Source organism: Chamaea fasciata, unplaced genomic scaffold (genome assembly GCF_029207755.1).
Source record: "Chamaea fasciata isolate MVZ Bird 193981 ecotype frontalis unplaced genomic scaffold, bChaFas1.0.hap1 SCAF_4, whole genome shotgun sequence".
Taxonomy (NCBI): domain Eukaryota; kingdom Metazoa; phylum Chordata; class Aves; order Passeriformes; family Sylviidae; genus Chamaea; species Chamaea fasciata.
This window is the reverse complement of record NW_027094089.1, coordinates 63058846-63203024: the sequence shown is the minus strand read 5'-3', so window position 1 is coordinate 63203024 and position 144179 is coordinate 63058846. Positions and strand designations below refer to the sequence as shown.

The 144179-nt window shown below is 37.8% G+C and overlaps 1 protein-coding gene across 1 annotated transcript; it reads right to left on the bottom strand.

Annotated features, from left to right (window-relative positions):
- Positions 1-22926: 22926 nt before the first annotated feature.
- Positions 22927-142262, bottom strand: LOC136288515 (guanine nucleotide-binding protein G(q) subunit alpha). The gene is made up of 7 exons (XM_066181791.1): positions 141699-142262; positions 94963-95147; positions 55671-55825; positions 42461-42589; positions 41374-41503; positions 28995-29148; positions 22927-25425 (listed from the first exon to the last, which is right to left on the bottom strand). The coding sequence occupies exons 1-7, from the start codon at positions 141832-141834 to the stop codon at positions 25235-25237; spliced, it is 1080 nt and encodes a 359-aa protein (XP_066037888.1). The 5' UTR covers positions 141835-142262; the 3' UTR covers positions 22927-25234.
- Positions 142263-144179: the final 1917 nt, after the last annotated feature.

Below are 144179 nucleotides of genomic sequence, written 5' to 3'. Positions count from 1 at the left end.
TAAAGATAATTGAAATTCAGGATGGAACAGCATATGCAGTTCTTTTTAATTAAAATAGCTGGAAAATAAATGGACACACAAATTGGAAAGTACCTTTTAAGACCTCAGCTGATGCATCTTTAGAAAACTAAGTATAGTTGTTACATTAGGAAAAAACAAAAATGCTAAAAAGGTAACAAAATTTGATAGCACAGGAAGTATTGATAATAGAACAGATAAATAGTAATGCATTATATACATAGAAATACATAATCACATCTCAAAGCTGTCCATTCTAGCAGAATTGGGGTATGGGAGTCTTTGAAATATGTCTATATACCAGTAAGTTCTAGGGATTGTGTTACTACTAGCAAGTTTAAAAATGTTTTTTGTGCTCAAAAAAATTTAAAACATACCACCGCTGCCCCCCCCTCCCCCCCCTCCCAAATAGACAAATTGTATTTTACTCTTCAGTGACATTTCTGATAAGCATTTTCTCAGAATACATTTAGTGGATTTAATTTCAGGAAATTATCTGTTGAATCATTACTGCCACAATAGGGCATATGTATTCTACTGACCAGGTCAGAGAAAAAGGTGACATACAAATACTTCAGTAAATGTCATACGGTTTTCCTGCTCCCAGTCACTTCAAGCATTCGTATTTTTTTCCTCTGCTTCCAAATACTGACTGCCATACGGGTAAGTATAACCTGTTCTCCAGTTAAGCACGGCCACTGGAAAAGAGTCTTGAAGAGGATCATATTTAGAGCTTTAGATGACTTACCAGCTCTGCAAAACTCAGTACCCTCAAGCCTCTGCTCTTAAACCTCCCACAGGCTATATTTCTGACTCTCTACAGAAAAAAAAAGGGCAGAAATATTGAGGAGAATAAAGATAGCAACATTTAGTGATTAAATCAGGAGATTCACTGTTGCACAAAAACCTAAACCACCTTAATGCAGGATCTGCAATAGTTTCTATTGCAGCTGTTAGGTTTGTTCCACTGAAAGAAGGAAACAGCTTTCTCTAACTGTAGGAATAACAGTTTGATATGCAGAACTAAATTGAGCTAGTGTGCAAACGTGGATATAACAAAAATGGCTTTCAAATAAATAAACCTGAATTACTGAAAGTACATAAGGTTATAACAAAACCATAGAGTTTTAATTACAAGAGGCAGAACAATATTCATAATGTTTATTTCAAAGGAGACCTGAAGCAGCAGAAAAGGATTTTTTCAGGAAGGAATATCTTAGTAGTAATTCAGCACTTTTGGAGGGCTACTGAGCCCATTCTCTTAACCACTTTCTTGGAGGTACTATAATAAATGCTGAAATCAGCTTCACCATGTAATGCACATAGTTACACAGGAACAAATCCATGACCATTTCCACTACTAGAAGGCAGTGACAAGAGCTGGGGAAAAGCCAAAGCAGATTTAATCTCTACTACTCATAAGAAGTCATTGTTTTCCAGTAGGGATGTAATCCAAAAATAAAACGTGTTTTCATTTCTCTTGTTCATTTACCAATAAGCATTCCTGATATCTGTGCCGAGCAATGTTTTGAAGTGTTATCTGTCACTTTTTACTAACCAACAACAAAAAAGTTATCTTTCCAGGGATGTATAAAGAAGCAAATTTGGCCAGGGAGGTGAGGTGGGGAACAAAAACTGGAAAAAGCATCCCCCCCTAAACCCATCAGCTATTTCAGATATGCCATTCATATTCTGTGGGATTCAGAACCGTCTTGCACACTGGTTACCAGGGAAACAGCTCTCATGCATTCTAAAATCCCACATGTTAAAAGCACATTCTGGGGCATTTTTCCCTGCTGATGACAGGGAATAGGATTCAGAACAAGAGTTTTTCCATTTTCAAAGTTAAATTAACAGAGGGAGAGGCTCCAAACATATTTAATAATAACCGCCAAAAACTCTGTAGAGAAGAAAAAAATCTTTAAAAAATTATTTGTAAGTCCATATTCACTATTGCCATGCATATATCTGAATGTCTGCTTCTAGCTTGACTTATTTGACACCTACATAACTTGCTACTTCAATGTTATTTTTGCTACTAAGTCTAAAGGTGTAAATGACAATATATCTTCAAAAAAGCCTTCAGATTATAAAAGTCTTAGAAATAATTTTAAAAAATTGAATACATAATTTCTTAGTGAGGAACAATTTAATAAAGTTAAAATTCCATGTCTCATTTCAGTCTTTCATGCTGTAGAAGTGCAGGACCAAGTTAGTCCTAATTCCATCACTCTAAGTAATTCCAAACATCTTGAAGGAAAGCAAGGGAGCAAAATCAGCATTGGAACCAAAAGTTACAACCTCTGGTCAAATCCTCTAAGGTTTTGCTCATGTAGTATGAAGCTTTTAAAACATTTCACATGCTTAACAAGGAAAAGCTACTGTCCTCACCCCCCAAAGAGTCTGCTGCTGTTGAAAATATAAATGCTAAAAGTATTTCTTTAATAATTTTATTAAAAAATAGAAAAGGTAGATCATACACAATGCAGACACATGTATTCGTGCATTTGTGCATATGTGTCCTATAAAACTGATAGTAGCACCTGGATGGGCTTTAAATAGAAGCAAAATCAAAAACTTTTCAGGAGCAATTTCCCTCAGTAATTCTCTCATTAATCCTCACTTGTGCTTGGGAGACCATAACTGGACCGACAACTCCAGGAGTGGCCATGCCAGTATGGAAGAGGGGGAAGGCCACCTCCTTCCACCTACTGGCTGCACTCCTCCTAATACACCAGCATACAACTAGCCTTTCCTGCCTCAATGGCACATTCCTGGCTCATGTTCATTTTGCTGTTCACCAGGACCTCTCCAAAGCTGTTTTCCAGCAAGTCAGCCCTTGGTAACTGGTACACAGGACTGTTCCTCCCCAAGAGTTTGCATTTTCCTTTGTTTTTATGAGGTTTGCATTTCTTACATGAGGTTTCTGTCAACCTGTTGAGGTCCTTACAGCAGCACAACTCCTGGGTTTGTCAGCCACACCTCCCAGTTTGGTGACACCAGCACTCAAGTCCATCATTCCATGATTCCATGCGTAAAGAAAATGTTAAACAAGACTGAAACCAGGATAGCCCTCTTGGACACACCCCTGGTTACCCGGCCTCCAACTATACTTTGTGCTGAGGATCAACACTCTCTGCAGCTGGCCAGTCCGTGCTTAATGCACCTCACTGGCTGCTCTTCCAGTTCGTCACTTATCAGCTTCTGTGTCAGGATCTTATACCAGTTCTCATTATTAACTGACAGTGAGTATTCCCCAAGTAATGTACTTTTCCCACAGAACAGAGGTCACACACTTCTCACTCAAGCTGGCTGCTTGAGGCCATGGCACTGGGTACACAAGCCATGTCCACTAGTCCACATCTAACCCAGCTTTTGAGACCAAACAAGAAAGTGGAAAGAAGAAGAGTACCCAGCCAAAACCACCAAGTCTCACCAGTTCTGTGGTAGGCAGAAAATATGGTGGGGGTGTGGAAAGACTTTATATTGAGATCCAGAACGGAAGTGGAAAAACTCTTTCACTCCTTTCTGGATGGACTACAGCTGGATTTAGTGACAGAAAACCAAACCAAACAAAAAACCCTAAACCACTCTACTTGTCCTCTAATGCTGGCAGTTGCAATACATTAAAAATTCATATACAATGCAAAAAAAACCTAATCAAAAAGGTAAAAAACCCCACCAAATCAGCAATAATCTAATGAGTTCATCAACACTGACCATTACCTCTACATATTTAAATATTCCTGAAAATCTTAAAAAAAATGAAAAGTAGTTAGAGAATCCAAATGCCACATTACTGAATAATTTAATGAAAATGCAGATGATGATAGAGCTGCTATAATACATAATTGAAAGTATTATACAGGAAGACTGGAACTAGACTGCAGAGGGTAGGTAGGCCAGAGCAACCTGCACGTTATAGCACAGAAATGCTCCTCCACTTTGTGACAGTTTTGCTTATTTCAAAATTATACTTCATGTTTAAAATTTAAATTTCATACATTGTTTTTACCTATTTTGACAAGATCACGTCAGTAATTGTTTAATATGACAGAAAGAGGAATTTGTTCTTTACTTAGCTACAGTGGCCATTGTATAGAGGTAAGATTGGAGTTGCAGCACTGGGGACAGTCTGGGAAATGCCTGTCTGCAGTGAAATCCCACAGAAATGAACCTGAGTGTCTTGGTCAGTGGCAAGCTGAACATGAGGCAGCAGTGCTCTGGCAGCCAGGAGGGCCAACCCCGTCCTGGGGGGCATCAGGCACAGCATCACCAGCCAGGCAAGGGAGGGGATTGTCCTGCTCTGCTCTGAGCTGGGACAGCCTCACCTTGAGTGCTGGGGGCAGGTTTGGGTACCACAGTACAGCAATTATATTAAACTGTTAGAAAGCATCTAAAGGAGGTGAAGCATCCATGAGGATGGTGAAGGGAAGCTGTATGAGGAGCAGCTGAGGTCACTTGGTCTGTTCAGCCTGGAGGAGACTGGGGGGACACCTCATTGCAAGTCAGCAACTTCCTCTTTTACTCTTTTACTCTTTCACTCTTTTACTCTTTTACTCTTTATGGTCAGTGACAGAATCTGTGGGAATGGCCTAAAACTGTGTTGGAGGAGGTTTAGGTTGGATATCACGAAAAGGTTCTTCCCCAAGAAGGTGTTTGGGCACTGGAACAGCTCCCCAGAGCAGTGGTCACAGCACCAGCTTGACAAAGCTCAAGAAGAATTTGGACAATGCTCTCAGGCACATGCTGTGGCTCTTGGGGTGTCCTGCACAGGGCCAGGGGTTGGACACAATTATTCTGACGGCTCCTTTCCACCTCAGAATGTTCTGTGGTTCCATGATTCTATATCACAATCATTTTTAAATGTCATCAATTTTTGATGACAATTTTATGTAAAAAAAGTTAAAAGTAAAAAGATTAAATAAAAAACAAATAAAAATAAACAAGCAAACAAACCAACTCAAAGACCCACAACCACCAGCACCACCAAAAAAATTTGAAAACCCCACCTTACCACACCAGAAAGTCTAGCTAGAATTTGAATGAAGCTTTTAAATAGGCAGAAACTAAACACTTTGTATCCATAAGTAGCTTTGGATTTGTCAAAATAGTTCCTCTATGTCACACCCTCCCAGGAGTCCTGGAGCAGAGCTTTCCAAATTTAAGATGAAATGCTATGAAGACACTCATGCATTTTTCACTGCTCACATTCTCTGCATTAGCTAAATCAGCTACGAAGACAGGAGAGAATCTGGAAACCAGATTTGAAATCAAAAGCCATCCTCACTATGAAAGGAAAGTAAAAACTACATGCACAAAAGGCATCTTCTTTCTCTTAGAATTAAAGACCAACTCTGACAATAAGAAGTATATCCTTAAGGGATCTTACCTCTGGTACACACATCACCAGGGTAATACCACCTATTTCTGTGATATGAGAAAACAACCACAGAGTTCAAACATCAGCCTTTTGCATGTGGATTTGGCACAATCCTAAGATGAGGTATCTGGACAAGTCCTGTGATACATGGGACAAAGATAAAAACCCAAGTCACTCTGAAGACAAAATGCAGATCAGCAGCACTCAGTATTAACATACTTTGAGCTCTATCAAAAGATCATTTTAAGGACTACTCTAAACAGTAATCTATCAACACTCACTCAAAATGACAGAAATTTTTTCATGTATCATATTATAGACATAGATACATTAATAGAGCAAGCACCCAATTAAAATGGAAACTTTCCAGGACAACACACTCTCTCTCTCTCTCTCTCTTCCCCCCCCCCCCCCCCAACTTTCTCTTGTGGAGGCTGGAGCCTATCTGTCTGCTTCTGGAGGACCTGAGCACCTAAGCAATTTAGCACCCCAGATTCTCTCAACTTTATGAAACTTAGAGTCTTGACTTAAATTACTTCAAAACAAAAGAAAAAAATCTGCCATGCATTACTCGTGATTTACCTTTGAACCACAAGTAGTCTTCCACTCTTTATGATCGAGTGATATACACTGTTCAAATACATAAATGCAAACTGTTATTCTAAAATATTTGCTGATGATATCCTTCACTAGTTGGATCTTATATTAGCATTTTGTGCTGCTGAACATAGGGAGGATAATTTACTGTTCCCATAGTTCTATTTATTTTTGCTTACAAATGAATAATATCAGTGTGCATAAATATCTGATAGTGAGTGCAAAGAAGACAGGGTTTAACTCCTCCAGTGTTGTCCAACAAAAGGACAGGAGGCAATGGACATAGACTGAAATGTAAGAAATTAAACATAAGAAAAAACCTTTTTATTTAATGTGAAGGTGACTTAATATACAACCATTCTGTCCAGGGAGGTTTTCCTTATCTTTGGAGGATGTTCAAAACCCAGTTGGACTCAGTCCTGAGTACACAGTGCTCCAGGTGACCCTTCTTTGAGCACAGGCATAGCTGATGCAATCTCCAAGGTTCCTTCCTACCTCGATGACTGTTATTCTATGACTGGGTGGACAAAAACACTGCCCAAAATAACACAGCAGTGCAACAGTGAGAATCTGGAAGTTGACTGAGGCCCTGTCCTCAGAGGCAGGGACTCCTCATATAAAAGTTCCGCTGAGCCACAATTTGAGCTTGAAAAGGTTATTCACATCGAAAGAGGACAAGTGAAGAACCCAAACACCACCAGTCCTGCACAGCTGTTGGAGATGAACCAAACAGGATATTACCTAGAGAAAGAGCGGTGACTACATGGAAACAGTCCCCTAAGAGGCTGAGTGGGATCAAAACACAGCTGCTGTGCCTCCAGTTCTGCATATCATCTGATTTTCATGTAGCTGTTTGGACGACAGACCGCAAATCTTGTATTATTCTCCAACATTTTTTTTTTTACTAGCAGTATTATTTAGTTCTGCTCAAAAGAGGCTGAAGTACAGACTTCATATCAGAAAAGATAGGAAATAAACAGTTTGGAGTATGCCAGTAAGATTATGGATTACCAGAAAAAAAAAAGGGGGGGGGGGGGGGCTATTCAGAAAACAAACAAAACATAAAACCCCCTAGCCCCCACATACTAATCTTAACTTCCAATTACTAAGACTGACCTTATCCTCTTTTCTTTTTCTCCCTGAATCAGCAGCTTTTCAGTTTTCTAATTACTAATGAATATTGATAATAAATACTAATATTCTTGCTCAGTCTAAGGTTTTCTCTGATGGGTTTGCACTACAACAAACAAATAAAACTTTTTAAAGAACGAGACACTGAATAGGATGCAAGAAGAACCAGTGCAACAGAGTAGTCAAACTTAATCTGGCCCTTTAAAGTTATAGCATTACAGTTTAAAATTTAAACTTGGTCTCAAACATTGTAATGGAGAGGTTCACTCTCAAAACAACCCAATTGTCATTTTACATCACACCTAATAAGGATACAGGATTTCACCCTATATAAAAAAACTTTAGCTTAGTGGCTTGTTTGTTTGTTTGGTTGGTTTTGTTGGGTTTTTTTTGTTAGTCCTATGTTTTCCAAAACAAACTGAGCTGATCTCATGCTCACGTGTTTTCCTGGTAAAAATAGTAAATGAATATAGAAAACCATCTGCAGTGTTTTCAGTTAAGGCAGAGCAACATTGTACATCATGTGATATCCTAAAAACAAACAGGAGAGAAACAGAAAACAGTAAACACTATAACATTTAAATTGCATAAAGTAGAGCATTGCACTGAAGGAAAGCAAATTGGACTAGAAGTTACTTCATAATATTTCAAGACACCAGGAGCGCAGATTAAAGACTCCTATAGTGCAGTGTTTCAACAGACAATTCTTATTTTTTATAAATATTCGCATCACAATCCAACAGACATCAGTGTAGATGGTTAGAGCAGTCAGACAGATTTCTACATGGTTAACAGGCAAAAGCAGTTGCAAAACAGATATATGACACTGAAGGTGGATCAGTATTTGGGGGTTTCTCTTTTTTTCAAATAAGTTTTGCCTTAAAAAAGTTTAGTAATCCAACATTGAGAGAAGCCTGTTTAAACTTAATTCCTCATCTACAGTTTTGTTCAGTCTTCTGGACAACTTTCTGTTTGAAGCCTGGTTAGTTATTTGGTGAGGAACATCATTCATGCTGCCAAGTTTTGACCCATGGGCATCAGAGCTGAAGGCACAGCCTGTAGCAAAGGACAGACAGTTTCAAAATTTAAAAGTGAAATATTTTCATAGATTTTATTCATAGTATCTTTTTGGAACACTTTCCTGACATAAGGATTTATGGCAGGTTTTAAGGGAGTCAGGATCTCTGAGTTTGCTGGTCATGGAGTTTCATACAAATGTGGCTATTTTCTGAATGATGTTACTTCTCGCTACTGCAAGTAAATATTTGCCTTTAATAGCATCTGATGACTCATACATACAGTTTGAGATAAGTGGCAGAATCAGGTTTTTTGTTGGAACAACAGGAATATGTACACAGCAGTACAATTCCCACTATGCTAATGACTTCGAAAATTTACATCAATATCTCTGTTCCCACATTAGGCTTGGTTCTCCGAGGAAAGAAATCCAGGTCTAAATTTATTTTTTCTGTATATGTCTTACCTTTCTGAGCTTTATTCATAGGACCTTTTAACAGGCTGAAGAACTTCCACAGAATCAGAGAACTGTAATGGAAACTGATGGAAAAGACCTCTAACGGAACCAAATCCAACCATTTAACACAGTACTTCACCACTAAAACAGATCCCCAAATGTCATATCCACACAATTTTTCAACACTTTCAGGCAATATTTCCCAACATAACATGCTCTAGTTCACATATTTCTTCATCTAAGAACAGGTCAGTATAATGTAGGCAATCCTCTGGGCAATTTTTTCTTGGAAAAAACATTTATGTGATATACTTAAGCTTTCTTCCAATCACAAAAGGTGATCACCTCTTTTCCAGCCTACTTACTACTTTCTTCAACAAGCTTGCACTATTTACAGTTTGGTTATTCTGTAGCTGAGTAATAGAATTGTGCAGACTACAAGGCTGTCAATATTTTCTGCTGAGCTCCTGTGGGGTTTGTCAATTCAAAATTCTGCAACATCTCTCTTGATGCACGACATGGTTTAACCCTAGCCAGAAGCCAAGCCCCATACAGCCACTCACTCATTCCCCCACCAGTAGGACTGGGAGAGAATTAGGATGGTAAAATTTAGAAAATTCACAGGTTGAGATAAAGACAGCTTAATAGGGAAAGTGAAAGCTGTGCACACAAGCAAGCAAAACAAGGAATTAATTCACTGCTTCCCATGGTCAGGCAGGCGTTCAACCATCTCCAGGAGAGCAGGGCCCCATCACATGTAATGGTGACTTGGGAAAACAGAGTACATCACTCCAAGAGTCCTTCCCTTCCTCCTTCTTCCCCCCACTTTACACACTGAGCGTGATGCCATGCGGTCTGCAATAGCCCTCCGGTCATTTTGGGCCACCTGCCCCTGATGGATCTCCACCCAGCCTCCCCTGCACTTCCAGCCTCCTCCCCAGTGTGGCAGTACAGAAAGCAGAAAAGGCCCCGGCTGTGTGTAAACTCTGCTCAGCAATAGCAAAAACATCTCTATATTATCAACCCTGTGTTCAGCCCAAATGCAAAACACAGCCCCATACCAGCCATTGTGAAGAGAATTAACTCTACCCAAACCAAAACCAGCACAGTGAAGCTGAAAAGAAATACAGCCACCCAAAATATCTGTCAGACAGTGGTATTTCCTAGACCAGATATGAGCATCAAGGTCATTCCCTTTTAACTCCTCTGGCTGAGCCACCGTTAATGAGTCATGCCCACCTTCAGAGATTCAGGGGTATGGACTCACAACAATCTTGGTAAGGTTGCCAAAAACAAAGAAGTATGTAAATGGTTTGTGTCAGTACAGTACATCTTGGGAGCTGACTACAATACAAAATTTTACTGTACCATCAGGAGTGAAAATTCTGTCCTCAGCTAAAAAGAAAAAAAATTATGTTTTTCTAGGGGTAGGTTTGAAATTTTAAAAAATCTGATATGATGTAAAATTCCTTATAACTCAAACATCTCACTGTCTTACATACCCATATTGCTGAAAACTAGCTCAAAGACTGTGTGTGCTTGCTTGCAGTTGGGAAAAGTTGTAAATCACCCCTTTTTGTTAAGCTGGTTGGTAGTTACGTTTAGCCTCATGGAGGATGGTCAGAAGTAATTTTCAGTGAATATCTTGTAACAAAATCATAAACCAGCTACAGGTAGTTCCCTCCTTCTTCTGCTTGCTATTGTTATATTGTTATTGCTATTCTTCAAGAGCAGAGGCACACACAATAATTTACTAGTCTCTTCTGCTGATCAGGTTTACATTGTTGTTATGATTCCTTGAAGAAGAACACAATCTTTAAATCAGGAGGGCACCAACCAAAAAGATCATAAAGTAGTGCTCTGTAGCAACCAGGAAGAGAAGCGGTATTTTGAGTAGAGGTAGGAAGCAGAAGGAAATGTTTATATGTTTATCAGGCTTGTATTTTATGATGAACTTTACATGGAATTAGCTGGCTGAGTAAAAGAGGTAGTGAGTACAGGAGTGGGGCAGATAGTGTTTTAGAAAAAAAAACATGAGCAAAATGTGTTAATGTAGGTTCAGCGGGGACGGAAACAGTTTTTCTATTTTCAAATGTTTGCTTGGGGCTTTTTTGATGGCTCACAGCAGCTTTCTGGGTACTGTTGATATGGAGAGGGGACTTCAACGCAGAATACTTGATACCAATAATACTTAAGTTTTACTCCTAAATTACATATACACTTTTCTAACTATTTCTAGCTTTGTATACTTTCATACCTACTATGAGCAAGAGTAGTGGTAGCAGACCGTAAGAAATTCTGCTGTCATTCACTCAAGAGGTACTGAAAAATGAGAAATCTCTTATTTCTACTGAGCCTTCACACAGCATGGTCATTTTAACCTGTGAAAATAGATACAGATTTTTACTTGGCAGTGACTTTTATCCACTTTTCTTAGGAACAAAGAGTTATGTAGGACACAGACATTAAAACAGGAACAGACCTCTAATGTTAGGCATATTCCGTAACTGGGAGATTAAAATACTTAATTTTGCTCTAACACCATGTGTGGTTTTTCTCTTTAGGGTGGTAGATCTGGTTTCTATTTGTTTCATTATTCTATTGTTTTGCTATTTTACACTTTGATAAAGTTTTACTTCGGCTGACTTTTTTATTTTCTTTCTCACTTTGTGTACTTTGTGCATGTCATTGCTCAGTAATTCACAGTAGCTGCACTCCTTAAAAGGAATAGACTCAGAGAAACTTTCTGACTGGTCCAAACTAGTTTGACAGGTTCAATGACCCCAAATACTGGTGCAGTGAAAAATATCCCAGATTCAACCACCTTCCAAGTGCACACTATTTAACAAACTCTTCAACAGAAATTCCTGGGTTAAAGGATATGAATTAAGTAGCACTTATAATGTGAATAATGAATTCTTTAAAAATCACAAACCAGTCTAATTCTCAAAAGGCAAAACTTGTCCTTGCAGTAGGAATTCTTTGAAAACAACCAGCAGCAGCCCAGGTTTCTTTCTACCAGATGTCTGAGACTTATCATGGCCAGATTTTGCTAATTTAATTGCCTGGTAGGCTAATCTCATCTGGCAATATGAAGTTACCCGCTATCCTAATACTGCGAACAAACAAGAAATTATGAGAGCAAAATAAAACTGCTGATGTACCTTATCACCTGAGAGAAGTAAAAAAGACATTAAAGGTTACCAAATGAGGAAACATTTTTCATATTATCATTCATGTAAGTGAGAGGATAAGTCCAGGGCATGTCATAAATCCTAAAGGTTTGTTCACATAGGAAGAAATTTTCCCAAGTAAATCCACATGTGCATGCTGATGTTAAGATTTACTAATGTTTTGTTTTGTAAAGATTTATGGTGTGGTGGAATAAAGGAGTTTATTGCACATTAATTATAATCTGCAATCCTGAGGTATGAGGAAAAATTCCCATCTTTTTATTATTAAAACCACTAATTAAGATTAATGTTACATAAATGGTTCTCTATCTGCAGAGAGCTTAAACCCACCATTTCCTACTAGAGTGATGCCCCAGCAGCAGTCTTCTCTGAGGTTTAAGTATTTTATAATACTGGTAAAAACACATTAAGTAACAGTGGGTTCAGAGGGACTTATAAACGTATTGGATTCAATATTGTCTGGGGTGTAATACATGTTTCTAGTGCTGGCAAATACAATGAAGTTTTGCACATTTTTTTCTACTAGCCTGAACTTCACCAAAAATAACTTCATTACCTCCCACAAAAGTCTGTTTGGATGGACTGGTTTTACACCCTCTGGTCAACTGACTGTTCAAAGAAGGTAGGTAAGCAATACCACTGGATTACATCACAAGTATGGCAGAGCTGAAACAGGAAGCTTGAGTATAATCACTGTTGTTCAGTTTATCATAAAGCAGTCAGTAACATTTAGGGAAATATTTTTAAAAATTTATCAGGGTGTTTACTTGCACTCACTGTTGGCAGTGTTTAATTAGTTAAACTACATCTCATAGCAGATGAGCACAACAGCCCCATTGTTCCACTCTTCTGATGTTTCTCCTGGAGTTCTCAATTTATTAAAATTTTACATTAAATGAAATAAGAATTTTCTGGAATTTTTGGCTGCAGGTTATCTGGACCCATTTTAATTTCTACTCAATATTTTCACAATTATCCTTAGTGACTAATGGATTAGAAAGTATTTAATCATACCTACCCAACAGCACCTTGAAATGTTCCCCTCAGACATATACCAGACACAGGTATCTGGTGTGCCTGCTTCCTAATTTCTTCATGCTTATGTTTTACCATTTGGGTAAAACCAAGTAGGACCTATGACATTGCTAATATTATTCTAATGTACTTTAAAGTATCCATCTTTTCAGTGCTACTTCATCCTTTGGTATTTAAACTTTCCTTTAACAGTTTTTGTACTCCCTACCCTTTAATTCTGATGACTTATGACTAGATTTTTTTTCTGTGTGTTGCACTGCCTTTCACTTACCTTTGCTACTGAGTAAAAATGAACATACAGCAGTACCTTATTTCTGAACCTTCATCATTAATCTAGCTAACATCTTAAAACTTGTGGGGTTGGTTTTTTTTTTTTTCAGACCTGTGCTTTTTATTCCCAAACTGGCATTTTCAAAGTATCAGGTACATAAATTATGTCCAGGAACTCTTCTTTCTCACCAGTAATAAGTACTAGGTATTGGGATTGTTCAGTCTGGAGAAGAGGAGGCTCAGGGGTGACCTTATCACTCTCTGCAGCTGCTGGACAAAAGGCTTTTAGTGAGGTGGGGTCAGCCTCTTCTCCTACGTAATAAGCAACAAGACGAGAGCAAATGATCTCAAGTTGTGCCACGGGAGATTAAGACTGAATATTAGGAGAACTTCTTCACTGTGAGGATTGTCAGGCACTGGAACAGGCTGCCCCATGAAGTGGCTGAGTCACCATCCCTGGAGAATTTTAAACACCGAGTAGACGTGGCAGTTAGGGATGTGGGTTAGTGGTGAACATGGCAGTTGGACTCATTGGTTGGACTTGATGACCTTAAGGGTTTTTCCAACCTAAATGACCCTGATTCTAAACTGTATGAACTTTCTGAAGAGATACATACATACATATACACACAAGAGTGCATACATCCCTACACAGGTACATAGATAGGTAGCTGGTATTGTCTACTGTGCAGTCACGGCAAAGTAAGCACGAGTAAGTGACCCCGGGTTATTGCAAGGAGAGTGACAATTCCCATCTGCACTAATAAAGAACACTCCTGGACTGATGAGAGGATGACTCCAGCACCTCCAGCACCCCTGCCAGGGCCTGCCATCACCTTGTGCCACCTGCAGCCAGGCGGACTCCGTAGATGTTTCATTCGAGACAGCCGCGGACGAATGATGACAGCAGCCCGAGGTCGGGAGTCGCTTTGCAGGGCAGCGGGGAGTGTGTGCGTGCTTGGGCGGGGGGACACGAGCAGGCTGTGCGCTGCTGGTCATGCTGCACCACCGCCAGCAGGGAAGCGCGGAGGCTGCGGTGGGCCCGCACGGCTCGGATGGAGATGGGGGGCTGGTGGTGCTGTGCGAGGGGCGAGAGGCTGGTGTGCAGCGAGCGGCGGGCTGCCGTGCGAGTGGCAGTGAGTGGAGCAGCGCGGGTTAAGAGGGTGGTCGGGGCGAAGAGCCCGGCTCCCCAGGGAGCCCCGCTCGCTCGCTCGCCCACTGGTGTCTCCGGCCGGCCGCGCTCCCCGCGGGCAGCTCCGGCTTTCCTCCTCAGCCTGACACGAGCCACACGGCCAGGAAGCTTCTGGCCCACTCGTGCCTCCCATTCCCCCGGGGAGAGGGCAAGGAGGCAGGGGCAGGAGAGCCTCCTGGCTCTCACAAGGTACTCTTGGTCTCTTGACTACAACATTCGTGATTTCCTCATTATCACTGTAGTCTGTGAAACCTAATCCCCTTCAGGCAGCAGCAAAACCATAGCTGTACGTTGACACAAAATACAAAGAAGCCCGGCTCTTGTAGAAAACACCTTTAACATAACTTGTTTAATTTAAGGCAAAGAAAAACAAAAACAAACAAAATAAAACTTGTAGTTTCATTAACAACTATGAAATTACAATGGTTTTACAGAAACTTCATGAAAATTCTTTACATAGGTAAGCATTATCTGTAAGACGATGGCACTCTCAGACATCACAAAATGCCTGGATATGCTTTGTATGCCAATAGAAATGTGCCTGTACAAATAGAAAAACATACTTAAAAGTATTTGTATCTGTCTCTGACGAAAGAAGTAAAATTGTGTGGCCTGCAATTGGCTTAGTGTTGAATTCTTTAAGTCATTATTTACATATGCCATTTTCCAAATGTCACAGCTCCTGAATTTGCTGCAAGGTAGTATATGCACATATATCGTCTCAACTTGTGTTTTCTTTAATGATAGCCTTGAAGTCTTGGCAAAATGCCTCAGACTTTACCTTTTTTTTTTTCCAAAGGAATTTTTATTAAGTGGTATGATGTATGCCACACTGCTGTTTTCCCGGTGTATTTTGGCCTAAGCATAATAGTTTCCTGCAATAAGAAAGTCCCCTCCTGCACCAGTAACTTTGGTCTGTGGATGCTTCACATTCCAGTGTCTTGCCTGTTCTCACCAAAGGTCTCAGTACATGGTTAATGGCCATCTATCATTACCTACTTCTTCTCCTGCCACTTGAGAAAGGCACCTTCTTACAGAACAGTACACATATTCTTCATACCCCATATTGAATCCTGCCGAACATCACAGGCTTGATGCAATTACAGGCTCAACATCAAGAGCCAGCAGTCGTATTTGTAAACCTATTGGGCACTTGGAAGCTCAAATAATATGGCTCAAACAACATTCAACGACTGTTGAACAGAATGTGTGTATAAATGTTGTCATAAGCCTTCCCAGCTCCTTTGGGAGGTTTTAGTTTGTTGGGTGGTTTTGTTTGTTTGTGGGTTTTTTTTGTTTTTGTTCATCTTTGTTTTTGTTTGTGTTTTTGGTTTGTTTTTGTTTTCTGTTTGGTTTGGTTTTTTAATATATAATAATTACAGGGAGAAGGAAGAAAACAGGTATCTCCATTGTAGAGGAATTTGGTTCCATTAAAACAGCAGCACATCTGCTCTTGCTTTGAACACAGAAACATCAGACACTATGACTTGCTGTTAAAACTTCCACTCTATGGTTCTGGGTTCACAGGTGACACAGCAGGCCAAAGTGATCACTGTGCACTGAATAGCAACTTCCATGTACCCATGAGCATTTCAAATAATGCCTTATCAGCCTAAGTGAAGGAAAAAAACCCTTTCTTTTAATGTTTCAACCTCTGTCACTTCCAGACCTTCAACTACCAAGTCAATTGGAAATTTCAGATAATCAGCTGTAAAAGAAGCCTCTTCTGAGAAGCAGATTTCTTTTTCATAGATGTTAGTGGAATCAAAATTTTATTCAAAAGACCTTCAGGCAGGACTGTCTTCTAAACTGTGTTGGTCACAGCATTATTGAAAGCCAGTATGAATAGATTGCAGAAAATGAATCTGCAGCACCTGAACTTATCTGCTCTTTCATTAATTTTTTGTAGCCGGGACCTGTCTTTTTGCCTGCTGTGCAAAAAGGTCACACTCATGACTCTCTAAGACAGCAAATCAGAACATTAAATGATTGAGAGTTCAGGAAAGGCATTAAGCTGTTTTTGTAGCCTAGGGTAAGGCCATTCCTTCCTATTTCCATTAAAACAACTGAAGTGTTGTTAATTAACACCTCTTAAGTAAGAACTAAAACCACTATGTGCTAGGATACTTAAGCCATAATATTTTCTACTGAGAAGATAAATAAAATAATTTTGTGTATCTTTGCAGGTAAACTGACAAAATAATTTTCATCTGCATGAATGGGGATGTAAGGTTTGCCTTCCAAGCCTTGCAGCATCACACTATCCCCCTTTGCTGCAATTTGGAGGCATCCATTTATGTGTCCTGCAATGCATGTACTGTCAGAGTTTGTATTTCTCAACTCTTGAACATCACAGTAAGGGAGAAAGAATTTTAACCTACATTGCTTTATACTGCAAAATGTTTAAATAAGTCTCCTAGAGAGACACTAATAAAATATCTCAAATCCAGTTTTGTTTTTGGTTTTGGTTTTTTTTTTTTCCTACTAACCTTGAACAAGTGAACAGTCACCTAAACGGCCCACAAATGGTTTCTCAGTTTACATAAACTTTTCTCTGCTTAGGAAATTGGTTGTGCTCATTTACATTGTACACCATCATCTAGGTTAAGCCTTCTAGCTCTAAAATGTTTTGCTCTTCTGGTTTTTAATTGAGGATTATGTTTTGTTATCTACAGTGGAGTCACTTTTGTTTTGTATTGGCAGAAATAAAATCAGCATGTATGAGTGCGAATATGTATAAAAAGAGAATTATTTAATCCATAACCACAGAAATCTTCCACTTGTAGCACCATTTCTATAATTTCTTACAAGAAATTCCAACAATTTCTAGACCATATTAAATACTGAAAATCAGTTAAGTTGTTTTTACATGTATTAGCCATAACATTATTTGAGCACTTCTGACATCTTGTGAAGAATCTAAATAATATAATTATGTATATAAGGAAAACTGATTTCTTCTTAGTACCACCACAGCCTGCTGCAATTCAAGAGGAATAGCTCCATCAGATAAATTATAGTAATGCAATTGATTTATATGTTAAAATATTATTATGCAAGAGAAGTATCAAATTTGACTGTATTTGTATCTAGCTTTTTGCCTCTCAATTGCACTCAGGTTGCTTAACTTCAGCAAAGTGAGATGAAACAGTGAAGTTCTAAAGCACTTGAAGAAAAACTCTGATAATGAATAGTAAATCAATTCATTTCTTGAGCTAAAATAAATCAGTAACTTATCAGTAGCTGTGAGGGTTCTCTTAAAAACATGCTGGGAAAAGTAGTCACCAAGACACTAACAAAAACATAATTCCTCCTTTCCAAAATCAGCATTTGAAATAAACCAAGTATTCTGTAGCATGTGACAACAGATTAATTAACCTCTAGTATACAATAATCACACTTGTGTGCACAAGTAACTGACAGTTGTTAAGAGACTCCAGATACTTCATCGTGAGATAAATGGAATTTTATTTTTAGGGAGAGAGTGATTCCTCTTTATAATAAATGTATAAAAGTGCAATATCTTAAATATTTACTGCATGCAAGTATTTTTTTGTTGTTGTTGTTGTTAGCATCATATAAAGTAATGTTATGCAATAGTCTCTGCAAGAATACATTTGAATTTATTGTCGAATTAATGCATCTCTTCAGTTGAGTGCCAGCCTGATCATTGCATTAACCACCTCATACAGAACTGCAGGAAAAAAGGCAAATTTTCAGCAACATCTCACCAAACAACTCTCTACTGACAATGCAAAATGACATACTGAAATTGCAAAATTTGGCCCATGTTTGCCTACTACATCCTTCAAGTGATTGCATTCCAACTATAGTGTTATAGTTTTATTTTCTGAAATGCCTGTACAAAGGGCTAATTGTATCTCCCCCTGATTACAGGAACCTTCTGAAGCTGTTCTTATTCTCCATTTGTCTTCAATGCAGCCAGTATGATCAACTCCATAGTGACTACCAGAATTGAATCCGGTATGTCAAGAAACGTTCTCTTTGTGGCAAACAGGATAAAGGAAAGATACCAAAAAATAATCAGAACAAAATGGCAGGAGGAACAAGATTAAGCAGAAAGTGTGTTCCTCTTCAGCTGTACTACACATCATCAGTTGTTGAATTTTACCAGACCAATTTACATGTAATTCACAAGGATCAGAAAGTATTCCAGAGTGCATATACATAAAGCAATACTGTATTTTCTTTAGATGGCAGGAAGCAATTAATGAGTGTGATAAATGAGTGAATGGACAAAGAGGTGCCTTGGACAAGGACACATTAAACCTTGAATGTCATGCCCAGCAACACAGCATTTTAAGTAAGATAGAAAACATTTTCTTTTTCTTTTTAGATCTTACTGGAAAAGAACTACTTTTGGTTTGTTTGGCTTTTTTTTTTTTTTTTTTTTTTTTTTTTTTTTTTTTTTTTTTTTTGTGAGATGAATAGAAGTCCAATTCTTGTATTTTCCCATCCTTAACACTAAGTTTGACTTCTTGGCACCAATCATCAGTCCAACTACAGTTGCATTTAGTCCATGTACACAGAAACTTGTGACTCTCGAAGGAGAGCAAAAGTTCACCTTATTGTAGAATTTCCTTTTTTTTTTTTTTCTTTCTAAAGGCCTTAAAAAATGAAAAGTGCAACACTTCCAAGTCAGAATAGCTAATAGCCCACAAAGTGCATAAAATGAAGGGTTTAGAAACTACAGCACTAGGACTAGGTTTTCAAGGAGGAAACTGTTACTCCTTTTTTTCCTAATTTCTAAGCCTTTGGGCCACACAATTCTACCTCTTCCCCTTGGTCAGCTTGGCACTTCCTGAAACCATTGTTCAGCCAAACTGGCTGAAACCCCTGAAAATTAGACTAATAAAGCAGCCAAGCAAGAAGAGCAAAAAAAAGGTTTTTTTGTTTTTGTTTTTTCCACCCCAGTTCATTGACAAAGCAGCAGGGCAAACATAAGGGACAGGGAAAGCTCTGAGCAAATGAAAACGAGGATCAGAGGTCTTGGACGGTAGCTCCTTTTGCTAGTAATGAGCTGTGAGAGGGGGTCTGATGCCTTCATATCAGATACTGATATCAGATGTGCTCCTGAGGATCTGGCAATTGTGCATTTTGTGGCAGTTTACAAATATTCTGGAACTCCTAGATGTTTGGGACAGTATCCTACAAAGTGCTTGGTAATTGGGTGAGATGATCACAGTATCTTACATAAAGATTTTAACCACAAGTAGGCACAACTTAGCACACAGACACAGTTTCTACACCTATTTCACGTATCTAAAGGTCACAACTGACACTGTAGTTTGTTGACATTATCTTCACTGAGACACAGACATAAAAGAAATCCTGCCCAAGTGACTGATCCTTCTCCAATACCTTCTGCAACTGGAAAGAAAATTGAGGAACCCTACACTCTTGTCCTTGCTCAGGGAAACTGTTTGCACTCCAGGAATCTTACCTCAACTCTTTGGTTCACTTAATAGAGAACCAACTAATTTTTGCAACTTGCCTGAAATACTGTATCTCCAGTAATGATCTAAGATCCACTGACTGTTGACCAGGTATGAGTCAAACTCCTGATAGCACATAGGCCTCTTTCTGTCACTCCTATCATGACACAGGTGAACAGGAAGATCTAAGAAACACACTACTCCTGCAGTAGTACTGCAATCATCCAAAAATCCTTAAGAAACTTGCCTCACTCTCTGCAAAGTCTGAGTTTTCTTTTCCTGAGGCATAGATTTCATTTCTTGTCTTCCATGATTCTGAGTTTCCATTGTACACAAGCCAAAGAAACTCCAAACCTTTTCTAATACTGTCAAATTACCTTCTTCACTGTAACAAACCCCAAATGTTTTGAAAATCTGGCTGTAAGAAAGATATTCTGGAAATTTTAATATTTAGACAATGATGATGGAGCATGTGTAATAAAGTAATTTTTGAGTAATACATCAATCCAACATCTACCATAATAAGCATTTTGGGAGAACAATAAGCCCAAATATTCCAGAAAAATTAAACTTCAAGGAATGAAGATACTATAGTATGAAGATGTGGCCAAAAATACTGTATTTTAAACCAACAACATTTTTGAGGGGCCACAACTGTACAATATTAGTTTTTAAAAAAACCCTACTTCTGTCCCTCAAGCAACACACAATACATGCATTAAAATGACACTTTAAGAACAGCAAATGTTGTTTTTAAATTTTCTTAAGTTTAAAAATACATCTGACACTCCTTCCTTCAAAAAAAATTTAAAAACTGGTCAAATAAGGATTACCTGGTAAATGAGGGAATCAGCTTGCACTGTATTTTGGGAGAAAAAAACCCCTTCCTCTGATATTCACTAAATTTGATGTATTTTTTGACACGGTTTTCAAAATCTCTATTCCTTTCTTACCTGCAACATGACTACTGTGAAAAAGCTCGTGAAAAAGCTCATGAAAAAGTTAGAGTAAAATTCTTTAATCATCTAAACTGTGACCCCAAGGTATTGACTAGATATAAAAAATTGTTTGACTGATAGAACTCAAAATGCTACAGATAACCAGAAGGCAAAACAAAGAAAATATCAGTAGTTTCACTTCACAAACTAAAGCTATTGTTTTGCAAGATTTCTACTAAACTAACATGCTGGGAAAAGGCTTTAGTTGTTTAATGTCTATTAAATTCTAGAATTTATGGTTCATGTCAAAAGAGGGACCATGTTTGTAAAAGTGTCAATTTCTAAAGTACCATGGTTAATTAAATACCAGGACATTTCAATTTTCTAAATTACTTATGTCAATCTCTCCAAAACATAGCTACTTTACTGCTCTCTTAACTAGAGGTAGGTCACATGTAGGCCTTGTTAATATGCTGTGAACATTTCATTAGTTCACTAATGTAATAGTCTGCAGGGTAACTATGCACAGAGCTCCAAGAATAGCAGCACATGTAATAAATTAAATGTCTAAATTTTATTTTTTTCATGTGGGTTAACATGTCTTTGTTTTCTCCTAATATTTCATTCTTTTGTGAAGAATGCTTAACAAGGAAAGGGTCATGAGGTTGAGTAATGTGAAAGTCTTCTGCACCTTACAACTCAAGGCTGGGAGTCTATCAATATCTATATGCAGCCCTTTTCCCCCATATAGAGTTTTTGCAAATCATGCAGTCAATTCTGACTGTTATCCAGCATTGAAAGTCTCTTCTCCATTTTCAAACTTTAAAAAGCGATTCACAATCATGTGGCAGTATGATTAAAAAGCACAGTCCATACACTCTGACAATCAAAGAGACTGAATTATAAAAAGTAAACTGTCCTTATAGCTGCATCATCCTACATCTGTAAGGACAGCGCCAGTTAATTTGTGAAAAAGGCAAGTTCCAGGTTTCTGTAAAACACGTATTACAGCTTTCTTGTGCTAGTGAACATTTAGAATACACAGGTTCCCAAGACATTTTCCTTCCCTCCTCCCCCATTTATAACTTTCAAAGAAAACACATCATTTTGGCAAAATTTAAAGGGTTTCTGTCTTGATGTTTTTTTGCCTTCAGCTTCATGTTAGAGGCACAAACTTCTGGACTTTTAAGCACTATAAGGCATAGTAGAAACCACCAATTAAAACAACAGCAACACCACCACCACCACAATGAAATATACTACAAGTGGGAACAGCTGTGTTATTTAAAAAGAAAATGTTTTGTAAACTGTCATATTGCAATGCTGTGTTAAGTGATTCATGTAAAGCTTGCCTTGGCATGCTGAGTATTTTTTTCCAGAACATGCTCAAATGATCTAAACATTGCCACAGGTTCAGCTTACCTAAAAAATACCAGAAAATAGCCCAGTGGCACACACTCTTGAAAACTTTTGCAATCACAATATAACTATAAAGCATGAGTAAACTTTTGTTTTGTTTTTATACAAAACTTGGAACAACATTTCCTTCTCCCCCACCCAATATCCCGTAAGAAAAAAAAAAACCAAAAAAACCAAACAAACAAACAAAAAAACAAATTAAAAAACCCCAAACTTTTGTTAGACACCACTGTCTGGTGTGGCTTTTTGTTTGGTTGTGTTTTTCTTCTGTCTTTTTTTTTTTTTTTTCTTCCCCCCCCCCCCCCACCCCTTTCTTTTCTTTTTTTTCTTTTTGTCTTTTTTTTCTTCATTTTTTGGCTACAGTTCCATTTATAGCACTGAATCCAGTGTGGGCAATGTATTCCCAGGTTAAAAAAAGGGATATTATCAACAGTGGAACTGTGAAAATGGAAGGTCTGTTGCATTTATAGCATGCTCAGGACCAATTTTGTTAAGCTGTATGTAAGAAAGAGTCACTGCTCTGATCCCCTACTCAGAATGTCAGTGTCACTTTTTATAATCTTGATCTACCTGCTTTAGCTTCATTAAATAAATCACTTTACTCCTTAAAATTGTTAAGAATGGTGACTTCTTGGTTGTTGTTTTTATACCTAAGGTTTCCGCAGTTTCTGAAAGACTGATCTGACATTTTGCATTTTATCATATTTTAGGGCAACAGTATATACGCATTAGTACTTACGTACAACAGTTTGAAATATCTCTGAATTTACTTTTCCAAAAAAGCTATTAGAAAAGTGAAAGTAACCTAATGCGAATCAGTCAAATAAAAAATTAAATTTATATTTAAAACTTATGTTCCAATATGACATATAACAGCATAAGTTCTTGTAATAGGATTGTTTTCAACAGCTGTATAAAGCCTTGACAAGATTTGAGCATTGTTTTAAATGTGAATCATCTCTGTTTTGGTGTCTCCAATTTACTTCTTCTCAGGAATGTGCAAATGATTTCATACAGCTCGATGCTAGTACCGCTAGTACCGCTCTATACTATAGTATTTTGTTTTGTAAATAAAAACAACAACAAATCCCTAGTCAGAAATAAACTGACAAAATTTACATTCTTCTCTCTTAAAAAAGTAAATAAAATAACATTATTTAAAATGTGAATTAGCTATAAGACATACAATACAATTACATAGATACATATCAATACAGCACATTCAATTTGCCAAAAATTAATGATTACAAAGCCAATATGGATGCTGCCATATATATATATATATGTATGTACAATGATTATAGCATTCATAATTGCACTATACCTACAACCAGTTTTAAATTACAAGGTGTTTTAAGAGGGAGCAAAAAATAGCAACTGCTCTTATTATCGTTCTTTTGGATTTGAGAGGGTGAAGAATGAAAAACATCTCATTAGTATTTATTGTTAACTTTGGTAATCAACTAATAAGCCATTTTTTCCACCTCCCATCCGCTGCTATGTAGCAGCCATTTTTGTGTCAAGTGTACTCTAGTGCCAGCTGGGGTTACAGATAACCAACCCAATTACGTGTCTGAACTTTAGAGTTTTCCTGCTAGCAATCATACACCTGGTCAAAAAACACCTTTCAACCTATGCTGCAGAAAAAAGCTCATCAATGTGTGCTGCACTTTTGTTATTAAAAAACTGCACATTTAAATTTCAAAAATTATTTTCTCGCTGCTTCATTTACAAGTCTCTTCTAAAGAACATTGAGAGACGCTATTTTGCAAGAAAGCCTATCAAATGCCTGTGAATCAATTAACAATCAACCTTATCAAGAAAGGTTCCTGAACATGATCTTTCATCAATAACTTCTTGTAATACAACTGAAGGTTGTGTTGACATTATTACAGAAAACAATCTCATGTCATAACTGACAAAATGTGAGATCTAAACTGTCTTTCAAATATTAGACTACATGTGGGTGCATGGTACACTTCATAAGCATATTCACTTACATGTTGGTTTTGGCATTAGAAAATGGTACACTTTCTAAAAAAGGGAACATATGAGCTGAAACTCTGTGTGTTAATCACTTGGCAGTTGATTCAATTAGGTTGGTTCTCAACCCATCCATTTGGCATTTCAATCAGCATCTTATGTTTCAAGTGCATTGGTTTTATAAAAAGCCAGATTTGGCAACATGAATTTTGTATAATGAAAATAATTTTTCTACTGTGGAAAAAGAACACTTAAAAAAGCTCTAACTTAAGAAAAAACACCCCACACAACTGAGAAAAACACTGTTTCAGGCTGTAGCCACTGGGTAAAATGTAGTGTCTATGACTTTTCTATTTGGCATTTGTGAACAAAAGAAGAGAGAAAAAAATGGCACATGGCAATTAAAAAGAGAATCTAACATATTCCATGTACATCCCAGATTGTGTCTTAATTAATTCATTACTGTCTTCTGTGCACCTTTCTTAACTGTAAAACTATGGTTAAATTTATTATCCTTAGACAACTGTAATTCTGTTTTGCAATCCTAATATTCTAGTCTCAGAAGTGAAGACAGAATGAAGACACCAATGTAAAGAATTTAAAAATCACAGTATCAATACTTTTTGATCCTTCAAAGAAAGTACATACTATAAAATTAAAATGACTGATGACTTGAATTGTGATGATAGTGTTTTCATAACCAAATCACTCAACAGAAAATATTTCACCCAGGAATGCAACTGGGGGAAAAAAAAGGCCATTGTACCTTTTAAAAGATAAGGGGAGTAGGAAAGGAGGGGGCAAGAAAGGGTTAGGGAAAGAGGAAATCAGCTCGATTTTGCTTCAATAGCAAAAAACTGCCATCCTTTGTAAATGTACAACTGAGAATCTGAAACACATTGAGTCGCAAGGTTTTGCCTAAAAAATGAGGAAATGTGCTGTGAACGTACTTCAGCATCTTTTGTTTTTCCTCCGTATACTTTAAATAAAATCATAGTATTAACTACAACCTCTGTGGACATTCACAGAGTCCAGGCCGGCAATAAATTAGTATTATGCAAATTGTTTTCACAGATTATAATACAGTCCCTCTTGTGCATCTTCAATCACGGAAAGTTGATTTTGGAGGATCCCCCAGGTACAGTTAGACCAGGTTGTACTCCTTCAGGTTTAACTGTAGGATCGTGTCCTTGACAGCAGCAAAGACGAAGCGGATGTTCTCTGTGTCTGTAGCACATGTGAAGTGAGAGTAGATAATTTTGTCACTGTCTGGATTCAGGTCTACAAACATCTTCAGGATGAACTCTCGTGCCGCCTGTGCATCCCGCTGTGGTCCTGTAAGAAAAGAAATTCAGCTTTCTTAAAGTCAATTTCATATTTTCACTTCTTTAAAAGAAAATAAGGAAACCTTAGTCTGTGATCCCTACATAAGAGAAGATGGGGAACTTTTAACTGATCAATAGTATCATACACTGGTTGCATTCTCTGTGGTAGAAACGATTGAAAAAAAAAGATGGAAGGAAATTTCATAAGTTCACCAAATCAGAGCTGCTGTTTCACTGCTGACTGTCTTCTTTCTTCACCAAGATAAAACACCTGTTCTAAAACAGGTGATTTATAAATGCACAGAATGAAAATAAAAAAATCAGCTACATAATTAAATCTTTAAAAAGTTAGTAGAAATGGTGAATGTTCAGTCTAACCCTACTATATTTAAATTATACTTCAGTTATTTTAGCACTGCAAGATTCACTAATTTTATATGGATTTTAGTAGGAGGCATAGTGAAATTACATCCTGAACTGGGTCTGACACTGTCATCAATAGAACTTAATTTCTTTTTAAGTGATAATAAAATTCACAGCTGCTCTCCAGCTGAAAATGTTGCCTGCAAAAGGTTCATGATCTAACCAATCAGTTGGTATCCAAATTATGTATGTTAATGATCCTATCAGATCTAAATTACAATTGTAACTCTCAGAAAGAAAGAGTCAATCTAACCAAACTACATTTTCAGCCTAAAAGATCACAGAAGGTAATTACTTCTAGCCTGAAACAGGGAGGATTCCTTCATGTTCACAGGAAAAAAGCAATGCAGAAGCAAGAACATAAGCCACATGCTGGTGAATTCTGTTCCATTATTGTAGTGCTGCCACCAAAACTCATTGTTCTCTTGTTCTCCTGTTTTTGAAATGGGGGTTTCTACAGAACGCACATTTTTCTGTGCTGTTGCCTCCTCCTACTCTCTTCATTAGTCCTGTTGTTACACAGCAATATAAATACCAGCACCCAGCTGTTACAAGTAACTCTGTCCTTCAGCAATTATAAACTCAGTAGTTTAGTGCCCAGCACATGTCCATAGATTTCAACAACTGGATAACAGACCTTATTTTTAATACTTCAAGCTTAAAATTTGTAACACTTCCAATTTGTGTAACTGTAAAATTTAGGAAGGGAATGTATGGAAGAGAAAGCACATGCTTTGTGGTGTGCTGCAAATCTATCTGGAGGGGGAGTAAGCTTTGGCAACATATGGATATATCCATGCCAACAGACGTACATATATGTGCATACATACACAAATGATACATTTCCTGAGATTTAGGGATGTAAACAGATAATAAGCTCTCTGAGGCAACACAGAGGACTGTCCAACACTTTTACAGCTTCTAAAACACAACTGGCTCTAGCCTTTAGCTTGGTCACCAGACTCTATAGATAAAGAGCAGCAATATTAAATCTCACAATAGCACATATTTGTAAATGTAAAATGAATTTCTTCAGAAATACTCGCATTTGTAAAAGTGAGTATTTGTGAAGAAAATTCTTAGACTTCCAAAGACAACAATTTCCTCAAAATAAATCACTTTGTTTTTAAAATGGTTTCCTAGAATTTTGTTAAACAGTTTCACAGTAGCTACACACAGCATTTTCTCAAAATCCATTGGCCTATTCAGAGATATACCCAAATTTGCACACCCCTACTCTCATGTTATTTAAACTTTTATCTGACTGAGGTTCAAGCACAGAAAAATATGTTTATAACCTCAATTAAAAAGATTAAATGAGTTCATGTTAAATTTAGATGGCAAAGTGGTTCTGGTCCAAGTAAGAGACTTAGAAAAGAACAACCATATGAGTAAGTAGCTTTCTTGCCCAGTACTCTCCCTAATCAGCAGTTTTCAACATCTGGCTCTATATGATACTACAAAGATCTAAGTGCTACATCAACATTTTTTTCTTCTTTTCCTCCTAACTATGGCCTCTTTTTGTGTTTGCCCTCTCTCCCTCTCCCAGCCTGTGAGTCAGATGTCTAATACTAGCAAGCAAAGCGTGTCTTCATGTGATACACTGACCTAGGAGCATGGCTTAGCCTCCCTTTGAAGCCTCTTACTAATGCACCGTGCAGCAGAACTCCTTAATTTTATCTGCCCAATTTGCCACCCTGGTCAGCAGTTCTCATCCGTAGGCTACTTTCTCCCTTCTGAAGGTGAGAGAAGCAATCCAGCTGAAAAATACCTGATACCTTTCTCAGATCTCCCACTCCCCACATTCCCAGTGTACTAGGACAGAAGGGACCACATGGTGACCTCTGCAAGCCACAGACCCCACCCTGACACCAGAAGTAATCAAATCGAACCGTAACTTTGTCTCTGGAGTTAGGTCCTGCACGATCTGCAAAACTAAGAAATGTAAGATTGTCAAAGACTTGCAGGTCTTTACTCCCACATCCCTGATAGTCCACAATAATTTTTTCCCCTCACCAAGGTTAAAGGACAAGAGAAACAAAGTTTCTACAAACTAAATGTTTTGGGGTTTTTGGGGGGGGGGGGGGGTTTCTGACAAGCTTTTTACACAGGCCTTGTCAACATTTGAGAGGAGGTAACTGCAGACTGTAGGGTCTACTCACCTTTGGGATGTTGTCTAGGGAACTTGTTACACAAAGTAAACTCAAAAGAACCAGCATATTTCTATTCAACTGCCAGTTCTCTTCTGTACATTACCCTGAAACTAAATTTACACTGACTCATAAATAATATGATCTGATCCTGCAGGCTTTTTACTCTTCTCTTCCTCTTTAACAGAAAACAAAAAGTTCATTTTTCCCATTATTACTTTCCATATTTGAACATGAGAGTTTTAATCTTTTTCTCAGCTTCCCAGTCAGCTATTCCTTCCTGGTGGGATAAAACCAATTTTCTTTTTAAAACATGGGAACATTTAGTTCTTCAGATCTATTAACAGAGTTTCACTTTCCTCTGTCACCAAGGCCTTCTCCACTCAGTTATCTCAAAATACTTAGCTTTTCCCCTCATGAGAACTTCCTGAAAGTACAGCTTTAGTAGAAACACTTACACAGCTCACAGTTTTTTTTTAATGGACAAACACATTATCGTCACATAATTAATGTAAAATTAAAATGGTACAATGAAAGGGTGCAAGGGACGGTTGCTTGTTTGTCTGAGTGTTACAGAGAGCTTATGACACTTCCGTTTAGGTATTCAATCTTATACAAAAGCCAACCTCAAAACACCAAAAATATAGATTACTGTATGTACAATCAAGGAATTTCTATTTATTTTTAACTCTTGTATTTCAATTTAAACCCCCACCCTAACTTACAAAAAATGACAGAACGTGGTTCACTGCTAATATGACAATACTCAAAAGTCAACAACTTTCCAGTAAAGTTTCTGCCATCCTACCCCGAAGTCATTACAGTATGAAACAAAATCTTAGCTGTCTAAAAATTCCACAGAAGTTCAATCACATTTTACAATTTTTTAGTATTTTTTTAAGGAATATACCAAAAGATCTAGCTGTCTAGCATTTGGACAAGGCTAGCACAATTTGCGAGTATTACAGTGTAAACAGAGCATGAGTTCTGATGTCATTATACTTACCATCATACTCTGGAAAATAATCAACTAGATGGGAGTACATAATTTTCTCCTCTAGTAGATCTTTTTTATTTAAGAACAGAATAACTGAAGAGTTCTGGAACCATGGATATGTAATAATTGTCCTAAAGAGTGCTTTGCTTTCTTCCATTCGATTCTGGAATAAAAAAGAGAGCAGAACTTTAGTGGTCATGAGATTTTTTTTTTTTTTTTTAATAAATCCGTGCATTTGCACTTCATTTGGCGAAAGGATCCATTTCTGGTTTTGCACTTTCCTACCAATATATAAGATCGAATTAATTAAATTAAAAATAATAAGCAAGCAGTAAATTAAATATTCAGGCATTTTCCTTTTGCAAATTCAGCCAGTTAAATGTAAATATTCTTTAAAACACAAGTCACAAGAACATGAAAGTTGTACCAGGTGAAGTCTGAATATGCACAGTCACAATCAGCCAACACACTGGTGGTTATTGAAATGCAAGTGATTCATGGTGGAGACACATACAACACCACAAGACAACCAATTCAAGGTTTAAGAACACTATTTATTTTACATGCCTTTCCCAAATTTTGAACACAGCGTCCAGCAATTCTTAGAAATCAGCTTAAAATAATCCCAAGTAAATTTAAAGCCTGAGAATATTTTGTCACACCAAAGGTTTGACATAGAATTTTAAAAATTTTTGAATTGTTTCTAGCATTGTTTCCAGATGAAGAATTGCTTGCACCTGGCGGACTAATACAATGCTTACTGTTCAGAACCACTACCCTATGGAACAACACAACACTTTACCAGTAGGAACTAAAACTGGACAGCAAACAGTCAGCCCAGTTATGTTAACTTTTACCAGTTCACTAGGCAGTCAGGTATGACTTTGGGGTTGCTGATCACCAGGTACCACCAAAGAGACTGCCGGGACAAAAGAGTGCATGTGCAGAGGGGAGGGACCACATGTCAAGGATTTTGGGGAAATGATTATCATTTTTGTACGTTTGTTCTGGCCCAATCAATGAGTATGTATGCAAAATACAGTATATAAACAGAAAATGTCCTACAGTCAGCATGCAAAGTATTTGGAGGAGCTACCCCCTCGTGCATCTGGCTGAATAAAGAATGCCTGTTTCTTAATGCTACACTGGGGCTAAGGAGTTTTATTTTTATTGATTTTTGATAACAACTTCATTGGATTAGCCTTTAACTCCTTAACTGCTCCTAAAACCACTTTGCATTATAGCTGAAATACCAGCAAAACCTACAATTATTACTATTTGTCACACTCTTTAGTCATTGTAGAATAATATTACATTGTAGAATAATATTACAATTTGATTAGTTCTGAACTGTTTGGCTAACTTGACATGGTTAATACAGAGCCATAGAAAACATGGTTTGAAACACAGGAACTAACTTACTCCTTTTAATATTATTACTATTATTTAAAGCTGCAGCTCCATGAAAAAGACTGTTTCACAACCAAATGGGGCTCCAGAGCATGACAAGAACATGAATCCTGCGAATTCTGCTGTTGCTGAGCCATACAACAATCTGTCAGATAACTCAAGACAGTTTTGCCATAAGTGTATATTTACTTCCATTTACTTCTATTTTAGAGAGGCCAACATGAATGGGAACTTGAAAAACTCAAAACAAATATAAAAAAAATCCAAAACAAAACAACAGAAAAGGTAAACTAATTCAATTTTGTAGTAAAAGTTGATGATTTAGTCTGTTAAACTTTATTGCATGTTGCTGTGGTGCATGAAAATAAATAGCTGAATTTATACACTGAGAAACTAATGCAGAGAAATAAAACATTTGCTTTCATGCAGTCAGATCTCATGACTCATTGAATTCAACCGTGCCAGGATTTCACTCTGAAAGGAAAGAAACACTAATGTCAACACAGCTGAGCATAGAACATAATTCCTTAGACTAATTGTTAATAAGATGGTATTTTCTTCTCCACATTCCATATAGACTTCTTCTCTTAACAAGACCTTAAGAAAAGGCAACGGGAACTACATAGTATAGTTATATCTGGTCCACCTCAAAAAGTTCAGCTCCATGGACACCTGCAACTTCAGAAATACTTGTTTGCAAGTATTAGTTTTTTCTTCACTAGACTTAACAAGCTCAAGTCTCTCATGCTGTCTTCACAGACATTGGCTCTGGGCCCTTCATGCTTTTCCCACAGGATTAAGGTGAACATGAAATTTTATTTATAAACCCTCTGCAAATTATTTCAAAGGGAAATCAAAGCAAATTTTGTTAAGGACAGTGAACTGACATTTTGATATGCTGTCATTTAGATGTGTAGTCTGCAGATGTTTTGTAGGAATTGAAAGATGGCCTAGAGATTTTAAAGTAAAGTTTATCTGCCTGTATAAAGAAATACAGGTCCTCAGTTTGCCATTACCAATTAAAAAGCCATAATGGTTTCATTATTTTATTTTAATATGATTGATTGATTAAGAAAAAGATAAGTGATTAATTTTTGACTAATCAATCTCTGCTTAACTTTCTACTTTTATCTCTGTTTAGTGAATTACTAAAGGCAATTCAACCTTTATGGATGTCACAGCAGATAAAAACAATTTTAATTCCTCCAACAATACTGCTTATTATCCTCTAAATGTTGTCTTAAACTGGTTTCTGTTTCTAATGATAGCTCACTCCTTTGCTTTATTAAATACATGTGCCATAATATTTTTCATTAGTTTAATTAATCACAAGATGATATGGTTGAACTACTGTTCTGAAAGAAGCTTTTTCTTTTACAGACTGCACTATTTCTTGTGTAAAAGATAGCTTCATGTTACTGTATTTTACCTCAAGTACAGATAGGATTACAAGGAGTGTAGGAAGACTCTAGCATTGGGGATCTGACCTTGTGTCAGATGCAACATGAAGATCTATCTCACCAAATTGTTCCCAGAAAAATATTATTTCAGCTTCAACAAAAAAATGTTGCAGATAGAAACCTGAATACGTAACGTACAGAAATGTGCAGCTGGATCCGGCTCAAGGCTTTCTCAGTAGCTGACAGCCAAAGTCAGCAGTGAAGCCAAACTTCACTGCAACCCCTGTTCAACAGTAGCAATAGCTCATCACTGTCTCCCTGGCTTGGCACATGTAAAATAAGCAGCAGTACTACTTTTTTCACCATCCCTAAAGATTTGCTGGCCTGGTCAACTTCCCTGGTCAGCTTTCGTCTGCAGTCAATCCCAAACTGCATAAAAACATATTGATATCACCAGCTGTTCCTCTATTTTTCATGTTAGGATATACAGATGCCAGTGTAAAATTTCCCATCTTCCACAAAACCTGACAGAGTTGCCAGTCCAATGTGAAAATATAATTATGAAACAGTAAAAAATACAACAGACATACTCCAATAGTGAATTTGTTAACTATAAACAGGTTACAAAATCTTGGACAAAGTTATCCTAATATTTTCAACAAGAAAAAACACTGTACTTACTAATGAATCACACGACTGTCCAGTTTTAAAACTAGAAACATGTTTTTAGGAAACAAAAATAACATGGAATTTCTTTCTTTCATGTACCTCTTATATAAAAGATTTTATGCAGGAAAATTCTTCTATAACTGTTAAACATTAACACAAATACAACCAGAAGTATAAACTATGTTTTCCCACATTTTTTATCCACATGCAAACTTACTCTTCCTTAAGTTTTAATGGATTAAAAAGGACTACACTTCCTTCCAATTTTATTTTTATATCTACATTTTCAATTTTTAAAAATGTGAGGTTACTAGTTTGGACATCAATACTGAAATTCTCTTTGCTATCTGTTGCTCTGAAAAAATGCAATTACTCCTGCAATTAGAGAAATAACAAAACTGGGGTAATTTATAAGCGCTCAATTGTCAGATCCTGAAGAATATCTGCAAGAGTGCTATAACAGCATTTTAAGAGCTGTATCAGCTGGAACCCAGTGAAGGGAAAGCAGCATTTCCCAGCTAACAAGCACTGCTTTGACAGAAAACACTTAGTAAAATAATAAACTGAAACAACAGAGAAGCAATAGTGGAGTTTCACCCATTACTGTACTAATGATTATCTAGAGTGGCACCTAGTGGGTATACTGTAACTCACGTACTAAATGAAAAAAATGTAGTAATTACCTTTCCCTTTAAAAATTTGTTAACAATTTAAGCAGTGTCTGTTAGAAAAAATTAGGATTTCACAGATTCTGAGGAACTACATTTTGTTGGAATGCAGTGAAAGAGAAGGTGGCAAGGGGGTAAACAAACACACATTTTTTAGTGAACAACTTGTTCTGTGTATGTAACGAGGTGTATGCTGGCAAAAATGCATATTTGAGTCAGAAGGCAGAGATGGTAACTGTAGAAAAATGAGATACTGACGCAAGAGAGCTTCAGAAAAAGCAGAGGTAAATATTTCAGAAGCTTAGTGTCACTGCAATGGACTCTACTATTTTGGTTGACAAAACCTTTCACTATGAATTTTTTTTTTTATGTACAACTATATGTTAACTTGGAGTGTCGCCATTATCAAACCAAGACTTCAAGCCATAATTTTCACAGAAGCAACGTCAAGCTGTACAGAAAGACCTACAGTGTATTTCTTGGCTAAAAATTTAATGAAGCTGCTACGCAAAAGCTGGGAAACAGTAGAGGAAATGAGGAAGTGGGAGGTAAGTGCAGAGTCCTCCACTATGTAAAAAAGTAAATACAGTATCAAAATTAGAACTGCTTCACATTTTTGCCACCAGTATGAAGTGTAATCTTGTAGCTCTACTGCTGAAACTAGTCACCTAAGTAAAAACTGCAGTGGTTGTATAAATATTTTGATGAGTAACACAAATGCAGTCAGAGGCCATTCCAAAGAGAGCTCAGGAATAATTCCTCTATTTTGTTCACTGTCTTCAAACTTTCCATAAACTAGCCTGAAAAAAAGGCTTCTGGTAGAGGATTGGGAAGACATCTCTGCAGGTAAGAACTGTATTTTTAAATCACCTGGAAGAAGAACTCTCATCTCTCCAACAAACTAAATCTGCAACACTGCACTTGAAAATACATGCCAATCTTATGTATCCAGCAGAGACACAGATGAAGAAAGTGACAACTGAAATCCATCAAATCAACATGTTCAACAACCATCAAAGAACAGAAATACTGTCCAAAACAAAAATCGTCTATAGAGTAGTCATGAAACATGGTTCAAGTACTGCTGTCAAGTATATTTCAAATGCAAAAATGGCTTCTAAATTATTTTTCATGATAAAACATGAATGCCAGAACTGGCTGTTTTTTTAATACCTACATTTGAGAAAAATGAGTGAAAATATTTCAAAATCAAATTGTCCCTGACAAAAGCTCTTTCCTGGACAGTTCTGACACTGCTTATTGAGGGGAAAAAAAAAGCAGCAGTCACATCTTTCCCAGAAGCAGCATTTACAAGTAGCATTTCTAGCAGCCTCTCTATTATCATCCAACTCCCCATTTCCATTATGAACCATCCACCTCAACAAAAGATGGAAAGGCTCTGACTCTTCCTAATGCAAATCCTTCCCAGCACTGATAGTTTACATTCAAAAGGTTCTTTATCCACAAGGCAAAAATAAATATGTACTTGTGTGGACAGCTATGAACAGATCCAATATATCCAGCAATGTGTTGGGCACAGGTAGTTAATGTGCTATTTTCTCAAGTTTCCAAATAAACAATCAGTTCTAGAGATTTGATTTCCCATGGGGAAAAAAAAAATTAAATAAGTATGAAGACCATTTGAGGCTTTTAGTTCTAACTGGGAGTTTGTATTATACTTCTGCCATATGCTCAGTTGTTCTGGATTGTTGGTTGTTGATGAAAAAAACAGCCAACTGAAGCATTACATTTATTTATGATGTAGAAAGATAGAAATCCTCTGATCTCAGAATTGTTTTCTTTCAGCCTTCATGGTAAGCCGCGTATGACTAGCCTGTGAATAAGGAACACAGTGCTGGAAGAGAAGTGGAAGCATGCTCAGATGAGAACAGCATGAAAGTTCTGATGAAAAAACGAAATACGTTGTTCAGATAACTGCCTCTTTGAAGAGCAAACATACTCTGAACTGTGCAGCCTCATACCATTTCTTATTTTTGCCCACATCAAAACCGTGTGACTGGAACAATGTACCAATTTGTCACCTGTTAATGTATTACACAAATGAACACTACACAAGTTCCATCTAGTCTCATCCGTTTTGCTGATGTACTTTTCTTTGGATTCAAAATGTAAGCATGTATGCCAGCATCTCCACACCTCTATAAACACAAATGAGCTAGCAGTAAAAATACCTATCCTGGGTTTCATGCAATTATTTTAATGTAATTTTAATAAATTAGATTTTAACTGGAATATTTTTTAACAAACCAAGCAACATTGATCCTTTCTCCATGGGGCAATCTACAAACAACAAAATTTTCCATCAATCAAAAGAACAGTGCCTTTACTCAGCGACTTGAAGCACAAAAACATTGCAGAAAACCACTCAACAAAGTTTGTTCAGTTTCAATTTGTAGTTGTGGCTGAGATACTGAAGCCCTAATTTTCTTAATATCCTGTTCAGCCTTCATCTGATAAAACTGCAAGACAGTTCTTCAGTGTAAATTAAATACTGTGAAGGTAACTACATTAATGCAGATATCCACTGTCAAACGAAGAAGGGTTCTTCAGGGGTATTAAAGAAGCTATGGAAAAACTCTGACATGACTACAAAGATGCTCCCCAAGGAAACAAAGAAAAAAACCCTCCTTTCACACGTCATACAAAGTTTTTCCTAGAATCAAAGAAGAAATTACATGGGAGTGGATTGTTACACGGAAGTCACCCCCAGGTACAACTCCTTGCTCCCAGCAGGAAAAGCTTTGTCATCATGCAATTTTACTCATGGCTTTGTTCAGGCAAGCTTTGAACATCTCTCTTCAGGATGGAGATCCTACCTCTCTAAACAAACAATTCTGCTTTCAGCCCTCGTGATATAGGAACACCAAGTCAAAAACAGTTTTACTGATGGCCACTGTATTTACAGATCATTAAGTCACTTTAATGTTCCTCTGTTGGTAATGTTTTGGACAACACATTTTTAAAAGCAACTTTCTTTCTGGAGTATTTAGCTCCATGCTGCTTCCCTAAGAGACTCAGTCAGATGGGTCCCTTCTTCCTTTCATCTATCGTGTTCCAGAGATACAGATGTTCTAGGCTGCCTGAGACCCCTTGAGTTCCTGAAAGATATGTGCAATGGCAATTGAAAATGTTGCTTGAGCCACCTCCAGACCTACTGGTTCTGTTCACATCTCAAATTAAAAAATCATGCCTTCCTACTGCTAGTGCCATGTAAACACCTGGTACTGGTAAATGAACCTGCTATTCTACATTTCAGAAACCTGGAAGACTTGATGGGGGATCGCAGCTGTACTTTGTAAGTAACAGCCACTGCTTTAGAAGTCTGTAAACACAGGATAAAAAGCTGTAAGACTTTTACAATGGGATGCTGAACACAGAATGAGAGACCATAAGGTACAGCAGCAGAATTCTCAACCCGTGCAAGCAGCAGTCTTCACACATTTGGCTGCTACACCACTGTATGTCACATCATAGCGCAATGGTTTAGGTAAGTTCCTGAGGAACTCCTTCAGTTCAGAATGAAGAGAATTGTACCTCATGCAAAAATCTATGTTAGAATATTTCAAACCAGACTGATCAAGACTGGAACAAAAACCATTCAATCTGGTTATCATACTAGGTTAGATGATGCAGGTCCTTAAAGAAGATAAACCATATTGTAAGAAAGTGAAAGTCAGTGGACAAAAGATAGAGAAATTATCTTTATGGCATTTTTTTTAATGTCCACTGAGCAATACAGCATTTGCCAGGCTCTCAGGAGAGACAGATCCTGGAAAACATCTTATATATGTGTGAAAGGAGAACAGGCTGGAAGTAATGGCAGTATTAGACAGTTAGAAGGCACAGAATCATAGAATGGATTAGGTTGGAAAAGACCTACAGGATAATGTGTCTAGAATTTCTTAAGCCGAAAAAAGCAATTTTCCTATCATTTTAAAATCTCAGAATTCATAAGCCATTCCTGCCTGCTTCATACATTACAATCCTTTTCCACAAGAACTGTAATCTGGGATCAAACCTGTGAATACATGGATTATAAGCAGACGGTACTTTTAATAAAACATTAATGAAAATTCAGTGACAGTTGATGATAAAAGGGAAGGAAAGGTGCTCGTGTTTTAAGAGAAATTCCATGGAATTATAATGATATAATTACCAATTACAGCAGCAGCTAAATCAGATATAATTTCTTAAGACATAGTACAGGCCTTAGAAAGGGCTTTAAAACAAATGGTGTTTTTTAAAAGGTACAGTACTCTGCTTAACAACCATCTCCTCTTACCAAGGAGTCTCACAATTTACCTCCAATCCTGTAAGAATTTCATATTTTACGATTTAACTAAAATGTATTATCTCTGATGAGAATAATCTGAAATGACATTTTCCCCCGAAATAGTCTGTGCAAAGTTAAGAAAACTCATAATGACTTACATATAAAAATCATCTTTTATCAATTTATCAATGCATACTTCATGCTGTCCAATGCCTCTGTTTCTTTGCAGCCTCTGAAAATATCTCAGGAAAGGCAGCATCTACTTTTCAATAGTTTAGAAAATTTCTAATTTTCACTTAGCCTATTACTTAATTAATTTAGTTGAACTGAGGAAATTGTGTTCTGTCTTTTCTGGTTTTGCTCTAAGAACCCTAGAAAAATAAAAACATACACATAACCACCACACAGCTACACAAACTATATGAAATCTTATATACCTTAGGACTTTTAGTGCACTAATAAATAAGTACAAGCTTCAGTAAACACTGTTCTCTATTTTGTTGTTTCTAAGTACTTAATTAGCTGTGCAAAGATAATGAAAACCACTTTTTAAAGGAACTCTATTTTACAGATATACTGTTATGTCTCTAATTCTTCCATAACTGCAAGTGGTTATGGTTCTCTTACAAAGCTGGAACTCATTTTTCTAATTACTGCACTGAAATGCTGAGATTTGATATGTTGAAAGGAGCTACCTCTAATACATATTCAAATACAGCATACCCTGAAATCTAGAAAAAAGTACTTTATTTTAAAAAAGTAAGTTGATTTTAAACATAAGTTCTAAACTGTGCCATTTGATAAAACTGCCAATTTCTCCTAATTTACTGGCATAATTCAGAGCCAGAGCATGACCCTCAAGACATAATATATCATAAATCCATTTAAAAGAGAGATGATTCCTTCATTTTTCATCTCACCTCTAGTCCTACTGAGTTTTCTGAAAAACTGGAAAGGTCAAACATCTAATAATTTAATTTATAACACGTTGTCCTTTGTCACATCACAGCAGACTGATGGAATATTTACTTAATTTACAGTACTATCCATGTAATTAGTGTATTATATTCTCTGGTTCAAATTTTGTCCTCATTTTCCTAGACAGACTTTCTATTTTATTAAGGGCAGAATTTGGAACAGTTAGGTACCTCTCCTTTGTGTTTGTTAGAAGAGAAGTATTTCATGACTGTACATCAACTGAAATTTTTGCAGGATTGGTAAAATATACCATCCTTACTGGCTCTACTGTTCTGTATTTATGCACCAAAATCAAGTTATGTACAATCTACACATACACTTAAAGGAGATGCCATTTGAGTCTGAGTATCACCTGTTGGAGAAATCACAGCTAAAATACAGTTGGACAGCCAGGCAAACTTATCTTCAGAACTGAAGCTCCCAGCTCTTCAGATACTTGTCATGGGAGTGCAATTTCATGGCTGTGTCATTTAGAAATCATCCTGCATATGTCACTAAATAATAGGCAGTCTGAATTCTTATTTTCTATGTATGTCCCCTTATACAAGAGTTATATTCCTCAGAATTTTTAATTCTTAACTCCTTCAAGGACATAAAAATAGAAACAGTTCCCAGCTCCACCTCACATATATCCAGCAAGAGACACTAAGATTCCCAACTAACTGTAACCTCATCCAATTTATAATCCAAATGTATTTCTCTTGAATAACGTAAACAAAGAAAGAAACATGTTTACTACTGACCATCTATCAGGCACTATTTTGAAATAAAAACCAAGAGTCTTTATTTCCTAAGGAGGAAGGTCATGTAAGTATCACCACCCCCCATAAGGAAAACAGTACTTTTTAAAGATTTCTATTTATTCATGAAAATTATATTAATGAAAAACTGTATTAAGTAAAAAGGATTACACAAATGATTAAACACTACACTTTTCTTTGTAAAAATGTACTACAGGAAATGAGACTTCAGGCAATATACAGTGGACTAATTAGAAAAAAGAAAGTAGGCCACCTTACAAAAATCATAGTTTAATCAGGCCATGAAAGCAATGAAAAGGAAATAGCAGAACACTGTAAATTGTCAAGTCAGATATTTTAATTGCAATATGAGACACACAGACCAAAGAATTATTAGATTTTATCCTAGTATCACACTGATGGCATACTTTTTAAGAAAGTACAGCATTCGCACACACTCCCTCCACTTTGGTGCTAGAATTTCAATACTGTTCCACAATCTAAAGCTAAGTGTGAAAAGTATCTCTTGGCTGATTACCAAAGTCTTCAGGTTAAATCACTGTCTTCCCTCCAGAGCTTGTCAGACCTCAGCGAAGAACAAAAATACCTTTGCAAGTTGAATTTCTTAATTCAAGGTGTCAACAAACACATTTAAAGTCGTATTTCTGCCACACCCACATTCAGACAAACTATGCTTTGCTTTATGTGGAGTAAACAAACACGATCTTTCATTAATTACAGGGGAGAGAAAAAGAAGGGAAGAAGGCAGTGTCCTGGCATACTAACAAAATCCAGACACACAGGCTACAAGTTTGCTGAAAGCCAAAACTGAAGCTGCCTATATTGGTGCTCAGCTCTAAGACTGGATTCTTTCCAGAGTTAAGAGTAACATAGGCCTAAGTGTGCTGGAAATCCTACTAGGCTATGTATGCATCACCGGAAAACAAAAACTGGTTTGAATTCAAGTCATGAATATATTTAAAAGTCAAAAAGGTTCAGAAGTTTTCCTCTGTTGTTAAAAAGAAACATTAATAGTTCAGTAGTGAGGTGCAAAAACCACCTGCAAGAAGATTTTGACTTTCATGAAGCTCATTTTGGATAGTTAGAATAGTATTAGAAAATTATCATAACTAATTTTTCTTTATGCAATTTCCAATGAATTTTGTTTTGATTTGTATCATAAAAATTCTTAGTATTTGTGTGTTGACTTTGTGGCTACAAAAGAATAATGCAAACAGAAAAAGAACCAGACATTTCCAGTTTGCCTTGAAACAAAGCAAGTCTGACTGATTTCTCTTTTTTAACTATATGTGTCTAGCTTCCAAAATTACAGGAGATGAAGACGGTGCAGACCACATAATAATTTCTGGAAATTCAGCTTTGAATGACACAGATAATTATACAATTAACATAATAATAGTTTTGTTTCATGAAAACACTACAAACAAGGCTTTAAAAAAAATTAATCCTAGAAGAAAGTTTCAACATACAAATGTGATTGTCCAGGGACACCTGTTTTACTTTACTTTACCTGTTTTACCTCAACTACTATCTTAAGCAATGCAACTTGTATGCAGCCATGAAGAAGATACTGTCAAATGTTCTCCTTATCTAACTTTTTAAAGTATGTGCTGAAAGATCTGCACACGACAGTGCTAATGAGTAATATTCATAGAAGTTTGATAAGTAACTTAAAAGAGCCCACAGGAGAGACAAAATACCCTCAACATAAAAAAAATCATACTTTGTCTTCATTCAAAACTGCATTAAAAATAAACAGATAGTGTGCTTTGAAACCTCAGCCCACCCACTTGCTTACTTCTCTTGTTTTTTTGAAATAAAAATACAATATACAGCTTGGGCTTTAAGTTGAAGGAATGGAGTTTACTACCTTAGGGTCTGTACCTTAGCAATCTATAAATTTTGTCTTCATTTACACCACCTATTATTGTGCCTTTTCTCATAACAGTAACAGAACAACCATATCTCCGTATTCAAGTATATTCCTCTTTGATACAAAATAGAGACTTTGAATCCTTCATGGAGTGGATCAGCTTATCCCTACTTGAAGATTGAACCCTTCCTCCCCTTGGACCCCTAAAGTGCTCCTCATTTCCTTAGGTGCCAGTTGTGCATGATTGCTTGTACAGGCATTTAGAAAACACTTGGGAATGGACCAGTAAAACGATTTTTTTTTTGAACTTGTGGGTTTTGTTGACAAATGCTTACCTCATTATCTGACTCCACAAGCACTTGATCATATTCACTAAGCGCTACTAGGAACATGATAGATGTGACATTTTCAAAGCAATGTATCCATTTTCTTCTTTCTGATCGCTGGCCTCCTACATCCACCATTCTGCAAAAAACCAATCACATCAACTCCATGAACACCTTAAGAGGTAAACACTCAATCACACACAACAAAACTCAAGGATTTAGTTAAAAACGAAATTTGGTTTGGTTTTCTTAATGATTTTTTCCACTGATATTTAATAGAATCTGTTGTAAGCATACAGTTAATCATGTTTGCTTTAAGTCTGATGGGTTTTCTGCATTTGAACTACTGTGAGTCTCAAACCCCTCAGAATTATGAGATATAAAGGTCTCAAGAGCAATGCTTTGGCAATGTATGCCCCTCGTATTCAGTAATAGACACAAAACAGATGGTGGACCACATTTTCCCTGCAGTCACATCAGAATCAAAATCCACAACCTGTTAAAGCTGCCCATGTTAAGCATACAAATAGAAAACAATATGTATTTACTAAAGGTTTTGATAGCCAAAACCAAAACTCATGCTTGCTTGCAGTGTATTCCCACTTCATCCCATGTCTTACTGTAAACACGGATGTCTAATTTGTAATTACATTTCCATAGTTATTTTTTAAACAACTGTACTTGCACTAAAGTAGGGTGATATCTCTCTAAAAAACAACTACACAAATGGTAACCTTTTATTCCCTGATTTACATGAAGGACAAGGACACACAGTTGTATTTTCAGATTATTACACACAGTGAAACTTTGATATATATTATTGAAAAGACGAATTGCAGATTTTCTATCAGTAAAAACTACTCTCAAAAATAACAAACCTCATTGTCTTTGATCCTTCTGACATCTTTAATCATCTTTAACATGAGCTCCTAAATATATGTGGACAATTACATGAAGATAAATTGACCAAGCTCAGATTTTAGAAACAGAATAATTGCTTTTTATGTAGTTTAATCCAATATCCTTACTTGGCATTGCTAATGTAAAAGAAAACAAAAGAAACAAAGCAAGTGGGTGCCAAAACTTTTTTTCCTACCTGAAAATGACACTTTGTAAGTCGAATGGATATTCAATGATCCCTGTTGTTGGGACTCGAACTCTGAGCACATCCTGCTGGGTTGGCAGATAGGTGGAATCTGCTATGCGGTCCAAGTCATTAAGATAGCTATAAACAGGGAGAAACAACAGGAATGCTAGACAGTGACACCATCATCCCACTGAGGAAAAGAGAAAGGAAAACTTGGGAAGGAAATGGGCTGTGGGGTAGGGAGAAGTACAACAGAAAAAAAAAAAAGCATTATCGGCAGAAAAGAGGGGACAAAATATAAAAATGTACTCCATCCCCACTTACATAGGTTCAAGCTAATTCTACAGGAAAGGGAGCATAATTTTTATGGGTTTTTTCCCATACAACTTTGCTTGACTTTCATATGTAAATTCACCAAAGTTGCCAATTACATAATTCTAGGAAAGATACAAAGTGTGGAAGATACAAAATTGCTTTGAATATGTAATGTATTTCTTGATATTCAGTCTGTAGTGCCTACATACACACACCTGGATAAACTTAACCTGAACCTTCCAGAGAACAACGGACTGCTATAGAATAAATAGCAATCTATAGCAGTCTGGTATAACTGACTGGTAATGGATCATTACCAGTTATAAAATGACAGGAGCACTGTTTTGAGACTAAATTAAAAATGGAGAAGCCCAAGCACTGACAATTAAAACACTCTCCAGATGTTACCAGAAGGCAGGACAAACTAATTAGTGGGATCTCTGGCACCTGAAGTTCTGCATTCACACTGAAACTTCTGATTAGGTCGATAAGCCCGCAGTAACTGAAACACTCCAGTTGGCTAGCAAATAACCCAAAATTGCTGTAAAATTGCTTGTAAAGGTTCCGTAACTACAACATAGAACTATTCTGCTTATTGGTTAATGGTGAGTTTCAACCATAAAGCCATAAACCTTCAGTATACTGAAGGTTTTAATTAGCTGTCACAAAAAAATATCCTCCAAAAAAAATAAGGTACCTACATGTGTGTCCAGGAGCTGGACACCTCATGAAGTCAGTGCACCAGGTATCTTGCACTCCCCCATGGTGGACGTGTGGCAGAAAGACTGCCACAAGAAACCAAGTTTTTGACATTTGGCTAGCTCACAGCAGAAAAATAACCTACAGTTAGCCACTGAGAAGATTAACTAATGTAGGCATTCCCTCATTTATTCTAGGGGATGAGAGCAATGGTCTCGAAATTTATTAAATGATGATGAAGTGTCACCAATTTCTGAACATGTTCTTTTCACTGTAGTAATTAGTGAAGGTACTCTTTTTAAATAAACCCATACAAGAAATAATCTGACTTCTAGATGTTGTGAATTACTTTTTAATAAAATAATGAGAAGTTATCCTGAACAATGACAGAAACAAAGAAGTTTATTTTCGACCTTACAGTAAAAATACAAAAGAATTTGTTAGCTTTGGGGAAGATTGGGGAATAATTGAGCCAAATTATTGGCTCAATTATAAAATTATCGGATTTCCTTCACTATGACTTTATAAATGGAGTATCAATTCAATAGTAAATACCAGTGTGAGAAAGATGTATTGAACACTGTATCTCAGGTAAGCCAGAAGGTACTAGTCTGAAAATACTTTCTGAGAATGCTAATTGCTTTCTGGCAGTGAGAAAAAGGCTTGAGAGTCTAGATCTGCCCTCAGGGGTTTTTTTACACAAAAAGCAGCAGGAACAAGCTCATCATCAATTTTCTGGCAGAGAAAGGGGAGAAGGGGAGAATGAAATCCATAACCATCACCATACGAAAGTGACAAACCCCAACTTAGGTTCTTATTCCCTCCCACTCACAAAAGAGTTAGTTTAATTTTGTGATGAAATTTTGGAAGGACATAAAAAAGTATTGCCAGTCATTACATGCTACAGTGGTATTCATAAGAGCAAGAGAATTTTTACTGAATAAACTGGCAGGTGGCTCATTTACACAATTATCTTGTTGCATTTCTTTGGCAAGCTTTAGCTGTGATCTCCAAGGTGAGCCTGGTTACTGCATCTCTGCACGGTGGACATGTTACTAAGGCACCTGGTAACACACATCTGGCTGATTTTAGAAAGATGAAAAAGAAAAAAATACTATTAAGTCGTTACATCTCATTAGTGTTTCTAGAAATCAATGAATGAGCAGATGATGTTTTGTGGGGTTTTTTGTCCGAAGTTTCAGAAACATTACTTTATTCTTAAAAGATACTTAACTTTCCCCTGTCCTTATCCTTTATGCTCAAGTTCTGCCCACTCAGTAACCAAACTCAGGTCACTACCTTTTCACTCATTTTATCTGTAGCTAGCCCCCTACAGAGCCTAGACAGTCCACAGAAGAGTCCTTATGTATCCTTATGGAGTCTTACTTAATTCCCTGTATTTCTTCACTTAACAGATTAAAGAGTGTTGGGCTCTCTAAGAACTGTCCCGAATGATACATTCAAACTCAGAATCAAGGAATTAGTGTCAAAACCAGCAGGAGTATCTCACAGAAAAAAAATAAAATCAGAAGGATGCACCAAAACCCTTGAAAAGAAAATGTTTTTGAGATCCATAATCAGAATCTACAGGCTAACAAAAGCCATTTAGAATACATCTTGCATTTTTTGTTTTTCATTAATATTTAGCCCTGACCACTTTTTCTTCTAACTTAATAAACAAATGTTTTATTGTAACAAATTATTTAAATGAAAATATCCTAGGTCTTTGTTGTACAACTTGAAGTCTTTTATCATTGCTATTTTAATGCTGTGATGATACAGCAAATTGTCAATGAAATTCTTTCCAGATAGAAAAAAAAGGTTTAAGTTTCACTTTGTGGTTTTTCTGTTGTTTTTTTTTGTTTCGTTTTTGGTTTTTTTTTGTTTTTTTTTTTTTTTTTCTTTTTCCCTGCTTTTTTGGAGCCTCTTCACATTTTATTTGAACATTTTATTTTAACCTCTGCTGAAAAATGACTTGTGCTGGAATTCAGATTTAAATCAAGATTTGCACTGTTGCTCTGAAGCAAAGGAACAGCTATTTTCTGCTACTGGCAGTTCTGCAGACAATTACACTTCCTGTTACCCCATGAAGATATGTAACTTCGTGTTCTGCTATCAGCTTAAGGGGGATTAAACATGTTTCTGAAAATCAAATTGAAAGCTCTGCCAGTGACTGCAACACAAAGTTGCCTTCAAGATGTTTTAAAATCACTAAAAATGATGAAAATCTCTTATAAAATTTACATAACCTCTAAAATAAAGTAAAAAATTTAAAAACTCCTCTATTTTCTTTACGTATGAACATCTATCATTGGGGTTAACATCAGGGTCTTTTCATTTTATGTACTGTTTTATATCATTGTCTAAAGACTTTTGATACATTACAGAAATAAAGTGCCTCTTTTCACACAGGTACAATCTTCCTAAAATACCAATGAGAGCAAATCAACACACATAACCTCAGTACATTATCATAACTTGTGTATTAATTGCAAAACACTGCATCTCTACATCCATGGTACATACAAAACCCAAGGCATTTTCCCTTTATGAAGCACAAGAATGGACTTTTGCATTGCATTAGGAGGGTGGGCTAACAGTCTGATTATTCTGAACAATTGGTTGTTGAGTTGAGTCACTATTTCAAAATGCTGAGAGGGAATACATAAGTGAATGTAACTGACTACATAAAAAGAAAAGACGACTAGAATACAATTAATATTAAAAGACATACTAGCAGCACACACCTCTTTTATAAACTACTATTCTAACTGTCCCTGTAACATTGAAAATTTATTGTCTTACCACAGTTTCTTCACTGTCACAATAAAGACTTATACTTTCAAATCTTCCTTGTACCAAAATAACTGGATGCTTAACTTTTTTTTTTTACCCTCATGAAAGCTGGGGTTTAAAGAAATTCCCTGATCAGCAGGGAAGTGCAGCATTGCACACATAAGCTTTAAACACCCTAAAGCTTATTAAACTAGTAATGTATTTATTTTTAAATTACTTTATCAAGCAGCAACTTTAAATTAAAATATCAAAAGTGCCCGCTAATGCCAATTGTCTTCGGCTTTCAACTCTGTTCCCTCCAGACCATCCTAGCTGTTCCTCTGGCCATCTCCAGCTGCCAACTCTTTCACTTGTGCCATAGCTTGATAACCCATTTCCGTCAACATTGTTTGGAATAGTGAAGAAATACTACTGAAATTGTTCTGATTACAGTTTATTTGATGGATGTGTCCCGGGATACGGCAAGTCCATAAATTCCATCAGGAAAGCAGGGTGGAGTTACTTCCTCCACTGGCTTATCTGCAACCAGAAGAGTACTTGTGAAGCCACAGCTATGTGAAGCACGTTGGGTTTTTGAATGCAGATAGATGAGAAGCAAATGAAAATGAAGATTCTGATGGGCTTTTGTATGTATCTGCTTAATAAACTGATTCACTGTGGTTCTAAAGCACTTAGTTAATGCAGCCCTAAAGTACTGACAATGATACTACCCTCCTAGGCAAAAAAAATCCTACATACAAACAAAAAATTCAAACACCTAAGAGATATGCAAAGTGTGTTTTAGGATAGATGCCCAACTTGAAATGAATTAACCAATACTGCAATCAGTCTTACCCACACACTTAACTCTCCAATGTATACAACTGACTACACATGTACTTTTGAAAACAAACCACAAGACTTGACATAGCTACAATCTTACACAAAAGGAGAGTAGCCAATAACTGCCCAGACCAGGTATATTTTTAGTTTATTAGCTTAAAATTTAAAGTCAAAATAACAATATTGGTGTTGAAAATACTTTGGAAGCCATCCTGAGGGCTAGTGCAACAGTGAGTAACTCCCAGCATTACCACAAGAAATTCAGCTGTACAGGTAGTAGCAACTGTGCAAGACATTTAGGTCTTAGCTACACGGTACTCAAGAGTTCATTTTCACCACCTACTAAGAAATCTTGCTTTGATGAGTCACACTGTAGCTATACGGCCTCTCACCCAAACAGTACCTACTCAGCTAGGCATTATAGAAAGGAAAGAAAATGGGAAAATTCATGGTTCTGAGTAAATTTATAATACAGACCAAGTTTCAAAAGTTAATTATATCTGCAATTAGTTTTAATAAAAATGAATTTTAGTGGCTGATGAGGTAATTTTCCAGGGGGTTGCCACAGTCACAAGTAGAAGGTGCGTTACTGAGGTGATGAGTATGTATTGAGCTGCTGGCAGTGGACCTCCCTTGACGTCAGGACAAGCTGCCAGCATCTAGCAACACACATGTGATCTGCATGTTGACCAGAAGTAGAGGAAGACTTTTGTTTCCGGTCAGCACCAAGAGCAAAGTAATTATTTTTAATGCACTTTACATCACCTATGACAAGATCCAAGTCTGCAGCCAGTTTCATGGAAGCTGCCAGGTTATGGAGGTATTAATAGTGCCCTTGAAAGAAAGCATGTGTCAAAGGTACTGTCAGTCCACATTTCCAAATATAGGATTATGGGAGTAGACTGACCCTGTACTTTCCTACATGTACTTCTCATATTGAGATCAAGCAAGGAAGTGAGACTCCTAAGCTTAATAAACAGACTACAGTTGTTTTAACCAGTTCTTTAATAAACTGAGTATGACTCCAGTCATCATGAAGAGGTATCTCAATATTGAGCCTTATTTTCCTAGGGCTACATCACCTAATGAAGACAGACTATCAAAACTCACTTGAATTTTCTTTCAGAAATTAAGATCTTGGAGCACCTTTAATATGGGGCAGACACTTCAAAGAAAACACCCTCCTCCAGCTATGAGCTACTACTTACCACCATCTTTGAGGTCAGATTTTTCCCAGTAATCAGGTGATAAAGAGGCATTTTCTGAGGAATAAATCCACAGGATGAATTTCTGTAACATTAAACTATGTTCAGCAAATACCCTAATTGATCAGGTGCAGGCACAAAGGCATGGGCAGAAAAAGGTAGAAAGGGTACAGCCATCAATCCATCTCTAACATCATTTTGCTTTCTGAGGTTAAAAATGAGACTAGTCTGGTCATCAGTACTGTCTAATAATTCTCTTTAACTCAGCAGGCAAAACTGATGTAGCAAGGTGCTGAATTAATACTCACTAGCACACTATCAAACCCTGTGCTTACGAGTCTGAGAGACACTTTCACCACAGAAGTCCCTGGAGAGCAGAATGCCTGTGAAACACACTGCTGAAGAGAAAGGATCTGAATGGCACCATACCAGAAACACTATTGTATAAATCTCTAAATAAAACCAAACATGTTGAGATAGAAGCAATTACTGACACTGATAGAAAGGTCAGTATAAAACCACTAAAGATAATTTGTTATCACCCAGATGGCCAACACATCTCTATGAGAAGAATTAGAGTACAGGGAGCAGGGAAGGGACAAACCTCAAGAAATTCTACAAATTCTGTTGTTTAATACAAAAATTGGTTGGTGATTTCAGTGTAATCACAGCTATAAAGGCAAGCCTTACCACCAACATTTCACATGCAAATGCTTTCTTCACTGCATTCAATGACAAGACAGATTTTGGTATGACAGTAACCATAAACATTTACATCTTTTCCAATCCCAGAATTCTGAGGCTTAATGCAAGAAAAGGTCTTTTCCTCAAAATTAAGACAGTTCATGGGTATGACCCTCTCCAAATGCTGTTTCACACATAGACAATGGCAGTGCAAGAGGAAATAGAAACTAACCAAAATCTGTAACTAAGGATAATCAGGCAAGATATTTAATAAGACTTGATATATCTCTGTCCTTTGGAGCCTGGCTATTCTGAAGTAGGGTAGGGCTGTACTCCATACTATGGCTGTAGTTTGGTGTGGTTTTGGGGTGGGGTTGAAGTTTTTTAGTTTGGTCTGCAAAAGTTTAAGCCAGCCGATGAGGGACTCTCTGAAAAAACCCTAGCAACAAATCTTGACCATGTGCTGAAAAACAAAAGCCTTTCTTTTTTTGCATCTTTGAGAAAACATACAACTGGCTTGACTTCCAGCAGCACACATGCAAAATGCTAAAGCTGCTGTAGGCAGGATTTTTCCTGCCTCAGAGAGTTGCCAGAATAATTGACACAAGTGTCCTCTATGCTAACACGCAGCAGTCCAGTAAAAGGAATAATTTTTCAGTGTACAAAACTAAATGTAAACAAGTACAGGCTGTGTTCTCAGAACTTCTGTAGAGGTTTGTGTATCTAAGACTCTTCACCACTGATGAAAAGTTGAGGTAAATTACCAGTTTCCAGAACTATCTCATCTTAATCTATAGTAAACACAATAAACCTAAGATTGATGCGAGGTAGAAGGAAGTCTGCACAGCATTGTTTTTATCCATATTCCACCCAAATCCCACCTAGCTGTCTTCCTCTATTTCCTACAACACTAAAAGCCAACCTTAGCAGAGGCTAAAAAAGACAAATTGCCAAATTAACAAATGCTCACACAAATTTTTCTCTTTAGAAAACATGGTGTAAAAATTATACAGTCATTAAGAACATGTCATGCGCTGCATGGAAAAAGCATCCTGAAAGAAATACATACTGTATACTGTTTTACACAGTTCCACTTCCCTTTCTGAATTTCCCAAGTTCGGTTGCATAACCTGCAGTTTTTAACCTCCAGGAAGCAGTACTGTGGTATGCATGTCCCATCTTTCTTCAGACATTGCTTTTATTTTGGGACCATATCTAAGGTGTAAGATAGGATTAGCATGGTTCTGCTGCTAGTACTTGATCTTTGTAATTCAGACTTTCATTTTTATCTGCTGTTTCTCTTATTTACGTTTACCTTACTCTAAACTTTATGTAAGGCTGTGTAAACTGAATACGCAAAAGCAGAATCTACAATTCTACAACACAAACTGCCCTCAAGAATAGCTTTAGGACCTTCAGGTATATTACAAATGAAGGTAAGCAAGAACTAATCAACAGTTTATTAAATAACAATGTATTTTGGCATCTTTTAAATTACGACTATGTGGTTTTGTCACTGCAATCTAATGACTACTACACAGATATCCCAGACAGTTGTTCAGTATTTGCTATCAGTTCACCTGCATAGGAGGTCGCAATTTTGGACAATACTACTCCTTCTGAAAGACTCATAATGTTTAAGTGTGCCCTACACCTTTATGAAATACAAAAAATGATTGCTAAAGGCAATGCCAAGAAATGGAGTAAACTGTGTTAGCAAAAACTTAAGATTCATACGCTGATCTTGCCCCCGGTGTGCCCCCAAGCACATTATATTTAACAGGTGTTAATTCCACTGAAATTTACCTGTTTCAGAAGAGTACAGCAGAAGGAAGATGATATTTTTTCAGCTGACAGGTATAAGTGAATTGTTTAGCTTAAGTTTTGAAAATACTTCAAACTCAAATGGAATACCGTCATAGAAAAATTACCAGATGACCAAAGCTTCACAACTCCTGCAACAGTTTTACAGAAGGTGTACTTTAGTGAGTAGACATCACTAGGTTTCATTTCTTTCTTTCCTGTTAAAAATCAGTGATACACTGTAAATGACCTCAAATTCACACCCTTGTGTCACGGTGCCCTTGAGCTCCTATTAGATAGTAAAGTACAGGAATCTGCATTTCTATACTAACTGTCCAACTACCTCAGCTCACAGTATATGTAAAGCTCTGCAACTGCAGGAACTGAGCTGTTAAAGGTGACAGCAAATGCAGAAACAAAAGCCTGAAAGACTACGCAGGTATGAGAATGCCATAGTATGCATGACCAATGAAACAGTACATTACATAAAAACAAAATCCACTACACATCCACTAGCATAGCTAACAAACTAAGGGCAAAATTATATTTAATTATCTGAAGTGTTAGAAAACATAGCCATAGAAGAAAAACTCAACAGATGCACTCAGCAACTAGAAAGTCCTTGGCTGGAGGTACATGGTGGCCAAATACTTCTATTTCATATGGCCAGAGAAAGAAGAAATTGAAAATATGAGCCAAGCAAGGCTCTGGGACACCTTCTAGGTCTTAACACTACCTACATTTTGTTCATGAATGGTAAGCCCTTAGTGTCACATTGGAGAAAAATGGTGATGTATCTTCAAAAATTTCAATTGCAACCCAAATTCTCTAACACAGAAGACTGCCGCCTCTCCTATCCCTAGGCTTTGAAAAGGTATGACACAATCAAAGTGTTGACTGGTAACCTTTTTACATTTGGGTTAAAGGTCTAGGCATGCAATATAGTATATTCTGAATGATCCCATCTCACACAGCTACTATTAAAGGCAATTCTCCATGTTATTAGTTTACATCTGTCTCATACTGTGAGGTAGAACCTTAAAAGGAAGTATTTGATGGTAATTAAGTGGGTAAGTCATATGGTAATGTGCAGGGAAAGCAAATAACCCCTTTTTACCTCATGTGCTCTTGACTTTGCTACAGAGAAGTCTAATAGTTGATTTTAAAACAACATGAACACCCAAGCTTTGGAGCATCAGTGGTCAGGAAAGAAAATAGAATGTATTTTTTAAGCCTCCAAGAAGTTCAAATCAATTCCATAATGCAGGGAATTTTCTTTCATAGACACTATCCCTACCTCTTCTAGTAAACATACATTGAATGTATTCTTTCTGAGTATGAGCAGTGGGTATAAGAACATCAAAAAAGAAGGTAATCATGACAAAGAATGACAAATCAGGTCAAAAGATGGCAGAAAGTGAAAGTATTATGATATACAGGACATATTAGAAACTTGAAATATAATTTAGAAACAATAAAGTAACAGAAGACGACTATGGGTAGTAAGAGAATAATTTAGGTTGCTAAATACCTCAAACATTATTGAGTCTAACACTTATCAATTACCACCTTGACACTTAGACCACAGCCACAGTAGACATAGACATAGTACACAGACATAGTACAGTAGGCATAGACCATAGCAGACATACACATAGTACAACATCCAATTACTTCTTGAACAACTCTAAGGATGGTGACACCACTACCTCCCTGAATAGTCTGTTTCAATGCTTAATACCTCTTTCCAGGAAGAAATTATTCTTGATACTTAGAAAAATGAACCTCAGCTTGTGTAACTTGAAGCTATGTCCTCTTGTTCTGTCTCTTGTTACCTGGAAAAGTGTCTGACCCCCAGCTGACTATGCCCTCCTTTCAAGGCAGATGTAGAGAGTGGCAAGTTTACACCTGAGCCTGCTTTACTTCAGGAATAAGACCCCCAGCTCCTTCAGATGCCCCTCACAGGACTTGTGCTCCAGACTCTTCACCAGTTCTGTTCCTCTTCTCTGAATATGCTCCAGCCCCTCAGTGTCTGAGTCGCAGTAAGGGGGCCAGAACTGGGCACAGGATTTGAGGTGTGGCCTCAGCATTGCTGACTGCAGGGAGATGCACCTTTCCACACTCTTTCTGATAGAAGATGTATCAGATGTGGTCCTGCTGACCACACTATTTCTGATCCAAGCCAGGATGCCATTGGCCTTCTTGGCTACAAGCTGACTCATGTTCAGCTGCTGTCAGCCAGCACCCTGAGGTCATCTTCTGCTGGGCAGCTTTCCAGCTACTCTGCTCCTGCCTTGGCCTGCTGTGACCCAAGGGCAGGACTCAGCACTTTGCCTTGTTGAAGACTGATGGCAGAAAAAAGCAATATAGGCAGCAGACTGAAAATAATACTACTGCTATTACTACTACTATAAAAACACAGTGGAAAACTACTGAGAAGATGAGAGGCTCATGCAAAGGAAGAACACATCTGACATTAACACATACACTTACCAGACATTGGCACCTATGCTTACAAGAGAGCTTGTGGACAACAAACCATTTTGGTTCATACATCAAGTCAGAAGACAATGAGCACCAAGTGCTTGTTTCTGTCTCCCTGCCTTGTGAATCCTAGTACCAACTTTTAAGCAATTTGTTTCCTTGCTTTGTGACAGGTATATAACGCTAATAAATGTGTTTGGGTATTTTGCTGATAAACACCCATACCGTATTTTTGAAACAATGTTTCTTTTGTGTCTACTGGGTTTTTTTTGTGGACTTACATAACTGGAAAAAACTCTACTTGCAAGCATAAGTATACATAGAGGCTTTTCTAAAGACTCATACAGAGTGATTAACAAGTCTAATTTAAAAGATTTTGCAGAAATCCATAGTATGAACTATAATAAAGTCACCAAATCTACAAAAACTCATGGCAAACTACTAAATATGCTGAGCTTGAGAAATAACCAATCAACTAGCACACATACCTTTCGCAAGACAATGTACTAGGAATTTTTTAAATAGTTACTTAATGATCATTCTCTACTATTTTTAATGCTATTCAAAAGATCCACTATGGTGACAATTTAATTAAAAGTAGGTCAAAACTATGGTATTCAGCACAATCTGATCTGAAGTAGCACCAGATCATTATATCCTACTTAGGAGAGTCATTCTATTTTTAGCCTCTGAGGTAGAACGCATGAAATACATACATTTATTTCAACTTTAAAACCAGTATCACATCTGCTGTGGAAACAAAGTTAGGACCTAAAAATACAAGAAATTCAAAATATGAGATGAACTCTGCTTCACCTTCTACTTAAGTTTGCCACTCATTTCAGTACAGAAACAATGTGAAAATATATTATTAGTAACATTTCTCTAAAATTTTCGTTTCACTGCTTTGTATCCTGCAATTTTTCTCTTTGTGCAATATATTTGTTTCCTTACTACCTAAAACAAAAACACAGTATGGTATGTTTGGGGACAGTGAGAATCTAAACAATACAAGAGAGATGCCACTGTAATTTTGTACCACTCCACATGAAGATATATGTACAGAAATCATGGGTTGGGAGGGTAACCAGGATAGAGAACTGCACAGGACAAGAGAAACCCTATGCATAGGGCAAAGGGAAGTCATGGCATTGTGACAGTATTGGAATGAATCCAAGGAGACTTACATCATGCATCCATAGGTCTTCAGCTGCCTAAATTGTAACAGCAAGATCCTAGTAAGTTTGTCTTGACTATTCCCTTATAAAGTGCTGTACTAGATAAGGATGCTCAGACTACTGTAAAGATAAATGGCATTCCACACCTGTCACATCTAATGTCCTGCTACAACGAGCTTAATGTAAGCTTCATGGTGCATTTTCTTAAGTAAGAGGCTTCCATTCATATATACGTGCCAAATGGAGACTGGTATTATATCACTGGAATATTTTTTTTCAAAGCAAATACAAAAAACAAGGTAGAACCCATGGAGGTTTTTGCCATGGCTTTAATAACAAACTATGCTGGGTTCTGTAGCACTGAACTGGTCAACTGGTCAACATCAAAAGGCCATCATCTCTTTCTTTGGCAGCAGATGAGAAATTTTACCTGAGCTGTATGCTACATCACTAAAAAATAATTAAGATTCAGTAAACCTTCTGGCAGACATCAGATTCCAATGACAAGTTTCACACTGTTTTTTTAAACAGATTTCGGTCCAAAGAAACTAAAGGCGTAACACTTTAGACATTTTTTAGTGGCATATGCATTTTTATTATGGATGATTAACAAAAAACAATTTAACTTGAAGTGCTTTCCTGATGTCTTCCTGGCAGCCATGTTCTCTAAAGTTTAGACTTTGTTTCCATAATAGAAAGGCAGTTCAGCATAAAACAAATCCCTTTGTTTAGTACTGTTTATCTCACCACTAAGACTACAAATGCCATGGAGGGAAAACAGAAAATCTGGAAAATAGGAGTTCTTGAACATTTCAATTTTTATGAATTGTATGGAGGTCTACTTTGATTGCACTTCCCAGTATCCACTACTGTCACACTACATGAAACTATTTTTGCCCATCTTGCATTTGTGATTATATGTTGAATAGGTTGAAAAGGTTTAACAAAAAATCCACCCCCCCCCCCCCCCAAAGTAACCATCCCTATTTAGGATATTAATTTAAGACTGAATGATCACAGACTGTCGTTTTGTGAAATAAGCAGAGATATAATCCTAAAATAGATGTATGCCACTCCTTAATTCAATTTAGTACGTGTATATTCACCCATGTTTGTGCTGCATTTGCATAGAAACATGTACACAGACATATAGTACAATAAGCTAAAAAGTAAAAATCACTTTGTTAGAAACAGAAAGTTACACATAGATGTTTATAGCTACCGAGTACTTACTATTTAGTTGAATCTGATAATTGATATTCCCGTCGTCTATCATAACACTCCTGAATTCCAGGGTCATTCCATAAGCTTCTTATTGCATCTACATACGGGTTCTCAAAACTTGACACCTTCTCTACATCAACTTCTCGAACTAATAGTGCATGAACCTAATTCAAAACAAAACAGTAAAATTTACCACATTTTCTGTTTGCAGACAGCTCATATACAGTGAACAGGATTAGTAATTCTTCACAATGCTTATATCACCAACACGTATGTTCAATTCGAAAAATCAAGTATCATGAAGATGATTGTGGAGATAAAAAAAAGGAGGTAACCCTTTAAGCTAAGATTAAAGGGAGTGAAGTTGCTCTAGGGAAAATTGTATCTTCTTAGACTTCTTCCTTTTGGGACACCAATAATTGCTACCAAAACATTGAAACAAAGAAAAAATAAAAATGACAGAAAAAACTGAAGGATTCTTTAAGAACCGTCAAATTCAAACAGGTTATTAAGATCTAACTACTCCTAGTTTAACTCAATTGTTCCACAACCAAAATCTAGATGGTGCAGGTGACTGTTCAGGCTCAATACAGTTTTGACAACAGCAGCCAACATTTTCCATGGCCTTCTGGGAATATAACAATTTCCCCTTTATTTACCAGAAATCTTGTAAACATTTATTCAATTCTTTTTGGAAAACTATGTCTCATACATTCTGGATCTTCTTCATGGATTTCTATAAGTATTTAAAACAAGATTCCAGAATAAGAAAACTGGAATTTTTGGGAACGGTAATCATGACATCTCCACTTCAGGAGATACTGAAATAGCTACCATGTCTTCTCTTTATTTATTCCCCTCAGAAAACTGTGGGTAGGGTTAAAAACTGATTCTGAGCTTAAACAATGTTACAGCTTTATGCTGGTTTTCCTTGCAATACTCTTTTTGCCACAATCCATTACATACTTACAAAAGTGTGGGGGTTTTGTATCTAGGCTTCATCATCTCAGTCTTCTTATTATCTTATTTTTATTATATTATAATATATATTATTATACAATAGAAGATATATTATTATATCTTCTTATATTATCTCTTATTTTTATAGTAACAGGAAAATTATGGAATTCCCAAGTTACTAGGAGACACCTTATCCTACACAACCTACTTCAAAAGAGCTGAAAAATTTTGTGCAATTCAGCAGTATTAGAAATAGGTTCACACTTTCTCTGTTCCTTGGTTTGTAAGACCATGTTAATGGTGGTTAGATTTGCACAAGACCAGTGAGTTGACATTTCACTACTGTGATGCCCTTGCTTTCTTTGGCTATTTGTGTGTGCATTTAAATAAAAACTGGGTTTTACCAAAATGCTCTATATATTTTCCTGAACTACCACAGTGGTTATGACAACAATAGCAGTTAGCTGAATAAACTGAGTAAATAAAAATGTTTAGTGCCAAAAATGCATTTAACTTTTCCAGGTATAGGAGGAACTACATAAGTTGTCTTTGTTTGCATTTTTTGTGTAAATAAGAAACACTAGCCAAAACTCTGAGGCAAAATTTCATCAACCAAAAAGTTTCTGTCTTCTGTAGCCTTTGCATGAAGCAGAGATCAACCCAAACCCATCAGAAGTCAGAAGACTGACCAGACATCTCTCCTGGGCAATTCAGGATAACATTGAAAATGGAAGCAACCAAAAAGCAGAGCATGTTTTCCAAATGCCTGATTTGCAATAAACGCACCAGGAAAGCCTCTCCATACGCATGCCACAGGAGAAGCCACGGACTTCTCTTCTCTTTGCTTTATTTTATTTGTATGTTCATCTCCTCTGACAAGGAGGTACCACCTAAGGACTGGAGGGAATAACCACCCCAGAAATCCGATGTTGCCACAGGCTACTGTAGTCCTGAGACTGAACTGAATTATGAACCAGAAACTGCTATCAAGTCTGAAATTTCTCTCATAAAAACTCTGCAACAGGATTTCAGACCTAGCTGACAGACAGATAAAGAAAACCACTAATTGAACAGGAGAACCTAAGAAACAGATCATCTACTTGCTGCCAAATGTCTTCCAATGATGATTTTCTTGTGAAACTCTCACGAACCTGAATTAATTTTAATGGACTGATGGACAATAAAAGAAAAGTGCAGTGAAGAACTACTTAAATGTTTCCTTATACACTATATTTTTATTGCTAAAAACCATTCACTGCCTAGCTTTGTCTGAGATCAGGACACTAGACAAAGTATGTAAAAGAGAACATTACTGACACAATGGGAATGGCAAATGTAATAAAGTAAATATAGTAACATCACTTTCCTTAAGCAATGTCTTTGGCTTCTGGATCATATTATATGATGCAAAAAACATGAATGAAAAGCTGAAAGTTCCAATTTCATGCAAAAATCAAGTTCAAATTTTCTACTGCTTTTTAAAAAGTTGGGGCTTACCCAGACAGCATATTTAGTAAGTTCATTTCCAAGAATTATATGCACAAACATTCAAAACTGTAACACCCAAAAATTTATGGGAGATCTCAGAGAAGAGATTTGAAGTAGCTTCTGATCTAAAATGCTTATAATTTGATGGGTAACTAAACACTTCCCTGCCCATTCTACCACAGAATGTTCTTGTATATATATTATTATATTAAAATGTTGATGTGACTTTAGGTGTACATGAACACAAGACTTTTATGTTCCCGTCTAAAAATCATGCCACAATTTTCATTAAACATGTCTAATTTACAGTGTTTCACATTTTGTTAAAACACAGTAAGACAGAGAATCATAGGATCACCTGAATTGGAAGGGACCCACAAGGATGACCAAGTCCAACTTCTGCCCTTTTGCAGAACACCCCGAGAGTCACACCATGTGACTGAGAGCATCGTCCAAACACTTCTGTGACGTGAACAGAAGTGAACTCTGTCAGGCTTGGTGCTGTGACCCTGGGGAGTTGTTCCAGGGCCCAACCATCCTCTGGGTGAAGAAACTTTTCCTAATATCCAGTGTAGAACTCTTCTGTTGGGGAGTTTCACACTCTTCCCTCAGGTCCTGTCACTGGTCACCACAGAAGTGCCCACCCCTCCTCTTCCCCTTATGAGGAAGTTGTAGCTGCAATGAACTCTCCCCTTAGTATCTTCTCCATGCTGAAGAGATCAGCTTTATTCTCTGGAAAACACTTTTGCTTTGTAGAGCTGGGGAAATTCTATGGCTGATTTTCTGAAATATCTTTACGGACCAGCCAACTACCACATCCTTTCCACTGCTTTAGTAGTTCACCTCCAAAGAGCTGGTTTTGTATTGTTAGGAGACTAAGTATTCTACCCTGAAAGTAGTTGAGTCTGCCTAAAAATCCTACTTGTTTACATTCACTTCTAAAATACTTTAAAAAACCCAAACAAACCCCACATATGAGATTTTATTCTAATTGTAAACAATAGTTTCAATTACAGGATTCACTTATATATATATTTAACTGCTTGATTAGGACTGTATGACATTAATTCACAAGTTCAACTTGTTTTCCAGGCTTTGCTGAATTCCTTTTTAAAGAAAAGAGAGCAACAAGTAAAATACAGTCCACATAAGTAAACAGAGATCCAAAATAACTAGCAAAAAGTTATTTTGCTAAGTTACTACTGGGTTTAAAAAGTGAACAGTCCCACTAAGTCAAGTTTTGACTTGTTTTGCAAATGTAACTTTTACTGACAAATTTTCAAAGGTTTTCAGTAGCTGGGATTGACACTTTGGTTTAGATAAATCCTTAAGATTCCCAAGGATACAATGGAATAAACCTACTAATATTTTGACACTATTAAAAATGAATTGCAGCATTTGAGTTCTAACACTGATAATCTAAACATAAAACTAAACCAAATCTTTTTCTTTTAGACATAGTCACTAACAACAAATTACATCCTCATCAAGTCCTCTCAATTAATAACTCACAAGGCCAAATAGGTAAAACCTTTTTTGAGCAATGAAACCTATTCACAAATTTAATTTAAATCTTCAATGACAGAAACTAACAAAAATCATATCAGATTTGAATCAGCATAAGCAAGAACTGGCAACAAGCTCCCTTCTCATACCAGTTTTTGTAGCTAAAAGGAATCATCCAAATAACTGCTCCATCCATAATCATCTATAATTTGGTATTACCACCAAATGTGTACAAAAATACATCCAAGCATGAAACTCTAAGCAACCTGGTCTGGTGGAAGACGCCCTTGCCCACAGCAGAGGAGTTGAAACTAGATGATCTTTAAGGTCCCTTTCAGGCCATTCTGTGTAAATGCAATAATATTTTCTGAAAGATATCAATGTTTTGAGGTTTTTCCCCCTATTTTTTCTCTTTTTTTTGGTGTGTTTTTTGTCTTCTTTTTTTCTCCCGAGGACAACTTTTAAGCTGAAATCATCAAACCACTATTGTGTTATAATCCTACAATTACACACAACATATAACAAAATATTTCTCCTACTTCATAAACATCTCAGGTTTTTAGACCTTTAAAACAGGCTTCACTATTTTTGAAGAACAGTGCTCAAAAAGCCTTGCAAATGGTAAATTTTTCTGCCAAATTTTTGGATAGCGTTCAGTTGAATTTATGGAAGGAAATGTTATGGAAACATGGACATACTGAAACTTTCATTCCATTTGCAAGCAAATTGGCTGTACTTCACAAGCCCCCAAGAATCTGCTACCTCAGTCAATCACTGTGGTACATTACTAAGTGCATTAAAAAAAAAAAAAAAAAAAAAAAAAAAAAAAGGACAATGTTCCAGTACTAGAATTCTCATTTAAGAAGCGTACCATTGAACAGAATGCCCATAAGCCTTACTCCTGTACTCACTCCTATGCCATGGTCTCGCACTACAGACTTCTTTTCAGAGTGCAAGCAGTAACAGCCTTGCATGGTCTGACGGATTCAAACACCTAGAACTGAGAAGACAACATGCCTCTTCAGAGAGGTCATGGCCAGTTGATTCAGACAGTTTAGCGTCTACTTGCTTACAAAGAAACTGCAGGAATTGCACTGCGTTTCACACCTAGAGAAGAACCTATCCTGAACCTAGGGCACAGGGAAACAAACAGCAGGCTCTTTTTAAGGGAATATCCTGGTTTTGGCTGGGATAGAGATAGTTCTCCCCTTAGCAGCTGGTAGCAGTTTTGGATTTAGTATGACAATAATTTGATGACACACTGATGCTTTAGCTGCTGTTAACTAGCATTTCCCATGCTCTGTCAGCCAGCAGGTGCACGAAAAACTTGGAGGCAGCACTGCCAGGACAGGTGATCTGAGCTATCAAGGGGATATTCCATACCACAGAATGTCACGGCCAGTATATGAGGTGGGGAAAGTCAGCTGAGAGTCACCAATCACTGCTGGGGAATGGGCTAGGCATTGTTCAGCAGGCACTGCGCAGTTGTACTGGGCATGCCATGTTTCTCACAGGTTATGTTCCACTCTCATTCTCCTTTTCATTCCTATTATTCTTACTATGATGTTTTATTTTGATTCAATTATTAAACTGTTCTTATCTCAGCCCATGTCATTTAATATATTTTTCTCTGACTCTTCTCCCCACCATGGATGTAGTGATCAAGTGGCTGTGTGGTACTTAGCGCTAAGCTGGGATTAAACCAGGACAAGGAAACATGTAATCATACCTGTGTTTCAGTTCAGGAGAGAAAGTATTACGTGGAAAAATAATCCTCTACACAGATCATATGAATTAGAATTATCAGATGTGATAAGGTTTTTTTTAAAAAAAGGAGGGTATAAAAGAAAAACATTTTGCCTCCATATTTTTAAGCCACTCTTTTTTATCTTTAAAGGAGCAGAGTGCCCTCTGCTGACTAATATGTAATAGCAGAGGCAGTTATTTAAAACTGGTATTTCTAGAAATATCAGAGAACTGGGAGGGTCCCTTTCAAAATAATGAATGATTCCAGCAGGAATTTTCCTGTGTAAAAATTGCAACTAACTGAAATGGTTGCATTTCTGTTCTGTCCAACTAAGAAGACTGTCTTTCTAAACAATTACCTCACTTCAAGGAAGCAAACTCTGAAAGTGAGTTTCACACTTAAATAGACATGCAAAGATACAGGACACACTCACACCTACTTATTTTGTGTTCATTAATCCCTTGATGTTTAGAGCAATGAGTTGGCAAGACTGAAGGAAGGGGGACAAAATGTAATCTCAAATGAAAACCCATTGTTTAGAATAGGGTCACACAGAAATGAATTTAGCCCCAAGATGTTAATGATAGCAAGCCAACATTATTTTCTCTAGAGAAACCAGAGACATATTATACCATAGTGATGAGTAACTATTCGAAAAATGCCTTTAGGGAAAATTAAAATAAAGTTTCCTGCCATGTGTGACCTGAAAAAGTGATTGCTTCCTTACAGATTAGGTACTATCTTCTCCATTCCTAGAAGTAAGACTGCATTGGTGCTGCCTGGTATCAGACATCAAGAAGAGCTTATTTAAAGGAGGGTGACAAAACACTGCTGACTCCTCTTTCAAGGCTTCAAGCAAAACACCAGTGACCTGAAACATGCTGTCAACTTATATGATTAGGAAAGAGTAAGAAAAAACAATAAAAGACGTATTTCCAATAGTGAAAACACAGAAGCAAGTTTTCCATTATTAAGAGCTTGAAAAGCTACTCACTTTGATGCCTGGTGTATGTAAAATTGATTAATATGCATTTTTCAATGGTTAAGTTAGCTTATAACTATTCAGTATTTATGGTGAAGAGGTCACAGTAGCCTTTTAAACAACCATTTGGGAAGGCTTACTTATCCACCAAACACAATTGGACGAGACTCCCAGGAGAAATAAGGCATATTCTTCATAAATGTACCATCAGTCATCACATGAGAGGAAATAGATTTTTGAAGGGTTATGTTTGCTTCCTTGTAGTACATTTTTAATAAACTACATGGTTTATTGAAAGCCTGTGCTTTCAATAAGAGCGACATCTATGTGAAGGTAAACAAAATTGAGGGCTTTTAAGAATTAATTTTGATTAAACTGTATCTGGAAAAAGCTTGTGGGAGGTGAATAACACAGGTAGAGAAGTCATAAACACAGTCTACTGAGAAAAACTGTCTCCTCATTACTAATATAGCGAGGTTTCTGAATTCAGTCACCTAAGTCTGTTCTTCAATATACTCCCGCAGATTCTCCAAGCAATGAGATGAAGATCCATAAATAAACATGCATGACAAAGTAAACAACACATCCAGACAATCACATGCATCTCTTGGAGTCAACAGGTTCTACTTAGCCACAAATATCTAAATTTACCCTCTTAATTCTCTCCATTTTTGTTTGTTACATTCAGAAATGTCCAAGGCAATTTCCCAGAAAATCTTCAAAACAAATTTATCAAGTTAATTTAGGGAAGCTGTTGATGTAGAAGACAGGCTGTTTGAGTTACATCCTGCTATCCAGAAAGAACGTTTATTAACAGGCCTTATCTACCCCGTTCACAAGTATTATCAGAGACAGGCAGCTACTTTGGAAATCAGCATGCAACTAGAACACACACACACAAAAAAATTTTAGTTGGAATTACAGAATTAATGCAAATGTAAGTAATAAGACTGAACTGTATGGTTAACAAAAATAGCCTGTCTTTGGAACAAACTAATTAATTCATTGTAAGAAAAAAAGAACAATATTGTTAAAAAAGCTGGCCACGCACTCCTGCCCTAAGTTATCACCTGATGCTATCATTAAAATTTGTTTTCTTCAGTGGGCTTAAAATTCTTGATCAATATGAAAATAAACTCTAATTACTTTTTTGACAGGGTAAATAAGTATTTTGTTTCAGACTTCTGGAATAAAATGAATCATGAATTGGATTAAACATTAGTAACATTTAGCTTCACTGGGTAACTATAGTACGTTGATTTCATGCAATCCCCTCACCTGCAGAACACATCTCCAACTAGGAACACTTCTGCATTTCTGCAGGTAGGTCAGGACATTATTAATCAAATAAAAGAGAGCACTGCGGGAGGGGAGGAATGAGAAGAAGCTTTATGCTGGTTTTGCAGCAACCCAACACCTCCTTCAGAAGTGCTGATCACTCACTCTGCAAAGCACCACAGCCCCACAATCACCCAAATTTGCAATGATGGTGACTGACCTGACAGCTCATGCTACGGTCAGCACCTGGCACATTGTGCATTTACATGTGTGACCACTGATGTCCTTCAACAATCTCTGCAATGTTACATACAAAGCAGCAGGAGACTTGCACAGGACAAAACAAAACACTCTTCAGTTATTGTCATCACACATCCTAACATGGAATGCTATCACAGGAGGGTAGAAGTTTAATAGACTAGAAAGTTGGAGAACACATGATAAGGACATGGCTCTGCCACCTCGTTTGTATGCTGGTGAGCTTTCCTTCATGCTACTATTTTCATGCTATTAATAATACGTATTCAAATGACAGATTTAGTTAAAAGGGTCAACACAGAACACTTAATGTTGCATGTTAACCTGGTAACTACAGAATGTAGCACGGAATTTTATGATCTAAATGCCAGTTATCAGAATTGACTGGCTGCGGATTATAGTGGATTAACAGTAGCTGTATAATTCACTACACTGGCGTCACACTTCATGGCATTATTTTTAACTGTATAAAAATCAATTGATGGAAAGCTAGAAAATTCACAGTACAGTTCTAAGAAAACACTAAACTTTCTCTTATTTGTGTCATGGGACAAAAGAACCACAGAACTTATGTCTTTCAGAAGATTTCAGTGCTGTTTCCCCTGCATCTTCTTCATAACAGTGACTTCCTTTTATAGCACATTAGTTGCTGTAGCTGTAAAACTGCTCCTTACTGAATGGTTTTAAATTTTAGAATATGGCTTTGAAAACCCAAAAAACCCACAACAAAAACTCCTTAGAAAACAGGGGCTGTAAATTCTGCTGTAATAAGGGTTGAAATTCTGCTGTAAGTTTTTTTCCATGCAGTAATCAGTCCTCTTCTTCGATGAAAAACAGTCTTTTTATTATTGTTCAAAATTCAGCAGAATTTTGAAAGCACAGAAGAGACTTCCTTATTTAGGGGTCCTATGACAGAGAAAGTTCCCAGTATATCCAGAGGTTCCAGTAATTCACCACCAAGAGAAGTATTTATCCAAATGCAAATTTGGATCAGCAATCACATTTACCTTTCCTAAAAACACTAATCACAGAACAGTATAATCATTCCCTTCTATAAAGATTTTAGCATTTTGAGGTCAGCAATTCTTTAGCGCTTCGTAGGCCACACTCTTTTCAGTTTAAGCAGCCAAAAGCTGGAAGTGCATGAAGTGCTTCCTCCTGACAGTCAACACATGACTCAAGTTTAATGGAGGGAAAAAATCACATAAAGAACAAAACAGTTTGGACAAGAACAAGAGGCTCTGACTGTGCACACTTCTGTGGCAGCTGGACTGCAGAAGCCACCTCTGCCTCTAGCACCACAATATTACAAGTATTGCATAGTGCTGAGAGGTCCCAAACGCCTCAGCTCTGACAAGCCACTTGGAAAAGACCTTAGCTAAGAAAAAAGTTAACTAGGTTTGTTAAAATGCAGGCTGTTGAGAAGGAAACACAAGTCTAAATAGAATTCAACTCTGACCCAATGAAGACCAAGGATTTGACAAGCAGCGTCATCAAATTGTGTTTATATACATTCGTGGTTGGTGTCTTGGCGCTTTCAGAGATGTATCACTGCTTGTTTTTCTCCCACATAATTTACTGTCTAACACAAATACACAAATTCTGTCATGCCTCCTTGCAACTCCATGGCTGTAAGCACAGCATTTAATCAAGAAAAACAAATATATTATTATCAGCCTTCAAGTATACACAAGGGTATTTTTCACCTTTACAACTTACAGGATCAATTGCAATGTATTTGGTCTAGCACTAATACTTCCATGTCAAGAAAAAAACGAGAACAGGGAGGAAGGAGAAAGAGAATAAACGTCAAAATACAATTCTTTAACTTTTCAGCAGTTGTGTGGCCTCATCTTCTGTCCACTGAAATCTGAAGGTAAATAATTCCTGTAATTCTTACTGAATGAGCACTGCAGAAATCACTATCCCTACAAGAACCCAATAAATTAGGCAAATTCCATCAGGGTTTTACAGAGATGTAAGTTGTGTTGTTCTCCTTGCCTTGTCTTAGATCAGACCATACTGGAAATCCATCACCCATATATATTTGATGAATGATAGTAAGTGGTTTGAAAGGCTGTGTTGCCTAATGACGGGTTTTGTATGTTTAAAATGCCTTGCAATCCATCTTGTGAGCATTACTGTGAATTCAGTGGTCTTAATTTACAGCAAGTTTTACTTCTGTTCATACAAAGTACAGCTCCTGAGTGCATTTTCCTGTTGCATGTGCTATAAAAAAAGCCCAAAAGACCAAAATCAACTAGCTGATCAAACAAAAAAAGTCAACCCAAAATAATGGCAACAAGTAAGTAGAGATGGGAAAGGAAATTACATCTTTAAAGATGGTATCCTGTGGGCAGTGTCAACTCCTGCTCGCCTAAAATCATAGGACTATAATTATAAATGGAAGACTGCGTACCCTGAAGTCAGGGAAATATTAAAAACACTCCTAGAATATTTAAACTGATGCTGCTATACTGGTCTCCCCACTTTCATACAGAGATTCGGTGGGTGAGGGAAAGAATTTCTTATTTAATAAGAATACCAGAGAAAAACAGCTCTAACCATATGGCTATATATTTTTTACTAGTATTTTCATGGTAAAGGCACTACTTCATTGCCTTGTTTCATGTTCAATCATCTAAAGCATCTTATTACAGGTAAGGAGAACTCAGTATTAAACGTTTAAGTGATGTACCAGCAGTACCCAGACCAACAGAAAAACAACTTTTGAACCTTACAGACACACCTCCCAGAAAACCTTAAGACACATAATGTAAGTAGCCCTTTTCAACAGAGTCCTTGCCCATATTAATGCTGGCCTTTCCTCCAAACATGAATAAATAAAGATGTTGGAACAAGCAACAAGTAGAACAAGAACTCAAGAGAAACCAAATTACTCATCCAAGCATCATCGTGACAGCCTGCCCTGAGTTTGGGATCCATAGGCAAATGGCATCAAACAAAGCAGGACACAGCTGCTCCCCCTAAACTGCGTAACAATGGAGATGCCTAATGGCTTCTAGAGAATAGAAGAAGCTGGGCATGCCCAGTGATTCCACACTTTCATAATCAAATCGTGAATTGTATTTGCAGAATACCAAGGGCTGAATTTGACTGTGGACTATATTTAGTAATCCCTGAAGTATGGTGTCTGAGTCAGGCTGCAAAAGAAAAGCTGAAACTGAAGAATTTGGAGAGGTAAATAACCGTGGAAAAACCAGGAAGCATGCTGATACAAGTAAATATAATTTATGAATGAGAAGAAATCTCCCTTTTTCCATTCTTGCTTCCACTGCCTTTAGACCACATTTCAAAGAAGGCTGACGTAAATCCTAAACCCTAAAAATGTCATCACTACAGTTCCCATCTCAACACCTAAACTTTGACAACAATGCTGTACATCCTAAATCTTTACTTTTTGTACTAACCGAACATGTGTACTTAATCCTAAAAAAACTTATAAAGCTGGTTGCCAGACAGATGATGAATAGTCCACTCAGCTGATCCTGAAGACGTGAGTATCATCACTTTGGTTACAGTCATGCAAACACCACACACGTTAATATGACTGTGAGAAACCAGTAGCTTATTGTGACCTAAAAGAAATTGCAGAAACCTTTTACACAAAAGTACTGCAGGAATGTATTTTACAAAAAGGTAATTCACACCTACACCAATTCTAACAAGTTAGGTATACCACAGGTAACAAAACTCTGTTAAAACTACAATATTATGGTCTGTTCTCCAAATCTAGACCAGACTGATCCTTCTGTGTTTGTACGAATCGCAATTTTTAATTTTCAGGAGTCACACACTATTGAAATCACTTACTCTGGACAACATTTACCTGAATGAGCCTATCTGAATGCTAGGGTTTTTTGGTACAATCTGTATCACCAGCAAAGCCATTACAGCAACAGGAACTCTGGAAGAGAAAACAAGGCTTTGGGAAGTGCTGAACTTAGAGGGAACAGAACAGACACAAGGATAAGCAGAAGAGCTAGGCTTAATACTGTAAGTGCCAGATACAGCATATGTGCTTCACTACTTTTAAATGGTGTGGCTGGAATTAGTTCAAAATTCTTAGCGCCAATGAAAACATGGAGTTACGTTAGCAAACAGTGAATAGAGGAGATAGTGTGAAAGAAGACCTGAGACTGCCATTTCTCAACTCTACACTAGAGTTGCTCCAAAAGACAAAGAGAAAGCAGCTCCAGTGCCTTCAATCAGAACCTTACAGTGTTCTATTGACTGTATCTATTGACTTACCTGAAGAATGCATACTTTATAGACTGTAGAGGGTGATTAGGGAAAAAAAAGAGAAAAAAGAGCTAAGCAAAAACTTTTGATATAAAAATTGCTTTCCTTGGCATCATGTGAAATGGCTGAAAGGGCCTTCTCCATCTTCTAACTAAAATCTGTGATTTCACTCTTCTGATCAATACAGAAAAAACCCCATTGGCTTTAATTAGAACCTGAAATCACACATTCAGAATAGACTACCTTGCCTGTATCACCCTGAAGATTAATGTCTCAGCTATCACTAACATTACTCACCTGGCAAAAAGAAGACTTCAACATAAAAGACTATGAAGCATATGCAATTGTGTTAACGCAATGGCAAACTGGGGGAAGACAGACTTCTGGCAACTCTGGAGCCAGACAGCAACCTTCTAAAATCAGAACTATTAAGCAGATCAATGAGCAAAAGTGAAAGCTGTAAAGGAAAAAAACCCACCACACAAACCACAAACAGACTCATGAACTTTTCACCACTGCATCCTTACCAGTAGTGTTCACCTTTTTCACCCAAACAATGCTCTTGTTTCCTCAGCAACCTTCCACCAGCCATTTCTTTTATCCCACACTAATTTCTTAAAACTTAACAGGTATACACAAATAATTGTATATGAACAGCTCTGATTAACAGCTCAGTCTGCAATTTTAAACTCTTTTGTTTGATGAAAGCCTTTTAGGTAAGTCAACAAACTAGTACCCTTTGAGGAAAACACCCAACAACAAATAATACATCACTTGTTACTGCACTGCAAAACTAACACTCTTTCACGTTCTGTTGGACCACAGGAACCAAACATTTATGCCTTAATTTCCTTTAAAGATGTTAAACTGTTCTGGGTCCCGTCAGAAATCTTTTAAGGAATCTAGCTTTTATGTTCTGAATATCAGTTTATCATATTAAAAAGAGAATATCAACCAAACAAAAGGAGACATACTGTCTACTGAACCCTAAAGGCAAATAACTTCCGTAATTCTCTACTGAATTCTGTACTGTAGATGGACACACCCACTTTATTTTCTGGACATAAAACCTAGATATTTAAATTGAGTTCACTCTTTGGCACTATGAGAGCTACTAATGAATCACAAATTTTACCGGATTCCAAAGCTGTTTACACCTATCATGCAGTTCTTGAGGAACTGAGTTTAAAATAATTGCTTTGGGTTTCCTCTTTGATACATTATACAGACATAGAGATTTACATCACAACTGTAGCTCCAGGTATGTGTTATGCTTGTTGCAGTTATACTCACTAATTAATTTAGACTATTGCTTATGGAACATATTTTGTCTTTTTTTAAAAATCTCTTTGTACGCTTTTCTGCACAGTGAGAAATACAATTCTGAACCCTAATTTTTAATATATCTATTTTAAGAATAAATTAAGAGGTTCCTACACTTTTTCCTGCATATGTAAACATGAAAACCCTCAGAAAAACTAAATGTAGTGTAGACACGCTAATTCAGTAATCAGTCCCTCATTCAGACCAGGCAGATAACAGAAAAAAAAGAGGGAACTGTCTTAGAATGAAGACTTGGTTTTAATATGGACCTCCTGCTCATCTGTGAGCTCTGTCCTAGTTTGAATCTTGAGTGTGGGACATTTGAGATGTTCACAGATGGCATGTGTTAATGGAGACTGTTAGTTACTATTTTCTCAATTACTTAGCCTAGGAATGAGAAATTAGAAAAGACTTCAGAGTGATTTTTGGTCTCTTGAGAATAAGGTGAAGTACTCCAACTCTCAAGGTGCTAGATTTATTTCTCTAGAGATCCAGATTACAATAAATGCTTATGAAATTGCAGCAAACTAGATAATTCAGATTTATCACTCATGAGACTATACACACACTACTGAGTTAGGATTTTCTGCAAGAAGAATCCACCAGACAGGAAGAACTATGTAGGGAGTTTAAAAGTAAATGTGGCAAATGACACAAAACACCCATAACTCCGTTTTACTGTAGAAAACTATGAGAGGAGTGGGTAACCAGGAATATCTGGTGTACTGCAAGCCCCTGCAGCTACCTCCATTGCAGCAATCCTTGCCCACCCAATGGCAACAGAAAAGGAAAGATGCAAAAATGATTGTATGGAACATAAACGAGGTAAACACCAAGAAACTTCTGCAGTGTACATATCCTTAATTCAGATTTATTCATGAGATATCTACTAGAAATGCTGCCTTTTAAAGGGCAACAGCTAAAACCTACAGGTTTTTATAGAAATGTGACATAAAATATTTAACAATATTTAAATACAGATGAAATGTATTCTAACTGAAGTGTATTCAAAATGCATAATCCTTTGCTGAATTTCCTAAGTGTTCTGATTTCAAACACCTATACTACAATAATATCTGAAGGAAGATACTTATCACACACCCTTTCCTGTATGCAAAAAATAAGCTCTTTCTAAAGCTGATGGAGGCTAAGACTTGCAGTATATTAATAAATCTCAGTTGTTGTGCTTGCAACTCTTAAAGTGAGACCCAGTGTTATATCAATACTGCTCCTCTTTCACTAAACAAAGAACAATTATGTATTTTTTCCACTTATACAAAAATTTTTGAAAAACTGAAATCTTTAAATGGCGATTCACTGGTTCACTTTATTAAAAGATTACATCTTAAGTTATAGCTCAATAGAATAGGTTTGATTAGAAGCAAAATATACCGATTCAAAACAAAATTTTCCCCGTTTTTTTAGAATTAGTATGACAAACTTAAAGCTCTCATTCTTTCTTCCACATGTTATTTATTGAAGAAAATGAAGAAGTGTTCATAGTCAGGAACTCTAAAAAATTATGCAACTGAAAAAGGTCCTGCCCCTCTATATGCCATATACACCTTTTATGACACATTACACAATAAAGAAAGGAGGTCATTAAGTGATCTGTTGCTTTCTGTAACTATTCAGCAGTACTTAGATTTGACCACATATGTGTACTTTACTAAAATACAAGTGAAAAACATCTATTGCTGGATGAGTTGAAGTTGCTCTTCACACTACTCATTCTTCCAATACTGCTTCTTTCCTTATTAGATAATCCGATTTTGTGAGTTCTGCATATATTAAAATATTTTCAAGATAGAACATTCTAGCCCTGCACCTAAACTGCAAAATGGAGGCTTAACTCTGGAACCACCTTGCTAGAAAGCAAGCCTTTGGTGGCAACAGTGACTTCTTTCACCACATTACCAATCACAAGGGACATTGAAGGCATTCTCACACAGTCTGGATTAAATAAATAAACAGCAGGGCTATACTGTTTATATGCATTACGACATCAGTAATGATGGAAACATCACCACTACATATGTTCCAACAATGAAAATAAAATGCTAAATAGAAAAATACATTTTAAAATGAAAGGTTTCTTTCCATTGAGAAATTGCAAATCTATTGAAAGTTGGGACAATCAAAGAAAAATAACTATCTACAGTTGTTAAACACTGATTGCAACTGGTGTGAATCAGTGTAGATTCACTGAAACCACTGCAACTCTGCCACGACTGTCTAACCTTCACCAGCCTCTTACCCAAAACCTTGCTCTACATCATCAAACAAGCACCACCTTCTGATGAATATTACTTCTGGTCAGTAAATGGGAGACACACCATTGGTAAGAACCCACAATCTCTTCTGTCAAATGGATTCTAAGTGTTCACAGTCATTCACTCCATTCAGAGATATGAAGTACCTACCATGTATCTGAGGCTAAAAGTTAGAAAGATGTCATTACATATAATGTAAATATTTTCAATTAAGGTGATCTGGTCTGCTATCAATACCTAATTTCTCCTGGTTATGAAATATATGTCAAATAGGAGGCTGGTATTCAACGCAGTTAATATTTATGGTATTTATGACTGACTTCATATTAGGTCAAGAAAAAGTACATAATGCAACACATAAAAATGGATTCTAGATAACTTCATAAAATTATTTAATTGGGATGACATGCAAAAATATAGGTACACTCAAATTTTCAGCCTCCTCTTGGGTGGAATGCTAAGTAGAACACTAAGAAATTTCATAAAAGAGTAAAATGACTTCAGCAGAATATTGCATCACAAAGAAAAAAACATTTTAGAGACATAAAATTTTAAATTTTTTCCTTAGGAAAAGATGAAATATATAGAAAGGAGCAAAAACCAGGAAACTACTTCCTAGTTTTACTAACTTCTTTAATATGTAAGGAAAGTGTTAAATATAACAGAAATTGTAAACAGATAAAAATGTATCTGCTTTGTTATAAAATATATTTTTTAGAGCTAGAAAATAAGTGTAGTGTAGATTTTGCTTCTGATCATTTATCTATAGCAAGAGAAAGTAAAAAATGTTGACAAGAAATCATCACAACTTTTGGATCCATAAATTAAGAGGACAACAGCCACAGGTCTCAGAAACAGAAAATAAATAAAAATTATATGTTAGAAGCAAATAAGGAGAAAATAATATTTTTAGAAAATAATCTGGAAAGTGAACATGCTATGCTCCGTATACATTGACTGTAAGATGCTTAATGTGGATATAGCGACCAGCTAATTTGAACTATAAAGGCTGACATTACTTCAAAATAAGTAAATCCATTCAAATTGCGTATCAGTCATCTTTTGCAGGTTGCAATATGTAGTAAGGATTTAAACCCACTGAAACAAGCATGGATGGCATCATCTTAAGAGAACTGAATTCAAAGTTTTTCACACACTTTAAGGTCTCCCATACAGAACTCTTTTCAGCATTATTTGTCTCCAAGTTTGTGGGCAAGTATTATTTCTACAGCCTCATACTTAGTAATATGGATCTTAAAATCAGTGGCAGAGGTATGTCTGTCATACAGTATCTGAGATGATATTTGATCTTCAGTTTTCAGTATCATTAACAGTTGAATTTAAATTAGAATAATTAATTTTCTAACCTATTTACTATGCATTTTGAGTTATTTCACTAGGAGAACAACAAGAAACAGCATGCATAGGGAGTTTTCTTAATTCTGGTCTGTTCCACTTAGGTTTTTTCTCTCAAAAGAAGGCAGGAAGGCCCTTCCCTACTTGAGAGGAAAAACACTGGAGGTGGATCATGAAAAATTTACAGAAACAAGTTTTCAAACAAGACACAGCTTCTCCATAAGCAAGGACAGATACTCTCAGTGGTAAGCTAAAGAAGGTAACATTACCTTGGACTTCCTTATCGAACTCCTTGCACACTACTCAGTTTATTCTTTCAGTAGCTTTGTGCTCCTGCAAAAATTGTCTAATCCCTTTGATATACTCTTAAATAGGAGATACAATTAAAGTATCAAAAGTAGCAACCCAAGGAAGTTTTGCTAGTCTAAACTACATACAACAGTATGGAGAAGTGCCACTAAAAACTCCCATTTGAAGAGCTGAACTCCTCCCTACTTTCCTGCAAGCCAGTAAGGAAAGTGCGCCTAATGAACTGTTTTCTGGGTCCGAGCTAGATAATCAGCAAGATCATCAGAAAAGGAAATAATTTTGAGAGATCAAGTTTTATTTTGTCTTCCAAGTATGCACGTTTCCTGCATGCATGTCAAGCCTCAGCTTGGAGCACGAAATAAGTCTGACCGAAGGTTTATGGCTTAAAGAAAAGACAAGGGGGCAGCAGGGGGACAGCACACAAGAGGTGGCATGAAAAAAACTCCTTGAGAATTTTGAGCATAAAAAGATGCCAGTTCTGGCTAGCATCATACAAAATTAGGTGCATATGACTTCCTTTTTCATTAATCTGTGATTATTGGGTCTGACACTCCATCTCTCCCATATCCCTGTCCTCACTCCAATCCTCACGCCCTCAAATCCTCCCTCCAAACTTATTTGCAAATAACACAAAAAAATTTGTTAGCAGAATAAAACAAAAACAAAACCAAAACCAGAAAAGATGCAGAACGGAACAAAGCAAAGAACCATATAAAAAAAACACTATCTTTATAATTAAGGCTGAAACAAACTTTCCATTGACTTCACCAACACAAATTAAACTTTCATTTTAAGCTTTTTACTCACTGTAATCTAACAGATGATTTTTTGGGAGACAGTGAGGGTTTCAGAAGAGATGAACTAACTACATAAACTTTTGTTTTCTTGTAAACATTCAGTAAAGATTTGTAACAACTTAAGGGTTAATGAGTTGTCTTTTGTTCTCCTTCATCAAAAAACTTACTCAGGTAGTTTAAGAAACCAGAGAACTCCACGTGTAAAACAAAAAGAACTAGAATTTTCTAGGATGCCTATGGGTTGCCTCCGAGCCTCTGATCTGTGAGAAAAACAAACACATTTCCATCCTCCAGATCCTCCTGTCCAGAAGAGTAAAGAAGGATAACCCATTCAGGAATGCACTCCCCAAGAGCTTTCTGCCATGAAAACTCAAGTGCATTATGTAAGATTGTGAAGGGAAGATTTTTTTTTTTCCCCCTGTGATGCAGTTACCACATAAACAATGACCCCCAAGGCTCTTGGCAGGGTAGGCATCCTGTGGCAGACATTATATTGACTCATCAGTCCCACACAGGACCATACGAATCCCATCCAGGCCCAGAAGAAAGGCTCTAAAGGACAAATTGTAATCACACATGAACGGAAAAAAACTGAAAGCTTAAACAAAGCAAAGTATAACCATGAAGCATTAGGGACCTTCAGGAAGGCAGGCAAGCAGGAAGACATCTGGGGCAGAAGGATAAATGGGTCTGTTCTGGGAATTACAAGGTATGTCTCAAATTGCTCACATGATCAGTGAGGTTTGTTAAAGAAAATTTCTTAATAAATTAGGAGAAAGGAACTTTGATGTATGAAAATGCATGAAGCCTTTTAAAATACTGCTTTTTTTTCCAGTATCTGCAAATTATCTAAAGGCAGAAGTATCTAGGAATAGATAGAGAACTTGAGAATACTAATTCCTTCTTCTGTATGTTAAAAATAGGCATAAAAGAAGTATTAAAAATATGCTCCAAAAAAACTGATGACGAAATATGATACAATGGACCTACTGCCCCAAGTAAGGGCAGCAAACACAAAGATGTCTTTATCCCATTAAGATTCTGAACTTAGACAAATTATCTCAGAGAAAGTAAGTTTGCTTATCTGATCCTACAGCACATCACTCCAAACAGAGAACTGAACCAGAAAAAGGAGGTTATCTAGACGTTCTCACCAAGCAGTTATCAAAACAGTCAGACCTATTTCCCCAGGCCTGTGAAGTTATGGCAGTATTGCTTATTGAAGACTGCAAGTCTTCAAAAACAAAAGTAACTCAAAGTACTAGTAACCCAGGTATGTCTACAGCACAGCTATAAAAACATGTTCAGAACCATGTAACCATTTTACAAGTGTTGCTACAGAATTAGCTCACTTTCAGGAAAAAAAGGTATAGATTTTGAATTCTACCAGTGATTTTAATTTTTTTCATATATAAGGGGAATTACGGTCCATCATGTGACATCCAGACCAATGTTCTGTTTACTGAGAAAGCAATACCAAAACCAGTAATAACAATTCAATAACAATAACAATATAGTAATAAATTCCCTATTTATGGCTTTTTCTGTAAGTACTCAAAACTTATTTGAAGCTCAGCAAAAAGCAGGGTGTGTGCATATGTACCGAAGTCACATAAATGGGACAGGATTCAGTAGCAAAAACATTGCTACTTTTGGTTTCTTGCATTAGATTTCTTGGCTGAACAAGAAATCATCTTGCTCTGCTGTTGAAACTGCAAGTGTTTGCTGTTTCTTTACTATCAAATTTAGATTCCCCAGAAGAGATAAAACGTGGTTGGTTTTTTTTCTGCTCCAAGCAATGACCATTTAAAGCAATGTTTTACTTCTAATTATCTTCAAAATTTGATTCAAATACTTCCCTCTTTACACATATATGATAAAAACTGTATGGCTCTGTACTTAGAAATATGTAGCCATTCCAGTAGTGATATTTAGTAACTGAAAAAAAGTAAAGTGAAAAAACAGATTACAAAGAATATCACTCCTTTAGTCTTTGCTGCATTGTATGACAATTTCAGAAACATGGAAAAACTGCAACTTAGTGCTTATCACAGTTCCCAAATGTCAATAGCACATTAGCCTTTTTGAACAATAAAAAAATTACGCAATCCTATGAATACTTGCTTTTTACAGTTCCAGTGATTTGTAACTTATTTCTGCTGAAGGCAGACACTAAACCTGTGCAGTTCTCACAAAGAGAAGCTTATATAGCATATTAGGTATTCTCTAAACAGCTACTGAAAACTGGAAAACTGCAAGTTTTACAATCCCAAAATAAACCGTGAGATTTAATTTTCTGAAGCATCAGTGGAAGAATAAAACCAGGTACAAATTAATAGTTCTATTAATACTTACTACTTAAAGCCCTCCTATGGAAGGGCAGAAGGGCTAAACTGAATCTAAACTAAACTAAACTGGTCTGGATGGGAAGAAAGAGGTTGTGGGTAGAGAAGAAAATCTGAAGCAATTGATTGATTTTGGTAATTGAGCATATAAAATGGGACAGAGGAATCTGTTAGAACACCACAGTTTGGAATAATCTAATTCTGGCAGCAGACGTAGAATTATTTTCTTAACAGAATCCTTCCTTACTGTGGAAGTCTATCTTCAGCCAGCAATAGAAAAATGAGAGAAATGTCTTGATTCCAAAATTATGTACAGACCGACTATTTTTGGTTTAAAGTCTCTCAAAACATGTCTGCTGTCAACAAAAGAGAAATATGCAATAGTGACACTTCAACAGGTCAAAAGCAGAACATTAGAAGTGTCCCAGAAGAACAAGGAGACCCTGGCGGCTGAAACAAAATAAACAAACAAAACCCAAAACAGAACACCCCCCTCCCCAACAACACCCAAACAAAAAACCCCACCAAAAAAAATGAACAAAAAATTAAACAAAAAGCAATCAACCAGATCTCCCAAAAAATCACACCAGAATCAAACAAACCAATTTTGAACCAAAGCTGAGAATGACATTCCATACCATGGAATTACAGGTATTAATGTTTTACTATCATCTTGAGAAGACTACCAGCAATAAGCGGCAGGATTGTATTTTGCTATACAGTCAATAACTACACGTTTGCAATCTACTTTTCTCCTGTATGATTCCTTCCCTTCCATCCATTTACACACTTTCCATTGCTCCCAGTATTTCCTTCAAAGATCGTGCAAGCTGCTACCCTCAGAGTTTGTCTTAGATCCAACAGTACCTATAAACACTCCAGCTTCCCAAAGTGTGTCCTGGGGACAGGACATGGGGGACAACTTCTAGTGACATGGGTGTACAAAGTTACAGTACTGTACAGTACAAGCCCAAAAACTCCTATGAGATTTCTAATTATACCCCTAATTCTCTTTTTCTCTTATCAAGCAACATTTCAAAACAGAGCAATACACACTGTGCTTATTTTCCTAAGACTCTGAACTGAAAGAGTGAGTTCAGTGCATACAGCTACTGAATTGTGCAGGAGTTAACAAATTTTGAACCTTTCTCTCAAATGTTACGCTTTTATTAACATGAACTCATGGGGTTTTTTTCCTCTTATTTCCTGAATATTCGGTAGTATGTTTCTAAGCACTACTACAAATAATGGATGTCCTAACATATGAAGATTTTGAAATGAAATTTGAAATTTTCCTGTGTAGCCAACACTGCTTTTTACATCTACAATCTGGTTCTACTTTTATTTTATTATTGTCCTTCTTATACAGCATATGGGGCCTAACACTTCGTCTAAGCTTTTAACTGATATCATCCAGGATGTTAGATTTTTGTATTTAATAGTGAAACAAGTTAAGATAGTTATTCTAGCACACATAAATTAGGGTTGGCATGCTTTATCCAATCTGTTCCAAAATTACTTTAATCAAAAACAATTAAAGCAGAACTGAAAAAAAATTCCGCAAAAAAACGTTTATCAGAAGATACATAATCATTGTCATAGAACTTTAAACCAGTTTTTCAAATAGCTTGGAACTTTTTCTGAAAGAACTGCAGTATAACATTCTCCTTTAAAAATGCACATGAATGTCTGTACTAATAAAGCCAAACATCATAAAACTAGGACCACTATTAATCGGTTAGCAAAACGAGATAATCAAAGGACAGAACAGTTCTCCAGATCCACTGAGACAAACCTTACCCTATCAGGAGATTACATGACAAGCCATCCCATAACAAACACAGCTATGTTACTAAGAGCCTAATGACTGCCTGGTCACCTGCACTAACATTTTCTGACCTCAGCCTAACTGTTTGCCATGACTCATGTTGCTGTCGAGCTAAGAGGTGAAAACAAAACTGCAAGCAGTGAAGCCCTTCAGTGTTGTGTCACACCTGATGCTCACACAGCTCACTGCCTCCTCCTCTTTGGGGCCTCTCACATCAGCATCACAAATATCAGAGCCCAGATTCAAAATACTGCTTCTGATTGGTTCCCCACTTCTCACTGAAATGAGAAGAACCTGGTGTCTAAAGGTTTATTTGAATCTAAAACACAGCACATGCAGAGCTTATAGAAAGGCAGATGGAGTTTATGAACTAAGGAAGTAACTGATAAAGCATAAGCCTACTGTGTTCACAGTGAGGGGAAATTATCAAGAAGCAAAGCAGTTTCACGAACACTAGCAACACCTTAGGCAGACATAGCCCCACAGACTAGCTCAATTCTCAAAGTAATGCAGTCAGAGGAACAATGAAATGGCTTCCTGCCCTGAACCCCTGAATGACACTATCTCACAGTTTATACAACTGCTCATCTAGCAACGTAGCATCCTGCCTGCTTTAAAACAACTATCAGCCACTTTCCTAACTCCCTTGATACGCTTGTTTTGTTTCAGTTTTCAAGCCTATTTCATTAATAACTTAAGCTCTAAGTAAAGTATTACTGCTTTGCTGGTGTTCTCCTTTTGTATTTACAGAGAGAACAAGCATGACTCACATGCATATTAAAACAGTACTGTCTTCCTGAGTTACCGGCCAGAAAGCTAAATTGCTTGTGCTCATTACTTCAACACCAACAGAAGGTATCAATAAGTTTACTTTCAGTCTCATCGTTACTTTTTTTCAGCATTAGTGACACAATTAAAATAGTATGCTCATTTTATTCTGCTGCAAGTGCTTAAGGGAAGTTATAAAATGCAGAACTGTTGTTCTTCTAGACTTGAGTTCCTAAGGAGGAGGAAAACCTAAAATGCAGCCTGAGACAGTTATCAAGGGAAACATACACATGGAGGCTCTCATAAATAAAGGCTTCTCTTCTTCCTGCCTTGAGCAGGAGTTTTAATGCCATCACCTAGTAATCAGTCTAATGCAAAAGGGAGCATCAGAAATTCCAGTCTAGGACCTTTAAGATACATAACAAATAACCAAAAGAATACTACCTTCCCTTCCCCAGTAGATATTCAGTGCACGTTACCAAGACTCCAAGACTTTAAAACAAAAAGTATTGCAAATTGTAGATTTGTGTTTGTTTTATTGATGTGGGCTGTTTTTTCTTTCGGGTTTTTTTTGGTTGTTGTTGTTAGTGTTGTTGTTTTTAATAATCATTATTATGTTTAATTCTGGTACATTATGTTTAGTCTCCTTGTGGAATAGGAGTGAAAAGTCTCCAAAGGAAAGAGTCAAATGAAGGGATAGATGAATGGCTATGACATGGTACTTACATAAACTACCAAAAATTGTGTGACTTTGCCAGGTAACCAGCAAATTCCTTCCATTTACTTCAGCTACTGCCTCAGGAGCAACAACAGAAGAAAACCTCAAATACAACAATATACTGAAATAAAAAAAATTAGTCATCATTACAGGATTTACTTCAATCAAGGTCTTCAATAAATGTTCGTTTCACAGTTTGGAGAGGGAAAGGTAATGAATGAAGCAGATTAAAAAGAACACAGTTAACCAGACAGTGACTCATCAACAACACAACTAACTCTGCATTAAGTAACATCATCTCTTCCTAGTTTGCCTGCCATCAAGCATCCAAACCTAAACCCAAGGAGTTCAATGTTGCTCCTTAAAATATGTATTTCTGGAGAAGGATTGTCCTAAAGAGTTGCTGTCTATACAGACTGAAAACACCTGCAACACATTAGCAAGCTTTTTTTCTTAGCCCCTTAATTAAAAAGGAAACAGTACTTCAGTTAGATCTTCAGAAGAGGTCTAAAATGAATTAGGTCAGGCAGTATGATTTGAGGTGTGCTTTTTTTTCACCACCCCCACAGACAGCAGACCTAAGCGGAAAGAACGACTAAGGTAGCACAAGGAGTATGCCACAGATTTATATGATTAAGGAAAACAGTATTAAATATATGAAGTAAAAAACCAAAATCACAGAATATTCCACCAAGAAAAACAACAGTAACTGAATTTCAGTTACTTACTATTGCAATCTTTCTCTGGATGTTTTCCCCATACTTTTCATTTCAGTAAGGTATTCCGTAACATTAACATTCGTTTGTCAAGGTTTTAACAAAGAAAAGCTTCTGAAAAAAAGGAAACTGTATCTTACAAAAACTGTGTTCATGTTGCTCACCAAAGGACTTACTGAAGCACAGTCCAAAGCTTAATTTTAACTGTGTCGTATATAATAAACACAGAGAATAGAAATAAACCTGCAATTTTCTTGAATAGAGATTTTATTACTGGCAGCACTCTGTGTGTCACATACTGTAACTTAACCTTCACACCAAACACAGAAAAGAAGCAGGTAGTCCCCTAAGAGGGAATCTCATAAGTCCCATACTTTGGGAGAGGAAGGCAGTCAGCTAGAGACTTGCCTTTTGACATTTCAAATATACTGAGTCAAATTATGAAACCTTTGTTCATGCTTATGAAGCCTTTCATGAATAAACCAGTATTAGTCTGAGCAAGTACTTATCAACATGATTAAGAGGGCAACCACTGGACTCATCACAATTATTGGCAAGTTTTAAGTGCCCTCGGTTAACATAATGAAAAATACATATGGACCAGATCTAATGCAATTTTTACTAAAACATGTAAAAATGTCTTTGAATACCTGTTTAATGTATTTTTATCCAAAAAGCTTTTACATGAAGACTTCCACTAGACTGGTGAAATGTGCTTGGAAGGATACTTGATGTCAAGAGGGAATGCCTTGTAGAATGAACAAATGGAAAGAACACATTTTTGGTTATAATTTCAACTACATCTTTCATCTTCATTACTTTGCTGAGGAAAATTTATAGGAAAGCTTTTTACTGTCTCAGTGTAATCCCAAATGCAGGTAACAGTGGCTCCTGAATAAAAGCCTAAATACCGCTTAACCACCAAGAATAACTCCTCCAACCGATAATCTGTGTAAAATCAGGGGCAAATAGGTTTCCACGAGAAAAAGATCTCTGGGGTAAACTACCCATTCCTGCTAATTGCACGCGAAACGCATGGCACTGGTTCACGCTGCCGGTCTGCCATGGTAGTGGGGTGCTGGTTAAATAAATAACAAGAAAGTAACTGTAGATCAAAGATGTAAAACTTCATGTTTCTTGAGCAAATTTCTTTTGTAGTGGAAGGGGCTTGGTTTGCTTGCCTTGTGCACCCTACCGTTAGTACCCCAAATTTACCTGCCCTATGGACTACAGATGACGATTGTTCAAGTGCACTGTCTGTATGGCAGTCACATGCCCCACTAACTGTGAACTCACACTGACAAGACAAGAGGGGGAAGAGGAAAATACTGCTTAGCTGAGTCAGACTCTGGAGTCTGAGGCTGCTAATGCAATTAATAAGTATCTTTCAGAAATCTCAATTGTGTTTTCACTGTTCATCTACTAGGCAGAAATCACTTCTGTTAACAGCATTGGACTAGAAGACCTGGAATAGGAGGAAAATAAGGCTTTGCCTTCCTAGTTGTTATGTCCAACTTCTACTCAGTTGTAAATACCTATCCTTTTGTTTTCATACAATTGAAACAGTGACAGTGGAAAGGTCAAAAAGCAAGTGCACAGATTAAAAAGATTGGAGGTGGCAATGCAAGGAAAAAAACAGGGTGGTGACGGAAAGCATTTATTTACTACAAATTGACTCTGCGCAATCCTGCAATTTCCAAAATTAGGATTCATTTGTTACAACTTTTCACAGCAGAAGAGAGATTTACTAACTCTAAAAAAAGTAAGGAAAAGGGAGTCAGTGAAAGCAGAATTAGAAGCTTAGATAAGCCCTCCCTTGTGTTTAGAAACTGCTAGTACAACTAACAACCTATTAAAAATGCTCTAAAATGGTGCCAGACATTTTTTAACAAGGAGTAGATTTTGGTTTTAACTGTTTAAATAAACTGATGCCAAAAAAGGCAGCATTAGTTTTGTCCCATTAAAAGAAATTTATTGGAGCTCATCTTAAACTATGTTTGTTGAAGCTAGATTCTCTTTTTCCTGCTGGTTACACAGCCAATATTAAAATAAAAGCATTTTGGAAGGCAATTTCTTTATAAATTGCCTTACTTACATGTTAATGGTAGTTAAATCACTGCTGTTTCATATCCACAAAACAGAATTTTACTTCTTAAATGTAACTTTTCCAGCATTAAAAGAAATGAACACTCTAAAACAGAACAAAACCCCTGACAATGTGTGAAATTCACATTCAGAAACCAATAAAGGGAGAAAAATTATTTGACAGGCAACAGTTCACACTTTGAATCTCAAAATAAAGATGAACACGTACCTTTTTTTTACCAGCAAAAATACTTTCTATCTTGATTTTGCTGGTAAGTGAATAGTATCAACCTCTGTAAGTTAAAATGCAAATAAATCTTCAACAAACATATCAGGTCAGCAAGAATTGAAAATTGGTAGCAAAATGTCAGTTGCTTACTTTAGTTTCAGGTAGATAGATCACTTAATTTAGCTTGGGTAAGTAGTCTGTTTCTTGTTTTAATCAGTGGAAAGCATATTCAATTAATTGCACAATCCTATAAGCCAGTATAAACATATATTAAAAATTACCTCCAAAGGATCTGGTATGGACTTAGTGACATTTTCTAGAATGTTCTATTGTTGCATGTGAGGTCTGAGGTCAAACCCAGAAAAACAGCCAAGCAATATTAAATTAAGGTGGGGGGGAGGGGAGGAGATTCGAAAGAAAGAGTTAAGCATAAGATAGTGATAAATCATCTTTATACCCTCCTGACAGTTGATGCTTTTAGCTTCAGGCACTACTCCAAGTTAAGCTAGAACATCCTCCATACTGACCTAACTTTCAGCAGCAGCTAGTGGGTCTGGAAGACACTGCTCTGCTTTCTCTACTTTATCAAAGCCCATGGTGGTCAAATCACATCTCTGTACATAAATACTGCAGGGGAATGCGTAAGTGTGGGCATCCGAACGTTGGGCATAAGTAACGTGTTTCCAAAACCACTGCATTTTCTGAACTAGCTCACAAGACTGTGGAGCATGTACTTCTGTATGCATGTGCAGTTGCCCAAGGCACTGAGCCTCCAGCATTCTGTTCTGCAGTCGTACAGGTTTTGAAGCAACACCAAACTAGCAATGACTAATACTTTGGTAAAATGATGTCACAAAGGGAGGAAAGAGTTTTGATTCATTCAGAGGTCAGAAAGGGGAAAAAAACAGGCAACTGCCATACTCAAACTAGTTCGCTTGAGGTTTCCTATCTTTGAATTAACTAATATTAATGTTAATTTAAATGCTGTGGGATACCATGCAAGATCCATACTTAGGCTCTTAGCTATGCTGCTTGTGGTAAACCTGACATTTTCAGGGCCATATAAACCAGTGAAAGTGACAGGGACCAAAGAAAGGATCCCTACAGCCTACTGCAGTTCACCAGGAGTGTAAGAGAATTTAGCTCAAAGAGACTAGTGTAGTTCATAGTGATCCAAGGCAGCACATGCTGAGCATGCTACTGCTGCTCTCCATTTATGAATCTGTGCTGCAATCTGGATGTGGGTTCATCCTGGGACTGCTTGTCCTGCTTGCAGGACAAGACTACTACTGCATGTAAGGCAAAGGGCAGAGAGTCTGGGGCACTGGACAGTTAATGAAATTGGAAAGGAAGGAGGAAGAGCTCTGCCTTTGAAGAGTGCCCCCACAACAGCTCCAAACACTTTTCCAGAACTGGTCTTCATTTTAAGGTTTAGTAATTAGTATTTCACGCATAACCACTGGTCTACTGAGTACGGGTCTCCACATAGCAAGATGTTATAAGACGGAAGACAGAGACTAACACTCAGACTGGCAAGATTCCCACAGAACAGAAGAATTATTTTAAGGGACATGAGCCTTTCCCTTATTCTATAATTGGTTGTGCTGAGGAATAGAATTTCTATGAAGTGCAGAAGAGAATACTTAGCTCACTTAGTGATTTTATTTATAAATGGTAACCATGATGGCACCTGTAACATACTGTAACAGTGGAGATTTATCATTTATCTATTTTCATTAGACTCATCTGCTGATGCAGTGAAGCATAATTAGGAGATGGACACAAATACATGTCTTAATTTTGCATGCAGTAGGGTTCTGATTAAGTGTGTTTTTACTCAGCCTTTCAAAATATCTGTGAACTCCAATTTCGAAGACAAAATTACTTCCTAGTGAAAGCATGCATTACGTTTCTGCTCATCGTAAGGATGAGATAGTTACTGTCCTTTTCTTGTACTGTACAGAAGGGATGTTATGTATTTTGTGCAAGGCTGCCAACTGCAGACCCAAAACGACAGCATTGTTTTCTGTTTCATTTCTCAGCCATTTGGAAAGACTTATTTTTAACAAGAACTGTAGTAAAATTACCTGGAATTCTGCAGCTGGTACAAATCTGTATCTGCAAAGCAGGTGCTGGAAAATCCAACTCTAACAGGAAGCCTGTGTTTCACAGTTATCTCAACCATTTTTCCAACTGTATGAAGCTGTGTTAAATATCAACTCACATGGATATTTCCACTACCCTTGCTGCTAGAGAAAACTAAGACTGTCCTGAGAAACTCACTGAATTCTAAGAAGTCTGAAAGCTCAAAAGGAGTATGGGAACCAGGCACAAAGCACAACAGTGTTAGAGTTCTCATTTAGTATCCTCCCTCACACTCTTCTGCTGAATACAATTGCACAGAATCTGAGAATACCCAAAGTAAAAGGAAAAAAAATCTCACAAACCTTAACACAAGGAGCTAGATGTAATTGCCAAATATAAAATAAACAAAACAGTTGTCTAAGGAAATATCTTACTTGATACCCTGTTGAGAAATAACTGCATCATGTTCAAAGATTAATGACTTAATGAGACCAGTTGAACACTGGGAAAGCATTACTAAACAAACTGTCTCCGGAGACTAACCCCTTCTTTACAAAGTAGCATCCTGACAACTCAGCCTACCTACCAACTATGTTCCTCCCTTCATCCATGTCTCTACCAACTCCTCACCCTAAAGTATATTTAAATTTCCTCTCATTGTAGTAACTTCATATGAGAAATCTAATTTTCATCCCTTTCCAAGGAGGAAAGAATTCACAAAATCTAATTCTTGTGTAGTTTAGACCAGTAATGAAGGACACACTGAAAAATTGCATTAAAATCTAGCAAAGCCAGAATTTGATTGCAGCTTATGCTGGCAAGGATTCTGTCTGTTTCAGTACATCCAGACATTTACAACACCTGCCTTGGATGCTTTCATAAAAGGTTGTTTTCTACTGCATATCCTAGCCAGTAGATGATAACTGAAAAAGGACCTGCTGGACGACAGAAATCCATCACAGTGTGCCTTAAGAAAGTAACTCTGAATAGTACTGACTTCAAAGAAGAAAAACTAAAAGCATTAATGTTGCAGGTTCCTTTTTTGTTAGGTAGGCAAAACACTACCCACATTGCTGATTCATATGGTATCATCAGACAGCAGCGCACAGGAAGCTCTACAGGAAGACCACAAAAGCTGACGAGTGTCCAAAAAGGGACAGATAGCCAGAAACATACCAGTAAGAACATACACACCCCACTGGAATCAGGAAACGACAAGTGAGCTATAGCTCCTACCAATCATTAATCCTCAAAAAACTACTTATTGAAAAGGTGCGCTTCTTTTCTGAAAGAAATGAGATGAGGAAAATTTGAGTAGTTTTTTACAGCAGAGAGTTGCTATTTAAAACATTTTGCAATGCAGTGAATGAGTACACCACTATAGCAACAGCAGCCAGTGCAAGTCATTGTTTATCACACAAGAGGGACATGAGCTGCAAGGCTTTACTGTCATGCTCCTCTCTGATTAGGATGGTTTTGTTTATAAAAGCTGCCCCAGAAAAAGAACTTTTTTTTTTAAACAGGGCCTTTCATGATGAGTCTAAAAAAAATGTCATGCAATTTCTTTTCACTATGTGAAATACTAGAATATCCCACAGATGAAATTAAAAACTTCCAAGACTCAGCTTGGGAAAATGCTGACAAGCGTTTAGGCATTTTTCATAGAACAGGATCTTCAAGCAGTAAATGAACTATACACAACACAGTATCATTACAAAAATTTTGAAAGAGCTTCTAAAAATTCACAAGCATGCAAAAAATAGACAAAAGGGTCCTTAGAACCCTCAAAATCACTAAAGGGTCCTTAAAACCTTCCTGATCATACTTTAAATACCACTTCCATGGTCTATGTTCTCTCTTTCAGGAATGCTTCATTCATGTCAGTGTGCAGGCTCCTCTGTAACCTCTGGAAAGATGTGTTCATTCACGCCTTTGTTAATCTTTTCATACACAGTCTTAAACACCTTCCTTTATGAGCAAGTTTGAATCAGACACAAGTAACTCCAACATTCTTTAATAAAAATCCATTTCATACTGCACACATAACAGTAGACACATGTACTAGACATACTTTCATGTCTTTTAGTGATGGCTCAGTTCAATATCAACAGCTCCTCCATGGCTCATTACTGAAGTGCCACTTAAGTTGTTTTACTTTAAAAGTAAAGTTTTTAGAAGTTTTTAAAAGCTACTTATGAAGTGGCAAGTGGTTGGAAAAACTCCATCTTTTTCAAAACCAAGATTAAGTATTGAGGCTGATTTCTTCCCCAAATTCCTACTGCACAGCTAAATTAAAGTATCTATAAACTATGTTTGAAAAATGCCACCACATTTCATTTTCTCCTGTGCCCTTCTCTTACGTGTAGACTACAGCAGAATTTACAATATCTGATATGTTTTTGCACTGCTTTGAATGGCTTCATTTTCAACCCTTCATCATTACTCTTACAACTTTTCAAAGATCATGGCAGTATTTAAAAGCTAAGAGTGACAGAGAAAGTAAAAGAAAGAGGAAAAAATAACTAAAGAAAATCCATTTAGTTCTAGGGTTATATTTCAGCTTTAAAAATAAATTCTTTTTCAATCCAGACTTTGAATAAAAGCAAGTTTAAAAAATGTACAGGGTCAAAGGAATAATAAAAACATATATTAAAAGTGTTTCAAAAATATTCTCTGCCAAAAATCAGTTTTACACAGTTCCATGGGTTTATGACTGAGGGTAAAACCTATTACTACACTGTATCTACAAATTGGCTTAGAAGATTAACAACTAAACAGTTAGCCAAATTTTAACCCTGGCTAGTAGGTCATATTAAGAAAAAATGGTAAGTCATCATCAGAAACAACCTTAACTACTACTCTAATTGTAACAGCTTTTCCACAGTATCGTCTCAGAAATTCGTATGTATGACAGGACTAACGAAGAGTCACATGAGAATTAGAGAAATGTTAGGAAGCAGCTCTTCATAGTTACCATCCCTACAACCCAATATTCAGCTTTTTTTCTCATGTTTGAAACTGCTCACAGAAGTGACTTGCTGATAATAAATTATTTTCTTACCTACCCCGGTAACTTAGGTCCACCATAGCAATCTAAACATTAAAGAATCTACAGGCAAGATCTCTACACTTTCTTGACAAAAATGAAGCACACAACCATAGCCTTGTGATTGTCTGTTTGTTATGTAACTGTTATGAAAAAGCTAAAATGTAACATGATTAATGTCATGGTTTGATTTTCCTCTGCCAACCTACTCTTCCAGAAGCAAAACCCTGGATTCTTGCCTCATTATTCACCTTTATGCAATCACCCAAAGTAAATACAAAGTCTAGGAGTGGAGCTCCAGTCCCATTTCTTGAAAACAGACAGGCATATGACTGGACTGATAAAGTGTGAATATGTAATCACCTCTTCATGTGCAGACTTTAAGCCTAATTTAACCAGGGAGAAAAAAAGCAAAATAATCTTTCAGAAAAAGTAGAGGTCAACGGAATTATGTGAATACCTCTACTGGGTGATACATCAAACAAAACAAAACAAATTATACTTCAGAAACAAAAAAAGGGGGTTCAGGGGGAGGAAAGAGGGAAGGGTGGGCTGTGTCTTGGTTTTTTTGTGGGTTCTTCAACTACTGTTTTGTCAAGCCAAGACTGAATTTTATTGTAAGACAAAACCTGCTTGCATCTCAGACACTGTAATTTTTACCATATAGGAAGAGCACACTGAACAAGGGACTGACACAATCTGGAGAAAAATACTGTCCATTTAATCTGTGGAACTATTAATTGATTGCAACAAACCTGATTTCAAGCATCTTGTGTGTTACCAGGAATTACAATGAAGAAACAAGTAACTTTTAGTCATTCTACACAGTAAAACCTGAACACAACAGGATCTGAGTTCCCAAAAAAAGTTTACTGAGAGAAGGAAACATTCTCATAAATTTTCAGAGGAAAATATGACAAAAATACTTCTAATTTAGAAGTAAGTATTAGAGAAACTTAGCCTATGTCCTGTAGAAATTAATTAAGTAATTAGGAAACTATTACTTTTAAATATTTCCTTCTTGACAATACTTACACCTGATTAAGTTTATCCATTATTTTTATAAAACTGTATTGTATAAATACCTGTATTTATATAATGGCTGTTAATCATGAAGAAAGTCAGAACTATTCCAAGAGTACACAAGCTCCCTACCTTAAAATATTTGCCAAAGTGCCATTACATATAAAAGTTGCCCTGACCGAATTTCACATTTTCACTGCGAGAGAACACACTCGTGAACATTTCCTCTCAGACAAACAACATGCCCTGCAAGCAAAACAATTTAATGACAAATATATTTAAATAAAATATTCAGAAAGGAAGGAATAAAAATAAAAATGCTAGAAGCATGCTTTCCTGCATTTAATGCCCTTTATCCAGTGTGCGAGCGATCACAAAATCTACAAGAATCTGCCAGCATTATTACCACCCATTAGTTCTCCACTCTAGCAGAAACTGTAAAACAGAACTGCAAAGATAAAATATAGTCATCAGGCCTCACGTGAGTGTTTCTTGTACACGACTTACTACATCTCGTTAGCGAAAGGCAGTTAATCACTCAAAATGTTGTATTGAAAAAACCAAAGAGCTTAATATAAAATCAAATATTAAAATGGGAAGGAAGAAATCTTTTTACTCGGTAAAAAGAGCAGCTAAAAAATTGTTTTCAAATTTATGTTGAACAGAACGCTGGCAATTTCCTCATTTCATATCAGTAAAATTAACTGCTATTTTACTGGAGAAAGGAAGAGTGCCGATTTACCTATACATTTATTTTAAATAAACTATTACAATTATTTTAAATAAAGTGTTCAAAACTCTTAATGGGAGCATTCAACCCTGCTTCTCCAGCTTACTTCTCATATACCATCATCTTCCCCACACATTTGGAAAAATAGCCAGAACTTGGGCTTCTGTTGGGATGAAGAATAAAACACTCAAGCAGAACCTAACAAGATGAAACAAATAATTTAGTAATCCATTAGAGCAATACAGATAAATGCAAGAGACCTCTGCTCTAAACAGAGAGCAAGCAAATGAGTGACTAGGAGAACAGAATGTAAACTACTACGTATATGGTGGGCTTTTTGTTTGTTTGTGTTAATTTTATTCAAATACAAAGAAAGAAAACAGCAGAAAGCAGGCCAAAATGGTAGGCCACAGGTAAGTACATAAAGAAAGATGCACTGAGGTCAAATTTATGTAAGACTGAGCAGGTGCCAGAAAGAAAGGTAGTGAATGAGAAGAGCCAATAACTGACACAAGACTGATAAAAAGATGAGAAAGACAGTTGAGGAGAGGCCGCTATCTATTTAAGATTGTCAAGGTCCGCACAAAGGACTCCTTACAAAGCACTCAGGAAGAAATTGCTCCTGGCTTTATTGGAATCTCTAAATCTCATGGATCAGTGTCCCCATGGGAGGAAACACAGCTATCAGGGAGATGGGCTTTCCCTCATATTACAGCTTCCAGGGAAAAAAAAAGTAAGCTGTTTTCAGTTCCTTTGTCTGAATACATGTATTTAAAGGACCATGATATTTTAAATCTTGGTATATTGGATATTTTAAATCTATACACTCTTGCTCGCTATCTGACAGCAGCTATGTATTTCTTGCTAAAATAATGCCTATGGAGCTTCCTGGTATAAGAACCACTGAACTCTTCATCATGACTTGCTATTTATTGGGTAATTTTACCTTGGTTTTGAGTGCTTGGAGAAACATCACAACATCTCACCTTAAATACTAACCAAGCACTACAGACTGTTAAATACTAACCAAGAACGACACAGGTTTCTCCATCTGCCTGAAGAGCCATTTGATTATCCCTGCTCTAAAGCAATAAGCATTTTATGTCACTGTCCCAAGAACGAAATTCTTGCTTTTTTGTTAAACAAACCTCCCCCTCCAAACTGAAAGACTTACTCTCAACAGTTTGCACACTACTGCTCTAGAGTCAGTCCTTCACACTGTTTCAGGTGAGGCGTCTGCAGTAGGCCCTTTCCTCCAAACTATGTTTGTCCAATATCGTATTCCACCAAGAGATCTAAACCACTATAACATCCCCAACTGTTTATCCAAGACAAAAACTTATGCAATCTGATTCCATTCCTGCTCCTATTGTCCCACTTCTGCCCATAATTTTATTAGCTTTCTCCAGTGGATCTGTCTGACATAGAAAAAAACCAAGCTAACAAAGCAATTATGGACTTGAAGATAATGCCAGTAAGATTCTGAACTTTGAAAGCATTTCCGGTATCTGCTCATTTTGACTGCAAAACATTTCCCAAAGGAAACAGGCACAAATAAAGACAAAAATCAATCAGAAAACACTCTTAGAAACTCAACAGCAAATGTCTACCACAAAACTTGTTTTTATGTTTCCAGCTTCTTGAAAAACTTTTCTGCAGCCTGTTCTTAAAGACTACAGTTACTCACGTTAGTTTTATTCTTATGAATATTTAAGAAGTCTCACAGGAAATTATAGGAATGGGATTCAAGTAAGGTTTCCTGCCAGTTAATCACCATGGAGTGACAGCTTCCTGACACTGTCTGCTGGAACAGCAGCAATTTGTCTTTTGAAAGTAACATTGAAATGGAATAGTATAGGACAACAGTGGTATTTGGTGTTTAGTATAGCAGTAGATTCATTTGTCTAAAAAGACCGCAAAAAGCGTACGACTGTATTTTGTATTTTAAAAAACATTTTTTAAAACCTGTGGTTGCATGAGTTAGTCTGTACAAACAAAATTTTGGAAAAGACAGGCAATTTTCAGAATTGCTTCTGAACATTTCTATAAAACTAACACTTTCCCTTATTTAATAAAATACTTATTAACCTAAAATTAAAAAGCCATACAACAACTTCACAACTAGTGAAGTTTCTAGTTTAAACTTTCTAGTTTAAAAAGAAATAATGGAAGTACAATAAAATTTACTCAAAAGGAAACCAAAACCGTCTATAAGCAACCATTTTCCTCTGACAGGCAAATTCCTAAGAGAAGAGATCACGCTCACCCATTATCTTAAACCCCAGAAAAACTCACATTCTGAAGTTTAAACATGTAAAAATAAATGTCTTTCATGATATAATGCTCTATGATCAGTTCTGAGATATTAGCTTCTAAATACAGTTACATTTCTCAGCTGGCTTTCACTACTCTGATAACGAATCTTTCAAAACACTCTAGGCTATTATAATATAGGACAAAGCATTTCACTCTCTGCCTCTTTAGTTACATTGGTGACTATGAAGCCAAACACAATCTCACAAGAACTGATGTACAAAATTTAGAACTTGCCTCCTGCTGTGTTGATTATACTGAAATAATCCAGTGTAAATGTTGTGATATTGTACACCACACAAAGAACACAGCTGCCTACTTAACTGACTGCTAGGTATAAGGGCACTTCAAATTCCAGCAGCACTCAGAGATTCAAAATACTCAAATTTTAATAAATCACAATTAAAGGTATGAAAATTGGTGCAGTAAGAGAAAACCATATACTGTAGCCTGAAAGTCTATTGCAGAACATGAAGAATTTGACCCAAAAAAGGGTAATTTTTTAGGCTCAACCACATCAATACCAGCTTGACCTGCAATTTTCTAAACTACAGTGTAAAACAGCTACTGTGCTAAAAATACGCTGTTACTCAAACTTCAAGATATTCTCTCCAGAGAAGGGACTTCCTGATAGGAGATTCAAATTAATAGGAAGTGCCCTTCCTGTGTTTTCTAGACTGCCAGACTAACAAGTTTGTTTTTAACAGCCTGTAAAAAAACGAAGGAGCAGATTTATCTGCTGACTGGTGTTCAGTGCTTTGAAGTGATGTGACCTTGTATACAAAGCCAAAGTGTAGTACACCACAATCATGTCTATTTAGGCACAATGCTGTAGCACGTTTGGTTTTTCCTGTATTCCTGACGGAATCTGTACAGGAATTGCCTTGAGAGCCTGGTAATTGGTGACGTTTATCTTAGTCTGCAAGTAGCCCTATTACAAACTGATGGAAATGATTGTGAAGTGCTGAGCAGAGACTCCTAATTTCAACAAAGTAATTTTTATGTAAGTGAACAGTTCTGGCCGTGTGCATACAGCTATGGCAAACCTACCTGACTCACTCAGCCATACAAAAACACTACAAAAAGTCAGCACATCTAAAAAATAACTACGGAACACAAACTCTGTAATATAATAAAAGGAAAAAACTTATCATAATCTATCATTAAGATTTCCAGATATTAAGGCAAAGTGACACCAATTTTTAAGAAAAATATGCTTTAGGATCAACTAACTTTTCAGGCCAGTATCTTTTATGCTTTGCACACAGCAAAAACATGAAGCCAAAAGGCTGAAATGCAAATGAAAATACTGTTTTAAAGCTAATTAGACATTTGATTGTGATTTATAGAAGATGAGAGGAAAACAGACAACTCCAGCACACAGTTTGACAAGGAAATTTAACAGTCAAGAGTCTCACTAATTACACATTTTTCAATCTTTTCCATGTGCATGAAAAACCCCGCCTACCATTAAAGAAGGTCAAAAATACTGATTCTGACAGATGGGATCCTCCTGACATCCTACTGCATAAAGTCACACTCCTGCAAGACTTATTATTGCAACATTACATCACCAACAAAGTGATAATCTGCAATGACTTCAGCAAATGAAAATGAAAAAACAAGTCATTGTTAACCTGGTAATAAACTTTATCTTTCCTACTTCTAAGTTAGCTGTCTTAAAACACGTACAGCAGTTCAATTCTAATAATTAAACTTCAGATGTTTGGACACAAAAGATCCTAATATTAACACAAGTTTATCTCATTTTCTCTTTCCCAGTTAATGGACCTTTTTTTAAATTGTAAATGTTGCAGCTCTTTGATATTTTCTCTTAATGGAAAAAAACAAAACAAAACAAACCAGAATAAGAGAACTTTTGAGTAATTTATCAAAGGAAGTATTACTTTCATCCAGGACTACTAGATAATCATTAACTGCTCTTTCACAAGATGGAAAGAAAGGTGAGCCATCCAGTTTGTCATGTTTATTAAATTCTCCCTTCGACAAAGTTGCAGATAGATAATGAGTCAACAGTAAAAATGCAAACAAGGTCTCGAAGAACTGTTATCAAAGACTGCCTGCTTGTGCAGGTAGGTTGGAGCTGATGATCCAGTGTCGTCCCTTCCAATTTGACCCATACTGTGATTCCTGTGATATTCGGAGATATAGATGTAATTCTGAGGCTTACCACGTACTTTAAGTAAATAGTAATGTGTAAATAGTAAGCATTTCATTCCCAGTCACAGAATGAGACAAACGATTGTAGTCACCATACTATCAAAATCTGAATATTAAAAAAAATGTAAAAAAGTCAAGGTAGCCAGAGATGAACCCTAAAAACATTTTAAATGTATTTTGTCTTTTTAAACTGCAGTAACAGCATCAATCTCAGAAGACTCTGACTGTTTTAAGGTCTTGTGTATAAAATTCTAATCTAACAATCTATTCACACACAGATATCCTCGCCTATTTTTCTAATAATTTGATATTTTTTCCATTTGTAATGTAATAGCAATCCTTAAGCAGTAAATTTTTGCTGCACATCACAAGAATGGTTCAACTGTGCTCTAACCAGAGCACAGCCTTACAGGAAAGGACAAGAGCTACTGAAGTCAAATGGCAGCCTGCCATTAAACCTCTGCTCTGTGACAATTTCCCTCAGGCATCTTAAGAGAGATTTCTTGCTTAAAAGCAGATTTGAGTTCTAAAAGTAGAAAGAAAGGCAGAGAACTAAATGCAGGACAGGAAACGCCCTTGTCTTCTGAGCATTCAGTATCACTTCTGTGATGCGTAATTCTTTTGAGACCTTCAGTATATTTCTGGCAAAAAAAGGAGGAAAAACTTCAGCTACAGAAATAAACAAAAATCTCACCTTGTTATTTTCACACTTGTATGGGATTTTGAGGGTATCCATGGCCTTGATCATGGCCTGCATTGCTGTAAATATATTCTGGTACACCAGTTTTGTAAAGCCCCTTTTGTCTTCATCAGAGTAACCTGATCCATGAATGATTCTCATCTGCTTGATAAATGTGCTTTTGCCACTCTCTCCTGTGCCTGCAAGACAAATAAGAAGGATATGCTTTACCCAGTGGACACAAACACAACTTTTTTTGCACAATGCTGACAGCTTGCTACTGCAGGGCTAAACAGTGTCAAATGGTGCTTGGAAGGTAGCTACAAGGACCAGTTCAGACTCAAACAGCAGCATCAGTAGCAACGGAAGAACAACTGAATTAAAATTTGCATTTTAACAACTAAACTAATGAGCAAAATGGCACTCCAAAACATATATATTATATATGACTTCATATTTGAAAATCTTTTTTTCTTAAAAATGTAACTGTCCAAAACTCTAACTTCATGACACTTTCAATCACAAAAAATTCAGAGAGGAAGAGAACAAATCTCCCTAGGCTAACTGAGGACATTACAGTAGTCCGGTATTACAGCAACTGATGTATCTGTGTTTTGGTTTTTTGAGTTTCTTTTGCAGGGGTGCCAGCTTGTTTGGGTTTTTAGTTTTGTAGTATTTGTTGGTTTGGTTTTTTGCTTGTTTGTTTGAGGGAGTGGGGTTGGGTTGCAGTTTTTTGTTTTAAGCTATTGGAACAATCAGAGTCCAACAAACTTCAATCTCAGAACCACAAGAAATCACTGTTAATTAAAATTCGGTTCATATTTATTAATGAGCAGTCATTCCTTCCATTAAATTTTTTCATGTCCTCTTATACTTTGTACTAAAAGTTGTTTATTGATGAAATATGACTATTTGTCAACTTAAGATCTGCTTGTTGGAAACTTCACAAAGGTTACAACACACAGCATTTTTCCTTTGCTTGAATTCAGCAAGCTCATCTGTAAGTACAACAGCTTATCTATATTACCCCTGTGTTTGCTTAAGAGAAGGAGTTGAATCTGCACAGCTACATAAGCCCTGTGTTCACCCAGCTACTCAGCCCTGAAGAAAACAAAATGCATTGCTCAGTGCTGTGTTTTTTAGACTTTCAGCTGGGGCTTTATTTGAATAATTTCTGTAAAGCTTTCATGCCTTTTACCATAATACTCATGTTCAGGACAAAGGCAGCCTTACAGGCCTCTTAGAAAATGTTTTAGGTGCCTTCTCAGAAAAGTGTGTTTCACAGAAGTGCAATTTACATGAGCAACCCTTAGCTATTCCTGAGATAGCACACACTGCAAAATCTAAGCCTCTAAAAACATGCCTTTACCATGCGCATACTTTTGAAACCAACAATCCCATTTCCTGCACACATATAATGAACTTCTAATGCAAGTTTTCTTTACACACATGTTCCCAGAAAATCAAACATGATGTTACATACTACAGAATCAGAATAGTTTGGGTTAGAAGGGATTGTAGAGATCATCTAATCACAACATCCCCTTGCCATAATCAGGGACATCTTCCATTAGACCAGTTTGCTCGGAGCCCCAACTAACCTGGCCTCGAACACTGCCAGGCATGGGGCATCCATAGGTTCTCTGGACAACCTGTGTCAGTGCCTCACCACCTTCATATGTAAAGAATTTCTTCCAATATCTAATGTAAACCTGCCCTCTTACAGTTTAAAGCCATCCTCCCTGTCCAATCACTACATGACCTCATAAAACTCCCTCTCCAGCTTTCCTGTAGCCTCCATTTAGGTAAAAAAAGTGGCTAGATCATCTCCCTAGAGATCAAGACACTGACTGATACCAACTTGTGCTTTCTACAGCCTCATCCATTAATTAAAGAACAAGTTAAAAAATACATCATGGCAATTCTTAAAATTTTTTAAAAATTTTAAAATTTTACCTATTTACCATGATAAACAAAAACCACACTGGGTAATAGCCTGAACAGGACCCTTGAGTGGGCCTGTTTTTTCACCTGGTGAAAAAAAGAAAACCTGAAATTACGTAAGAAAAAACATATGTATTCTTCTGAGAGGATATGAATGCCTTATGGGCTTTGTTAGCCACTGCTTCCACCACCATCATTCTACAAACATCTCTAGCTGATAAAAGGTGAGAGCAAATGTGAAATGGCAGTGCAGTGGATCAGCAGAATAGACCAATGGGGACAAAATTATACTGAGACAAACTTTCTGCTGGCTACTACTGCACATTTAAATTAGCAAGTCAGTTCTCTGAAGCCAGATGCATAGTATCTTCTCATCTGTAAGAAGACTGCTGAGGCCACATAATGTACCTGAATCTCAATCAGAATCAGAATATCATCACCACACTCTGTAATCTTTTAAAAAACATAACTTTCAACCTTCCCCTGCCCCCCTCCCCTACCCTCCATCCCCACCCCCCCATCCTAATATAATTCCTATTCTAGTACTTAGGTGAGAATTGAATATTGTGACTGAATAAAACCCCACACTCCGGACTCAAGCACATAGCTTGGTTGGTCATCTGACTTTTAAAACTTTTTCCCAGATAAAATCTAACAAATAAATTAAAAAAAAATTAACTATCTTCTAAAAATAATAAAGAAATGTCTGTAATAGTGAACTCCTGATCAGTCATGGCATAGAGGATTACAAAAATTTGTAAGAGCTTAGCGTCTTAAAAACTGAAAATTTCTGAAAACCTCTTTGGTTTTTTTTTCCTTGAAATGTTAAGAGCAATAACTACTACTACTGCATCGTCAAGAATTTTACAATCAGAGATCTGAAAGTACTTTCAGCAGTATTATATGCACAAGCAGAATCAAGAAAGAAGTCAGGTTGCTTAAATGCAGAGTAGATCCCTATGCATGCACCTGCACATACATATATCCATATCACGTACAATTTACTGTATTGTTGCTATTTCTCCTGGTACACATCCTGAAAAAATAAAGCTATAGAATGCAGAAATGCAACATTCTTTGCTCTCTGAAACTTATGGAAAAACTTTAAACATGGTTAATTTTAAATAGGTGACAAAGCCGCTACTGGCAGAGAGGTTTCAGAACTTGTGGTGATTGACAAAGAAGAGACAGGAGACTAATTTAAAAGTAAGACAACCATAGAAGCCTAGAATGACAAGCCTTTCTCTCATGTGCTTGTGCTGTGCATACCTGTACTTGTTTTTGCGTTTCTCTAGTATCTTCAGATCAAATACGAGAATGTTTTTTAACTAAAGCAACAAGCATACCATGCTCTAAACAAAATTCACTCTGCCATCTGTTAAACAGAAACACTGTTAAACTACACCTGGTGGTGATTTTTCCCAAGTTTGACCTATGAAAAGGCATGAAAAATACGCTATCCTATTGTTTGAAATTTTATATTGAAATTAGATAGAACATTCTTAACATATAAGAAAGAACAAGAAAGCCACTGAAATCCACTACCCTATTAGTCACTGTACGCACACATTTACTAGGAACTGTCAAAACAACAGTGTGTACATTTAAAGAAAACTGGCTTTCATCTTGGGGCTTGAATGCAGACAGAAAGCCTACAAGTACCTGAAAGTGAAAATTTATGGGCCAGAGTGGAACCAACATCCTACACAGATGAGCAGAACCATACTGTAATGACAGTTTCATCAAACATTTACTCAGATAAAGCAGCTGGTTGTACACTATCTCACAGATTTACAGAAAAGGGGAACAAACAATCTCATCAGATAGTAAGTAGCAGAGTAAGTCCCAGGAGGAGTAAGAGCTAAAACAGGAATAGAGAGGTATGCACAGGAAGAAAAATACTTGATTTCACCTAAAGTATTTCACTTGGAAGAGAGTTTTATGTCCTCTACACTACAACTAATTCTGTAATAGAGAAAACAAACAAAAAAATGGTTTGGTCTGTTGCTGTTCCAGCAGTGGAATGCAGTGGGATCACATTTCCGCTGAAACCAAGTATGGCTAAATGAAAACATAAAACTGTGCAGAATTCAGGCCTTGGACCAGCTTGGCTTTGTAGGTGACAAATCAGTTGAAATCTATCATGGAATGCATGAGATCCTCCTGGGAGCTGAAGCAAAGAAGCCAGCCTGTTCTAACACTTAGAACAGCAGCTTTCAGGCTTTCAGTTCAAGGCTACTGTAGGGAGGGATATTTGGTTGGTAAGACTGTAGCAAAACACACTGCGGAGGAGATGAAGTGGAGATGAAGTTACCAGCTCACTCTGTAACATCTATCCGGACAAGTTCTGGAGCACAACTAGAGTATCTCTTTTCCATCAAAAGAAGGCAGCAAGGCTAGTGAAACAAGGTGGCTCCCACCCAAACAGCTCAGTCAATCAGCTGTGCTCATACACGTAGGCAGACTGTGTTCTCATCCTGACATCTTATGAAGAGACCAATGCAACAGCCTTGACCATCACTTCTGCCAACAGTTGCCACAACTGAGTCGTCCTCCTTGAAGCCGGTACAGCTATGGCTCAGGCAGTCGTTTTTATGTGAAACTCCTAGTACTCTATTAGTTTTTTCTCTATTGCTTAAAAAGTATTATCTCCATGACATTGTATCACTGTATCATACCTCTGGAAAGATACATAAGTACCAACCTACACCTCCAACCAATTTATACCACTGCAAGTTAATAACTGAAACTGACCATTTTCATCTTGGTCATAAAAACGCCAAAGAATTTAAGCGACAGCTCATCCAGAGTCATGAAAAGAATTCCTGTAAGGAATTACCAGTCCTGATAATGCATACAGTAGGCATATTTGTATTTTTCATAAAACAAACAGTAATACCATTGCATCTTCCTTGTGTGATTATCTAACTCCTTAATTGACATGAATAGATTAAACCTCACAAGAGTAGCTTGATATTAGGAAACACTTCAATGGCAATTCATTTAGAGTTACAGAAAAGCCTATGAAATAGGAAACCATCTCAAATTTCAAGCAAAAAAAGCCAGAAAGAGTACTAACGTGTCCTGAAGTCTGTTCCTACATCAATAGCACTATGTTTTGTCGTTATGTTAAAAACTGAACAGAATAACTACAAAAACCGCTAAATTAGGTGAGAACCCCAATGATGGCTTTTTGAGATTTAACACTGCACAGGTTTAAGTTAAGAACCACTTAGGAAAAAATGGGAGAGGGGTACATATTATTCTACTGCCAAGTGTTTGCTCCACTGACAGAGTATCTTTAATTCAAAATCACTACAAAATCCTCTTCCTTGTTTTGCTTACAAGCCACATTTGCATATTTCTCTTGCTTTTTAAAAAAAGCAAGCATATAATCATTTCACCATTCACTAAATTATCTCCTCTGTATCATTTTAGTAATTTATAAACATTTCATTAAGATGACTGTCAATATTCTACACAATATTGTTTAATGAATTACTAATGTAACAACAAAAAAAGAGCCTGGCAAGATGAGAAAAGATTTATTCCAAAAAATGATGGATAGAATTTTATGAAGTACCTCATGAAGTAGATAATTACCTCAAATAAGAAACATGAAGCATCTACATTCATGTAGAACAATTTGTTTCATGAATAATCTTGAATATCTTAAATATTTATGAAAAATTAGGCAAATGTTATTCATTATTAATGTTACTAAAGTTGTTCCATCATTTCCTATTTCCTTACCTACACTATTGAAATTGTATTAACCATCTTCCTTAAAAAAAGAGAAATACCTCCCATTATGTGGACAGCTAGTCTAAGTGCTTTCTACAGCAGAAAAATCCTCTTACAAATTTAATCTGGTTGTTTTTGGGACCATAATAAAGTCAGTCATTCTAGTGCAGCCACAAAACTTAAAGAGAAATAAAATACCCATCCTCATTGTAAAAGTGATGCACTCAAAATTGTTCAAGTGACTACTATAATAAAGCCTTAGACAGATACTGAACTACTGAAAAACTGGAAGGAAACGGATGATAGAATTGAAACATGAAATTCAGTTGATGTTCTGTAGCTTCTTAATTAATGTTAATTCAAGCTTTTTCATGAACCAGAATCTCAAACTCTTTTACAGCAAATGCAGTTAATCAAATACAGCTTTGTGCCAGATAAAACTATACTGCAAAACTACTACTATGCAGCTAGGTACAGCTCATTACTCAAAGTCAGCATCCTCTTCTCTCCACCTTCAATTCAGAAAAGAACCCAAACCCAACCAACCAACTAACCAAAAAACCCCAAACCAGCAAGCCCCCCAGAACAAAACAACCAAACAAATCAACAACAACAAAAAATACCACCACCCTCGGCCCCACCCAACAAAACAGAACTTCCTCCTTATCTTTTATAGCTACAAACAGATAATTTTCACCATTTTAGAGGTATCTTTTTTGTGGTTTAGGTTTAATTCAGAAGCAAGAAAGCAAGAGAAGAGATTAACTGGGTGCCTTCACAAAGGACAAATAATTCCTCAAGAATTCACACAGTTTTGTAAATGGGTTCAAAGCAGGACAGGATCCCATCTTGTGTGACCTTCTCCTCCCCTCTTCAGAAAGAATCCCTCTGATGAACCACAGACTCCCTGAAGAGAATCAACTCTTTCCAGTCTCTGCTTTATTTCCCATTTTATTCGGTTTGGAGCAACTTAGACAAATTCTGCCTAAAGGACTTATCTGTGCAGAAAAAAAGTCACAAATCAAATTTCACCCTCAAAAGGTGATTTTCTTGATGTCACTCACAACTCAACCGAACAGCAAACTGCTCAAATCAGTGTTGGCTACTGCTGTTCCATGGAAATGTTATGAACAAAACCAGAAGCAAACATCAGCATTCATAAAAGTAGATATCATACAAACTCTTACCTTCCTCCCACAGAGGAAAAGCAAACTCTGTCTTTAGAAACTTGTGTGTGATTAATTTCAGGTGAATGTTTATGTGAGGGTGCTGGAAATCAAACTCAAGTAGATTCCAAGGCACAAGCAATCGAACTGATCATTTATTATCTTCCTTGAGATGGGTATAGTACACAATCATCTATAAATCAACACGGATGTTTTCTGTAAGCTATTTATTAAAAGAAAAGGGTAATAATATGCTGACTGCCATCTGATTTTCTGTGAAAACTACCTTAACTACTAATTGGATACAGACTGGGTTTACGGTTTATATCTTTTATGTTTCTTTCATATTCCACCTACAGTTATTCACCTCTGCACCTAAGTTGGACTGAAAATGATGGGCTCTGAGAGAGGCCATACAACCCTACATGTCCTGCAGGTCCCCAGGAGGATTCTACAGGAATTTCAGTATGAGATTTAAGTTTCCCTGCATTGCAAGGTAAAGCTTGAGTTGGCTCTAAACTTTTATTGAGGAAAATACATAAAATTTACTTATTTAATAATTAATTCTTTCAAGTTTCTTTTACCTTCTGTTACTCAGAGGGATTATGAACAGACAAACGCAGCTCCTACTCCTAGCAACTCTGAGAGACACCATTTCAGGCACAGTATAAACCACCGTGACTAATCAAAAGCAAGGTTAAATACTGGTAGCATTCATAATTGCAATAGATTTCCTTTATTTTTATTATGGAAGGGAATAAAATACCTTTACTACTTTAAACCCTATGTCTTCAGAAAAAGTGGTCTTCATCTCTAAGATACCACAATAGAGTTTGACTATCTGTGTTTCCCCCACGCCATGGGCAAACATTCTCCTACCCTGCAGAAAACTGCAAAAGGTGAGTATTTCTCTCCGGATTATATTCTATCATCAAACATAACTATCATGCACAAGAACATACCAACAAAACAAAAGCTGTATTTACCAAGCACACAAGCCTTATAGTTTGCATGTTCTCCTCTCTTAAGGTATTGACAGAAATTTTGTGACCTGTTTCCTAATCTGTGTTTGAAAGAAGTACCGTAGAATTCAGAGTATATTGGATGTGCATTTACATCCATCTGAAATAGCAATATAAACCAGTATGTTATTTGTTTATTTTTAACAATATGTTAGCAATAACTAAGTGCAAAAACACGAAAACACCCTTTCCAAAGGGTTTTTTTTTAAAAAAATATTTACTCTATTCTATGTTTATGAGCTCTATTTTGAAAGCCTGATATAAACTTTTGACCTACCACTCATACAAAAAGGCTCCATCCAGGAGCTGAAAGTATACAGTACAGCATTTTCTTTCTTAGAATGGAAAAAATGCTTACAAGTGAATTGCTTTGCTATACCAAAACTAGTATAAATAAGAACTTACTGAAAACAAGTCATATGCAAAATAGCACATTTGTTATGATCACGTATTTATATCAAGTAATATTTCTGATAGTAAATATTATTATCTGAAATTAAAGACTAAGAACAGCAACTTTTTTGTAGCGTTTTGGTACATTTTTCCTCAAGAATGGTTGGCTACTGCTTCTGAGATTGATATTCACTCCAGTTCCAAGCTTTAGCCTGGATATCATGAAGCACTCCTTCCAGGGGAAAAATACAGATGAATGAACATAAAATCCATTTGCTTTTCCACCTTTTTATATGTCCTTCATTCTTGCCAAAGAAAGAATATTTTCATATGGATTGAGATGGTTTAAAAGTAAGAAAGAAAAGCAGATCATGTTGGTTCTTCCTACACATGAAGAGAATAAATAACATTTTTCCCATGAAGCGATTTGAGATCTTTCTGTGTTAGGTTATGTACTCCCAAGGAAGACATTCAAGCTGTTCCCTTGGACTCTTCTGCTTGTGCTTTTTTGCTGTTCACGCTTCAGAGCTCTCTATGACCTCTGTACTAGCATGGTAACATGACAGCTGTTTCTGAACACCTAATTAGACAAGAGTCAACTTACCAGTATAACTATCAAACTTACACTAGAAACATAAAGGAACTATATATCAAATGTTGGTAGGCAGATACCCATCAAACAGCTTCCCATGTCCATTCACAGGCAGCACTAGACATGAGACAGAGGTTTCTTTCAAGCCTCAAATATGCCCCTAGCACTAAAATGAAGAAGTAATTTTTGCTTCAGTCTAACTACACACAAACAAGTACAAAGTGCAGGTCTTGCAAGCAGAGCCCTGAAATGACTGCAGTAAGGAATCAGCTGGGGTAATTAACAGTTTCTTTAATACTACACCTTACAAGCCTATGACACATTGTGTATCTTTTCTGGTTTCCTCTTGAGACCATAAGAAAGGAAATACTTAATGGTATAAGTGAAAGTCCTACTGTAAGTATTTTTCTCTAGCATTTAACCCCTACCTCTCCGGCCTCTGTGAAGGTGATGTTCCACCTTCCCCAGAGAGAATGAAGAAATCGCGGTAAGTGAAATTCACGCCCACCCACCTGGTTTCAGGCCCTCTCACTGAATGAACATCAATTTCACTCCCATACACCACCAACCCAGTTACTCCAGTTGGGGTATCATTGTCATTACAGCTGATCACAGCATTAAACTGGAAGGAGGCTGGGGTGGGGGGAGCTCAGTCATTTTTTAAGGAACAAAGAAATATACTAACAGAAAACAGAATGGGCAAGCAGCTTCAGCAGACACTGGCTGCTGAGAGGGCAAAAAAGGAGGTAAACTGGGGAACACAAAGGCAAGTCCAGTGCAGACACTGCTTTCCAATCAGCAGTTGTGAGTAGCCCTCGGAAGAACTTTTGACATCCCCTACAAGGCAAAGCTCCTTCTGGCTGGCCTTCACCCCACGGGCATGCAGGGCTGTGGAGCCCAGGGCTGTTCCTCTTGCCAGCCTCCTTACATGGGCAAGTTTCTCAAAGGTTATTTAGCAAACATTAAAGATACTCTGGCCCCAAAAGACACATCTCTTACTACAGGCACTGTTCCCACATCTCTTCACCCCCAAGGCACATCCAGCCCAGCAAGGCTGACAGACCATGATAAGAAGCTCTGACACAGCAGCTGTACAGTAAAAATATGACTTCAATTTTATTTTCATCCCACAAACACTGTGAGAGGCTCAAATGCTAGGTTTGTGTTCCCCTTGTTCCTACATTCACAGTGTTGCTCACAACTTTTATGTGTTTCTCGATGCACACTGGGCAGATCATCCTTAACTTGAGAGTTCTTTTTGATGGCTACTTGCCCTGGATAGTCACTAGTTTCTGAGAGTTTTTGCTGTCCTCTTCCATTTTATGTCCTCTGAGGCACTGCAAAAAGCCCTATACTAATTAAGCAGATCCTGCAAAATGGAAGTAGACCCCTTGCAAACTTTTTCCACCTACAAGGAAAGGGGACCTGGGCAAGTCAGCTCATTAGCTGGACAGGAGTGACACAACTGCTGTATTACCATAGCTCTTATTTCAACCATTTCATATCTAGCAAGTTTGGAATAACACTGATAAAGATTGAACAAATCATGTTTTAATCATGTTCCTTGCTTATTTTATTATAAATACCACCTATGCACATAGTTGCATGTGCATACGTACACACACAAAATGACAAAGGCTCTAAAGACATAAATTTACCACTGGCACTCTCTGAATTTAAGAATCAGGTCAAGGTTAGTATTAACAATGAACAATTTTATAATTAAAAAAAATATAATTAGATTCTCCACCCCCCCACCCCCCCAAAAAAAAACCCCTCCTGCTTTTTGTTAAGAAAAAAAAAGTAAATTGAATAGCTAAGTTCTGAGAGGACATCCTTGCTAGCTTTACACACTACATCATATAGGTACTTCAGTTCTTAGTACATGACAGAAATGCAGCATTCTCTTCAGATGCTCAAGCAAATAGATGAAAAAATGAAAAAACTTTAAGACTGGGGAAAGTGAGGGATGAAACTACCAGGTCAATAAGAACATGAACTATCACAGTCAGTAAAAACAGGGACAAGCAGGCAGATTTTACGTACAGTCAAAGCATCTGGTGCCATCATTTTGCATTTGTGTTTTTAACAGCAGTGTCCTAGCATGCATACTGCTTAAAACATTGCTCTGGTATGGCTGAACATAGTGACATTCTAATGTTCTGCTTCTCCAGGAGGGAAAGTCAGGAGGCAGTACTCTGAAGTACCACACTGTCACAGAGACAGCATCCATGGCTAGTGCCCCTGCAGAGTGCCCAGACAGGGTCCATCTCCCATGCCACTGACCTGCTCAGCTGAGCAACTTCAGCAGCTCAAAGGAAGAGTTTTCAGTCACATCTCTGATATGCCAAAACAAACAGCTACAGGACTCTCGCTCTCTTCAAGAGCAACTTCTGATCCTCCTTATAATAACCTTATTGCTGAAGTTACATATTTATTAAGACCTGATTATATACCAGATTATTACCTACTCTGAAAGTTGGTACATTTTTTTGTATTTTTATTTACTTTACACAGGCACTATAAAAAAATAATGCATAGATTAATAAGTAACTATTTTTTACTTATACAGGTAATAAAACTCATAAGACAATATCGATCAGAATCCAGTTAAAGTCATTGATAAGCAATACACCTTCTGAGTTGCAGAAAAATACTGTTTTGCTGGATACTCTTACAATATTAGAAGAAATCTGCAGAAATTCATGAACTAGATGGCATCTGAGATACAACTACTGTTTTACTCAAACATCAGCTGCTCTAGCCAATAGCATGTACCATCTAGACAAGGATATGTAACTTAGGAAATGCCACCTCCTTTCTTTCCTAGAGTCGTCTCATTGCTCTGACCTCTTCTGAAATTGCATGTGGCTTTCTGTTTAATTAATTAAAGTTCACATACTGTTCACTTGCATTTAAGTTAAGTTATTTGCATTATAAATCCTGGTTCATCTGAAAGAAAGTTCTAAATTCACTTAATATCCTTAGAAATTATCCTATGGTGGAAGATTCTTGTTTTATGAGCATTCATGTAATTCTGGTTTTCACTTTTTGTACTTGCTTCTGGTTTCAAAAAGATTACATTGAATATACTTTTAGCGACTTTCAGTGCTATAGTGAAACACACTCAGCATGATAACACAAAGAACCTGTTTCTGATCTTATTTAATACACCAAAGCAATAAAAAATTTAACTGTCAGGGCAAAGAACTGCAACACAACTGCAGGTCACACAGGCATGAGGTGGCAGGGTGAAGGACTAGTTTCTGTTAGCCATTATTTTTCTTTCTAGAGGAAACTTTTACTTCCAGGAAATAAACATTTATTTAACACGTCATTCCTTTGCACAATAGTCAAACAAGAAGTATTTGAATCCAAATTTTTGTGTTTTAGGCTATTAAAATGTTATCCACTAAGTCAACATTCTTTATATTTTTTATTTAAATTATAATTTCAGTTCAGCTAAAAAACCCACGATGAAACAACCAAGTGCATATTCGGCTGTCACCACAAACCACAGAGTTAACCATTCAAAGCTAAACAAGAATTTACTTACAATCACCACAATGCCACGATGTTGAAAGGTGACTGATTATACTTGGCACCTCTGTATTTACTTCTACTTTTGCATCACTCTTTTTATACCCTTGCAGTAACAATAAAAAAAAAAAAAACAAACCAAAAACAACAAACCACTCCACTTATTTTGGACTTACATAGGCCTGCAAATGTAAGCAGTCCCGGTCCATGAAAGTGTTGATGAAATATGGTATGAAATACATTCAATTTCCCAATATTTTAAAAATACTATTTTGGACGAAATGTAGTCTCTGATCCCTTTTGTATAGGGTAGGAGACTGTCTGAAAATCTATCATGAAAACCCCTCAGAAATCCAACAGAAGATATTAAAAATGTTATTTTTGTTATCAGGCTTGTCCTAGGAGAAAGAAAGGCAGGCAGAAAGAAACTACATGCAATAGCTTACATGCCACACCTTTTAGATGTTTAAAAAAAATCCCCACATCATAACACCTTTATTCCTCTAAAGGCCTTGAATCTTGTGAAATAAAAGTTAATTTTACAGAGAGTACAAATGCTGAAAACACTAATATTTTTCAGACCAAGGAGAAGTCTTGAGACAAACACCATTTTCCTACACTAACATCACCATTTCTAACCAACAGACCCCTCCACACAGCTTTTGCTAGTGTTCTGAATAATTTGCAAAATCACCAACAAGCACAAAGGTGCATGTCTTCTCCCAAACCCTACAGCAGCTGTCCAGCCTCACCCTGCAGGTTACTGCACTGTGCAAGCCAGGAGGGGAGGGCTGTGTGCGGCTGAAATCATTTCTGCCTGGGACACGATGGTGAGAGCTGCCAGCCAGCCCTCCCCAGTCAGGCACAGTTTGGCCCTTGGGGAGGGAGTATCAGGAAAGAGCCCTTCCTCCACTCACCGAGTAGAAGTTGACAAGGCAGTTCCCTACGAAGGTCACGGTGCAGAATTCATTTCTGGAGAATTTTAAGCTCCCACCCCACCCTTTAAGTACTAGCAACATAGAGCCGTTTGGCTGCCATCACATTGGTGAGCGGGAGGTGTCTGAAAAAGGACAAGGCTGACACTTTCAGCACCAGCAGCCAACCCTTAGTCCACGCTTCACAACACTTTTGTTTTCAAGACAATGGGAAGCAGAAAACAATGTGATAGCCAGGGAGTTCTCAACTACCCTTTATTCCTCTGGTCAGCTGTCATGTTTTGGGATGTTTTGCTGACTCCAGCTGTCTCATTTGTCATTTAAAAAAAAAAAAAAAAGTCTAGCTGCTTCAACATCTGTATTACCCTACAGATCCAACCACCACTGGAAGCCTTTGAGCACTATTAAAGGGTTAAGCACTGCACTCTTCCAGGCTGTTGAATCACACGTACACATCCAGTACAGTCAACACCTCACACTAATTACCAATTATCTAAAACACTTAAAACACTTAAAAAGTTGTTTGCCATGAAGAAGCTGCAGTCAATTTTCCCTTTTAACATAACCTCCAAAATCATATAAGCATTCTGACATTTACTGTGTGAGGAAGGATGCTGGTCCTCTAATCTCTGCCACATGGGAACAAGTCCCATAAAAGACAATTGAAGTGCCTGGGGATGCACTTTAACGTGTAGCAGTTCTGGGAAAATGTTATCTATCAAAATTTACATTTAACAACCCTGACAAAGCAATTTAGTTGACTAAAATATGCAGTTAAAGACTACCTTCTCTACTTTATGGCTGACAAAGAATAAAGCTATGAAATTGTGTTTTAGACAATAGCTCAGAGAATTCCGGTGTCCTGTGTTCCTCCCTGAAACAAAATCTCAGATGAACGCTTCTGCTCAGATAAATATGAATCCGTTTTGACTGCCATCAGAGATCATTTATTTTGTTGGTCAAGTTTTCTCACACCATCTTAACAGCTTTATTTCTAAAGATGAAGAAAAATAAATTTTAAAGGCTTCTGCACAAGTTTTCAGAAACTAGCACTTTTGTCAAGGATCATGTAACTTCACTTCAAACTGTCGTATTTTTGGTTTCCCCAACAAGAAACCGGCTAAGTCAGAAAATTAAGAGAGGGTTTCCTACACTTAAGAAATTTCCAAACTGTGAAAATCACAAAAAGAGAAATTTGAGTTGTGACTGTAAAATTATTCCTGCAATCTAAGTTTTCATCAGAAAACAAGAGAAAATTAACACTAACTGCATTAAAATATGGATTTTTGCCCTATGCAGCCTACAGTCAATAGCTAAATTTCAACTACCAGAACTACAAAAAATTGCAAACCCTGTTGCAACTAAGAGGACCAAAGGTATGTTCAGGATATTTGCAGGGAAAAACCCCAAACAACCCACCACTCCTCCCCAGCTTTGCAACCATTACTTTCTTCTATATACTGACTCCTCTAATGTTAGTAGTAAAGACTAATCAGTCATTTTCAAAGAAATTAAGTTACTGAAGAGCTCGGAAAAAAGAAATTAAAGAAAGTGATAATGAGCTCAGGAAAGGTTAAGGATACTCCTCCCCCCCTCTTTTATCTTGTAATCCTTACTCTTTAAGTAGTCCCAACAGATTACTGCAAACTATGGCCTTATTAATATGAATGATGGTACAAAACTGAGAGTAGACATGAAGTATACTGCACATACATTTTAATAATTTTAGAAGTATTCTTGAAAAACAAGGGATAGGAATAAAGAGCATCAAATTTTTCCAAAATTCTCTGCCTATCACTTAATAACCAAAGTACCTAAAAAATTTCTTAAGATGGGAGAGAGTCTAAGAACAGTCTAAGAACCATGATGTGACCGGTTATCATGTATTAGCTGCTCCACAGTGGTTTTTGCATGGGTAGCTTCAGTTATATGTAAATGTCAAGTTGTATCAAACTGATTTGTTAGTTCTTTTTAATTTCAGTAAATCTTGCTGCACTAAATAGCTAATGAGAAGATTAAATACCTTTAAACATTGTCCTAAAATGTGACTTCACCTATGTTATACCATATTACCCAATGAAGATAAAATTATTTGAAGAATGAAGTCTGTAATTTTATAGTAACTTCTTAATTTTTAAACTGAAGTATCACATGAAAGTAGCAGAAGACTTACATTTTTATTAATTCTCTGATTTTATTCTATTGCATCTCTGCTGTTACAAGTTTATTATAAACCTGCTTTTTAAATTCTACTTGAGAAACAATTCTTTGGCAAGGTATTTTATTACATCACATAACTAGGTGTACAGGTCATGATCCCATTCCTTCTCAACACAGAGGTGAAATATGTATTTACTGGAGTGAGAACATTTCAGCACAGTGTGGTTACACCTGTTGTGTGCGATGTACCAGTCCTCTGAACAGTTTCTTATGAATGTGCTTGTTATTGTTGTTCATTCTTATTGCAAAAAAAGCACTTACTTATTCTACTTACTAAATCATCAGATAGACCAGTTATTACTGACCTGTTACTTAATCACTTTTAAAGACTACTGGTACCTAACCAATAAGCACCAATTAGCACTAATTTCACCATTATTTTTATTGAGGTTTTTTGCCTCACTATTTATAGTAAAGGAAAAAACCTCAATAAAAATAATTTCATCTGCATGGTAGATTTTACTGAGACTCAGGAAAAAAAAATCCACATACCATTTTTCTACACGAGCTACTCATTTCAAATCAGTTATTAAAATGCTACCTTCATTGTTGCTTTGTATATTTATGATTTTTAAAACAAAATGCAGTATTATCAAGAATAATCTCAATGCAGAGAAGGTGCACCATTCTGACTACGTCTCTACACACTGTCATTTGGATTTATTCAAAACCCTGCTTACAGACATTCCATGATGATACACATTCCTTTTTGATCCCATACCCTCCAGTAGAAGGTGTGTTAGGCTACCTTCAGTAAAACATAGATGCTGTGACAACAGTCTGGGATGAAGTAAGTGCAGATGCAATGATTTTTTATACATTATACTCTGTATCGACTTCCAATAACACAAACACATTTCCTCTCGAACAATACATGACTGCAGGCAATCTAGTATTTGCTAAACTCTGGACGGCATGTGAAATTTGAAATAAAGGTTCTACATTTTTATAGCCCTAAAGCCTAAATTAAGTATCTTAAATTCTTCTCTTCCCTTGCACAGGTATTTTCTGAATTACCAAGACTGAAAGGCATATTTCTGTAGAAGAACACTATACAAACTTCATGTTGGAAGGCACCTATAGTACTGGGTTTCAGACTGCATCTAGTGACAGCTACTACATCACCAACGTAACTTCCTAGGACAAGGAGACAGTTCCTTTATGTCAACTACCAATAGCATGGCTACTGATACATATGCAATACTGTACATATGATTTAAGACTGTACAACCATAAAACAGACTTATTAAACAAAAACACTCACTTGACTTTTGCAAGGAATGATTGCTGACATAGTACTTCTTGAACAGATATGTCTTTTTATATATTTTACCAGCAACTTCAGTTAGAACGTAATGCATCATATAATTACACTACAATTTGTTTGCTTGAACTGATCATCTAATGAAATATGCTTTCCAAAAAACAAATTTATACATTAGTTTGCTGCAAAGCCACGATATAAAGTCTATAGTTCTCTTTTATTTGTGAAGTTGGACATAAATGTTTTGTATTTAAAATCGTAAATTCAGCTATCAGACTACCTAGCTCCAGACCAAATCCTGCCTTATAAGGTTTTTTTTACATATTTTGCTTTCTCATTTTAATTTTGTTCAAGAAATAACTACTTTTCTTCCAATCAAGAACAGTACAAGGTCCATAGTGGTGAACTATAGTCTAAACAGAGTCAGGAACCTCTTGCTTCCAGTACTGCGGAACTTCACCAGGCAGTATTTGACTCCTGTAACATTAGGTAGGGGTTGCTCCCTTAAAAATGCACTTGATGGACTAAGGTTCATTTTTCCTATTTAGTCTATGGTAATTTTTGAGACATACTTCCCCAATACTTCAAACATACTATATCAATCATGTGATCAGAAGCTTCCTGTCTCATTATTACATTAAAATTTTCTTTCCCAATTTTATTGGTAGCCAAAAATCTCCTGAGGAATGTGTAAAAGATAATTGCACATCAAGTTTAAGGCATCTAGCTCACTTTAAAGCATGAAAAAGTTACATATAATTTTTAGACACAAAACTAACATGTGGGAAAGCCAGCATCAAACCTCTCATTCTAATGGCTCTGTTGTGTAGCAACATAAACTCTGTATGTCAAAACTGTTTTAAATGTTGCACGAATATACTTGCACATACAAAGAGAGACAGGAGGACACCTATTCTTCTGCTTCCTGACAAAAAGACAGCCCGAAGGATTTTATTTTTCCCTGCCCAATTCCTTATTTTTAAGATCAAAAACATCTGTTAACATCTGTTTTTCTGATGCTTCTTTTGAAAGATACTGATATGAATTGACAGTAGTGTTACCATTAACTGAAACAAAAAGTCAAATCAAACAAAAATGACTGATAATTTAAATGTCAATAAAGACACTGCCTAATCAAAGACACTGTCAATAAAGACACTGCCTCTCTGATCAATTAGTTATGCTGAGATTTAAACTTACTGCAGGGTCCAACACTGAACGCAAAGCAAAGGGGGAGTGAAATGTGATTATTGGTTCAGACAATTTAGAATAAAAAAGATGATAAAGAGGAAACTTAATCCAAGTTTTTTCACATAATGGACTAATTACTAACTACTACTGGCACTGAAACACAGAAAAAGAGAGTAAGTAGCTCATGTTCTTCATGAAAATCAGACTTGATCAGAACATCAAGGAACTTGATAATCAAGTTTTCTCAACATAAATCAACCTACTTCAAAGAATTAATATTTCATTATCTCTCAGCAGTTATAGGAGAAGGAAAACTCCTGAGGTGAAATGCAAGTTCTGTCACTTTCATGCAAAGTAGCAGCCAATTTTTAAGACCAGATTCTTTTTATACATATATAAAATGCTATAGGGAGATGCTTTGCAAACACTCATCTTTTTTTCCAGTTGAAGTGCCCTTAGCATCTCTGAAAATCACAGAAGTATAGAATCACTTTGACTGGAAAAGACCTTGAAGATCAAGACCAAGTCCAACCATTAACCTAACACTGCCAGGTTCACCACTAAACCACATGCCTAAGCACCCTCCAAGGATGCTGATTTCTCTGAGCATCTTGTTCTAGTGTTTGACAGCCCTTCCCCTGAAGAAATTTTTACTGATACCCAATCTAAATCTCCTCCAGCACAACCTGAGACCATTTTCTCTTGTCCTGTTACTTGTTACTCGGGAGATTAATCCCAACCTTGTACATTCACTTTCAGGTAGTTGTAGACAACCCCTAAGCCTCCTTCTCTCCATGCTGAACAACTAACCTGTAGATACGGTGAAGCTCCCACCTGAAACCATTTGCCAGAGCGTCCCTGTGGATAGACATATACTAGTGTTTATTTTCAAAAGTGTTCTCTGAACCTAGCTTAAATGTCCTCAACTCCTTTGCTCACTGTGCTCTTTCCCATTGCTATCAAAGTATCCCCAAGTGAGAACACAGATTTCTTTTGAACAAAAGCAGTAAAAATTGAAGTTAAGGACCACAACAAATGCATTCTAACTACGAACAGGCATTTAGTCCCTAGGATCAGATTAGACCTGGCTAAAGCAAAAAATACCCCTTGACCATGGACATAGGGTTCTCCCCATCTACTGCTTCGCCCTACAGACCCACTCTCATTCTCAGTATTTGCTAACTTAAATATAGCCTTTGTCTGTACTCCCCCACCTAACATCACAGGGATAATAATTATTAACTATATGGAAGTGACAGAGTGACTGATTAGCTAGTGGGTGAGCGGCATTTTGAAAAAGCTGCAGTGCTATGTAGTTATTCCCTCTTATTACAAATATTCTTGTGCAGCTACCATCCAAAAAGACAGCAGTGTATAAACAAGAATCAATGTCTAACATCCTGGGCTTCTCTACAATATGACTTTGCTCCACTTGCTGAAGCCACTCTGCTCACAGCAGGCTTATTTCATGGAACTTAACAACGATCTGACATGTCCACTCAAAGTACATGCATTGATTATAGGAAGGATGCTGTTCAGTTCAGCCAAAGTCTGCCTGTGGAAATACAAGTCTGTCCATACAGTATATGCTTTTCTGTATCTTAAAAGGTTATTCAATATTTATCAGTCAGGATCCAAAAACCCAGGAACAACTAAATGACTCCTCAATACCACTGTTACACTGTTATATACATTGTTATATAGAACCAACAAGTACCAACTGTTGTTCTAATGCATCTCCTGCTTACTTATTCTTCCTTTATAAAACTAAAGACAATATAAAGAATTTATTAATAAGTACTTTAGAAATTGCCATTTTGTTAATTACTATCTTTTGTGTTTCATTTTGGGACTGCACCTATGCTTCCGGAGTTCCTTATCTCCCAGGCTTTGCAGTATGGCAACAGGCCCAGAGGGGCTCACCTGAGGAGTCAGTCTACCAGAGCAAGCCTCATATAAAGTGTGAGGCCATTTTCACTGCTACAAAATAGGAGAAAATAACCCTTTCTACTTCAAACAGCTTTCTGCTTAGCTCAGTCATATAGTGTTGTAATTCTTTAGGGGAATGGCTTCTCCTTTTGACCCCCTGAATTTTCTCCCTTTGACCACATGGAATGACCCTCCACACCTTCCATGACCTAACTGGCTGAATGCCAGCAATCCTCCCAGAGTGGAAGACCAGATAAGACCCCTGTATTTCTTTGCTCTCTCTCTTTGGCCCCTGGAACCCTTCAAGAATAAACGTCTTGGAATAATCCTGGGGTAAGAGACTCTTTTGGAATCTTTTGTCCGGTCCCTATGAAATACTCCTCCAAAGCCTCTCCAGAACTAGTCCCGGGGGGGGAGCTGCAGGGGAATATTTCAATATAGTACACAGAAGAACTTTAATTATCTTCTCTTGCTTGGCCAAATCAGTTCAAATGCCCAGTCTCAACCTCTCAAGAAAGGTAACTTGCTGCCCAATTACACTGCCATGTATTGCACATCCATGTGTTGAAAAGCAGGATGCACCATCAGATGAAGGAAGGAAAGTTCTCACTCTTGATCAAAAATTAGTCTCAGCTTCTGATCCTGCCAGTTCTAGCTATTTACACACATGCTTACTCATTCACCCAGTTCTCTCAGGGCTTCTAAGTCAGGTCAAAGGGTAGACAAATACTTCAGTGCTCGCTGGCAGAGGTCACAGTTCTCTCCAGGAAACCGGCAATCTCTCTGAACAGATTCTTCACCTAGACAAATATGGCATGATGAAGACAAATATGAACAATCAGGTGTCCAAGCATGCCAAAAGTTGCAGTTTGAGAAACCAGTAACTGAAGAAACTAGAGATACTGCAAATAACTTAACGAATTACAGTGCCCTTAAAACAGAAGTTTAGAGGAGTGATAGGACACTTCATATACACATTCAAAAACATTAGTCAAAATTACTTCCAAATACCAGTATGACTACACAGTTTAGACCAAATAAGAGAGCATTAAAATACATTTCACAGGAAGGTTTTTCAGAAAAAAATGAACTACTGGTGCAATCAAAAACAGAAGTACCTGATTGTACATGATAGAAAGAATGAAAAGGAACTTCTACAAATAGTCACTTTTTATGGAATTGTAACGAGATGTTCCCAAGATATTTAAATATGAAATTCAGTTCAGACATTTAGACAGTATTGGCTAAGATATGAAAAACTTATTACTCTTAGGCAAGCATTTCCAGTCCAACGTAAACTAAAATCTGCCTCCTTGGTAGCATTGGCACCTCAGTCTCTTTTCTGTCTTAGTGCATAAACTGGGTGATATGCCAGAGGGGGAAATAGCATCACCCATGAAAGTAACAACTACTACCTTTCGACTTTCCCTGCTTGAAAATTCAGTTTCAGTATGACACTTTTCCAAAAAGAAAAGCAACTGTGTGAAGGTAAGATAATGATCCACAAAGCCCTCAGTTAAAGCCTTACCATTTAGGAAAGAATCATGCATTATGATCCAAACCATAATGATTATTTTAAGTGGATTGCAGAAAATCAGCAAAATTGGCAACATGCTGTTGGTTCTCTTGTAATTTACAGCATCAGAAGCATTACAAAGTAAACTGAAAGAAAGAAAAAAAAGAAAAAACTCAACCAAACCCAACCCTAGATCAGTCTGAATCATGATTTTGTTTGAGAAATGATGGTATGGATTCATTAATTTATCCAGGAATAAAGCTTGGTGTCATTTCCAGTATCATTCTATAACGTAATTCATAACACTATAATTACAAAGAGATTACTGGGAAGAGCAAGCAGCTCAAGGAACTTAGTTACAGAGATACCATTAATTTAAGAAAAAGAGAAAATACTCCTAGGTGACTTTTATGTCATAACATAGAATCAGAAAAATAATCTACCTTGCTTGCTAATGGACTTTAAGGACTGCCTAAAATTGAGAAAAAGATTACTGTGAAAGCAATAAACTTCACAATTCGGATTACGAGTTGTTCAGGAAGGTTTTCTGCTTCAAAAAATCTTCATCAGAGAATCATTTTTCTCCTCTCTGTGAAAAGAGGATTCATTAACAAGGGGAGTCCAAAGGAATGACGGCAGGAAGGGTTATTTTTCATCTACAACTAATTTACAATTGCAAAACTCTAAATTGAATTTACAATTCATTTACAGTTGCAAACCTGAGATATTTCAAGGTAACTCCATAACATGGAAGACGGTTGGCTTCGTTTGTTTTCTGGGATTTGTTAGTTTTTTTCTAAAGATGTGTTCTTTTTTTCTTCTTTTTAGTTTTTGATTTTTTTTTTAACATACCTTATTCTGAGGGGGAGTGGGTAGACCAAAAGACAAATCTTTATAGGAGGCAAAGGCTTTTGTATACTAAAAGCAGGCTTTTAAGAAAGGACAGGGAAAAAGATAATCCAGCATTCAGATGGCTTTTACCTTCCTTCTATTTATTGGTTTTCATAAAGAAAGAAAAGAAAATAGTGTATCCCTAAACAGCTGACTCATTACTGGAATTATCTCAGGACAGTCTGGAAAACAACTTGCATTATTTCATTTTACAGATTAAGATGCAAAGAAATCCTACAGGTGGAGAGCTCCAAGGACAACTAAAATGCAACGCCAAACAAACCAACCCCAAACAAATGACACAGTATTACAACAAAAGGAGAATAAACCCCAGAGCCCATTTTTAGCAAGTAACATTGAAAGTATCATTTTTAGAAAGTAACAGCAAAGAGCCAAACACAACTACATTCTCATTTGCTAAGGTACAGCCCGCCTCACGGATTTCAGTGCCTAGTTTCCGCAGGAGAACTAAGGACCAGTCTTTAAATCAGAGACCTAGGCATGGGCCAAGGTTCCAACTCCAGTGCAGCCTGACAAACGTCCCATGCCTCCCTAACTGTACTGAATGAGATGTTTTACCAGAAGACCACGCCAATATCTCCATTTCTCCCTGCAGCACAGTCAAGGTAGACAGAGTTAAAATGTGCTTCATAACCTTCCTCATGCTTCACTGCTCCAGATATCACAGTGATCAGTGGACATCGAGACAGCAGATACTTTAAGGTACTGAGGATGGGACACTGGATATGTGATGTACCAAATCACTCAACTGTAGGGTACAGACTCATCTTCAAACACTAGCTAAGGAGAGGTGTTCTTAAAGATAGCAATAAGGATGTCAGAGTAGGATTGTTACTTTAGAAGTGGGTCCCTCTCTGCATAAAAGCCTCTATCCTACTCCACAACTCCCACAAATACCCTAAGGGAAGCCACCAGGCCCTCTAGCATGCATCCATATGCTAAAGAGTAAAGTCCTGTCAGCTTAGACAGTAAAGTTTTGCCAAGAGCCAAGGCAGGTGCTGGTTGCTCTGCTATTCCAGTACCTGGCCTGAGCATGGCAGGATTACAGATTGGCAGTATGTGCACTTCTTACTCCCAATCTTGTCAACTTCGACTGGACAGGCTGGTTATTTTAAAAAGTTACTTGTATGTATTTTAGAGTACACATATTTGGGGCACAGTACCGTTGCAGAGAATCACAAGTCTTACGCATTTCTTTCTCTCATGAAAAAGTTTTTTACAGAAAGGACTGATGGCCTGCCCGGGGAGGTGGTGGAGTCACCATCCCTGGGTGTGTTTAAAGAAAGACTGGATGTGGCACTTGGTGCCATGGTTTAGTTGAGGTCTTAGGAGTGGGTTGGACTCTATGATCTTGAAGGTCTCTTCCAACCTAGTGATTCTGTGATTGTGTGAATGTGCACATCAAGAATTAATATTCATCTTTGCAAATGACCTAACTCTGCAGCACACTTCTAACAGTGATAACTATTTTGAGGTAGGAGAAGAGACAATTTTTCTTTCTGCTACTTTATCTAGAAATAATTTGTCTTCTGCAAAAGGAATTTGCTGACAGCAGACAGAGCATCTTTTTGAGTACCAACAAAACAACTGAGTTTGTGATCACATCCATGTGCCACATCAGGATGTTTAGACACTGACCTGGGCTTACATGCACAGTTAGCATCATGCACCTGGCTTACACATGGTCTCAGGACGTTGCCAAAGTGTGTGTTTCAATCCTGCTGTGCCTACTTAGTTTATAAGAATGTGTCAAACCCCTAAAACCACAACTACCCTATATAATGATGCATAATAATGTGACATTACCAGGAGCACTGACACTGGATGAGGCCAGAAGCTGCTCAGCCTATAATCAACTGCTTAAATCTACAGCCTGTGTTAGTCCCGTAGCTACTCAGCGATCAGCTGAAAGACAGCCCTATATCAGCCCACTATTCAGGATAATGAGCTACCTTGTTGTCTTCCCAGCCAGACTCAAGCGGCACAGGCGGCTGCTCTGGGAAAACCATGCTGGCATACTGCCACTGCGAGACTTCTGAACTGCAAAACTAACATTTTCAGTGATTTCTCCTCAGGTAACTGGGCACAGTGGTCCAGGACTACTTACAAAATGATTCTTTATACACCTGTAAGTACTGATTAGCAAGTGTAGCATAATGAAATATAAATCCCATAGGATTTCCCCCACATGTAAGATTAATGGTCAGCGTGAATCGATGACTCAGCTGATCTGTATCTGCAAGACGATGCTGCAGTACAGTCACTGTATTTCACAAAATCACAAACTGGTTGAGGTTGGAAGGGATCTCAAGCAGGGCCACAACAAGCTGCCCAAGACCATACGTAGATGTTTTTTCAACAGAAGGCATATGCTACAACCACCCTGGGCAACCTGTGTCAATGCTCAGTCATCCTCACAGTGAAAAAGTGTTTCCTGATGTTCAGAATTTCCTGTGTTTCAGTCTCTGCCCATTGCCTCTTGCCCTATCACCAGGCATCACTGAAAGGAGCCTGGCTCTGTCCTCTTTGCAAGTTCCCTTTGGGTACTTACATAAATTGAAAAGATCCTCCCGTGTCTTCTCTTCTCCTGGCTGAACAGGCCTAGCTCTCAGCATTTCCCTACAGTAGAGTATTCAAGTCCCCGCATTACGTTAGACACTCCTTGCTTGAATCCCTTCAGAAGTTCCAAACCTGTATCTCTGGTACTGGCAAGCTTAACCTCAGACTCACTGCCCATCAGGCAAAAGGAAAAGATGGTTAAGTGCTCTCCCTACTTGATAAGGAAACCTTTTCCCCAGAGTGTTCAGACTACATCTGTGTCAGTACAGTGTCAAGTCCTGACCGTGCTTCAGCTGTGTTAACACACATCTGGAAATTATGTAAGAACTTTCTGAGCTCCACAGGTACACAAGAAAACACAGTCCCACAGGTAAGTAGTAGTCCTATGGGCCTCAAATTTTCATTTTTTTAAGATTAAATCTATTCATGAAAGTCTGACACCTAGATGAGGGTAAGTGGAAGAAAGGACTTTGTAAGCATCCTAGACTATTCCAACTGCAGTTAAGTCCTAGAACATTCAGTTCTTCTTTGATATCAAAAAGCACTCTCTACAGATAAATCAGATTCCTCTGCAGAAGACACAGAACTCCTTACAGCAGGCCTCTAGGGACAGTGTTCCTCAAGGTACAACCTAAAACTGTTTTCATATTTCAGACAAGAGCTAAGCAGCTGCTACCAGCATTCACTGAGCATTGACCCTCACACAAAAGCACTGCTGTACAGCCTGTACAGTCAGACAGTGCTCCCAAGGCGGACGAGCCAGGATCACTGTGCATGCAGTACACAGGAGAAACCTGCAGGTACCGAGGCATAGGCACAGACAGCTTATAAGGGATTCTTGTGTCATTTCTAAGTGCACTCTATTTGGAAGCAAGCAACACCCTACAAATAGCTCAAAGGGATTGCCCAACACTATTTAATAGAAATAACGACAGCAATATGGTACATGTGCCTGAAGTACATTCTATCAGACTAATTACTCTGAATCTTGTAAATTATAAATATCTAAACACCCAACATTTATCATCCTGACAACCAGTTTAAACATTACTGTGCTATACCAGAAGGAAACAGAAAAATCTGGAGGCAAACTCCTGGACAGGAAAAGAATACATGACAGAGTACTGGGCTGGGCTGCGGACTAGTCCCTGGATTTCTGTGGAAGACAGAAGTTGCAGAATTTGGCAATTTCCACTGTCAGAAGAGGACAATGAAAAAAGCATTCTGAAAGGCAGGTTGGCCAGAGATGATGAAAGTGAAGGGGAGGATGGGAAAGGGAGTGCACTTATTTAGCAGAAAAATCGAAGCATTGAAATTAAATGAATAATCAAATAATATGGAGAGGTTGAACTGCTTGTGCAAATATTCAAACCACTGATAAACCCACCAAATTGCTGATATATAGATGTCAATTTTAAGAAGGAGGCATAACTAAAGAAAAGATTTACCCAAGTTGAAGTTCAGTGATTGGTTTTATTTTATACTTCAGAATTGGCTGGAAGACAGTGATCTTCATATTTTTGGTTTAAATTCTAATAGGGAAAAATTGAAACAAAAGCTGATGCCATAGGATATGACAGTCACAGATAATGTGACAGACATGCAAGTGGGGCTCCTCTAGCGCTTTCATGGAAAGGGAAAAATATAATCTCCTACGGCCATGTAATTTATGCTAAAGGTCTCAAGCAAATTACCCTGGTATTTCTGCAAGTTTAAAAACTGTGATTCCTAAACCAGAAAAGCACCATACAGAAATACATCTGAAGAAAAGGAGCATGTGTCAGAACTACAGTTTTACTGCAGGAGCATATGATTATGACTGTACACCATTTGCTATGTGTTAACGAAAGAAGTACAAAACCAGTAGTAAAGGCATGTTATAAGCACATTGTGTTCATGAGAGCTACTTTAGCAAAAACCTGACAGAATTGGAAGCGTAAATAACTGGATTTAGATTTAAAACAGGAACAACTGGGAGTCATTTCAGAACATTTTATGACGTAGCCTAGAAAGCCACAATTATACAAAGAAAAAAGAAAATGAAAAACAATAAAAGCAGCCTGGATAAGAGAGGAAGCAAAAGAAGAAAATTGAAATAGGTAAGCCAAAAACATGGGAAATTTCAACCATCTTTAAGAGGAAAAAGTCAAATGATGACCTCTGGGGCTCCACATAAGACCACACTGTTTATTTAATGACAAGCCACACTGGTCCCATCATGAAACTGCTACTGTAGTCTACTTAATATTTATTAACACAGAAGAACACCCATGTAATTTTTTTTTTCTTTTAAGGAAGCACAGATCACATTTGCAATGACAATGAAAGAGTGCCCACTGAAGACCAACATCACAGAGGATTTACTCAAGTCAGAATGTCAGACAGAGGTCCAAAAGTTTTAGAAGGACTGGCTAGTAAGGCATACTGACTTGAAACTCTTGAACTATCACCCAAAAAAACTCAAAGGGTGAAAAACAGGTGAGGGAAAGAGATTGCATACCAAGACCGATGGCATTACAGTATTCAGATGGTCTGCTGTACAAAGTTTGTGGTTCTGAAGACCTAGACATCTGCCAAGCAACTGATCATACAACAAAGCAACACAGCATGCACTCAATAATAGCTGTTTGTCTGGCACTACACAGGCAAAGTCCTCAACAGACAACTGTCTTCCAGACAGGATCCAAACAATACAAAGACTTAAAAAAACCTTAAAAATCTTCACCCATGAGGTAAAATAAAAACATGAAATTATTACTGGTAGTAGTCGTACGTGATGCAAAAGCTGTGAACTGGTAAACAATGATGATATGATTCTGAAAACTATATTAGAATAACCAGTGAAACAGAAACAGGCAAATACTGTGTGTGTATCCAAATACTGTTAAATATAAACTTGTCAAACAATGACTAACCCACTCTAAAAAGAAATTATTCAGAAAACCATTGAAGTTACAGCAGTCATCTAAACATGAATAGTTTAATGTCACACCTCAGTAGGCTGTTACACTCCCTAAACACACTTCAACAGTGGTATTCCATCTAGCAGGACTTACATACTTGTAATAAAAAATATATACACATCACTTCAATTCTCACGATCTGAACTTAAGTACTGACCTTGAATTAAAAAGAAGTCAAAAACCAGCTACAAAAACAATTAAAGGATCATAAAATCCACTCTACAAAGTCAAAACAGAACTATGGAACCATCCAGACTGAGCCCCAAGGTACTGGAATAGTTTCTTTCTGTCCTCAAAGTTGATAACAAATGCAATGTTCATGATTATGATGAACTTAAAACAATCAGTTATGCAGTTATTTTACTTCTTATACTTTTATCTAATGTCAGAAAACAAATTCCACAATATATAAAGCTTATCAGACAGGTCTCTGGCATTTCATGCAACCATGTATTTTGGTTCAAAGGAACACATACCACCCTCTCAAAAGACACACACACACAAAAGACCCCTATCATAAATACCCACGAAAACAAACCTTTCTAAACCCACAAACAAGCCTAAGTTATTGAGCAGAGTGACATACACAATTATTGTCACTATACCTAAACTACAGTCTAGTTTGGTAGATTGAAATACTGTTTTAAGTAAGACAGTTATACTCAACCAATAAATAAACATTTGTCTTGCTTATGGCTCAATTTTTACTGCTTCCCCAGATTTTTGATCCTCTGAGCACATTTAAAAACAAGGCTGCAAAGAAATGGAAAGGTATTAGAAAATTCCATGTCACTAAGCAGAAGTAGCTTGTACCATGTAAACAAGAGAAAACAAACAGACACAGAAGGTGATCACATGTTTCTGCAGCTATGGGTTATTTCAGAAAATACTGTCGCTCTTTGAAAACAACTAAAATATAAAGCAAAAGCATTACAAAGTATTTTCATGATACTTTCTCCCCCTTTTTGCATGCTATTCTAACGAAAGACTACATCCTAGAAGCCTGACAAGTTATATAGTCATATATAATAACTTTTGCATAATTACCAGTTAAAATAATCTCACCATATTTTGTTTTTTAGACAACAAAAAGACAATCTCCTCCTGCTTCACTGGTTTTATTTAATGGGAAAACTCCACAGACAAAAAATGCAATGTAAATATTTAAATCTATCCTTCTCACTTTACTACATGAAACTGCAGACCAAAAAGGTCTGTAAATCAAAACATTCAGACAAAGTATTTTCTGAGAATAACCAAATGAAAACTGCACTAATAAAACTAACCTGGTTGTAAATTTACAAAATAAGTAAATCCAAGAATGTCATTTCCCAGAGAATGTTTGCATCATAAATTTCTCCAAGAAATCAATTCAAAGGCATACATACTAACTTCACTGTTCAGCATCAGAGGTTTGCATTTGGTGTAGGAAATACAGCCACAATTAAGCTATTAGCAAACTCTGCTCACGTTGTTTATGTAATTTTGGTTCAAAGGCCAAAATCTTCAGAGATTACTGTGAGTCTAGTTCTTAATCCTAATTAAATCTAATAAAAAATTCGAGTGTATTATTATGTTTTGGAGCCAAACACAGAACAAAATCAAAGTCAATCCGAATTCACTATTATCTTGCCTTGCAGGTAAGAGGAAAGGATGAATACAATGAAGTAAATAAACCCCACGAGAACAAAAATTGTTCTGGGCAGAGAATATTTCTGGATTTCTATGAACACCAGTGGTGTTAAAATCCAAACTTAAAGAATTGTAAGACAAGCCATTTTACTGATGCTAACTGTGGGGTGGCAGAGCACTGGCACAGGTTGCTCAGAGAAGCTGTGAATGCTCCATCCCTGGATGTGTTCAAGGTCAAGGCTGTACGGGGCACTGAGCAGCCTGGTCCTGGTCTAGTGGAAGGTCCCTGCCCATGGCAGGGGGTTGGAACTTCCAGATCCTTTCCCACTCATACCATTCTGTGATTCTATGAAGCATGCTGCAAGTCAATTTAATGAAATGCAGTAATTCGAGTTAATCTTTGTTGTTTGTAGAAAACACCCAGTTTTACATTTAGATGAAAGCATATTTACTCGTAATTTGTCTGTTCTGCTTTTCTATGAAATAAGCTGCTAAACCAGGAGAGACAGTCACCTAAATGAAATCCATCTTTGCGTCACTCAGAGTAAATGTTTATTACCTCCTTTAATTTATTTACCAATTCAAGGCTGAGCTAAACAGAGATCAAGAGGAAACTGAACATAGTACAAAAAAATAATTCCCATGTTATTTTCTTCTCAATGTTCTCTTCTTACCAAGAAAAACAGAAGTATGTTTAGGTGCATTTTGTTTTCAGAGGGGGAAAAAATATATGTATAAAGCATTGTTTCATACAGCTATCAAGTTAGGAAGATTGTTCAGGTTTGGAAAGACAGGTATCTGCTAGGTAATAAAAAAAACGCAACTGGAGGTTTTTTTGGAATGGAGAGTGTAAACGCCCCCTTCACTTTTTTTTTTTTTTTTTTTTAAATTATAAATTTACGATCAGAGGCTCTTAGGCAAAGGTTTGGGAAATAGGAATAGCAGTTCTTTACCAGTATGTACTACAAAGCAAACAAACATAAAAAAACTCTCACTAAACAACTACAGCATTAATAACAAACGAAAACAGTACCAAGAACTTTGAGGGTTTTGTTTTACAAAACCCAGGGTAGTTTGGTTTCGGTGTCTTTGTAGGATTTTTAGAGCGCTAAGCTGAAACAGTGGAAAAGTTCCGGGCTGGTAGCTGGGATGGCAGGGTGTTCTGGCAGGCAGGGGCAGGATGTCCAGGCAGCGCAGGGGGTGCAGGGTCACACTGTAGCAAGCGGAGCAGCGATGAAGAAGGCAAAGGCGAGGCAGGGCCGGCTCAGCTCCCACGGGTGGCAGAGAAAACTCAGGATTCAGGCCAAACCGGTGATAGTAGATTTCTTAGGACTGGATCTTTTTGGCCACAGTGAAACTCTTCTAGCTAGCAACAGACGTTTTTTCTCTCCCCCAACGCCGGAAGAAGAAGAGCCCACAGCTGCTTCAAGCTCTGTCTTTTACTTGCATTATCTCCCCCTTCCAACTTTGTCTATTTTTTTCTTTCAGTTAAGTACTCTCAAGTATTTAACACTTGGTCTTCTTGGTAACTTATGGGGAAAAAATTCTTTAGAGAAAGAAGGAACAAACCTAACCCCTAACATTATCCACCCCGAATTTTTTTCTCATACTAACATATTACATTGAGCTTAAATTGTAAAAAAAAAAAATATATATATATATACATATATATATATATACACACATATATATATATACATATATATATATATATATATATACACACACACATGCAAATATGGATACAGCCACATTGTCATGGGTAGTTCACTTTAAAACAAGGTTTCTTTGAGGTATGCATCGGGTTTCTCTATCTTTTTGCATCACCCACCAGGTGCAACCTGGTTTCTGAGCGAAGACAACCCCACGGATGGGATTGCTTTTGCTGGTGGCAGGATTAATCTAAACAGGTTTTTTAGCATACTTTTCATGTGTACTACTGGAACTTTATTTTTTTTTGTCGTTTGTAAGGGCCCAGATTGGGCAGGACTTGCTCGGTTGGTGGAACCTTGAGTGTTCACCAACCAGGTGGCCTTTGCTAAAATTAATATCTCAATTTTTGAAGGTTCTTTTACTCAGTGCCTTCAAGGTAGTTTTAAGCAGGCTATTGCACTGTTTAACTTTTTTGGCCGCTGGTGCATGATAAGGAATATGGTACACCCACTCAATGCCATGTTCTCTAGCTCAGGTGCTTATAAGACTATTCTTGAAATGGGTTCCATTGTCTGACTTGATTTTCTTAGGGGTGCTATGTCTTTACAGGACTTGTTTTTTCAGGCTTAGGATGGTGTTCTGGGCAGTAGCATGAGGGACAGGGTAGGTCTTTAACTATCTAGTGGTGGCTTTTACGATGGTTAGCACATAGCGCTTGCCCTGGCGGGTTTGGGGGAGGGTGACGTAGTCAATCTGCTAGGCTTCTTTATATTTATATTTGGACCATCGCTCACCGTACCATAAGGGCTTCACTCGCTTGGCTTGCTTGATTGTAGCACGCCTCACAGTCATGGATAACTTGAGAAATACTGTCTATGGTTAAATTTACTCTTTGGTCTCGGGCTTACTTATGGGTGGCATCTCTGCTTTGATGACCTGAGGCATCATGGGCCCATCGAGCTAGGAACAACTCTCCCTTGTGTTGTCAATTTAAATCTGTCTTTGACACTTTTATCTAGGCAGCTTGATCTACTTGCTTGTTGTTTTGGTGTTTTTCATTAGCCTGACTCTTGGGAACATGGGCATCTACATGGCAGACTTTCACAGGCAGCTTCTCTACACGAGTGGCAATGTCCTTCCATTCATCAGCAGCCCAGATTGGTTTTCTTTTACGCTGCTAGTTGGCTTTTTTCTACTTTTCTAGCCAGCCCCACAGAGTATTGGCTACCATCTACGAATCAGTGTAGAGGTAGAGCTTTGGCCACTTCTTTCTTTCAGCAATGTCAAGGGCTAATTGAACAGCTTTGAGTTTAGCAAGTTGACTTGATCTTCCTTCACCTTCAGTGGCTTCTGCAACTTGTCGTGTGGGGCTCTATACGGCTGCTTTCCACTTACGGTTCATTTTCACGATGCGACAGGAACCGTCAGTGAAAAGAGCATAGTGCGTTTTTTCTGTTGGCAGTTGGTTGTACGGAGGAGCTTCTTTAGCCCGTGTCACTTGTTCCTGCTCCTCTTTGTCTGTGAGACTAAAGTTTTTTCCTTTCAGTCAGTTTGTAATTATTTCTAAAATTCCAGGGCGATTTGGGCTTTTAACATGGGCACGCTGTGTGATGAGGGCAGTCCATTTGCTCCATGTGGCATCGGTGGCATGGTGGGTGGAGGGAGCTTTTTTTTTAAACATCCACCTCAGCACTGGTAGTTGGGGTGCTAAGAGGAGTTGTGCTTCTGTGCTAATCACTTCCTAGGCGGCTTGAACTTCTTCATAGGTGGCTAAGATCTTCTTCTCTGTGGGAGTGTAGTTGGCTTCAGATTTTTTGTAACTTCGACTTTAGAATTTCAGTGGTCGGCTTCAGTTTTCTCTAGGCACTTTCTGCTGAAGGCTTCAGGACAAAATGCTGTTTTCGGTTGCGGAGTAAAGCACATTCTTTATATGTGGTCTTGTCCTGACTGGGCCAAGGGCTACTGCATGAGCAATCTTCTGCTTGATCTGGGCAAAGGCGTGTTGCTGTTCAGGGCTCCAGTGGAAAATGTTTTTCTTGCGGGTAACCAGGTAGAGAGGGCTCACGATCTGACTGTACTCAGGAATGTGCATCTTCTAAAAATTTATGGCACCTTGGAAAGCTTGTGGCTTTTTTTCTGCTGGTCGGTGGAGACATTGCTGTGATCTTATTAATGATTTCAGTGGGGATCTGCCGCTGTCCATTTTGCTACTTTATTCTTAGGAACTGAATCTCTCTGGCAGGTCCTTTGACTTTGCTTTTCCTGATGGCAAACTCGGCTTTCAGCAGAATCTGGATGATTTTTTTTTCTTTTTTCGAACACTTCAGTTGCAGTCTTCTTTCACACAATGATGTCATCGATGTACTGTAGATGTTTTGGAGCCTCACCCTTCTCCAGTGCAGCTTGGATTAGCCTATGGCAGATGGTAGGGCTGTGTTTCCACCTCTGGGGCAGTTGGTTCTAAGTGTACTGCATGCCCCTCCAGGTGAAAGCAAACTGAGGCCTGCATTCTGCAGCTAGAGGAATGGAGAAAAATGCATTGGCGATGTTAATAGTGGCATACCACTTCGCTGCTTTGGACTTCAGCTCGTACTGAAGTTCCAGCATGTCCGGCACAGCAGCGCTCAGCGGTGGAGTCACTTCATTCAATGCACAATAGTCTACAGTCAGTCTTTATTCTCTATCAGACTTGTGCACAGGCCAGATGGGGCTGTTGAAGTGTGAGTTGGTTTTAATGACTACCTTTTGGTTCTCCAGCTCATGGATCATCTTGTGGATGGGGATCACGGCATTTTGATTTGTCTGATACTGCCGACGGTGCACTGTCGAGGTGGCCACAGGTACTTGTTGTTCTTCTACTTTCAGGAGTCTCACTGCAGATGAGTTCTCTGATAGTCCCGGCAAGGTGTTTAACTGCTTAATGTTCGCTGTTTCTACGGCAGCTATTCTAAAAGCCTATTTGAGTCTCTAAGGGTCTTTATAATAGCTATTCTTGAGGAAGTCTATGTCCAGAATACACGGAGTCTCTGGGCTGGTCATAATTGGAAGTTTCTGCTACTCCTTCCCGGTCAGGCTCACTTCGGCTTCAACTAGAGTCAATTCTTGTGATCTCTCCATTACCTTGGCAATGAAAATTGGTTCTGTCTCCACATGTCTCGATGGCATTAGAGTACACTGCGACTCAGTATTTACTAAAGCTTCATATTTTTGTGGCTCTGATGTGCCAGGCCATTGAATCTACACAGTCCAAAAAAACCGATTTTCCCGTGCCTCTTCTTGGCTAGAGGCAGGGCTCCTCTAGCACTGGTTATTATTCCCTTCTTGGACATACATGGTAGAGGTTTTTTCAAGGGAATTTGACACAGTATTCTCACTTCTGCAATACTTGGCAGCTTGCTCAAGGGAGGCTGAGGCTACTTTCATTCTAGTGGAACTTCTTCTGTTAGTGTTTTTCTTTTTGAGCTCACGTACCCGTGCTGCCAGGACAGAAGTGGGTTTCCTATGCCACACTCTCATGTCCTTTCCATGGTCACGCAGATAAAACTACAGGTCAGCTCAAGGGGTGTACCTTCTCTTTCTCGCTGGGGGATGTTGGGCTCTGATTCTGGGCCTTGTGACTCGCACTGGTGCTACATGGGAACTGTTTTTTCTCATTTCCTCTCTCATTTCTTTCATCTTTTTTTTTGAGTTTTTTCACTACTGCAAAGACAGGAGCCTGCATTGGGCTACTGATCATACTTTCATAATTTCTGAGCTTGTTGGCAACAGAACCCACTGTCTTTTGGATATTTTCGGCATTAATTGTTGCGATGAATGTGTCGTATTGAGATGGTCCATGAGTTGCCAGATTCCACAACATGTGCCCTGTGCATCTAACCTTGTTGGGGTCATTATCATGCTGTCTGGTCCTCCCAAAAAGTACTTCCAATACTGCCACTTCTTTTAACTGTTGGATTCCTTCTGCAAGGGTCCTCCATTGCATTCTATTGTTGTGCTCTTGCATTTTGTCTTTGTGGACAAACTTCTCTTTTACACTCATTAGAAGTCGTTCCCAAAGAGAAAGGGGCCTTTGCTTTCTTACAAATACTTGATTTATACCTGAGTCTTGGGTCAAGGGTCTTAAATTCTTTGCTTCAGCACTATCCAGTTGTACGCCTGTACAACTCTATAAGCCTCACGTCCTCGTCGTACAATATCTTTTTGCAGATTACGTAGACTTTCATATGACAGGAACTCAGTGATGATCTCAACTTGTGGCTCTTCTGCGGATTGTGAGGGCCTTTGTTTTTTACTTTTTAATACCAGGATTTGACGATTTCACTTTAGACTTGCTTGTTTTCACAGGGGTGACTGCTGCTGGCGGTGGCTGCCTTTGTGGTTCAGATGGAACCTGGACAGTTGTAACGTCTGTGGGTTCCACTGCTGCACCATCAATCTCTGCCTTCTCGGGGCAGGGGGAGGGTTTTGCATGAGCTGGGGAAATGTACTCCCTCAGCATCTGGCCCATCTCATGCATCTCTTTTACCAGAACCTCAACCCAATCCGGGTGGGTCCTTTCTGAGGCAGGCTGTGGGGCAGAGTTAGGCTCTGGGGTATCACCTCTATTCTGTGGGGTAGGTATCAGGGTGGTTATCTAGGTCAATCTTCCCTTATCTCTGAATGCTAAATAGAATACGCCGATTAGCAGCACCAGCCATTACATGATATCATTAGCATTCAGAGAGGATTTAAACCCTTCAAAAACTGGTGGGGCAGACCCAAAGAGGTGGGTAAAGGGTTGGGGAAAAAAACTCCCCCAGTGTCATTTCCTCACAGTAGGTACCATTGTTAAAGTAACTCAAAAAACACACAGTTAGTCTATGACAGCTTTGAATCCATGTGCCTGCCTTCCAGAGGAAATTAAAAATCCATGAGTTCTTCACTTTATTAAGCCGTAAAAGAAACTGGATGACAGTTACAGTAGCCTTAGTTCTAGGGCCCATGTTTAGATAAGGGCCTGCAAATGGAAGGAATACAGCCACAACCACATGCCATCCAAACCAGGGTAAGTTAGACCACATGATACTGCCTAATGAGGTTTTTATATCCAACCCACACAAAAGAAAGTACTAGGTTAGTTAAGAACCGCTATTTCTCTTCCCTTTTCTTTTCTCAGTGCCCTCAAGCCCCACACTTGGGCGCCAAAATCTGTCTTGGTTTGGGAAGACAGGTATCTGCTAGGTAATAAAAAAAACACAACTGGAGGTTTTTTTGGAATGGAGAGTGTAAACGCCCCCTTCACTTTTTTTTTTTTTTTTTTTAAATCATAAATTTACAATCAGAGGCTCTTAGGCAAAGGTTTGGGAAATAGGAATAGCAGTTCTTTACTAGTATGTACTACAAAGCAAACAAACATAAAAAAACTCTCACTAAACAACTACAGCATTAATAACAAACGAAAACAGTACCAAGAACTTTGAGGGTTTTGTTTTACAAAACCCAGGGTAGTTTGGTTTCGGTGTCTTTGTAGGATTTTTAGAGCGCTAAGCTGAAACAGTGGAAAAGTTCCGGGCTGGTAGCTGGGATGGCAGGGTGTTCTGGCAGGCAGGGGCAGGATGTTCTGGCAGTGCAGGGGGTGCAGGGTCACACGGTAGCAAGAGGAGTGTTACTAGCATTATCTCCCCCTTCCAACTTTGTCTATTTCTTTGGTTCGGTTAAGTACTCTCAAGTATTTAACACTTGGTCTTCTTGGTAACTTATGGGGAAAAAATTCTTGAGAGAAAGAAGGAACAAATCTAACCCCCAACGAAGATGTACAACAGCTTTAACTTCAGGAAATCACTTATTACCACAGCAGTCCAGTCATAGCATGACAGAACAGTTTGGGTTGGACGGTACCTTCAAAAATCATCTATACCACCTATCACACCAGGTTGCTCAAAGACCCCTCCAGTCTGGCCTTGTACACTTCCAAGGATAGGGCATCCACAGCTTCTCTGAGCAGCCCATTCCAGTGTCTCACCTGCCTCCCTGTAAAAGATTTCTTTCATAAATCCAATCTCAATCTACTCACTTTCAGTTCAAAACCATTGCTCCCTGTCCTCTGACTGACAGACCCAGGTAAAAAGTCTTCCTACAGCTCTCTTATATACACTCCTGGTATACTGAAAGGCAGCTTCAAGGTCTCTCTGGTATCTTCTTTTCTCCTGTCTGAAAAACTCACACTTTCTCAGACTCTCTTCACAGGAGAGCTGCTTCATCCCTCTGATGATTTTTGTGGCTCTTTTCTGAGCTCTTTTCAGTCTAAAAGGTCCACGTCCTTCTTGTGCTGAGGACCAACAAGAATCACCTCCCTTGACTCCCCAGCCAGACTTCCAGTGTAGGCCTGGCTTTCCTGGTTCCAAGTGCATACTGTTGTCTCACGTCCAATTTTTCATTCACTAGTACCCCTAAGTCTTCCTGCACAGGGCTACTCTCAATCCATTCATCCCCTGCATTGTACTCAAGTCAAGCGTTGTCCCACTCCACAGGCAACACACCCAGGACCCTGGACTTGGCCCTGCTGAACCTTGTTGAGGTTGCAACAGGCCCACTTACCACCCATCAAAGGTACTAACTGTACCTCTCAGATTGGTGTCACCTGGAAATCTGCTGGGGGTGCAACTTCCCACTGTTTATGTCACAATGAAGGTATTAAACAATATGATTCCTTGAGGGACACCACTCATTACTGTTTCCACTTGGCCATTAAACCACTGACCGTAACTCCTTGGATGCAACCACCATATCAGTTCTTTATTCATCAAAGAGTCTATCCATCCAACTTCCTTCACTCCAATTTAATAGTAAGAATGTTGGGAGGGGACACCATACCAAAGGCCTTATAGAAGCCTAGACAGATGACATATCTACCTCTTCTTTTGTCCACTGATACAGTTACTCCATCACAGAAGGCCACAAGATCAGTCAGGCAGTCAGTCCCCTGTGAAGCCTTGTTGGCTGACTCTATAATGAACACCCCCACATCTTCTGTATGTTTCAACAAATGTTTAAAGAAGATCTGTTCCATGATCTGAAGACTAAATTATAGTCTGAGTTTTGTCTTGAGTTCTAACACTGCCAAAGATATTTCCCCTACCTGGGGGGATTAAAAAAAGTTTCTCCAGTTTACTGTGATTTTACACTAAATCCTTTTGCCGTAACATGCAATACCTGTAACTTCCCAGATCAAATCCCTCACAAAAGTCACTTAGAAGAGGACTTAATGGGTTGGGGAAATGGTAATGAGCCAAACAGATTTTGATCTCTAAATCTCTCTTTTAATAATGAGCCAAATCGGCCAAGAGAGCTGTTTGGTGGCCTGCACTCTGGGATTAACTACTATTCCCATCACTGTTGAAGATGATCAGGTGCATACATCATAACCACCCCTCAAAAAAACAGGCAGTTTCAGGACAAGAGAGATTCAAGTGGCATGAACATTGTTGCTGTGTATGAAAACACTTCCAGAATTCAGGTTCTATTAACACACAAACAAGAAATAAAAACAAGAAAAAGAGAATACCAGAGTTATTCAAATATAGGTGTAGGAATATGTCCTTTATTCTTTGGCTTTTTGTCCCTAGCACAACTACACAGCATCTCTGTTTCCAGGCTACTATTATTTTCTTTTTAAAAACAAACAATTAAACAGAAACACAAGGGAGTAGTATTGTAAGAATCATTATTTTCCCTCCTAAAAGACTAACTGAGCTAAAACAAATTTTACAAAGGAGTACTCCGGGTTTGTTATTTATAGTTCCTTTTTGCAAACCTTCTTTGAAAGGTTTAAACTGTCAACATAAGTATTTATTTTAACACAATCTAGTCAGCACACTCCAAAAACACAAGCATCAGATCCTTCAAGTACCTGGATGGCTGTGTAAGAATGTATTCAAGATACATGAATTATGCCTTTATTTTTCAGTCTTTAATTTCAACTGGTTTTGCTGCTCTGGTCTATGAGACTAAGAGGCACTTACAATGCTTTGCAAATCCATTATCAGAACAAAATATAAGTTCCATACTTGATCATTAGTTTCCCAAGCCTGATCAGTTCCCAAAAGCATAAAGAATGATGGCATCTTTTCCAACTTCTATGTGTTTTGCATTTTTCTGGTGTTCTGAGCTAGCAGCTGCTTCAGAAGCCTTCTGTTTGACTTTCTGCATGACACCGTTCACCCAGAAATGTCGGCTGGAATACCTTTCAGCATTCTTTTTCAACATTCCCTAATATAAGCAAGAAAATGAACATTAACATTGAAGACTAAGGAGTTAAAAACTCGACTGTGATGGTTTTGTAGAACAAGGAAATAAAGCAAGTTTCCTTAACTCACAGATATTCTCATTCAGTATAAGGATTCAAAGATTATCAGGAGAGCACTGAAGTAGCCAAGGACCAAAAAGAATATGCAAGTGTCTAGTGAGCATTTAGCAAATGCTAAATCTAGCTAAATCTAGCAAAACTAGATAGCAATGCATACTCTGTGTCTTAAGAATACTACTATAATTAAAACATTTTTTCCTAATGGATAATTTCAAAGTGTACCTAAAACACGTTCACTCTATTATACCTTAGCCTATTAAAATATGAACAAGAATAAGATCTCTTTAGATTGATTTCATGGCTATGTAGTAACTAAATAAGTAATTTCTACCTTGATTCCTGTTTACTCAAATAATCTCTAACAAGCTTTTTTTCCACATCCAGATACACCATGTTCCTACAGAACAGAAACCTGTGCTCTTACATTGGATTTAGCTTAAAGGTGGCTAACCCTATCTAGGCAAAGACTATTCTGATCCGTATTTGGTGATACTTACCAAGATTTGAGCTGTATTTTTAACTTAACTCCAGAAGACTTAAAGGATCCAACTGCACTCAGCTCTTTAGAGAAAAGAAGATTGGGGGTAGAGGGGAGAAATACAACATATTTTAAAATTTAACTGCCCTTCCCATGATTTCCTTTGGGAAAAACAAATCCTCCTTCAACAGACTTTCGACAGCCGGGACTGAGTACCGAAGCACTTCAACAAGGACCACAATGGCATTCTCCTAGATACAAACCAAAAGACACAGATAATCACTGAGAACAGGGCCTTGGGTAGAAACCTTAACTACATACTCTGAGGCAAACAGACTCAGACTCTGGTACTAGTCTAAACGACCTAGTCTCATTCATTTGTAACAGATGCTTCTTCCACACTCAGGTCAATCTAAATTACAAATAGCAAAGCTCCCAGATGAAGCTGTCAATACACAGCTCAGCTGTACCGAGGCAATAGTGACATAGCCTTTAAGTTTTCAATTTACTGAATCACTAGTTGCTTCCGCTTTCATAAACTTTCTAATGCTCCGTTGCTTATTCAAGCAAAACACTTATTGCACACCACCTACTCTCCACAGAAAGATGAGCTGAACCAACACAGTGGGGCTCACCTAAATCATACAGTTCAATACAGTAGCTTGTCAGATGATTCTGCCTTAATGGACTGACAAAGGAGGAATCTTACTTGGTGGGGTTTATTTTTTTTTTCTGGAATAGCCACTCCACCTTCTCAAACAGCAGAATGAAATGAGTAACAGTACTTTTCTGTTGGCAACTGCATCTGCCTCAGGGTTCTGGGATAAAACTCTGCATTACTGATCAACAGTAAATAGTGTACAAATTAGGTAGTTTAACTATTCCATGCCATTTGTCCTTTGAAAATTTACGAAGGACCAAAAACTGTAGACAATTATGCTTCAGTTTAGTCTCAGTATCAGCACTACTTACCGAGGGAACAATGTGCTTTCAGAACACTTCAGACTGAAACCTTAGTTTAGCCTGAAAAAACATTTGTGCTATTCCTGGAACTCCCCCAGTAACTTACAAAACTTTTAACTTCTAAAACTTTAGTATCCCTTGGACTTCTCTCATCCAGTTTTAACACATCTAACTTCTTTGCACAGATAATAATTTTTAAAACCTGTGTCATGCTTCTTTCTTTTCGGCCAACACCATGTGTTTGGTTTCCTAGTGTTTTCTATACGCTAATTCTTCCTTTGTTTTCCCTTGCTTTCCTGCTCTTTGATCCTGCCAGGTTTCGTGATTACAGTAAATAAAAGGTGAATACTGAAAAACTTCGTAATTTCATCAGCAACAGATGTTCATACACAGTTGCATTTGTGTACAAGAACAGATTTTCTTAGTCTTCTACCATTCAGCTTAAGGAAGCTGACAGATAAAAATACTGCGCTTAGAGCATTCTATTGCTGCAACGAAGCTAATCACCATTAATCGGACATCTACCTTACTTTATTTCACACCTCTCTGTGATTAGTTTGGCAGTTTGCAAGGCAGTGCTTCCCTCAATGAAACTGATGTTACCACCATACAACAACAAAATTAATACGAAGCAACTAAAGTAGCAGAATTATTATTTCCTCATTTTGCAGCACACACTCAAATGCCCATTCTCCAAAGATTTCTCTGCTCAGCATGTATGTTTTCATCCTACATTTAATCAACACTGTCAGTGTAACATACAAATTAGGGGCCATTTGGCTCTTTGACACGTAAAGAAAGCTAAATTAGTCTGAATTCTTTAACTGTTCAGACCCTCTGCTAGTTCCTATTAACTTTGGTGGGTGTAGATCACTTCTCGAGTAGTAAAAACAGAAGAACAAACCCTTTTTAAAGGCCACACACAAAGTATCCTTTTGTGGTGCACTAAAAATAAATGTTCCTAAATTTTCTAAATATATATTCTTCACATTACCACACTGATATCCAAATGATGATTTGTGTTTTCCTAACCCACAAAAAAGATGTTCTTATATATGGACATATCTGTGTATATGAGAATACATCAAGGTGTTAGTATCCAGAATGAAAGTACATTTCCTCAAAAACACCTTCTGCTAAACATTTACCTATCTAGCTACAATACGTAAGAAGAGATAAGTTAATTATTTGTTCATTTTACAGTAATAAAGATGTACTGTGTCTATTACCTAAAGTTATCTGAAAGAGTTCAGTGTGAGCAGAATGATAAATATACAACTTACAAGAAAAATAAGGAAGCTTGTTTCTCCAGCTGAAGAAATTATATGAAACAAAAGTCTGCCGTTGTTGGCTTAACAGACCCATTTCCCCTACAATGTATCTACACAAAGTATGCCTCTCTGTGAACACAACAAGTTCTGCATGTTCAACATCTAATTCTGCTGACATGGGTTAAGAAATAATAAATATATTCACCTTATGTTCAAAAGCATCTTTTGGCATAAGGTTGCTGTTCATGCTGATGCCTTAAGCTTTAGTTTTCATATTTGCAGAGTCTCTGGAGCCTAGGGATGTAGTTCTGAGCCTCATATTAAGTGGCAGTAAGCTCTCTTCACAGAGGAGGTAGACAAAACAAATCCTTTTTCTGCGGACAACAGAGGACACCTTTCAGGCCCGAAAGCATAAACAACGGTGGACTGAAGGGAGGAACAAGAAGGATGGGACCTCACAACCTGAAGCTGTAATTGGACAATTGGACAAAAGGCCTGGAGGCCTTTCAATAAATGCCGACTTTATACTCTAGCTCTGTCCAGTCTCTGTTTCAGGTCAGCCTTCAAATGGCTTATCGTCCATCCACTTTCTGTGCTACAGCTGGGAGAATAGAAGGACATTTGTATCAAGTCAAGTCTCTTCACTGACAAATTCGCTATCTACAACATAAGAAGCACCTAACTGTTAAAAACCAAGCTTTGCAGGTGACACAATACCAACCAATATGCTGCAAAAAAATAGCACTGTCACAGATCTCCAGTACCTAATCCAGCCAGGGTTTACAGACACACAGGCATAGCTAGCACAACATTTGCAGATTATTTTCTTAGATACTCAAGGCATACCCCAGCAAGAAAACTGTGTACAATATTAATGTATAGAGTCTACAGGCAGACTATGTCCAGGAGTGATGGTTTATGGCTACAAACCTGCCATGCAGACCCAAATGCTGCTTTCTGAGCCCCTGGAAAATTTACATGGATGGCAGGAAAAAAATTATATACAGAATTAAGACAAAAAAATTATTTAGTAAGTATATGGCTCTTACTACTTAAGAGCTTAAAAATAAATATGTGCATATGTGCTTAAAATAAAAGCATGCGGAACACATTGGCAGAGGCAAATATAAAAGAACACCTCTTCATTTTCTCCACTAATTATAAAAACAATGTGTTTTTACAGCTAACAGCAAACAATGCATGGATATTAACAACTGTAAACTCTGAAGAAGAATCACAGGGTTTTACGAAGTGTTCAGCAGTAATGACATCCAGAAGAGTTTGAAAAATACATATTAAAACCAAATTCGGTGGAAGACTGTATTTGTTCCAAAGTGTCTAGAAACACTACAGCCAAGTTTCGCTAGCTGAAACTACTACAATGTAATAAGCTTCGATGCATATTTATGGATTCTGACTTTCCACAACTACAATTGTAAAAATATACTTTGTCCTGTTCTAATATGTTTAAAAAAAAAAATGTACAAAAAAGCACCTAAAAGTGGTATTTTAATGTTCAATCAAAGAGTGTTTATTTTTAAACTAATACCTACAAATAATCTTAGCACACACGAAAAGTTTTACAGAAATTACTTTGGATTTTGAACTCTTTGATTTCATGGAAAGTAAAAAGATATTATGAGCATGTTAGAAGAGTCTATCAAGCAGTGTATGTGTGTGTCTGTGTGCATGGGTGTGTGACACAGTAACCATTAGGAGGAACTTACCTTTTGTGCTGCCTTTCGCAAGTTAAGGAGGAAAAAAACCTTTTCCTCTGAACCAAAAAAGATTAATTTTTTCTTTATGTTTACATATGTGCATTTTCATGTGTGTACATCTAATTTTTAAGCAAGTGTAATAATAAAACAACTTAGCACAGATACAGTTGTTTGTCCCTAGAAAGGTTGATAATACCTTTCACTTGGCACTTGCAACTAGTCTGAAAAACATGCACAGCCACTTAACAAGGATCAGCTTAAACCGCACTAGTATTCTCCTTACAAGTCAAAGGATATTCCTTAGTCCTACATGTAAAACCCTTAACATGCTACTGGGTTTTCCATACCCAATAATACTTAAGGGAGTGGGACTGAGAAATTGGCACTTCCAGAAAAGAAAAGAAAAAGAAAACCCAAATAAGTTTGCTTATGTTTACATAAAATTAGGCAGCACTAGTGATTTTCCCCCTAAAAACGAAGGGGAAAGAGATAAAATGGGACAGTAAACATCTATTCAGTGAAAAAAATCAGATAATTTTAAGCATGTTCAGATGGTTTTCATGATAACAGCCTCACCATTTTTAATGAATATATTTTCATTTGAAAAAGGTTTCATCTGTCTCACAGCCATGTGAATGACTCGTACAAACAACAAATTTAGTAACTGAGCAATTGCTTATGCTGGGGAAACAATGAAAGTGACTAAAAAAAAAAGTGCTCTAAGGTACTTGAGATAAACCCACTTATGAAAGAAGCTTCCCTAAAATTGTTTTAGAAATTGAAACCTGAGTCGATGCAATACCAAGACACCAAGGGTCATTTACTACATGCTGCATTTCACAAGACAAGAACATTAAGTGTTAATCCAAATGTGCACATACATTTTCAGTAAAACATGACAGTGGATGACAAAACAAAAGATAAAAAATGCACGCACGGTAACAATTTCTGTACTGGTTTTATTACCCAGGCATACGGATGTGCTGTTAAGTACATGCAGCCAAAGTTCAGCCCTCTAGACCTCTAGAGTACACCATGCCTCCACTTTCACAAGTCTATTGGAACTCTTAGCTGGCACTGATGATGAACGCAGGAATCTTTTATATGGGAATTTAACAGTGCTTTCCCTAATTCCTTCTATGTGTTGGCTTCTCCCCGTTCTTCTGCAAATCACCACACATTATCTGGTCTAAAGCGATGCCGTAACTGGACTCCGGTGTACCAACATCTATCCCAGTCCTTTATATAACTGGTTGGAAGGACCTTGTGAAGCAGCTCAAGTTCTGCGTTTCTAACTGCAGAACTGAATCACTGAATTTCTTCTCCAGGTAATATATATCGGTCTCATTCAGTGAATTTCAAACATATCTGAAAATCCAGGAGAAGCCTCTAGCACTACTGTAAGAGAAATCAAGAATACACAGAAAATATCTGGACCTGAGTAACAGGTCAAATGTATGTACTGTCTCTTTTGAAACAAGTGTCTATTATTAATCATACTTAGACATCCATAATATGAAGCAAGGACAATACATTTTATCTTTTTTTGTGAATCCTAGAAGTCACACCATGCACTGCCAAAGACCAAAAACAGGCCGAAATCCAACAGAACATCATTACTGTGAGTGCTGCATCCATGTCCACTACTTCTCTCCCACACCAGTTAGAGATTCCAACCTTCTCTAAATGCAGAAGATAACCTTCAGGAAGTAGCACATTCATATGGAAGCACTAGAATGTATTCAAACTTTTCCTTTCAACTTGCCTTACCTCATTGAAAAGGCAGTTTACTTCCTCCATATAAATCACTACTTCCACACACATGGCCCAAGGAAAAATCTTCCCTGTAAACATCCCACATCCATTTGGAACATACTCATTCATCCACACTCCAGACAGTCGTGCAAAAATACTTTAAGGCCTGTGAGCCCAGGTAGGAGCTAATTCCAGGGAGCTACGCGATACAGTGCATCACACTGGACACAGGCAGGCATATTTTAATTCGAAAGGCTTATTTTAACATAAGTCAAATTTCTATTAGATAAATGCCGCCTCTGTGTACTTGCAACTCTAAAATAGCAACCTCTGCTTTAATTTAAGAGAAATTATACAGCTGAATTTGTGTCCTGACCAGTGGGTGGATTCCAACGGTATTAAAGATCCTGTAATCATCCTGCACACTTCAGGTTACCCCTCAGCTTGGCATGTGTATCTGGGCCTTTACGGCTCCCTTTCCTTTACAGAAACCGGTGCGCAAGCTGAGCACAAGCCCCTTATCCCAATTTACCTCAATAAATAAAAATCACAATTAAAATGCAACCGGTGAGCAACCAACCTTCCCGAAGCTCACGGAACAATGCAGATATCACACCCGCTACCATCGACCTGCACAGCTACTCCTTTAATCCGCTTCGCTACCATCGCTCTCCCACACATCGACATTTGCCACTCGTCCCGCAGCCCCCTCACTCACCCGCCTTTAGTTCCTTCTCCATTTTGAAAGGCCGCTTCCCGTTCCACACCGAACCCACCCGCCGACGATGCCCGCCGGGCGGGCACACACGCCCCGTTCCCCACGGCGGGGGCTCGGCCTGCGGCTCCCCGCGGCGGGGGCGACGAGCGCCCAGAGGCACCGCAGGCATCGTCGCTGCCGCCTCGTCCCCGCCGCCGGGTGCCTGCGGCCGGGCACGGACCGCGCCGGCGGCGATGCCCGGGCTGCAGCCCGGCGGCACCTGGGGCGTGCGCGCCGGCGGCGGCCGGAGGCGAGTGGCCCGCACCGGGAGGAGGAAGCCCCGCACTCACCCAGCAGCAGCAGCTTCAGCTCGCGGCGGGCGTCCCGCTTGTCCCGACGCAGCTGCCGCTCGATCTCGTCGTTGATCCGCCGGGCTTCCTTGGCTTCCTCGCTCAGGCAGCACGCCATGATGGACTCCAGAGTCATTCTTCCTAACTGGTTCAGACACAACCCCCACCCCCCCTAAACCCGCACGCACACTCGCACAAACGCACCCCGCCGCCGCTCCGGCCCCGGGGGGCACAGGCGCTCTCCGAGAGCCCGGGGGCCGCCGCAGGGCAGGCGCGTAGGCACAGCAGCCTTGATGCCAGAGAGAGGCAAGAAGAAAGGCAGGGCCGCTGGCGGCGCGGATCCCCGCTCCCTGCCGTTGACACCCGCCGCTGCCAACTCCTCCTCTCCTCTAAATCATGCACCGAACAACATGGAAACATCCACCGCGGCGGCAGCAGCAGCAGCGCTACCCAGCCGAGCCGCCCCTCGCCGCGCCGCTCCCCTTCCCTCGCCGCCGCCCGCAGACCGCGCGGTCCCCGAGTGTCCCTGGCGGCCGTAGACACCCCCGCCGCCCTCCGACGCGACCACCCCACCCCCTGTGGAAGCGCTAATGCCCACTAACCCCTCCCCCGCCCCGCACACGCATACATCTCTCCGCCGCTCCCCGCCCCCGGAGCGGGACCTCGGCTCCTGTGGGGTGGGCGAGACCGCAGCTGCCCGGCAGGAAGAGCTTCCCCACGGGCGCTCCTTCCCGCCGCCCCGGCCGCTCGCCCTTCCAAGCAGGAGGCGGGGAGTGATGGTGAGGGAAACCGGAGCTCGCTGTTACGGAGCTGTCGCTGTTCGACTCCGCTCGTTTCGGCCCTGCCCGCGTTGCCGACAGAGCAGCGGAAAGGGAAACGAGGACACTAGCAGGGGTCGAGCTCGACCGTCTTATAAATGGTTGGGCTCCGCGGGCGTGGTGCACCAGGAATATGGCGGCCCGTCTCCCGCCGCCCCGCGGCGCGGTAGCGGCGATCGGCCGGGGCAGCCGAGCCCCCGCCCGCGCTGTGCCGCCCCCAGGGCCGCCCCGCCCGCCCTGCGGCTGCGGAGGAGGAGGAGGTGCGCGGAGAGACTGAACGGATTCTCACGCCAAATGGCTGCGAGGAGTTGTGTCTGCTCCGGTTCGTCCTGCCGGGCAGCGCCTTCCCCAACGCCGTGTTTGCTTTCCCTTCCTTTGTTTTCAGTCGTGGGCACACATTTTTATTCGGTTCCCATCCTAGGAGAGATGAGTTAGGTTGGCAGGGACTGGCGGAAAATGTGGCCGGCTGAGGAAGGAAGGGAGGAAGGGAGGAAGGGAGGAAGGAAATGCCTTTTCCACCTTTGGCCGAAATGGGAAGGCAGAGCGGGATACACGCACACCGTCAGGCACGCAGAAGGTTTAGCGCCCTGACTCCCTGCTGGGAAGGCAAAGCTGTGCGTTCGGCACGAACGCGCTGGGATATCCCACGGAACGCCACCAGTGTGGCCGATATTCGGCTGCGGTGTGTTCTATTCGCCCCAGCCCCTGCCTCAGACCCAGTCCCTGGAAAGCTTTCCTCACGTAGCTTTCGGTAGCCCCTGGGTGATAGCATACGATCGAACAGAATGCACTGAGCCACCTTCTAGTTTTTGTGAATTCATAAATTCCTCACAGAATTCCCACACCTGCACTTCCTTTGGCCACCTCCATTTTAAGCTACTTGTATCTACGAATGTTGCCAAATCGGCTGTGAATCTGGTACTAGCCTAGGTAGTGGGTAGAAAGGCACATCACACTCTATCTTCTAGCTCCATGTCTGATACCTCACCAGCACCTGCTGACATCTGTTTTGAAATTCATATGCTCTTTCCTAAAAGCTTCCGTATGGCCAGACAAAATTATTTCAGTAAGGTCTGCTGTAAAGAGTAATACAATGAGGGAATTAAAAACAAAAAAAAGAGAATAAAACAATCAGGAAAAGAATGCATTTGATCAAATTTTTAGAGCATAAAAAAATCATTAGTTAAAAAAAATGCATGATTTCCACATAGATCTGTATTGTACTAGTATATATAGAGTATGAAAATGGTTGATGCAACTTGGAATCTTTTTTCTTTATTCCAGTCAATGACTTGTAGTCAAAACTGGGTAGTCCCAACTATTAAGAATATATTATATTTCATTCAAAGCACATTCTCTCTTTTAAAACCAGTGTGTATATAAGTGTATCTATGTATTCACCTGTATAGTGTTCTGGTTCCAGATGCATTAATATTACATGCAGTTAAGATTCCTAAGGTGCCAACACTGAATTACAGAGACAACAAGTAACAAAAAAGGAAGGTTACTTCAAGAAAATAATTGTGAGGGTTTTCGAGATAAATACTAGACTTTTATACTAAATGCCAGAGTCCAAAAGAGTGAAGGTGAGTGCATGGTAAAGCTCACTAGAAATACTTGCTGGATGTTTTGTACATCATGTCCAAATCCACAGCAATCATCT

Bases quoted from the DNA above. Each gene is read 5' to 3' on its own strand.
- LOC136288515 (XM_066181791.1), bottom strand. From the start codon at position 141,834: ATGACTCTGGAGTCCATCATGGCGTGCTGCCTGAGCGAGGAAGCCAAG. The intron at 55,826-94,962 runs GTGAGATTTTTG...GTTTTGAATTAG, and splicing joins ACAAGTGTGAAAATAACAAG to GTTCATGCACTATTAGTTCG. The intron at 25,426-28,994 runs GTAAGTATAATG...CTTTTCTTACAG, and splicing joins TTATTTTCCAGAGTATGATG to GACCACAGCGGGATGCACAG.